The sequence below is a fragment of the Epinephelus fuscoguttatus genome, linkage group LG6 (genome assembly GCF_011397635.1).
Source record: "Epinephelus fuscoguttatus linkage group LG6, E.fuscoguttatus.final_Chr_v1".
Classification (NCBI taxonomy): Eukaryota; Metazoa; Chordata; class Actinopteri; order Perciformes; family Serranidae; genus Epinephelus; species Epinephelus fuscoguttatus.
In genome coordinates this window covers 1-105406 of record NC_064757.1, presented here as the reverse complement: position 1 = coordinate 105406, position 105406 = coordinate 1, and the positions used below count along the sequence as shown (strand labels likewise).

Genomic DNA, 105406 nt, shown 5'->3' with positions numbered 1-105406 from the left:
TACAAGAGAGACAGCAAGGGGAGGGGCTGCTGCTGACAGAGATGAAAGATGGTGAAATGCTGAAAAAAATACAATTTTTTTTTTTCTGTGCAAGACTGTGACGGGCCGCCACAGACTTGTTAATTAATGGGAAACACTGGATGAATAAACGGGCAATATGAAAGAAAAAAAAACCTCTGCTCTTACCCTTGAAGCGGCAGCTAGGTGCACTGGGCTGATTTTACATGCCTACCTTCATATCATTGATGTGGCAACTTGTCCAATCAGAGTCAGACTCGAGTCTGGTGTTCAGAGTTTAGCCAAGTGAGGAGTGACCCAGCCTTTAGTCTATGGATATAAGCTGATGCAGCCTGAGCCAGAGGAGTTGTTTATTTATATATTGTATGATTAAAATTCGTTTCCGAATTTTCTTTTCTTTTAGGGCTGTATTTTGAGTTTTTACATAGGGAAATAGTTGGGTTGCATGGTTCAGTCACTTGCAAAATAGTCAAAAACGGATAGTTAAAATCAATGTAAAAAATTGTGATAAAATCATGATCATGATATTTTTGCTGTATCGCCCACCCCTAGTTGTAATATTGTAGCTAATTTCACCAAGTTAGGCTATTGTGGTTTTCAGCTGAATAGCTGCGAGTGTTACTCTACAGGTCACTTGTGACCTAGGGTGTATTTCAAATAAACCTGCCTTTGGTTTAATGTATTCTTTTGAGCTTTATTCCTTCAGCTGTGAGTTATGTTGTAGCCTATGTCTGTGCTCTATAGTTTTAATTGCAAATTACAACTGTTAAGTAAGTTAAAGATGTGTTGCTAATGACAGCTTGAAGTGGCGATAAGGTCTTAAAGGTTTTTTGGAAGGTCTTAAAAAGTCTTAAAAAGGTATTGACATTAACCTCAGGACTGCATATACCCTGCCCTCATTTTTTTTTACACATGCTGACAGCTTCATCTTGATTTCTGGTGTAGAACAGTATCACGCATGTATTGCAAAAAAAGTATTGTAGCTGACTTACGTGTGTGCTGTGAGGCACGCCTTTTCTCCTCCCTCTCTCTCCTCCAGGGCTGCCCCTGACCAAATTGGGGCCCTAAGCGAAATTTTATTTGGAGGCCCCCATCCCAAATGTATCATAGGTACAAAATGACCGTACAACAACTTGCCATTTAACTTGACAACCTTTACTGGCAATAACAAATGTACTGTAGATACAGTAGTTTGGCTGTATGAGTCAAATAAAATAAAAAATTCAACCTGAAATAAATAAATAAATAAATAAATATTAAATAAAAATAACTTCAAACTGAAATAAATAATCAAATCTGAGTCACAAATAGCCATCAATTACTCATTAAAAGAAAGTAACTTCCACCACCTCATTTCCTCACCCTTGATTAAACACTTAAAATAAAATAAAAGAGGGAGACAGGTGTTTCCTCTTTAATCTTATTTTGTTATATTTCTCCTCCTTTCCCCTCCCTGGAGGCGTCCGATCTCCTCCGCCCTCCCTCTCCCACCTTAATTAAACACTGAAAACAGAAATAAAATACAGAGACATTCTTTTCTATTTTCATCTTATTTAGCTATATTTCTCCCTCTCCCTTTCTGGGAGCATCCGACCTCCCGGCCCCACACATACCCCCGAGGCTCGGGTCTCCCCCTCCGTCCCCGCACACACTCCTGAGGCTCTTTTGGACGACATGTCGACAACTCTTCACCTGCTGCAGCTCTGCAAGTGCCTGCCAGCGCACCCCTCTTATTGTTCAGATGTCGAGTGCTGTCAATCATTGCAGCGACGCATGGGCGGTCGGGTCTTTTCTCTCCTTCCTCGAGGTGATTCTACACGCGCCTCACGGTAGCGCATGTGCGCATCGGTTGCGCATATGCGCATATGCGCAAATGCGTCCCCTCGCGCAAAATGTGGCCCCCCATGGAAGATGAGGCCCTATGCACAGCGCGTGTTCTGCGTTTAGGGAGGGGCGGCCCTGCTCTCCTCCCACCATCCCTGTCTTCGGCGAGATGAAGCCACCTTTTTATATAGGCCTCCACCTCCTGGCCAGTTGCAGTGGCCATCAAATGGTTGTTTCTCACTGTTCCTAAAAATTGAGAAAACTTTAAAGCTTTTGATAGATTACACACAATGGTGAGAAATGCTTGGCATGCTATATAAATCATCGACTTTAATGTCGACTGGAATGTTGCGTCCCTCTTAAAACGAAAAATATCGATATATTAATAATATTCCCAATTAGGCATCACCTTTTGTGTCCATGTTTATTTCTATCATGTGTCTTACATTTCCTTTTTTGAAATAGGCCTATACAAAATCAAATATGGTGGTCAAGTCAAGTCAAGTCAAGTCAATCTTTACTTAAAGTGTAGAATCACCATGCAGCATGGTCTCAAAACACTTTACAATTTAAAATAAGGTATGCATGTGGCAGGCATACCAGTACCATGAATAAATACAAATTACCATAACACATTTATATATACACATATATGCATGGCCACATATGCAGGTATTGATAACACATGTTTAAAAATGCCATACAATAATAAAAATAAGAGGAGGGAATAAAGCAGTCTAAGAATGGTTATAGTAAGATGAGTAAAGGTGAGTTTTTAATCTTGATTTAAAAATATCCACTGAGTGAGCTTCCTTAACATGAGAAGGGAGGTTGTTCCAAAGAAGGGGGGCACGGTAGGCAAATGCTCTATGACCGGCAGTTTTCTTTTAACAGGGGGTAGGACCAGAAGGCCGGCATTGACTGAACAGAGAAGACGTGCTGGTGTATAGAGTGTTATTAGTTCGGATAGGTAGGGTGGAGCAAGTCCAAGCAGAGCTTTGAAGGTTAAGAGAAGTATTTTAAAGTCAGCTCTGGCCTGTATAGGCAACCAGTGAAGAGAGGCTAGGATGGGTGTGATGTGAATGAATTTTCTGGATTTGGTCAGCACTCGTGCTGCCGCATTTTGAACAAGTTGAAGACCCCTAGTGGTGGTTTGGGAAGACCGGAGAAGAGGCTATTGCAGTAATCTAATCTGGTAGATATGAATGAGTGGATGAGGGTTTCAGCATCACGAAATGATAGGATGGGCCGGATTTTTGCAATATTCCTGAGGTGGAAGAATGCTGACCTGGTGATAGCCTTGATGTGTGGCTGAAAGGTGAGATGAGAGTCGAGGATTATTCCAAGGTTTTTAACTGTTGGGCTTCCTGAAATAGTGCAGTTGTCGATATTTATGGCCAGATTTTCGTAAAGATGAGTCTGGTTTGGTCATTAAACATGTTTTAATTAACACTAGGGATTAGATACACATTCACATGTGCGTTGGCAGGTGAGGGAGCATCAATAATGGATGCTGACCTGTATGGGTAACCTTAATGAAATTATGGCCGACACGTGTTGAAGCAATTTATTACATCTTTGACTTGGCTGTAGCCAAGTAACTTGTGCTACTTTAAAGTCCATGCTACTTGGCTCATGTCTTTGCAAAGCCCCGTGAACGCCTTGGCTCTTTGATGTGTGCCAGCATGTGATTTGAAATAATAAATCAAAATAAATCCGAAATACACTTGAAAATGTAAAAAAAAGGCCCTGTCACTGTCTGGACACATTAACAGTTGTGCCAAGTTTCACACGGATTGGGCACTTTACTGCAGGTGGAGAGACAGAATGACACAATGACAGTATAGACCACATTTCGTCATGACAGAATGACAGACAACATTTCATCGTTATAGGATGTTGTCAACACCATTAACTACACTCACCTAGGCTATAACATACAAATGTAATTTTGACATTTGAAACAGGTCAATCTTGGACCAATTTTGCATGCTGCACAGACGTCTAGATTCGGTGGTGGACAGCACGTCCAGTTACGTGCTAATATGAACGTCACTTCAACATCTAAAAACGGTCCAATAATGACGTCTAAATCTTGGATTTATTTTGCACGTTGCACGTTGCTTTAACGTCTAGACTTGGTACTTGACAAACCACACGCACACGTCCAGATGAGGTACAAATGTGAACGTCAGGTCCACGTCTAAAAAAAGTCCAATAATGACGTCTAAATATTGATTCTATTTTGCACGTTCTGCTGACGTTTAGATTTGGTCCTTTACGGGCGTCCAGATGAGATATAAATGTAAACATCGGTTACACGTCTAAAAAAAGTCCAATAATGACATCTAAATTTTGGATCTATTTTGCACGTTCTGATGACGTCTAGATGTGGTCCTTGACAGACGTCCAGAGGAGGTACATATGTGAACGTCAGATTAACATCTAAAAGAGGTCCAATAATGAGCGTCTAAATCTTGGATTTATTTTGCACGTTGCTTTAACGTCTAGACTTGGTACTTGATGAACCACACGCACATGTCCAGATGAGGTACAAATGTGAACGTCAGGTCCATGTCTAAAAAAAGTCCAATAATGACGTCTAAATATTGGTTCTATTTTGCACGTTCTGCTGACGTCTAGATTTTGTCCTTGACGGACGTCCAGATGAGGTACAAATGTGAACGTCAGATTAACGTCTAAAAGAGGTCTAACAATGACGTCTGAATCTTGGATCTATTTTGCACGTTCTGCTGATGTCTAGATTTGGTCCTTTATGGGCGTCCAGATGAGATATAAATGTAAACGTCGGTTACACGTCTAAAACAAGTCCAAAAATGACATCTAAATTTTGGATCTATTTTGCACGTTCTGATGACGTCTAGATGTGGTCCTTGACAGATGTCCAAAGGAGGTACATATGTGAACGTCAGATTAACGTCTAAAAGAGGTCCAATAATGACATCTAAATCTTGGATCCATTTTGCACGTTGAATTAACGTCTAGATTTGGTCTTCAGATGATGTCCAAATTCTGAGCGTCATTCTGGCGTCTAAAAAGGTCCAATTTAGACGTCAAATCTCTAACCTATTTTGCAAGTCGCACTGACGTCTAGATGTGGTCTTCGACGGACCAACCCAATACTGATATGATCTGCATGTCTCTCCGACGTCCGATGTTTGGTGGGCTTCCTTACATGCGGGCCACTTCAGGCTCACATACGGAATAGTCGATGCTAACTTGCCATATTTCAGCCAAAACTGGCCCACATGTGTTTCAACAAAGGTGGGCCACTTCTGCTCCTTACATGCGGGCCACTTCAGGCTCACATACGCAGTAGTCGATGCTAACTTGCCATATTTCAGCCAAAACTGGCCCAAATGTGTTTCAACAAAGGTGGGCCACGTGTGCTTCCTTACATGTGAGCCACTTCAGGCTCACATACGGAGTAGTCGATGCTAACTTGCCATATTTCAGCCAAAACTGGCCCAAATGTGTTTCAACAAAGGTGGGCCACGTGTGCTTCATTTCATGTGGGCCTTCAGGTTCACATCTGTTTTGTCCGGGCCAGAAGAATGCCTACAGTGCCGGATCATTGCCAGAAGTGGCCCACATCCGTCTGCTATATGGGCTCAGTGAAAATATTCTGTATATAGCCTACACTTCAACTGATATTGATTTTTTTAAAGTGACTAAAATAAATTTGTTGCTGACCCCATCCACAGCAGTACATGCTGTCTTAGCTTCTGTGGTATTCCTGCCCATTTTTGCAAAGTGGGGCCCTAACCCAAATCTACTGAAGAAAAGGGAACTGTCCCTTTAAACTCAAGAACAGCAGATGAGTAAAATATTGTCTTCAGGGTTTGGAGCCAGACTGGTGCCTTGGTGTGGATTATGCATATTCTGCCTGCCTCTGTGTTCAGGTTTCATCTCACAAAATTTAATTGTCAATTCTTGGGAAAACAATTAAAAATTAAACGTGTGCTGACAAACTGGCAGTAATAATGCCACTAGTGTGCACAATATTCATTCACTGTCTTTATGTCAGGATAACATGAATACTCACTGGCTCTGAAGCTCTTGTGGCAGGAGCTTTTTCATTCATTCATTCATCTTCTAACCGCTAAGGGTCGCGGGGGGGCTGGAGCCTATCTCAGCTGACATCGGGCGAGAGGCAGGGTACACCCTGGACAGGTCGCCAGACTATCGCAGGGCTGACACATAGAGACAAACAACCATTCACGCTCACATTCACACCTACGGACAATTTAGAGTTATCAATTAACCTAGTCCCCCATCTGCATGTCTTTGGACTGTGGGAGGAAGCCGGAGTGCCCGGAGAGAACCCACGCTGACACGGGGAGAACATGCAAACTCCTCACAGAAGGGCTCCCACGCCCGGGATCGAACCGGCATCCCTCTTGCTGTGAGGCGAGAGTGCTAACCACCACACCACCATGCCGCCCAGCTTTTTCATTTCCAAAATTTCTGGATCATGGGGGGAGAACACACCCAGATACACAAACATTATCAACCATTGGCTTACTGTTGGAGTCATGGGCATGCAAAGTACTACTCAACTGCTTCACAGAAAACATTCTCATTGTGACTGATCTGAACTTGCTTTCATGAAACAAATCCAATACTGTATGTCTTGCCTCCGTTTGTCCATCTGTCCCTGGGTTTAATTATGCACCCCACCATCCAGTGATATCTTGTCACTCCTGGTTCTTCAGCCTTCTCGTGATCTCACAGGTGATGCACTGCAAGGGGTCCTTTACTGTGTGATATACAGTTTGGACACAGTGAAGAATATGGTAAATGGACTGTACTTATGTAACGCCTTTCTAGTCTTATCAACCACTCAAAGTGCTCTAAATTCATGTCTATCATTTACCCATTCACACACATTCATACACTCATAGCAGGTGCTAGGGGTGCTTACCCTGCTCATCAGGAGGATCTACGTTAATCATTTACACACATACTTTCACATGCTCCATTTCTGTCAATTATGTCTCTCTCTGTATACTGTACATATATACATGCATAGACACATACATATATATACTGTGTGTATATATATTATGTATAGTACATATGTATTCTCTCTCTCTCTCTCTCTCACACACACACACACACACACACTCACACACACACTCACACACAGAGCTCCAAAAGGAAATTTTATGAAAAAGGGGCATGTTTTGATGAAATTCTTAAGTTGTGTCTATATCAACCCCCTAACGTTACGGTTTGCGTTATACAGTAACGTTACTTTAAGCTTACATTTCAAATTCGTTCACCAACAGTGCTGAACGTTATGTTATAACGTTAGCTGAGTCGTAAATTAGGTTAACTTAACTCAGCAACAACCAACTGTAACGTAACGTAATGTTAATGTCATTACAAAGAATTGCTGCCTACAAACAGAACAAGCAAAGCCTCCCCACTACTCTCCATTCAATATTAACGTTATGTTTTGCTGGCATTAACAACAGCTAACTTCAGTGTTAAGTTACCTGTAACATTAACGTTAGCTAATTTAACTAGTATCTTGACGGTTACAGACAGTAATTGACATGAAACTACAAACAATAACGTTAGGTTATCAACTTACAGAAAATATAACAGGGAATGGTTTCTTACCTGATGTCGCCAGAATAATAGTAATAATGTGTAGTTCATGTAGTTAGAAGATGAAACAGATCCCACGGACCCTTCCGTTGTCTCCATATTCCAGTTTTTTTTGTTCTCCGTTAACAATGACAAGCCATGACTCACTAAATAAGCAAGCAGGTGTAAAATAAGCCAGTTATTAAGATAGGTAACGTTATTCGATGGGCAGTCAGTCGCGCCGATGTCCCGCAGCATCACAGTCATTCAAACTGATGTAATTTCAAATTAAGGCGCGCAGAGTTGTCATTGGGCAGTAGTGATGTGCGAGTCATGAACGAATCGTTCAAAACTCAAGATTCTTTATACTGACTCGGGAATTACGAGTCATTGTCTCTATTAACTCGTTCTCACTGCTGCTACCACCAGCTAACTAGTGATGTGCGAGTCATGAACGAATCGTTCAAAACTCGAGATTCTTTTTACTGACTTGGGAGTTACGAGTCATTGTCTCTATTAACTCGTTCACTGACTCACTGCTGCTACCACGAGCTAACTGCAAAGAGGAGAAATGCCACAAACTGTTATTCTAACTGCAACTGCGTAAATGTATCAAGCTAATTGATGTATTAGCTCCATGGCTGAAGCAACGGCTCTGGTAATTATTTCAACCCAACTCTCCTGTCTCCTGTCCTTTCTGCCCAAGCTGAGCTGTATCACAGGCTGATACAGAAAAAGAAGGATTGACTGACCCAGTAGCTCCAGCTCGTAGAGCCCCTCCCTTACCCGAGAAACTTGCTGCCCCGCACCATTCAGGACTCAACTCGCACCTCGCAGCTCACAGCTCACTCACTCTCCCTCCCAGCTCGTAGAGCCCCTCCCTTACCGGAGAAACTCGCTGCCCTGCACCGTTCAGGACTCAACTCGCAGCTAACAGCTCACTCGCTCTCCCTCCCTCCCTGCTCCCCTGCTCTCAGAGAGCCGCTCCCTCACCTGAGCAGTGTGCTGCTCCGCTCCATGCACGGGAAGTCTCTGAGTGACAGCGCAGAAATTATTCTCAATACGAAATCATGTTTGTCTTGCAAATGTATGTATGTAAATAAAAACTGAAAATGAACTACAACCGTGTTGCTGTCTCTCTCCTGCAGTTCCGCCCCATCACGTTATTAATTGACATTTAGAAAATTATAGATTTTGACATGTAAAATTATAATCGTAAGTGATGATAACAAAAATCCCAATACATTTTGTTCCTGTAGCTACTTGTTGAATCCCAGGAATTAACATAGCATATGTTTAATTGATGGGATAAAATTAGATGTTACACCACTGTGGAGATCGGACCCAAAACCTCACGTGCACAGGTCAGAAGAAAACATAGCCTACTTTTTGAACAGGAAAAAATGGATACTTGCCGGAAAAGTGATGTCTGGATGCATTTTGAAATTACAAGCCCAACACAAGCAAAGTGCCAATTGTGTAAGGTGGTTTTATCTTTTCAAGGGGGAAGCACGTCAAATATGAGGAGGCACCTGAGCAGCAAACACTCCACCGTGATTTTACAACAGGGCAACCAAAACCAAACAGCTACTTCTGCACAGCCTACATCAGCAACAGGAACAGTTGCAACAACAACAGTAGAAACTGCAACAACCTCATCTGCTTCTTGCAGCAGCACATCTGTAACAGCCCCACCACCACAATCAATGCAGAGAGTGACAGTCACAGCAAGAGGAAAACGGCAGAGGCAATCATGGGAGCATTTGTCTCAAGGCCCATGATGCCACTACAGCAGAGTAAGGTGGACAAGGCACTGGTAAATATGATTGCCACAGGTTTTCAGCCCTTTTCTGTTGTAGACGACAAGGGATTTAAGGAATACACTAAGGCACTTGACCCTTCATATGTGCTTCCCCACAGAAGTACAGTATCAAGACAACTTCTGCCTAATCTTTTTGAACAGGTGAGAACTGATCTTCTTGAGAAAATCAAGACGGCACCTGCTGTATGCCTTACAACCGACTGCTGGACCTCCAGCAACACAACAGTCTATATGTCTATTACATGTCATTATGTAAATGACTTCAAACTGCAGTCCAATTTGCTGGACTGTTTTGAGATAACAGACAACCACACAGCTGCAAATCTGGCAAGGGAATTGAGAAGAATAGCAACAGAATGGGGGATCAATGAGAAGATAGTTGCCTTTGAGAGACTCAAAGGCATTCTCTCTTCTGGCTCTCAACAAAGGCGGACGCTTTTTCTCTCGCTCTCTGCATTTCTCTCAGAAACCTAATGCCATGGATTTGATTAGCTGGTCTCTCATCTCCCAAATATTCTCGACAAAGAGACTGGGCAAAGGAGAGCCCGCCTGCCCTGACGGAACGTTTGCAGCCGGATACACGATGGACTCCTGGGAGAAGTGGAGGATCGTGTGCCTGTCGATCTTTCCGTTGAGGATGTTGTTGACGTCTACATAATTGGAATTATGATAACAGGCATTCTCCTGTTTGGAGTTAGCAGATTCCTGATCTATCGCTAAGTTTGGAAGATGTTGGCAGCACTTTTGGCAATCGAGAAGCTGCCCGTCATGACTGAGGGAATGTGCAGGGCTGTCAACACTCAGACTCAAGCGATATGTGAATTCAATCGCAAGCTGAATGCGATCCCTGAACTCCTTCGCAAGATGGATGCCAACTTGGAGAAGTTGTCGGCTCGGCTGAAACTGGCCACCAATTTGGACATATTAGAAGCAAGCCACCGGGAGAATCAGAGAGACTCAAAGGCAGACGAAAAATTGCAGTGTCGGCCTGACCTAAAACAATTGTTATCTTCATTGGCTCCCCAAGATAACCAGCCTTCCCAAGGCCGTTTACCTCTCCACTCTCCTGGATGTTATGCAGACAAGATGCTCCGGCCCTATCTCTAGCCGAGGTCGTCTCCACGGCAACAGCCGTGTCTTCGTCATCAGTTATCAGACGGCAGAGACAATGGGCTGGGACTGAGTGGAGATGAAGTACATGGGCTTACATACACACACACATGAAGACACATATAACACGCACACCCCTCCAACTCAACGCCTTCTTGGCTCCCACCGCCTCCTCCCTTCCGCAGTGTAGCATGGGAGGGTGATGCAATGCGCCCAAATGTGGCTGTGTGCGCCCCAGTGTCTGTGCTGCGACACCTCCTCCCCAACACCAAACCCCCCCACCATATGTGCAAGTCTTCGAGTTTTGTTGTAATGTCTTATTATGTTGCTTATGTGCTGAGGTGGTTTTTTTTCCTAATCCCACACTGTGCCCCCCTACAGGAACCTAGTTTGGGAGTTGCTTTTTCCCTCTTCCTCCCTCTTGTTCTCCTTTTCATCTAAGTAAATGGGGTGCTGCTCGTGTGGCGACCCACAGTTCTCCCACTCCTTTCCTCCCTGTTATGTGTCACTGTCATTTTTATGTTTCTTGGACGGGATGTAACTGAAAGGCAATCCCAGGGACCAATAAAGGTATTCTGATTCTGATTCTGGTCTAACTGACAGTGCCGCCAATATAAAGAAAGCTATAAATGATGTTCTACACTAGAACCACCTAAGCTGCTTTGCTCACATATTAAATTTAGTTGTGAGGAACGGAATACAGCAGCCTCAGATTCAAGAGATCATCCGAAAGGTAAAATCCATAACTGAATACACCAGACGAAGCACAGTGGCCACTGCTAAACTAAGAGAAATGCAGCTGCAAATGGGACAACCCCAGCTACGACTGAAGCAAGATGTTCCCACCAGGTGGAATTCTACCTATTACATGTTGAAGCGCATCACAGAAGTCAAGGATCCACTCATCTCCACCATGGCCCTGGTGAATCCTCAACAACTACCACTGTCCCTAGAAGAGTGGGAAATTGTCAAAGAGGCCTGCGATGTCCTCCAGCCCTTTGAGGAAGTGACTGTGGAACTGAGTTCAGAGAGGTAAGTAAAAACAGTGTAATAATGCATATATTTATTACATATTTTGTAATTGTTTTGACGCATTTCTTAAAATGATTGATGCTGAGAGAACATCCATACAGTGATTTCAACAATACAAAACTGTACATTGAGTGAGGAAAATCATTTTTTCACTGTGCAACACAGTAGGAATAGAGAAAACACTAAAATAACAGTTAACTAAAACAAACAGTTTAGCATTTTTATTGCTGGAGACGTGCAATTTGAAATAGAACTTTGTATCTAACAGGCTACAACTGCAATATGATAAAGAAGAAAAGGGCATAGTACTAGTTACAGTATGGGTTCAAAAGTCATACTAATGGTGAGAGGGCTCCAGAGGGCTACTGCACGGCAGAGAAATACCTCCATCCACCAGCCAATATTTGACATGGTTGACTTTCTTATGGCAGAACTAACCAAAAGGTTGGGGGGGATTGAGCAGGTGAACCTGTTCGCAGATGCTACACTCTGGGACCCCAGGTTCAAGAAGCATGCATTTGTGCAGGATAAATATGCAGAGGAGGCTGTGTCAAGGGTGGTGGGAGCAGCATCGAGGGAGGCAAGATCACTGTCTCCAGCAACACCCAGCACAGAGGGAGAGGAGGCTAACCCACCTGTCAGTCCTCCCACTGAGTCAGTGCCTTCAATTTGGGCTGCCTTTGAGGAGCGGGTTTCCTCACTGAGGCCAGGGGTCCAAAACCCCTTAACAGAGGCAATGCTGGAGATTAAAGGGTTCCTGAGTGAGCAGCTCCTACCCGGAAGAGCCAACCCTCTGGAGTGGCGGAGATCTCGAGCCCTCGTTTACAAGAACGTGTGTGAGGTAATGAAGACAAGGCCCTGCATTGTGGCAACATCAGTGCCATCAGAGCGGATCTTTTCAAAGACTGGGCAAATTGTAACTGACAGGAGAAACAGGTTCAGTCCTGGAAAGGTGCGTGAGCTTGTTTTCCTGAATGCCAATTTGTGAAGAGGCTTCATTTTGAAGGAAGCTGGAGTTCATTCATTCTGTACATAGTTATTTTATTCTAATGGTGCACTGGTACAATGTACAATGTTAGAATATTATTATTTTTGCACTATTGTTTAGGTTATCTAAACTTATTTTTTCTATTTGTGCACAGTTTCATACATTTTATTATACTGTTGCACTGTTTCACACTGAATGTTAATTTATTGGCTGTTTGGGCTATTTGCATTTATTTAGAAAGAAGGCAAGAAAAATAAATGTTTTGCCTCGGAGACTTCTTGATTTTTAGTCTTTTTTTCACAATGACTTGGGGACTGGAGTGGTTTGGAACCTGTTTGTACATTCAGTGGGGCACACTATGGGTGACTGACTCAAGTGACTCAAGTGACTCGAAAACCCGATTCACTTTAGTGAGCGACTCATACAAACTCGAGTCAGTAAAAGGAATCGAGTATCCCATCACTATTGGGCAGTTCTTCTTCTTCTTATTATTTGGTGTTTAAGGGCGGTTGGCATCTAAATTTTTGCATTACCGTATAGCCAAGGGTTTGTAACTGCCTTGGTGAAACTATAAAATGATAAACACAGAGGCTCAAGTAACTTAAGGACGACTTCTCCCTTTTTCCCAGTCAAAAGCAAACATTGCATATACCACTTCCGCTCTTTCACTCTTCACAATAAGAGCCCATAACAGGAAACTCAAAATCATCAATCATAGGTTACACTAGTATCTACTGTACTCTTATTACAAAAAAGAAAAAAGACCCCAAATAAATAAATAAATAAATAAATTAAATAAAGTACCCTGCATCCTCATCGCATAGGCTGTTATATTTAATTGATTGTAAATGTTTTTTTCCATTGCAGTGTATGAATACAATTTTTTTATTAGTTCTGTCCAGGGATCTAAGACAGATTAAAATACACTGAAAAAAGTGAACATGGGCTACCGTTCATGGAAGGAGGGATTTCTATTTGAACTGACCCAATATAACTATGTTTCTGGAATCAATGAAATCTCCTTGCACAGCCACAGATCGTCAGGTGCTGGTAGGAAGCAGGACGTAAATCATAAGATATGCAAAAAAATTCCTCCGCACACTGACATAGACTTTACTATCGAAATTTAATGACGCGTTTCGCGTTTAGCGTCATCAGGTTCACCTCATCAGGTGATGAGGTGAACCTGATGACGCTAAACGCGAAACGCGTTGTTCCCTTGCGTTGTTTTTGCATATCTTATAACTATGTTTCTGTCTTTTCTTTGGTTTAATGTATTGTATCACTTTCATTAAATGTAAATCAAGGCCTCATTGGTTCAAAGTTATTACTGACTTTGAATCAAACAGTAATTTTCCATTCAAGTGCAAACGTTGCATGTCGTGTGATGACACGTATGCACGTGATGTGCGTAGTGACGTCACCAAACTGGCGAGTTCAAGTTTGGATTTTCCGCCATCTTCCTTTCTCGCATGAAAACGCCACGGAAGAAAAGAGAAAGAAATCGGTAAGAAATATAACAGGACCGTTGAATATGTATATATTTTTCTACATCACTGTTACACAAAGCGAACTTTACGTCGTTGTTTATCACACGTCGATTAGCAGCGTGACTGTTAGGTATGACATCGACACATTATTAGCTAACGTTAGCTAGCAGAGCTATCCAGGTTAGCTAACTCCAGGAGGAATCATAATTTGATATCTTGTCGTTGTTGATGCATGCTATGGTAATGTTATTTATTAAAGGTTGGGTCTGGAGTTTTGTCTGTTTCTGTTTGTAAACACAACATTCAAACTGGGCCCCTCCTCTGGGCTCAACTGTGTAGCCTCTTGCTCCAGACAGCAGTAGCAGCGGGGAAGTGGGGTGCAGTCTGAGTGGGGCACTGGGGCCGTGGGCCGGTGCCCGGCCGTCGCCGACAACGGAGCCTCCAGTTTTATGCTCTAATGGGCAGTAGGGCCGTTGTGGTGAGCTGGGAAGCGGGCGTTAGCAGCAGATGCTAACCGCTACCGCTAGCCGAAGTTAGCATCGAGCTAGCTCACCACGGCCCTCATACTTGTTACCAGTCGGGGCTTTGGTTGTCGGTGACGGCCAGGTGTCCTTCCGCGGCTCCGGTGCTTCGCTCGGACTGTGTTTCTTTTTCTTTGCGGGTGTCGCTGCCCGATTTGCGATTAACACGACCATAACGGCGTTTGCTGTTACATTAAACGGCGGGCTAGAAGTGGGGGAAAGACACACAGAGTGTTTGCATGTGTTTCAATGGAAAACACTGTAGTCTTGTTTGTGTGTGTGTGTGTGTGTGTGTTACTTTGTTCCCATTAACAAATGTCTCCCTTTCTTCTAGGCCTGAAATGATTGCACATAATCAAAAGCAGCAACTTTTAATCGGTAAGTGGTCATATTTGAATGCCATTTGAACTATGCAGTTGAGTATCAGATGTAAGGTTATGTTCATGATTATTATAAGATTAGTATTAATCTTGTTCATCACCTGTGATAGGGAGTTTTATTTTACGCGACTGAATCCAAAGGGGAATTCGAGCTGTCAAAGCAAATTTGTGTGGTAGTGGAATTCATGGGCAGGGTGATATGGTTGAAAACAATAGAAAAAAATCAAAAGGAATTTTTGAATATCACACAATATGGTTAATGTATGCATTAAGTCACATGTTAAATAAACATACCACATGGTAATATCCTGTGTCATGTAAAAGAGAAATCAAAATTTCAAATAGTCCTTAAAATGTTTCATACCTCATTTTGTCAGTTCAAGTGGTAATCACGAAGATTTGCCTACCATCAAAGACAAAATTGTTTCCAAATATTACTATATAATCATGAGGACTCTACAGAAAGATGATGATATTTTGTAATATATATTTATAAATTGAGTTTTCAGTATCACCTAATACCAACAATGCAAATGTAATTTGGGTCTTTTTTATGTACCAACCCACTCCCCCTCCCCCTTTCCAGTAGTCTGCTGAATGTGGAAATGTAAAGACTGTGGTGTCACCAAATCACGAAGATCTGAACTTCTGAAGCATTACAAATATCAGCATAGACATTTTGGATGCCGCCGTGCTTACCCTTGCACATATTCAACCTGCCCTTGTTCTTTTACTACCTGGAATGCCCTTAAGAGCCATTTGTCAAGAAGCCACCCTCGACTGAACCCACAAAAAGATCAGCAGACAACTTTGAGATGCCTTTTGTGTGAATACAAGCAAATTTCAACTCAAAGACTACTTGCAGCACTTAGGACAGCATCTGAAAAATCACGAGACTGTAAACTGTATTTTTCAAAGTTGCTCGTACAAAGAAATGTTTATGGATCATTCAGGACTCATAGGTACAGAAAAAATTGCTTCAGTGTTATCCCATTCAAACTGCAGTTGGAGATAAAGGTCCTCTCTCTACATCTTGGAAACGAAAGGCATACTACAAAAATCATTTCAGTGTTGTAGAACCCTTGGAGTATGTGCTTGACTGAAAGAATAGAAGGTCATTCCAGTATGTTCCAATACTTAAGTCACTGCAGCAGATTCTTAGTTGCCAGCCAATACTAGATAAAGCTATTAATTTGAAATCTCATCATAGAGGGGGTGATGGACTGAAATATACAGTACATGCTTCTTTGATTCACTCAACTTTCAGCAGAATGTATTGCTCTCTAATGAGACTGCTATTTCATTGATATTGTATGTGGACGAATTTGAGATTTGTAACCGCCTTGGCATGTCCAGGAAAATACATAAGATCTTAGGTGTTTATTGGATTTTAGGTAATTTACCTCCAGGGTCCCACTCATCCCTGTCTGCCATAAATTTAGCTGCTTTGATCAATAGCAATGATGTTAAGCAGTATGGATATGAAAAAGTGCTGGAACCTCTGGTAGATGATCTTGTCACGTTGGAGCAACATGGAGTTTTTATCTCTAAGCTGGGAAAGATAAAGGGCACTGTTTGGCTGTCTTTGTAAGTAAAATATTTTACATTGGACAACTTGAATGAAGCAATACAAACTTTTCCTTTTAAGTGGAATGACAAAAAAAATCGTCCGCATCCTGTACCTCTTGCATATTCAACAAAGAAAAGGATCGGGGGGAATGCACATGAAAACTGGGGCCTATTGAGATTTTTACGTCTTTTGATTGGAGACAAGGTGCCTGCTAATGAACCTGCCTGACAAGTCCTTACTGATTTAAAAGACATTGTAGACCTTGTAGTCACCAGACCTTGTAGATTGAAAGAGGCTTTCCCTGACCAAAGAATTCTGCCCAAACACCACAGCTCATTGAGCAGTTTGGTCCCCTGGTTGCACTATGGACGATGTGTTTTGAGGCAAAACACAGCTTCTTTAAAAGGGTTGTGCATCACACAAACTGCTTCAAAAATGTGCTCCTATCATTGTCACAGAGGCATCAATTTCATGTGGCCCATCAGCTGCACCTGTACAGCTTCCCCACACCAACTCTGGAAGTTAGAAATGTTTCCTCCATTCCCATCGATGTTCTGAATGAGGAAATATCACATGCTGTGAGGCAGAAGCACCCAAACCTGGATCTTTTGTGCATGGCAGAAGATGTGACTTATGGAGCCTTTAACTATAGGAATGGCATGATCATTTCACATGGGGAGCTTGCAGGTCTGAGTTATGTGAGATCATTCAGATGATCATTCTCCAAGAGAAGTCACTTTTTGTTGTCAGACGGCTTGATGTACACTGGACTGGAGGTACAATGAACATTACAGAGCCTATATCCTGACCACATCTGCTAGGGGAATCCAACTTCTTGAACACCACAGTCTTACAGACCCATACCAACTGGCTGACTACATTATTCGGGGGAGGCGCCTGGTGGTTCCAAAAAGATATATCCACGTTTAAGGTTACATTATGACCATTGTTTTATGATTTAAAATGTGCATTAGATTATACAGTGGAAATTACTCTGAACTCTGCAATTAATTTTATTTCTGGCATTACTGCATGAATGATCTAAAATAGGTTTTTCATGCCTTGAAATATCTTATTCTCTTTCTCTCTCTCTCTCCTCCAGAATTTCACTCGTAGCTCCAAGAAGACAGCAACTTCAATCTGCGACCTTTTGTCAGCCTTCTGAAGGTAGATATAAATATATATACTGTATATACTGCTACTACAGAAAGCCAGTCTGACTTGAAGTAATCTTATTCTCTCTCCTTCCCTGTCCCCTCTCTCTCTCTCCCTCCCTCCCTCTCTTCTCCAGAATTTCACTCCAAGCTCAAGAAGTCAGCATCCTCCCTCTGCAACCTTTTATTTTGTCAGCCCTTTTCTAAAGGTAGATATACAGTATATAATAATTTTATGCCTGCTCTGCACAGCAGAGAAGGCGTATATTACTATCTCCCAGGACAGACTTTATTTTGTAATCTTCATCTTCCGCCAAATTTCGGCGCATAACTAGTCCCGCAGCTTTGAGAAAACCCCAACGAATCATATATCAAAACGTGCGCCTCGTTTGGGAATGGTGTGCTATGACTTTTCTAAGCGATTTGCGTTACCATGGCGAAATAAATCGTAAAAAACTGACACTGCTTATGATGGGAAATCCCACCCGCGAGGTCTCAAAAAGTCCCAAAAGTCACAAAACTCACCGGACTTTGAAGCCACGTAACTTCGCCATACTCTCACCTAGAAAGGTCATTCAAAGTTTAAACGGGACACACAACCCTCGACATTTTTGACAGCTGCTATGGTTTCGACAATCACAGTTTAAGTTTCATGAAGTTTTTGGCCAGTTTCAAAATTTATAATGAGTGTGTATTGCACAGGATTTTCGTGAGAGCAGGTGATGTCATTGCTAGAGTGAGAGGAGGGAAAAAATCCATCAAAATCTCTGGAAAAACTGTGCCAGCGCCACAAATTTCACTGCACACACATGAAACTTGCCACAAATGTAGGCACGCTTGTTCACATGCTCACACTATGAAATCTAAGCCAAGACACTAACACAGTGGCTTTGACAGTCACCAACTGCTGACAGTCACCTCGAAATTTCTCCATAGGGACCCATACAAAATGAAAACAGGATTTTCAGAAGCGGTCCTTGTGTTTAAATCGTGACTCTGACCACAGTGTTGGCTCCACGAAAAAACAAAACACATCATTGCGTTCCTCAGACTTTCATCTCTTTCACGACATATTGACTGCGGTGATAGGATGTACGGCTGAGGTGTGTCAGCAGCAGTTCGAGAAGCATTTTTCAGGTTAACTCCCATTCAGATACACAGAGAACCAGACAAGCGTAAAGAAGCACATAGACTCACAAATACACACAGACACACAACACACATTCACACAACACACATACAAATAGATGTACACAGACACACAAGCACACAAAAACACATCCACAAAGAGACACACACACAGACATTTACACACGCGCGGGAGCGCGTGCATCCACACACACACTCATCCATGTAAAAAAGTACATAGACTCACAAACACAGACAAACAGCCCTACCAACACAGAAATACACACTAAGAAAGACTGTACACAGACATACAACACACACACACACAAACACACGGACAAACACATATACACACAGCACACAACACACAGCACACACAAATACATCCACAAAGACACACACACACACACAACATCATCACCATCATCAACACACCACCGTGAGCATGAAGACAGCATGGTGGTGGCAGATGCACAGAGGAGCAGGCATATATTGCAATTTCTTCAGAAATTGTCTAGTATGTGTATACTGTTAATACTCAAAGTCAGTCTGACTTGAACTAATCTTATTCTCTCTCTCTCTCTCTCTCTCTCTTACTCTCTCAGACTCTTGAGCATGGCTGGAAAGAAGTCTGCAAAGCTGTTGGTTTTTCTGAGTCAAGACAACAAAAGAAAATTGTTGCTGCCAAATGGGATTCCAGAGTCTGTGGAGGAGCTTGTTGATGATGTGAGGAGAGCTTGTGGATTGAGTGGGAACTTCAGGATCCAGTACCAGGACAAAGACTTTGGTGATACATTTGTAAATTTAACATCTACTGGAGGACTTCAGGATCTTGGCATCATCAAAGTAATCCCTTTGCCTGATGAAGACACAGCTCCTGCACAGACAGCTGTTCATGTCAGCCTCAGGAGTGATGACCTTTTCCACCTCTGGTGAAACTGATGACACGGTGATCCTCTCCACAACCTCTTCTGGTCCTTCTTCAAGGACCAAGCAGTGGCCCAAAGAGTTTCCCATTCCAAGCTTTTCATATGACACTGAAGTCCAGTTAGAGAGAGAAATGCTGCTTTCAAGGCAAATGGAACAAGGTTGAAAGTCAGTCCTAGGATGAAGTCAGACATTCTGGAAAAGGTGTCTGATGAGATCTACAAGTATAAAGCTTACCGAAAAGCTCAGACTTCTGTGAGGTTTCAGAGGCACTGATCAAGAAGCACCCCTGCTTGGCAGAGCCAGGATCTCGGAATGGCTGCTATGGCTGGACACAGAGACTTAAAACCAGGATGGGAAACCTCTGTACCCAACTGAAGGGACTTGGATGCCCCGAGCTGGCTGTCAATGCTCTAAAGACCAAAGCTCCAGATGACGCCCATCCAGCAAAAAATGTCAAGCGACCTAAACGTGGTGAGGCCAACCATGTGCCGTCCTATCCAGCTGGCATGACAGCAGACAATCTTGAGATGGAGCGGGAGGTACTTTTGAAGGAGGTGAAGAAACAGAACAATGGGAGGATTATCCGAGAAAAAATGGCCAAGACATTTGCCCTTCAGACAAGAAATTGTGGAAAAACAGCCCGAGGTGGACGAACTCCAGGAGCGATGGCCAGCGATGTTTCAAGAAGAAGAGGTATGAGTTAAATCACTGTCATAATCTGTTAATACTATATTTTTGTGAGTGTGTTGTACTCTTGTTTTACTGTGAAACTATGTCCCTGAAAAAAAGAAATTTCAGCATTTACAGACAATAGACATTAGACACTGGAATAGGCTCACTGGTCACTCTTACAGAGCTTCTGTATTCCTGTGCGAGAATCTGACAGAATCTAGAATCTATCATCTCTCAGTACTCCATCCAGTCCAGAGTCCAGTCAGGCAAACAACACTATATTTTCCTGATCTTTTTGTTCTTTGTCAATCATATGCCTTAGCATGAAATGTGTTGTCTAATTTGTATATTTCAGATCAATGCTGAATTCCTACGGATCACAACGGTACCTCTACAAGCACGGTTCTTGGCCAGTTTGGATAAACGGTAAATTAACGGTAAATCTTTGTTTTTGTTTTGATTTATGTGTACTTTTACATTCAATCTCTGTAATTTAACACATAGCTCGTTATATTAAGGTTTATTTCCATACTAACAATCTAATGTTTTTCTCTGTAAATTAATAATAAATCTTATTAATTTTATAGTTATATGTACTTTTACATTCAATGTCTGTAATTAAACTTGCAGGTCATTAAATTAAGGTTTATTTCCATACTAACAATTTAATGTTTTTTCTCTGTAAATTAACAGTAAATCTTAGTTTTATATTTATATGTACTTTTACATTCAATTTCTGTAATTAAACATGTAGCTCGTTATATAAAGGTTTATGTCCACACGAACAATCTTATGTTTTGCTCTGTAATTTTAAGGAAAATTTCATTAGTTTTATGTTTATGTGCTCTGTAATTCCGGATACAAAATTTGCAAACTTTTTTCATTACATCAAACATGATGTAAATAAAGGTAGAGTATGCAGGATTTTCAAAATAAAACATATAGACTTATACAAATATAATTCCTCTCAATCATCACTTATGACCCAGTAGAAGAGTGTGGTGGTCTGCATTTTCTCATTGTTTTGGTTTGTGGTTGGGCTTCTTCTGGGCCAACCCAGTATCACGGTGAAGTGTGTAATACACCCGCCGGTCCATAGGGGATTCCGTGTCAGAGTCACGGTTTACCTCGCCTAGGCGTGTAAAAGACACGCCTCCTTGAAGTTGCAGTACCAGCAGGGGGCGATCATTTTTTCGATGCCTACGGACCCACTTTTTTCACGGACCAACGAAAAATTTACAGATCATTCCCAGCCCCCTCTGCAACAGGTAAGATGATGATACATGTCTGATTTCTTTATTTTTTATTCGTTTATGGCTTTTGTCTAAGATGTTTGAGGTTGACTGTGAGTTTTATCATGTTAATTACATTTCATTAGACGGTAGAGCCGAAGGTCGTCAGGAGAAGTAGCCTAATGTTACCGTGTCTGGAGAGGTAATCCTGTCCAGCTAGCTCTTTTAGCATTTGTGCTAGCTTTACAGCTACCGTCAGCTGAGAAAGTTGTCTCTTTTATAGCTTTATGTTAATGTTTGTTAAAGTAGAGGAAGTAAAAGCAACGCCTGGGTTACTGTTAAGTCTGAACATATTACAGGACGCTGCGTGGACGTGACGCGATCCAACCCACCAGAGTCCTGTCATCTTTTTTATCAATTTAGGTCCATTTAAAAAGTCCTAATGTGGTTTTAAACTTCCTGTAACGTTATATGTGCGTGTGTGGACTGTGGAACTCGCTTTGACGTTACTGTTAAGTTGCTGATGAATGAATTAATGGTATAGCAGGTTAATAAACAGTCGCTCCGCAGGCATCATCTGTCACTATAGCAACGTGGAGTAGAGAAATGTCACTGCCTTGTTGATGATGAAATGTGACGCGAAGATGGGCTTGTCTGTGTGTACTGTCTACTCTATTCTGTGGTGCTGGCTCTCCACTATTCTCCTATTTTACACATTTCCTGCAACAAGTTAATAAGAGCCACAAGCTTTCTGTAGAAAGAGGATTGTCCTGCTGTTTAGATGGTGAATTAAATTAATTTCAATGAATTCAGCACAGTTTAGTAGATCTATATTGTCCTCAAATAGCTCCTGTCCTTTATTTTGCTAAAATCCACGCAGTGAACATGTTGAATATGATTACATATGTTACAGTTCTGCATTTATAATATGAGAAATCCTATAAGTCTTGCTATAAAAGAAGTAACCATTTTCTTTTTTCTTGTCTAACAGCTCTTTTTGTTATCCCTATATCCTCCACCTGTACCTTCTCATTAAAACAGACCAACAGCTCTTTTAAGAGCCACTCCTATACTGTCCTTGCTGTCTCTCTCACACGCGCATACACACACACACACACACACACACACACGAACACCATCTCTCTCTTTTTTCTGTCTGTCTGTCCGTCTGAAAGTCCTTCTGCCTGCCAATATGTTTGTCTGTCTGAAATGGCTGATCAGTAAGACAAAGGCAAAGCAGAGGATGCTATTTTCCTTGCAGACATGCTTCTGGCTCAAGAAAAAGTGAGTATCTTCAGTAATCTTGCAGTATTGGTGATGATACTAAAGTGTGTGAATTGGAGAGTGAAATTTGTACGAAACTTCTCAAGAGTTGAATGTATTTAAGTTGTATCATGCAATGTTCACTCTCTGTCATGCAAGGCAAAGAAAGCCAAGGACAGAGCAGCATCCACTATACCTGCTAAGGGCACTAAATTTCAAGTCCGATGGGTGGAGAGAGATGCAGAAGGACGTCCATTACTGAAAAGAACTAGGAGTGGAGAGACAAGGAAACGTGCTTCAGCTACAGGTGGTTCATGTCTTACAAAATTACCCCCCTCAAATGGGTAATATCAAGTAACTGTCTCCCTGGTATTCAAAATTCAGCTAACATACTGTAGCCCTATGTCATTTAATTGTGTTTGAAACATAGACCACCAAACTAGGTGGGGCCTCCAGTGCACATGCATTTCCTTTATGTTTGTCCTTTATATATATTTATATATATTTCCTTTATATATTGTCTTTTAAATTGCGCCATTAGAAAGGTCACAGGTTGGATCTGTTCCATATGTTGTCAACTTCATCTGTTTTACAATGTATATTTGGTATAGGTCTGGAAACAAGATAAATGAAGTCAAAATGAAGCAGGTAGTGAGTCCCATTCCTCTCTTAAGGAGATGGAACCATAAGATCCAAATCACTGTGGTGGTCCATTAAACCTTCAGTAGAAACCTTTCATTTGTCTATGTTTTGTCTTACTATTATGTTTTTTGATCTTCAAGTGCTGAGAAAAAACACATTAAAAAACTGTTCGTGAGTCATGGACCTAATCATCAGTCAGACCTGGAAATTACCCATGCCTTCATTTTCAGTGACTAATGTGAAGCTTGGTTGACCTGATACACAACTCTAAAGGTTAGGTGTGCCCTAATCGGAAGACGCTAGCTTTGTACTTTCTACAATAGAGCAAAATGAAGGGAATTTACCAGGAAAATTTGTGATTATCATGACAGTATTTAATGATTAGTTGGAAAGAATTTCTGCGTCACAATTTTCATTTTTACTAAAAACAAAAAAAAAAAAAAAGAATTAAAACCATGATGATGCGACATTATTGAGGTCTGTATTATTCAAACATGTTTTCTTTCCTCTGGGGAACAAGATTTGCTTGTCAGGCCATCTCTGCAGTACTAAAGTTCTTCATTATAATGATTTTTTCTTCTTTTTTCCAAATATTGACACCTCTGCGATTTAGATATTGCACTTGGCTGTATGTGCTGTCGATATTTCAATTAAATGTGCAGCCCAATTACAGTGTTAAGTTAACATACAGACATTGAATTTTATGCCTGTAACAGATGTATTTTTTATCTCTTTCTTGTCTTTGTATCTTTTCAGTTTCTGTGGCTCCCAGTGATGAGTCTGAAGAGGTTCCTACAGTGAGCCAAGACAACAGCTCTCAACACATGTTTGGTAAGATTACACCTTACTGTAATTAATTTAGTTAGCACAAAGCATGACATGAATGTTCATTTTATTTTATCTGTCTTTCAGACACTGAGATGCAGATGTTGAAGGACATTCTGACCTCATCAGAACAGCCAATGGAACAGCCTTCAACATCTTCATCGTGGAGCTTGCGCCAAACTGCAGCCCAGGATGAGTGGCGGAACACAAGGGCCCATCACATTGACTGTTTGCTGTTCTGCAACGAGGTTCCTGACAAGAAGTGCAGCCATTGCACATCCCCTGCCATCATTCACTGCAGAGACTGCATGCCAGATGAGTGGCTGTGTATGGAGTGTGACATACAAATACACACAAAGCTCACACTTCATAACAGGGACTCATGCATAGAGGAATTTACAAGCCCATCAAGCCAACAGTGTGCTGTGCCAAAAAGGATGGCGTGTATTCACTTGTCAGTCAAAGTAATTTGTTAATCTTTTTTGGTAAAGTTGTTTTTTTGAGTCATCTTATTTTTCTTAAATTCTAATGTTAATTGGATGCATTTTTAAGGCTTCTCCTAATTATTAATCTTCTCATTTCAGAACGTCTATTGCCAACAGTGAGACCCTCCCAGATATGCAAATGTGACCCTGTAAACATCAAAGAGTCAGCTGGCAGAGCGGTCATTTTGGTTTGCATTAATGGTATGACCTGTAGCTTTATATTTTAATTTTAATTTTTTGCCCCAGTGTGTGTCTCAAAATAACCAGCAATTTAATGTACTACTTTTTGTTTTTAGGCCGGTATGATTTGCACATGCCAAATCTGCTGTGCAGATTGTGTCTGGCACAGTGGACACCTGACCGGGGAGACCTTATAAAGAGTGGATATTGGGTGGCAACTGTGCATGCTGACACTTTGTTTTCAATGGATGTCTTCAGCACATTCGAAGAGATGAAAACTGTTGCCCCTTGTTTGTCAAGACAAGCATTTTTGCGGATGTTGGAGAGCAGGACTGTTCTCTTTGGAAGGGTAAGTTCAGTCTGGATGAAAGTTGCCTGAAGTAGAGGTAAGATAATATTAGTGTAGTTATTTCATCTTACTTTTTACTAATCAACAGGATGGGAAAATACATGGAGATGTCTTCCAACGAAGCTTCGTTGAATATACATTCTGCCAGTACCAATGTGACAGAATGGCCAACGTGGAACAGTTCACCTGCCCAGCATGTACACCAAACATGCTTGCTCTCTGTGCAAATGGCAACAGAAAACAATACCGATTTCGGCAGTCAAAAGGGTTAGTTGATTTACTTTGTAGTACACTTTGTAAAATAAACTGAAAAAATAATGTCTGAGGTTGATGAACATCTTTTTTCTTATTCCATTAAGGTCAGAGGAGCCATATTTTGATGGGACCTTTATCTCCAGAGACGCAGATGTCCACCATTTTGTTGAGGACGTCAGATGCAAAATTAAAAGTGTTAATAATGTTTGCAACTTTGCTTTAAATATGTTATGTGGCCAAAAATGACAATTGAGACAGTTGAAAAGTATGATTTGTCCATTATTTAATATTTTAATATTAAATATATTAAATATATTAATATTTTTTGTATTATTTGGTGTCAGCTTATATAACACAAACTAGTATTATGTACTAGTATGAAAATAAACTTTTAGTGTCTCAAATCACAAAGATGCCAGCTGATGTCACTCCATGTTCCTGATGGATAAAATAACTAATTTTGAGAAAATCACAGCTTTCAGTTTTAACCAGAATATTTTTTCATGCAGACTGCTGGGAGAGGAACCTGTGGAGCAAGTCAGTGGTCTGCTGCTCGGGAGACTGCAAGAAGAGCGAGCAAACTTGATGAAGAGGGGCTTGAGGTGGTTGTTTGCAGGCATGGAGTGTTGCTCAAGGCTCTCAATATGTACAGGGGAGAAATATTTGCCTATCCCCTGTTCCTGCAAAAAGAGCTTCAGGCAACCACAAAAGGGCAGTTCTACTGCACAGATATTGCCTGCAAATACTGGCCCTACCTGGAGAAGCTGGCAGCATCCATGATGGACCTCAGACCTTTGCTGCAGATGAGGCCATTCCTGTCCGTCATGCATGCCAAGGCCCATTCAACCAAGTGTGAGGTACTACATATTCTTCATCATACCATTTTAAATTGTAATTTGATTATAATCAATTAATTGATTTGATTGGAATTACATTACTTACTATAGTGTATATGAGGATAAGTTTCTCTGTGATTTGTTAGATCATCTGGAGTGGCAGAAACCAGGAGGGTGCAGGCACAACTGCAGGGGAGGAGGTGGAAATGGTAAACAGCTACCTTTCTCGTTGTGCCCTCACCACCAAGTATATGACAAAATCTGGTAAGTGTTTCTTATTATATCATGAAACCTGTCTTTTATGCTTTCTTTTTTCATTCTAATACTTTATCCAGTATGAAATAAAAGAAAGTTAGCAAAATTTGTAATATTCTCCTAATATTATAGTACATTAATAAAACTCAGTTTTGTCTTTAATTAGAGATTAATTGTCAGTGCAATGTTGAACTGAAATACCATGACAATTAATGGCACTTTCCTGCTTCATATAATATGTGCTGTTAAAAAGCCAGGAATGACATACTGACGATCCACGCAATTGGGTGGAACAGACGGAAGCAGGATGGCCTTCATCTTGCCTTGTCCAGCAGATATATCAAGGTATTGACCAGATACCCTGAGAAAGGATCAGGTTTTTGACCACATTTATAAAGAACTAATGAACTTACTCCCCATTGTGAAGTGAGCTGTGAAGTTGGGTGTCCTGAGAACATGATGCAGCAGTGGGTACATGATCAAACAGTGGGCTACCGATGGTACAGTATTTTATGAGCATTCTACTAAGTAGTTTAGCTTTGTTGTAGCTTTTTGAGTGCCATATTCTCTCTTTTTTATTCAGTTTTGATTACCTCCCGTTTTTTTTCTGTTTGTTTGTTTGTGTTAGGAATTATTTCTTGCCAGCTGTGAGAATTAAGACAGGGAATGTCATCCTCTTTTGTTTGCTGCAAATTTGTTGAGCGTTTGGCCTTCAGATAAACTTAAACTTGGAATTCTTGATATTTACTACCGAAAAAACATCATTATGTTATTGTTTTTGTTGTTTTTTAAGATTCTGCTGGTTCCCGATGTAATGACCTTCAGCAATCAATCGAACAAATGTTTCTTGGTGTACATCAAAAAAAAAAAGCCAGGCTTTATACTCAGACTGGTATGTTGATGCATCTAGTGTTTTTCTTGTTTATACTTACAATTTGCAGATTATTGGGATAGTTTTTAGTTATAAAATGTCCCCTAGATTTTACAGATACAGGGTTATTATGCTTTTTCAATGATTAGATTTACCTTTTGATTTATTAATTGTTAATTCAGTTGTAAGTATTATTCATAACAGTATTACACGCAACTTTCTGATATCTGCATACACAAACTTGTGCATTATGTTTTCTGTGGTTTGTAACTGTATAGACAGCAACAAAATTTGACACTTGCGACGGAGGAAATTGGGAGAAGAGAAGAAAAAACTCCTGGAGACGATCAAGCTCTACAATGAGCAGGTGCCACGTGAGGAGCGGATTGATGTGGAGAAGGTGGAGAGCAGACTCTCTGTGGTAGGACCAGACAGTGGCACAGATCTAATATGGCCATGGGAAGTGCACAGGAGTGGTACGGAACAGTTTCTCTCTAAACCAATTGTTTGTGTGCCTGTGTGCATGATTAAACAAACTGATTATGTACTGTATATGCTGCTGTATATATACACAGTTTCATTTTACGCTATTTCTTCTGTAATATTTGCACATATGTGTGTTTGAGTGTCAACTCAAAAACTGGTGTAATTGTACTGGTTGCATTTTTTATGCTGTCTGGGTCTATACTTTTTTAGTATCACAGTTGATAATAGAATGATATAATGACAATGTTTATTTTAATTTTATTGGCATGATTTTCTTGTGAATAGTATTGCCAATGCATAGACTACATACTATATTTTAGCTTCCGCAGGGACGCCTGCTATTAAGAACTTGCAGCTCAAACTCGGAACTTGTGTTGACGGGATGTTTTTTATGTGACTTCAGATTCCAGCAATATCCTCACAAAGAAGAAGATTTTTGATGCATACATGTCAAAAATGCGGCTTGAAGAGGAAAAGGTCATTGTGATGAGGGAGATGAGACAGCACTGCACCTGCCTCAGAAGTCTGGCTGAGAGCATCAGGACAAAGATATCAGAAATGTCTTCTGTCAGGGCCAGTGGTAAGAAGCTAACCTTTATCTCCTTGCAGCTTGTTTTGGGGATACTAAGTATTTGTAACCAACCACCACTGCAGATCCTGGTTAAGAACACTACAAATGTTTACAAGTTTTTTCTCACGTGTAACTCCTACACAAACAATTGTATTGATTTTGGTGACCCCATGACCTTTCCTCTAACACAGTGGTCTTTAACTCAACCCTGAATACAGGATAAGTTCAGACTTTTTGAGGTCTATTCCCTTTCAATGTCCAGTGTCCAATGTCATGCAGTGGAGGTCACATTTTCACGTCAATCCATCTAGTTCCACTGTACTGGAGGCACAGCTCAACTGCAACCCAGTTCAAGTCCACGGTGCCAACATTTTTAATTTATTTCATTACAAAAACCCACCAGACTTTACAGCCAAAGATAATATGATGCTACGGAAGTTTCTCGTTACAAAATGGAGTGGAAACCTTTATTCACTGTTCCTAAATTCCCTCTTTGTTAGGATAATTTGCTCAGTGGAAATCTCCAGGTTAGCGTCGGTTGGTCTTGCTAGTTGATATCCTAACAAGGAGGAAATTAAGCCACAGTAACTCTGTAGTCTGTCATACTAAACTCCTGTATCAAACTACATGAATATGTTTCGCCAGTAAGTCTCACATTGTAATGCATTTTTTTTATCACCTGTGATTTGAAAACATAAGCTTTACACACAGTCAGACAAAGTAAAAGTGTGTGTCCTCCTTTATTTCATTTGCAACAAATTCCAGTTTGCCACGGAGCTTATCTCCCTGGGCTTTTGCAGGGGGTCACCCGCCCCGCATCCTCCACGCTCCTTCATGCCATGAAAAATAAGTATTCAAAACTAGAGTTGATGATTGGTGGATGTGTTCTGTGAGTTTTACTTTGTTTTGTCTAGTTCAAATGAAGCTGGTGATAATGAGTAAAAATACTGCTTTGCAAAGGGAGTCTGGTTAGTTACGAGCAATAAAATAGCTGTTTCTGAAAAAAAAAAAAAGTATCTTACTCTATTAGGTATATTTCTGCCACAATCCTTTCCATTACATTGTTAGACATGTATATAAACAATCTGGGTCTGTCAGTGACAAAGACAAGCACAAGCAAAAAAAAAAAAAAAAAAAAAGAGTTAAAACTGGTCAACCAACTATTCATTTCACCCACTCTCATCATTTAACCACCAGCACGTTATATGTTTATTATTCCTCATTGAAATGTTTTCCTTGTGTATTTCTTTAAAGTTCTGTCATACTCATCATTCATCATACTCCAGTGTAATGTCATTCATGGTGACAGTGTTACTAATTTTGGAATAAAGCATTTATATACATGTCACTACATGAAATACTTTCCAAAACATGACATATGATCAATATCCATAGTTGAGTGTGAGTGTTTATTGTTGTCATTACTGCTGTTTCTTGTACCAACAAAAGGAACTCATTTGCCATGCCATCAAGTAACTACAAAACTGTTACAGGGCATGTAAACTAGTTGATGCTGAGGTGTTTTGTTTTTCTCTGTTTTCTTCAAAATAAAATAAGTATGTGAAATTGCTGATTGTTGATCTTTTTTTTTTGTGATTTTTTTATCCTCATAACAGTGCAATTCATTTATGTTCAGAGTATTTAAGTTAAAGACACAGGAAGACACAAGAACAAATTTATTATTTCATAATTTTTAATTGTTGCCACAAATAAATAATGATAAAGAACAGCAACAACTATCAGCATCATTATAACAACAATAATAATAATAACAACAACAGCTATTATTATTATTATTATTACATAAGACAAGATATGTCATTCATGTCTAGAAGGGAACTCCTGATTTGTGAAACTCTCGTGAGATTTGCACGCGTTGTTCCTTTAGTATGCAACAAGAACTATATCATTATGTTTAATAATGTACCGACATTGTAATTAAAATCTGAATAGATTAAGGGACAAAAAACGAGTGTGCAGGAATAGAGAAAGATGATAGTTTGTGCTCCAATTATAACTCACAAGGTGTTTCGCGCATCTGTTGAACCATTACTTCCGTGTCTGCATACAAACTATGTGCCACCGGCAAAACGGTTACCTTAGCAACGAGCACAACCTTCCCAAAGAACCCTTTTTGGTTAATAATTACTATCATAATACAGTGTTTATTGCTCTGAATTCATACAACAAGTATTATGCTTTTGCATTAGCATGTCTGTTTGGAAGTTAGTAGGGACTTTAGTACTTTTTAAAATCCTAATTGCTTACAGCCTGAGTTTGCAAACCGGAAGAACTACATATTTAACAGACTTTCCTGTCACTTTGTAATGCGTAGCAATAGGGAATTGTAGTTTTCTTTTGAAAATGACTGTTTCTCATAAGTGGTGGCCTGCAATATAAAATTGACAGTGCACCAGGGGGGTTGGGCAGATGGGGAACACTGCTGTTTGGGCAGATTAAAAAAAATGTAATGATAATTTGGTGAAATTCCATTTTTACCATATTTTGGGATGCCCTTTATTGGTGATCACACCAAACTGTAGCTCACATGATAGAAGAATTCAAGACCTTTGTATAACAGTTGGTCCTATGATTATAGTCCACTCTGTTGCTGAATTCTAAGACTTACAAAATGCACCAAAGTCAAAGTTCAGAGGTCAATATCTCAAAGCAGGAGCTACATAGAGCCCTCAGATTGTCATGATATTACTGTCCTGATCATAGCCTTTCTGGTGATGTGTTTGGTTTAATCCTATGACAAAGTTTTAATTTTCACCCCTTGGCCCCATCCCTTCTGTCAGGCATGCATTTCAGAGAGACATGGAGGGTGAAATGCAGAAAACTTGATTTTGAGCACATAATGATCAAATTCCTAAATGATAATGTTGTTTTGACCTATCTGAAATCAAAGCAGCCATTGTGTACCATTTTGAGCATGTCTTTTTTCCAAATAATTAAACATTTTTGACAAACCCTAAACCTAACACCCAGAAAATCCTTATCGGTTGCACCATATGTCAAGAAAAAGTTTCAGACTGATCAGAAATTAAAATTATGATCCTTTATGACAATAAAGTTGCATTTTAAAAGAACTGAAGTGCTCAAAGAAGTAAATAGCCTGGCCCTCAGCTTCAATACTGCAAAACTTCTGTGTCCATCCTACCATACTATAACTTTTACAGAACACCCATTCATAATTATGACTGTTTATGCTGTGATCATATGGCTATGTGGTATAAACATTTATTAACAATCACCAATTACTCCACATCATCACATAATTTACAATAAAGAGGCCATTATATTACACTTCCAGTAGCATTATCTTCAAGAGTAATACACCTTATACAAGTCTGATATAATTCTTGTCACCTCATTGGTGATACATGTTTGGTAAGTTACTTAATAATCACAATCAAAGTTACTTATCACTTTCAATAATTTCTAATTATTAATTAATTTCAGCTCCTATAAAAAGTAGAACATGAACCAAATCATTAGGACTGATCTATGATTAGATTCACATATTAAATTATAATAAATAACATTTAAAATTGTGATTGCTGACTGACAAACAGTAGGCAGACTGGTTGGGACAAACACTCACCATGCTAGGCCAACATGTAAGTTCACAATGTCTTTCAGAAGTCCTGTGCTGAAGTAAAGACACTAATGAGAGTTTCATTATGTGAAAAAATCAAAATCTAAATGTAATCCATTAGTTTACCTTGTTACTGAGAAAATATGATTGGAGTCATCTGATTAAAAGTAATCTAATTAATCCCAACACAACTGGTAATAACACAGCCATGTGGAGATGAAGGTAAAAGTAAGTAACAGGCACATCTGGTCACCCTACTTTATATGTTGCATTTTGTTGTACTGTTAGTTCTTAAAAAATGTATGACATACAATGTATCTACAAGACTTTATGAATAAGATAGCTTTGTATAAAGTTGTGTAACGGGCCTTTCCATTATTTAACATAATGGCAAAATATGTGATTAGTGTTAATATGTAATTAGTGCGAGTCACCTATCACAGGAGAGCCAGTATGGTTTCTATATAGAGAGACAAGGTAATAATGCAACTCTTTAAAAAGCTGACATGTTTTTTTTTTTAATGCATTGAACCAAATTCTCAGATAAACTGTATGTTGTCTTGGGTGTAAATATAATGAAGTAGAGAAAGAAATACAATAAATATAGTAAGACATTAAAGAAGAAAGTAGTTCATTTGGTATTTTTTTTAATGAAGATAGTAGTGTCAATTAACATTCATATATCTTCAAGTGACAAAAATTGGTGTGCAACAAAACACAACAGCAGTAATATTGAAGATAGTAGTGTCAGTGAAAATGCATATCTTCAAGTGACAACAATTGGTGTGCAACAAAACACAACAGTAGTAATAAACAATACAAAGTTTAAAATGAAATACAGCCACAAGCAGCTGTGGAGAGTTCCAGGTCCAACAGGCAGTCTTGTTTATGTTTATAACATTAAGAAGGAATAACAAACAAATAAAAAAAATCACAAATCTGACATGTAACAGTGCTTCTACACCTTCGGCACTGGGAACCTTGTGAAACTGGAGCACTAACAGGTGTCCTTATCCGGCACCCACTCCAATGGCCACTTCTTTCCACTGTAACACAAGTAGGAAAAAAAATTCAGATGTTTTGATTATGCAACTGAATGTAGACACGTAAAGAATCACATAAAGATTCCCGTAGCTGCCGCTTCCATTAGCTGCATTGTGGTGGATTTTATTTACAAACAGTATGCTAACATGAAGTACACTAACTTAATTACTAAATTAATTACCATTTCAGATCACTGATAAACTGCATTATGTCTTTTAAAGTCATAAATCATGAAAGAGAGAGGGAATATTTCCACAATTTTCTCACAGATCATATATCTGTTGAATGAAGATCACATGCTGACACAGTACATATGTGATGTACACCATCCATCCAATTATAAACTGAGTAAAGCAGTAATACTTTTCCAGTATTTATTTAAATGATGATTTTTTATGACTACTCTACAATGGTGTCAATAAATATATAATGATATTTAAAAAAAACTGCACGTATTACTACTGAGAAACCTTATAAGATAAAGAAAATTAGCTCTGACCGAATTATATGGGGCATATGAGCCATCAGCAAGCTAACAATGGAAAGCACTATAAATATCCTTTATGTACTCAAAGTCTTTATCTTTTAAGTATATCAGCATTTGTAAATAAGAATTGTTTCTTAAGGACTCGCTTGGTAAAATAAAGGCAAAATAACTTTTAAAAAAGCCTTGATGCTCCAGATAATTCCTCATCTGTTTGTTCTTGAAGTTTAAATGCTCAGACTTTAGTCTATTATAAGATGTTGTGACCGTTATGTGATCATAGTATTGTACTCATAAAAGAAGCCTGTTTGCTACATTGATGAACTCATGGCTTTTGTAGACTAAATGAGGAACAGATGATTTGTCAGAGCTGTTGCAGGTTTTGCAATGAGGAACACATTTTATGTTTTTACCCAAATTAGATAAAAGGCTGGATCGTCATAGAGTGAACTTATGTGGCTTAATATTTTGCCTTTTTTTGTCACATTTCCCCAAGGAGACCTATGGCTTTCACATAATGCAGGCTATTACAGCAGTACGTTTTTAGTTTGGACGTAATATATTTCTCAGTATTGACCATAACTCAATCATTGGTGTGTATGTAAATACTGCCAGTGTATGGGAGTGGTTTACTCCAGGATGACCATGCTCCAGTACAAAGAGCAGGAGGGCTCTCTGAATGGTTTAATGAAGATGAAAATTATGTAAGTCATGATGCTATAGCCTTTGCACTCATGAAATCTTAACTCAGTTGAAAACCTATAGGAGTCTCCATCACCATCATCAAAGTAACAAATGGGGGAATATCTTTTGGAAGAGACTTGTTGAATCAATGACAAGGCACACTGAAGCTGTTCTAGTGGCTCTTGTTGGATCTTACTTAAACACTTTATGCTGTGTATATTAAACATAGTCATGAGCACGTACTGAGCACCTATTCAACAGCATTATAGACAAACTTAACCATAGAAATGTATCTTAAATATGGCAACAGTTTATACTTGTCACACTAATTATCTATGTGCAACACTTGATAAGTTATACATACCAGAGTTTGCATGGTTCCCACTCCACAATCTTCATTTTTTGGCCCTTAAAAATAGAGAGACTTTTCTTAGTTTCAAATCTTTGCCATACAGCAATAACCAAAAATATCAGCCCTTTTTGACTGTAACATTCTCTAACATGAGACCTTCCAGAAAACATGAAATTCAGAGACTTTTCCAATGGATGAAAAAACAACCACGCAGAGCTGGAAGTATCACATTAAGAATCTTAGACTTAAATTTGTTAAGTTTTGCTCCCACAGTTTAAAAACAACTTAAAATTAATTCCAGGAGCTTTACCTGGAATTGTGTCATCGCCAAATTTGTATTGTAACAGTTGAGTTCTTACAGTCCAAAAGGGCCTTGTATGTCCTGTTACCAAAAGGGAACACTTGAACTATTGAAACTATTTTCACTAACACAAAGTTTATAATTTTGAATTTCTTGATTACAGATGGGGCTGAATTCCTGTGACAGGGACTGTGTTTGAGTGGGATTATAATTAACCTTCATAAATTTGCATTTGGAAACCCTCTTCACAGGGTAAAAGTCTTGGCTCCCTGACACTGTATGTGGGCATTCTGAAAGGAAAACATATTAAATTCATAAAGCTTAATACTACATTAAACAAGCCTTTACAGAATGATAACAGGTTATTGAGATCACATAGTTTATACTTAGTCTCAGTTTTCTTTTTGTAGTTATTCTGGTACAAAATCTGTAAGCAATGCTGGTAAATTTAAAACAAAGTAAATCAGTCTTGCAGTGTCTTGGAGGTGTGGATCACTTTCTCACAACCCAGAGTAAAGTTCATTTGACTGTGAAAAAACAGAGCACTTGTACATTGTACAATCTGCTCCAAAATTACTTGTTAGTGGCAATGTCTATGGACTGGACACACTTACTGTATGAATTAGGGGAAATGTGTAAAACAGCCAAACACACAGAATGAGTGCCGTGGGGAAAATATTGGTTATTGTGCTCAAGACCACCTAAACTGAGAGCAAGTCATGATCAAGACTAGATCAGTCCCACTCTACATAATACACTCTATAAAATGTGAAGCATTCAAACCATAAGCACTTAAGGTTAGAGCTGCAACTATTAATTGATTGGTAATCAAATATGAAATTAATCTAGTCTTTTTTTAATAAATAAAAAAACATACAAATTCTGAATACAGCTACTTAATATGTTAATAGTTCCTGGTTTCTTTACTCCTTTCTAACAGTAAACTGAATGTCTTTGAGTTGTAAACAAAACAGGACATTTGAGGACGTCATCTTGTACTTTGGAAAACACTCATCAGCATTTTTCAACATTTTATGAGATTTCCTGGATCAACAAATGATTGGTTAATTGAGGAAATAATTGACAGATTAATCAATATATAAGTGTGTTTAGAAATTGTTTGAAATTACAAATGACTCAAGATCTTGGTTGCATTTTAAACAGGAAGTTTGACATCAAATCATAGTAAATTTCAAACCTGTTATTAAATAGATACATTTTAATATATTGCCCAAACCTAATAGGCCACAACCCCTTACAAATGCATATACAGCCATCATGAAGACTTACAAAAATGAATGTCAAATCAAATTTACAAACAGTAAAACACACCTTTCCTTTTCCGTGTTCTGTGTGCTGGGGATTCTGTCAGGGCTGCATGTGGTCCTGCTGAGGCTGCCAAGATTCCACTTTGGGCTGCTGGTGGCGTGGTCAGTGGTGGCCTGATCAGTGGTGGCGTGGTCAGTGGTGGTGTGGTCAGTGGTGGCCTGATCAGTGGTGGCGTGGTCAGTGGTGGCCTGATCAGTGGTGGCGTGGTCAGTGGTGGTGTGGTCATGGTGGCCTGGTCAGTGGTGGTGTGGTCAGTGGTGGCGTGGTCAGTGGTGGCCTGATCAGTGGTGGCGTGGTCAGTGGTGGCGTGGTCAGTGGTGGCCTGGTCAGTGGTGGTGTGGTCAGTGGTGGTGTGGTCAGTGGTGGCCTGATCAGTGGTGGCGTGGTCAGTGGTGGCCTAGTCATTGGTGGCCCAGTCAGTGGTGGCATGGCCAGTGGCGGTGTGGTCACTGGGGCCACTGAGGCTGCTGGGGGATCAAGGGCCACTGGTATTGGAGAGTCTGGTGAAGCCAGTGGTGTTCCAGCTAGAGGATCAACTCGGGTAGATGAGGGTTCACCCAGTTGTCCTGTGGCGTCTTGTGGTAACCAGCCTCCATTGGAAAAGAAGTGAATTATTGAGAGTAAAAATACTTTCACTAATTTAAGTTACATTGCATAATTTGCTAAAAAAACAAAACAATGTATAGAGTTATATAAACAGAATCCCTCAAAACCATCAGAACATTTCTGGGCTTCAGCCTCTTTAGCAGTGATTAGCCCCCAGTCAACACAGCGCACAGATTCTGAGGTCAGAACTTAGTGGCAAACAGTCAGATCACACATCAGTCTTTTTGAGTGGACACAAACAGCATATAGGATTGTGTCGTCTGTATTCACAGACAGGCAGTGGGCCTATATATTGCTGCTTTAGAATGTAACAGCTGGGAACCATTTTGAAAATAATGTCTTTGATTTACTTCACTTCTTCCACCTGAAGCTTGCTCACCTAAATTACAATTTATGTCTCTTTCAATCTCACTTGTTCGTTGAGCCGGGGAGGAGGGGCAAAGTTTGAATGGTGTGTTTATAAACAATGTTGCTGATTTTGACTTTAAAGTTTACTCAAAAAGAGCTTTTAGTCCAAAAACAAGTGCTTTATAAGCAATAACAATTATTATGAAATGATTACCTTTATGTAAAAAGCATTAATTTCCTGATGTCTGTAGATACCAGTATAAAGCTGCCTCATCATATTGAACCCCGCCCTTCTCACTGTATTCCAACTAAAGCAAATTCATGTAAATAAATAACATGTTTCAACTATGTCTATTCAAGCAAGTGTAGACTCCACAAAAATAATCCTTTATATATCCAGCTAACCCATTAAAAATAATCGGCATGGTTGTGCAGTCTGACTGTTTTTGTTGGAAATTTCTATTGAAAATTATATTACAAACATAAATATTAACAGTAGTGTGATCTATTTATTACACTAGTACATTGCAAATTTGTACAACTCATAATAGAAACAGATGTGTCTACTGGCTGTAGTTGATTGGTTGTTCTACCAAACTACTTTTACAAAGCAGAAGTTATTTAACATGACGACTGTTCCCAAGACGGTGTCACATGATGAAGATGTGAAGATGAGATAGTCTACTACACTTCACTTTATTTTTACTGAAACTATATCATTAAATTACGGCATGGCTAATTTCCTTGTCTCACTATACAATTTGAATGTGCTGTACGTTCATTAAACTATGTTGCTAATGCAGTAGTAGTATTCTGTGACATACATTCACATAATTCATTGTATGCCAATACACTCCTAGCTGTGATGTCAGGGTTAATTACATTTGTTTTCTACACAGTTAATGTCATAAACACAGTGTATAATAAAGGCTGTTCAACATGAGGACTGGAATCTTTGTTTGTTTGTCTTCAGTTTAGGGCCACACTAGCTTATCAGCCTAAATGAGTCTCATGATTTACCTGTAAGACTCAAGTTTTACTGCATTTCTTTGTCATTTGTGATGTCAAAAACTCAGATTTTACACGCAGTCAGAAACTAAAAGTGTGTATCCTGCTCATACTTTAGTTATAAAAGTGCACCAAAAAGTGTCTCTTCTGCCAGGCTGCTGTCAGCTGAACAGCCAATCACAGTGGACAGCAGTAGAAGAGGTTGTACCACCGACCACTGCCTGGTTCAAAAGTGGTTTAGCTGATTTCACTGACTGAAATACATGGGGATTTGATGTGACGCATCACACTGGAAGAGCAGAGCAGAGATTTTTACCAGCTATATAGACTGTCTTTGTTGTGTGCTGGTTGTGTTTTCTGAGGAGACTGTTATTACTGTTGCAATGACTTGATGTTGCTCTCTTGCTATTGTTATTACTGAAGCTGCTGTGTCATGAATATGTTCTATTTTTATATAATAGTGTCTTTTAGCAGAGAAATTATTCTGTGTTTCCTGCCCAGGGACTACAGATGAAAATTAGCTTACTGCTAACTCTGGTGTGGCTAAGTAGCTCTGCACTGTCCCTGTTAAACAAACAAACAAACGAACAAATAAATTTAAAGAGGGACAGATGACAGATACTCGACTTTGTTGTGTGAATGTTGGGTTTTGACAGATGCAGCTGTTTACCTGTTTGAGGGCGGCATAGCTGTGCAAGAGGGAAAAATAGACAAGCCATTAAAAAAATAGAGATGAGCTGTGCGATAGCTGCACGGGCACATACGTCTGCCATGTTCAGTGGAGCAGCTTTAACTAATTATAATGGCCGCTCTCTGCTGGAGACATGTTGTGGCTGAGGTGTTGTGCCACATTTGTGCCCCATATGTGCTCCTGTGTTGCCCTGTGTATAATGATGCAGTTAAATACAAGAGTACCAAGATTTGACTGACAAAAAGTTGACTTGGGGTCTTCCTGACAAATAACTTGAATTACTGTTTTTTTCAGGGGCAGCTCCAGTCTTACCTTTATGATATTAACAATAAATATTTAATACTTTTAAGTATTCAATTACTCTCCTTCATTTTCTTTGTACGTGATGATTTAAAGTAGCCTGGGAGTTAATTTTTCAAGCAGAATTTAATTTATTGCTGCACGAGGGAAACAAATCATACATAACTTTTAGGATTTGTTTTGATAAATGTTAAAAATGGTTCACAATAATCTGTTTTGTTTTCTCATAATCCAATACACAGATAACCCATTTTACAATTGTATTTCATATCATTCAGCCACTAAGAGCATGGGACCAAGCACAGATTTAGGGTGTTGCCTTCAGTTCAATTCAAATGCAATGAGTGAGAGAAAAAAGTAGTCTATCTATGTGTTAGAAATTTTTTAGAAAATTTAAAAAAATTTCACCTCCTAAATCCACATCAGAGTTCAAACTTTGTCCCTCTTCTAATAAATAAGACATTCTTACCTTGAATAACAATGTCATACAGGCTCTTCATCCTCTCCAGGCATGTGGTGGAGGTTTCTGAGAGCTGGCAACGGGGTGCCAAAACCTCTGAAACCCAAGAACCAGGTTTCCTCCCAGCCTTTGAGACAAACAAAACAGCCCTTACTCCAAGGGCCTGCAATTTTTCGAGCTACAAAGGGCACACACACATACACACAACAACAACAATAAAAGATATTAATATAAAAAGCAACATTTGGAAACTGCACAGAATTTAAACAATAAAAGGGATAACATACCAATATGTAACCTTCATCGCAAATATGCGAGGTGGTCCTATTTTTCATGTGGGTATTGACCCAGCTCTTACGCTTCTTGTCAAAATTTTCAATTTTATTCTTGAGCCTCAACTTTCGTGGCTGCTCAGCTTTGCATATCTTGCAGGTTTTGCAGGCCACATTAAGCTGTGCGTTGCAGACCACACACTCCCTCAACGTGGATCCCTGGCTTGGCATTTCTATCAGGGATAGAGAGTGTGTGTGTGAGAGAGAGAAAGACTCACATTTTATGATAAACCATGTTCACTGAGAGAACAAGATTAAAAACAGAAAAGCAAAACTTACTTGAAGACAGCGTATACTTATAAAGATGGTAGGCTAAGGTGGAGGTTAAGGGGTGGATCACACCTAGAGTTGTTAGACAGAAGAAAACAAACACATGGTTAATTCTCTTGCAGACAATATAGATCTACTAAACTGTGCTGAATTCACTGAAATTAATTCAATTCACCATCTAAACAGCAGGACAATCCTCTTTCTACAGAAAGCTTGTGACTGTTATTAACTTGTTGCAGAAAATGTGTAAAATAGGAGAATAGTGGAGAGCCTGCACCACAGAATAGAGTAGACAGTACACACAGACAAGCCCATCTTCGCGTCACATTTCATCATCAACAAGGCAGTGACATTTCTCTACTCCACGTTGCTATAGTGACAGATGATGCCTGCGGAGCGACTGTTTATTAACCTGCTATACCATTAATTCATTTATCAGCAACTTAACAGTAACGTCAAAGCGAGTTCCACAGTCCACACACGCACATATAACATTACAGGAAGTTTAAAACCACATTAGGACTTTTTAAATGGACCTAAATTGATAAAAAAGATGACAGGACTCTGGTGGGTTGGATCGCGTCACGTCCACGCAGCGTCCTGTAATATGTTCAGACTTAACAGTAACCCAGGCGTTGCTTTTACTTCCTCTACTTTAACAAACATTAACATAAAGCTATAAAAGAGACAACTTTCTCAGCTGACGGTAGCTGTAAAGCTAGCACAAATGCTAAAAGAGCTAGCTGGACAGGATTACCTCTCCAGACACGGTAACATTAGGCTACTTCTCCTGACGACCTTCGGCTCTACCATCTAATGAAATGTAATTAACATGATAAAACTCACAGTCAACCTCAAACATCTTAGACAAAAGCCATAAACGAATAAAAAATAAAGAAATCAGACATGTATCATCATCTTACCTCGCCCCCTGCTGGTACTGCAACTTCAAGGAGGCGTGTCTTTTACACGCCTCGGCGAGGTAAACCGTGACCCTGACACGGAATCCCCTATGGACCGGCGGGTGTATTACACGCTTCACCGTGATACTGGGTTGTCTGGGCGGTGCTTTTTGGGCAGGATGTGTGTTTATGTGTGTGAAAAAAAATCAGAAAATAGCGTTTTAATCCTCTGTTTGTTTCTGCCTAGCAAGACTGCCTTCCTAATACACACACAAGCAGCGCGGGGAGCAGGAGAGAAGGAACGAACCTCAAGTGTATACCCAAAGTTACTATGCTCCTGAGGTTGATGCTTTCAGGCATGTTGCAACCCTGGCCAGTCAATCAGTGATCTCATATTGAGTAAAAATACATACATGCTAATGAATCTAGTTAAAGATGAAAACTGTGGTTTCCAACCTTTTTGTCTTTTGACATCTTACAAAAAGCAACGTGTAGTCGGGGTCACATTTCACATGTCTATGAGTTGTTAAGCTCCACCAAATAGTGATTTTTCCCTCTAAACTTCTCACATGGTTTCATTTCAATTAATATTCAAATGATCCAATATTTCACCAAAAAACATAGATTAGAGGAAAAGTCCAGACATTTGTGTATCAAAAATATGTATTATGTCTACTTTCCTCTCCCATTAATCATCTCTAACCTCTCAGATGTGTCTGCTAACCCTTTGGAGGGGCCCAACCCATAGGTTGGGAACCACTGGACTAAACTAGCTAACTGTATGTAAAGCAGTGTAAACTAGCTCCACCTCCAGCAGCTACAACAGTAACATGCTGCTCTAACATTGATGCTTCAGTATTAATAATCCAATGATGCCATATATAATAATATATCAGTCACTTCTTTTTGCATTAATACATTAACTACATTTTGCTGCTAAAGACAACCTGCTAAAAACAGCTCTCCCTACCTGCAGTATATCAACACCCTGGCTACATGGTTTGACAGCAGCTTCCTGGATCTCAATATCACTAAGACCAAGGAGATGTGGCTGGGAAGCAGCAAGAGAGGAGGCAATAAAGACCCTGTGCCCACCTTCAAGCCAATCAGCATGAAGGGTCAGGAAGTGGAGCAGGTTACCCAATTCAAATACCTCGGGACAATAATAGACAACCAGTTAAATTTCCAAAACCATGTGGACTATGTGTACAAGAAAGGGAGACAGCGCCTGGTTCTTCAGAGGAAACTCAGGAGTTTCAACTCCAGCCAGCGCACAATGTCCATGGTCTACAAATCACTGACCGAGAGTGTGCTGACATTCAACATCGTGTCATGGTATGGGCACCTCTCTGTCAAACAGAAGAACACACTGGCACGAATCGTCAACCAGGCCGGAAAGATCATTGGACATAAACAACATCAACTCCCGCACTTGTACTCACAGATTTTAATTAAAAAGGCATTACAGGTTTATCAAGATCCCACTCATCGCCTCCACTGTGCTTTCCAGCTGCTGCCATCAGGCCGGAGACTTGCAGTCCCATTAGCAAGGAAAAATGGCTACAAGCGGTCATTCATTCCATCAGCCGTGACCATCCTTAACAAAGAACTGCCCAGATAATTTTACTATGCAGTTAGTTTTGTATAGGCACTTTATGCATTTTTATTCATGCCCATCTATCTTGCAACTCCTCTCTGGAGCAAACTGGACTGATTTCATAGTCTATTTTACTTATATTTATTCTTATTTATATGTATTTATTGTGCATAGTGTCGTCTGTGTTGTGTGTTTTTTATGCCACTGTCAAAGACAAATTTCCATTTTATGTAAAGTTTGATGGACAATAAAGAAGTCTAAGTCTAAGTTAGGGTTAGGGTTCTGATATTAGGGAGTAGAAAACATCTGCGATAAGCTTCTACTTCGGGTGTGCTTCAGCCCACATGCCCAAAAGTTGACAAAAAAACATTATTTCTCAGAATTGAAGGTGACATATACAACCTATCGTTTTGTTGATTTGTCAAGGACACGTTCATGTATTTTTGTTGAGAAATGTTAAAGATATCATTAAAAGAAAACATTAACAGAGTGAGGAAAATATTTCCGGATGGTGATACAGCTTTCACAGCCTGTCATGAAACAGAGAGGACCCACACGCAGACTCACAAGGCAGAGGCAGGAATAAGGCAAAAACTGAGATTTTACTGAGTTTTTTTCAGTAGAGAAGAGTACAGTCCATTGCAAGAGTCAAAACCAAAAATCCAAGTTATCAGGCAGAGGTACAGAGGCGTCAGGCAAAAACACAAACCAGGTAAACAGGCACAGGTCATTAATCCATAAGGTAACACAAGGAAACAGGCGGGATACGAGGCAGGCATAAGCACCAACAACGATCTGGCAAACAACAGGGGAGAACTGACTGGTATAAATACTGAGGGGATAATGAGAAGATAAGGAACAGGTGTGTAGTGGCTGAGCAGGCTGGTCACTGATTGGCAGACAGTCAATGCAGGGGGAAGGCAAATGGGTGTGGACAGAGTACTGGCGGGAAAAAACTGGCAGGGCTGACTGGAGGATGAGCAGAGGGGTGTGAGCAGGAGGAGCAGCAGGAGGGTGGGGCTAAGAAGCTCCAGCAGAGTCCATGACAGTACCCCCTCCTCTATGGACGCCCCCAGGCGTCCTACTAGGCTGATCAGGGTGCAGGCGGTGGAACTCCCTGATGAGGGTGGGGTCGTAGATGTCCCTGGCAGGAACCCAAAACCTCTCCTCAGGGCCATAGCCCTCCCAGTCCACCAAATACTGAATGCCCCTCCCTCGGCGCCGAGACTTGAGGAGTTTCTTGACAGTGTAGACTTCTTCACCATCAACGAGCCTGGGAGGAGGAGGAGGGTTGGTGGGTGGGGCGAGAGTGCTGGTGCGTACTGGCTTGATACACGAAACATGAAAGGTGGGATGGATTCTCCAAGGGTCCGGGGCAACTGTAAGCGAACAGCAGAGGAATTAATAATTTTTGACAGCGGGAAAGGACCAACGAACCTAGGAGTCAACTTTCTGGATATAGTCCGGATGGGCAGGTTCCTGGACGACAACCAAACTTGTTGTCCAATCCGGTATCGGGGGGCAGCGGAGCGGCGGCGGTCTGCCTGATCCTTTTGACGGGCTGAAAACCGTAGGAGTTGGGCACGAGCTCGTTGCCAGGTCCGGTGACATCTACGGACATAAGCCTGGGCAGAAGGCACAAGTATCTCCTCCTCTTGCGAGGGTAACAACGGGGGTTGATACCCAAAACAGACTTGAAATGGAGAGAGTCCAGTAGAGGAGACAGGCAGGGAATTGTGTGCATACTCCACCCAGGGAAGGACTTGACTCCAGGAAGATGGGTTCTGGCTGACAATGCAGCGGAGGGTGGTCTCAAGGTGCTGATTGGCTCTCTCAGTTTGGCCATTGGTCTGCGGATGGAAGCCCGACGACAGATCCACTGTAGCACCTATGAGAGTACAGAAAGCTTTCCAAAAACGAGAGGTAAATTGAGGACCCCAGTCGGAGACCACAGAAGTAGGCAGACCATGTATCCTAAAAACATGTTGTACTAGGAGTTGAGCAGTTTCCTTGGCTGTGGGCAGTTTAGGCAGTGGAATGTAATGCACAGACTTAGAAAAATGATCTACAACAGTAAGGACGACTGTGTTACCCTCAGACTCCGGAAGACCAGTGATAAAATCCAGGGCTATGTGAGACCAGGGCCGGCGAGGAATGGGCAGTGGGTGTAGATGGCCAGATGGAGGACGGTTGGACGGCTTCCCCTGGGCACAGTTGGGACAGGCAGCTATATACTCCAACACGTCCCTCTGCATTTGAGGCCACCAAAACCTCTGTCGAAGATTAGCCAAGGTGCGCTGGACCCCCGGGTGGCAGGCGAGTTTGGAAGCATGAGCCCATTGAAGAACCTGGGAGCGGACAGACACAGGGACAAACAGCCTCCCACTAGGCTCATTACCTGGAGATGGATGTTGACGGAGAGCCTCCAGTACCTCTTGCTCTATGGAGAACCGTGCGGTGGCAATGAGACACTGGCTTGGCAGGATAGTGTCAGGTTCAGAGAGTTCCCCCTCCTTGACAAACTGGTGTGACAAGGCATCTGGCTTCACATTCTTGGACCCTGGACGGTAGGAAAGGGTGAAGTTGAATCGAGAGAAGAAAAGTGCCCACCTTGCTTGTCTGGAGTTGAGACGCTTAGCTGTCTTGATGTACTCCAGGTTCTTATGGTCAGTCCAGACCAGGAATGGATTTTCCGCCCCCTCCAGCCAGTGTCTCCACTCTTCCAGTGCCATCTTGACAGCCAACAGCTCTCGATTGCCAACATCATAGTTTCTTTCTGTGGGAGACAGACGATGAGAGAAGAAAGCACAGGGGTGCAGCTTATCATCACTGGGGGAGCGCTGAGACAGAACTGCACCCACTCCCACGTCAGAGGCGTCTACCTCAACCACAAACTGGAGCTGAGGATCAGGCGTGACTAGAATGGGAGCAGACGTGAAGGCCTTCTTAAGTTTGCAAAAGGCCTCCTCTGCAGCAGCCGGCCAGGAAAAGGGAACCTTGGAAGAAGTAAGGGCAGTTAGTGGGGCAGCAACAGAACTATAACTGCGTATGAACCTCCTATAAAAGTTAGCAAACCCCAGGAACCTTTGAAGCTCCTTCCGGGTTGTGGGTTGGGGCCACTCCAGCACAGCCTTGACCTTGGCAGAGTCCATCTCCAATTTCCCAGCAGACAATACAAACCCCAGGAAGGACACTGTGTCCCGGTGAAACTCACACTTTTCAGCTTTAACATATAGCTGATTCTCCAAAAGACGCTGCAGGACCCGCCTCACGTGCTGCACATGCTCCTGGGGGGATTTGGAGAATATCAAGATGTCGTCCAGGTACACATAGACGAAGTTATTAACCATGTCCCGCAGCACATCATTCACCAAGGACTGAAAGACAGCAGGGGCGTTAGTCAAGCCAAAAGGCATTACCAGGTATTCGTAGTGCCCACTGGGTGTATTAAAGGCCGTCTTCCACTCATCTCCCTCCCGTATGCGCACCAGGTGATAAGCGTTGCGGAGGTCTAGTTTGGAGAACATCGTGGCTCCCTGCAAGTTTTCAAAAGCTGAAGAGATTAGTGGCAATGGGTAATGGTTCTTAATGGTAATGTCATTTAGTCCCCGGTAGTCAATGCAAGGCCGAAGGGATCTGTCCTGACCCTTCTTCTCCACAAAGAAGAAACCGGCACCTGCTGGAGAAGAAGATGGCCGAATAATGCCTGCAGAGAAAGCATCATTAATGTATTTGTTCATAGCCTCCATTTCAGGTGCTGTCAGTGAATAGAGCCTACCCTTAGGCGGTGAAGTTCCAGGCAGCAGATCAATAGCACAGTCATACGGCCGGTGTGGAGGAAGAGTGGTGGCACGTGACTTGCTAAATACAGGTTTGAGATCCAAATATTCGTCTGGCACTGCCGACAGGTCCGGATATTCCTCCAGAGGCTCCATGGCACCACCTGGTGACAAGGCTGACAGGAGACACTGCGACATACAGAATGTACTCCATCCCAAAATATTGTTTCTGGCCCAGTCAATTTGGGGGTTATGTTTGACCAGCCAAGGATAGCCTAATATTATGGGAACTTGAGGAGTATCAATCAGGTGCAAGGAAATCTCTTCACAGTGATTGCCAGAAATCAGGAGTGTGACAGGTTCAGTGGCATATTTTACCTTGGCAAGAGGTTGGCCATTGAGAGCGTTGGCTTGCATGGCTTGGGGTAACCTCTGGGCATTGATGCCCAGCTGTCTGACCAGGGCTGTGTCGATCATGCTCTCATCTGCACCAGAGTCCAGTAACACAGCAACCTCCAGCCGCTGATCTCTCCACTGAAGGGTGGCAGTTAGCAGAGAACGTTTGACGGAAGATTCGGAGAAGGGGAGGACGCTCACCAGTAACTCCCGCTCTACTGGCGAGCGTTGTCTTTTAGTGGGCAGGAAGCAACGTAGTGTCCAGACTGGCCACAGTAAAGGCAGGAGCCTGTGGTGATGCGCCTTTGTCGTTCCGCTGGGGACAACCTGGTCCGGTCCACCTGCATGGGCTCGGGTTCAGTGGGGCTTGGAGCTGACTCTGCTGCCGGTGACCTGTGGAGGGACAACTGAGGGCGCCTGGCTAGCCTTTTCTTCTGCCTCTGTGTTAGCCTGCTATCAATGCGAATGGCTAGGTCAATGAGTGAGTCTAGCATGGCAGGTAATTCACGTGTGGCTAGCTCATCCTTTATAGCTTCAGAGAGTCCATTCAAAAAGGCATCGTACTGGGCATCCACATTCCAAGAACACTTAGCAGCTAATGTGCGAAATTCAATGGCGTAATCAGAGACTGACCTCCTTCCTTGGCGTGCCTGCAGAAGGACTCGTGCTGCCTCTCTGCCACTGACGGACCTGTCGAACACCTTCTTCATCTCTTGAATGAAACTATCCAGGGAGGCACAGACAGGTGAATTGGCTTCCCACACTGAAGTTCCCCACTCCCTTGCTCTCCCATCCAAGAGAGTGATTATGTAGGCAACACGGGAGTGATCAGATGGAAAGGTGGATGGTTGCAGTTCAAACACAAGGGAACATTGAGATAAAAAAGAACGGCAAAGGCCGGGCTCACCACTGTAGTGACTGGGAGGAGGCAAACGTGGCTCATGGCTAGGGTGTGGTGTTGGTGGAACAGACGGCAGCGCTGGTGAAGGAGTTGCCTGGCTAGGCGGGGCTGAGACTTGAAGCTGCTGTAGCCGAGTCGAGAGCTGCTCAACGCTGTTCGAGAGGACTTGCAGATGTTGCGTCACCGTAGCCATGTCCTTCTGTTGAGTGTTGAGGGCAGAGCCTTGCTTGTCCACCAGCGCACAGAGGTGTTGGAAATCTGCTGGATCCATTCGTGGCCAGATCATACTGTCATGAAACAGAGAGGACCCACATGCAGACTCACAAGGCAGAGGCAGGAATAAGGCAAAAACTGAGATTTTACTGAGTTTTTTCAGTAGAGAAGAGTACAGTCCATTGCAAGAGTCAAAACCAAAAATCCAAGTTATCAGGCAGAGGTACAGAGGCGTCAGGCAAAAACACAAACCAGGTAAACAGGCACAGGTCATTAATCCATAAGGTAACACAAGGAAACAGGCGGGATACGAGGCAGGCATAAGCACCAACAACGATCTGGCAAACAACAGGGGAAAACTGACTGGTATAAATACTGAGGGGATAATGAGAAGATAAGGAACAGGTGTGTAGTGGCTGAGCAGGCTGGTCACTAATTGGCAGACAGTCAATGCAGGGGGAAGGCAAATGGGTGTGGACAGAGTACTGGCGGGAAAAAAACTGGCAGGGCTGACTGGAGGATGAGCAGAGGGGTGTGAGCAGGAGGAGCAGCAGGAGGGTGGGGCTAAGAAGCTCCAGCAGAGTCCATGACACAGCCAGTGACTGACTGGGACCAAAAAGAGGCCCTGGCATTTTTGACACAGAGGCCCTATGGCGGCGCATCGGCCAGCCAGGGGTGAAAAATTTTCATATTATTTTACAAAAAAATATATGCATTTTTACGTCATTTTAGATCATCAGTTCCTTATTTGTGAAAGAACAGGCATGGTGTCTCATATCCCCCCTCCCACATATTACTAGGTACTATGATTGATGATTTTACACATACTAACATAAAAAACACTACCATTGGCGGAACATTTCAGAGCACCACAGAGACACAGACTGTTCCACAACTACCATAGAAATTCACTCACTCACTGCCTTGATGCACAATCGAAGAGGAGATATGCAGACACAGTCATTATGAATGATAAAATTGATTTGTTGCTTGCATGGGAGCATGTGGAAAGCTAACCATATGATGAGAATGCAGAAATTCAGAACATACACCACGCAATCAACTCACTACAATCGCACTGGTACAGTAGACAACAATGCACAGCACACAAGATAATAAGGCAGCAGCAGAACCCCCATAAATTCAGGCATGTTCAAAGGCCAGACTAATAACCTCAGTTAATAATACTAGCTCCATGTCTACCAAAACACGAAAATCTGAAATCAAACACCTCACAACTTCATCCTAAAGGTTTAGCCTACTTCCACCATTAACCATAGGCACCCCCTCTTGGACAGAATACAGCACAACCAAATTATAACAACAGAAACATAAATCTTACACCAACCACAATGCATATTACAATAGCTTCACCAAAACATGAAAAAAGCACAGCCACAGTGCACATTTCAATAGCTCTATCAAAAGCACTAGTTACAACAGAAACAAGAAGGACCCTATGTGTTATAAGCCATAATAAATGTTACAGCAGCCACAATGCATATAGCAGTAGCTTCACCAAAACATGACAAGAGCACTGCACAGCTAGAGTATAAAAATAAATATGTGTCTCTCAGTGTCTTCTTTTAAATCTCTTCTTAAGACTCACATTTATCGTATGGTCTTTTCTTAATTGATGGTAATTAATTATTGTAACTGTTTTTAAATTATTTGATGTTTTATTGTTTTATGTACTAATTTTTTTTTATTGTGTAATTGTTTTTATTGTTAAGCATGTTGTAACTCTGTTTTGAAAGGTGTTACACAAATGAAGTTGTTATTATTTATTATTATTATTATTATGTCTTACCTTTAAGTAGTTAGCAGGCTGCGAAGGAGTTTGCTCCTCTCTGAGGCAGAGGCCGTACTGCTAGCTGCACTTCCTGCAGAGGTGCTCGGTCTGTCGCCTTCGGGTAAACACTTTTTTGTACACTGAACAAAAATATAAACGCACCACTTTTGTTTTTGCTCTCATTTTTCATGAGCTGAACTCAAAGATCTTAAACATTTTCTATACACACAAAAGACCATTTCCTCACAAATACTGTTCAAAAATCTGTCTAAATCTGTGTTAGTGAGCACTTCTCCTTTGCCGAGATAATCCATCCCACCTCACAGGTGTGGCATATCAAGATGCTGATTAGACAGCATGAATATTGCACAGGTGTGCCTTAGGCTGGCCACAATAAAAGGCCACTCTGAAATGTGCAGTTTTATCACACCGCACAATGCCACAGATGTCGCAAGTTTTGAGGGAGCGTGCAATTGGCATGCTGATTGCAGGAATGTCCACCAGAGCTGTTGCCTGTGAATTGAATGTTCATTTCTCTACCATAAGCCGTCTCCAAAGGCGTTTCAGACAGTTTGGCAGTACATCCAACCGGCCTCACAACCACAGACCACGTGTAACCACACCAGCCCAGGACCTCCACATCCAGCATGTTCACCTCCAAGATCGTCTGAGACCAGCCACCCAGACAGCTGCTGCAACAATCGGTTTGCATAACCAAAGAATTTCTGCACAAACTGTCAGAAACCGTCTCAGGGAAGCTGATCTGCATGCTCGTCCCCTCATCGGGGTCTCGACCTGACTGCAGTTCGTTGTCGTAACCAACTTGAGTGGGCAAATGCTCACATTCGATGGCGTCTGGCACGTTGAAGAGGTGTTCTCTTCATGGATGAATCCCAGTTTTCACTGTTCAGGGCAGATGGCAGACAGCATGTGTGGCGTCGTGTGGGTGAGCGGTTTGCTGATGTCACTGTTGTGGATCGAGTGGCCCATGGTGGCGGTTATGGTATGGGCAGGCGTATGTTATGGACAACGAACACAGGTGCATTTTATTGATGGCATTTTGAATGTACAGAGATATCGTGACGAGATCCTGAGGCCCATTGTTGTGCCATTCATCCACGACCATCACCTCATGTTGCAGCATGATAATGCACGGCCCCATGTTGCAAGGATCTGTACACAATTCCTGGAAGCTGAAAACATCCCAGTTCTTGCATGGCCAGCATACTCACCGGACATGTCACCCATTGAGCATGTTTGGGATGCTCTGGATCGGCGTATACAACAGCATGTTCCAGTTCCTGCCAATATCCAGCAACCGCAGCCATTGAAGAGGAGTGGACCAACATTCCACAGGCCACAATCAACAACCTGATCAACTCTATGTGAAGGAGATGCGTTGCACTGTGTGAGGCAAATGGTGGTCACACCAGATACTGACTGGTTTTCTGACCTCCCCAGACCCCCCCAATAAAGCAAAACTGCACATTTCAGAGTGGCCTTTTATTGTGGCCAGCCTAAGGCACACCTGTGCAATAGTCATGCTGTCTAATCAGCATCTTGATATGCCACACCTGTGAGGTGGGATGGATTATCTCGGCAAAGGAGAAGTGCTCACTAACACAGATTTAGACAGATTTGTGAACAATATTTGTGAGGAAATGGTCTTTAGTGTGGATAGAAAATGTTTTAGATCTTTGAGTTCAGCTCATGAAAAATGGGAGCAAAAACAAAAGTGGTGCGTTTATATTTTTGTTCAGTGATATTTTCGCATACTTTTCACTCTCCGCGAGCATACCTTTCCTTTTTTTCTCTCTGTTTTTCTCTGCTCCACCCTTCTCCACCCATCTTTTCGTGCCTTGATCCATTTTCTTTTCTTGTTGTGATGTTGTCATTGACGTTGAGTGCATTACCCATCATTCATTTGTCACTTGTCAGATGTCAAATATCATCACTCAATGATCACAAGAAAATGCTTGATGACCAAAAACACTTTATATTACCGGTAGCCCCATTTCACTCATATTTATTTAAAATTATATTTAGGCTACTACTTTTGTGGCCGATAAAAATAAAAAAATAAAAAAAAATATTGAAAAAAAAAAATAATAAAATTTTTTTCTTTTTTTTGCCTGGCGGCTGGCGGCCACAGGACCATGTGGCTGTTCTGGCATTTGCCCAAATGCCAGATGGCCAGTCCGTCACTGGACTGGACGACGACGGGGAGCGTAAGAGGTATATACGTGCGTAGATAAAAAGACTGAGGACATAATACACTAATGAGTGGACAAGAACGGGGAGCGTAAGACGTAGATAAAAGGTGCACACAGCCAACAGAAGTGGGCTTATACAAGAAAAAACAAAGCTTTGTAAAACAAAAATTTAATACTTTGGTTCTGATCTCTATTGGTTTAAAGGTCATTACAAAGAAAACTCCTTTGACATTCTGGTGCCTGAGTGTTTCCATCATAATCTGGTATCTGTGTGTTTGTTTTATGTGATTTGTTTTAAAGGGTTGTTAAATGAGGTAGTTATTAACAATGTGTCAGTGAAACAAAAACCAGACAAGGGTAACCTAACGGTGTCAACAAATTGTCTGGGGACTGGAAACCTAACAGTGCCTACGAAAGTCCATATGTTTCACTGATTGAACCAGTTGCTTGGGTGAACTCCATACAAACTGGTTGGCTGTTAAGGGGAGAATAAAAAAGAATTTTTTTTTTATCTTAATATAGCTTTATAAATGAATAAAATAAGTAATAAAATAAAGAAAAAAGAAGTTAAAATCAGGCTGCTAAGAGTTGGATGGAAGAGGGTGACAGCAGTGGGACGAAATTTGGGCTGAAGAACATTGCATGATTGATGGTTCAGTAGATACTCGAGGCATAAAGAACACATTTTGGGTTGGAAAGAACCTACATAGACAATGAGGGTGAGGAGCAGTGACAAGACGAGCAAGAGATTTGACTAAAACTTTGGATAATTAATAAATTTACCAACTGAAACAAGTGAAGGAAGAATTTCCAGGAATACAGACAATTTTAAATGATTTGTGGACTCCCCGCTCGTTAGACCCACTGCTGCAATATTTGTGTGACAAAAAACAGACCCGTAGCTTCACTTCCTCTGAACCAGGTAGTATTTCAAGATTTAGAGAACAGAGTGGAATTTAATCCAAGATTGTAGATTGTTGTCGTGCCTAGAAAAGTCCCCCTAGGAGACGGGTCACTTAAATTAGAAATATAATCACTGCAAAAAAAAATAAAAAAAATAAAAAAATAATAATAATAATACAAAACTGCCATCACAGTAGGGAAATTACTAGTACTGATAAGCACAAAAGAAACAGACGAGCAACCACAAATTCCAAGAGCGAGTAAAGTTAAACAAGGCTTCATGGGAGCCGACCGAGGAAAGATGGAAAAAGGGGTTCTGACACCCATAGAGATAGTCATGACACAACACCCAGGTTGGAGAAACCGAATCCAACGTTGTGTGACTAAATGGCACAAAAGAACATCAGGAAAAAATTGTTGGCCTAAAGATGGAACCTTCAACCTGGCATGTTATGACACGGTGGAGTCAGAACTAAGACACATTGAGGCAAAAGACACTAAGGTGAGTTATAAGAAAAAGAACAAAAGGGTTAAGGAAAGGGAGGTATTAGGGTGGTTTAGATGGGCAGGGGGTGGGAAGCAAATGGTGCAAGTAGAGTACTGTAAGGACCCACAGGCACCGATGGATGTGAGACCCATAGCCCCACCCCTACCAACATCACCACCACCATACCCACAAGACACATCACCATCAGAGATGGGACAATACCCATTGTGCTCAGTAGGGGAGGCAAGAGCAGGAACAACAATGGAAGGCCAAGTGGAGGGAAGGTTCACAGTGACCTTGGCCAGGGATACGAAGGCCAAGAGCAGATGAAAGAAGACGCTCCCCACACGCAGAACGCTGACAATGCAAACGCCACCTTGGGCTGGTACAGAGACAGAGGCGGACCAAGGGGAGGACCAGCAGGCCGAGGAGGATGGAGAGGGGGACCGAACTTTCCTCCAGGACCCCAGCCACTGCAACAGCAAACCTATCAGCAAGCTGCACCCTATCAGCAATCAGGCCCCCAGGAAATGAACGCAGGATATCCAGGAGTGAATCCTGCTGCACCTGACTATCTATGCTGGGGGTGTAACCAGCCCGGCCACCGACGTAGGGAGTGTCCAGGTCGACCCATGGGAAGGTCCAGCAGAAAATGGAGAACATGGAGACAGGGTGCCCATGGTAGGGCTGCCTGGAGAAGCCTGAGGGGGAAGTAATGTCACCAGTCATTTCATTACAGCCACACGACGAACCAACTGTACCTGTTGTCATCCATGAACAAGCATATCCTTTTATGGTGGACACAGGGGCTGCATATTCATGCCTTGGAAAAGAAGGCTCTAAACTCCCCCTCTCTAAGTCATCCATCAAGACCATAGGCTTCTCTGGGAAATCACAAGTCATACCATTGACAGAGCCCGTTCCAATGCTCATCGCAGGAAAAGTCACATTTGCACCCCTGCTCTATTCAGCTCATATGCCAGTAAACCTTCCAGGCAGAGATATATTGTGCCTTCTCAAAGCTAAGATCATGTGTACTCAAGATGGCCTATATTTAGATTTCCCTGAGGAACCTCTACAAAGCATGATGCCACAGCTGCCCGTGAACGCCACAGAGACACAACAGGCGTTGGTCTACTGGCTCCAACTGACACCAGAAGAGTCTCACCTCAAACAGACATGGACTCAGTGGAAACCATGGGTCAGGTTACATTTTGACACAGCACATACTCCCACTCTGCCGCTGCATTGCACGCTCATGTATGACACAGACCAGACTCATGTCCAGTGCTCAATAAAAAAACCATGCCTGATCACCAGTGAAGACATGTATTTAGGACCTCAAGGTGTGGCGGCAGCTGTCCGCCTCCCAGAAGAATTAGCAGGATGGTTTCAGGTGCCAAATTCTGCACCACATGTTACATTGATGGTAGCAAAAGGATATGAGTCTCATCGTCTGGGTCCATCTGGTCAGATGTGCACTGCAGGTGCGAGAGTGGTTACCCACTGAGAACAAATACATCCACATTTCAGATGACAAACAATACATCAGAGTCTCAACTAATAAGTCATAGAAGATCACGCACAGTTGCTGAATAAAGTTCCACCACAGCTATGGACAGCACATAAAACAGACGTAGGCTTGATAAAATCAGCGCAACCTGTCCGCATCACTCTAAAATCACATGCTAGCCTACCATACCAGAGGCAGTATCCTCTCCAGCAGCATGCCATTGACGGTATCCCACCCACAGTTGAGGGCTTGGTAAAAGCCGGAGTTCTATCAAAACTAGAGGTCAGACTATCGTTTCGTGCACGACCTAAGAGCAATTAATGCAGTGGTGGAAACAGAGACACCACATGTGCCAGATTCACACACGTTGCTTTCAAACATACCATCCGACACACAGTGGTACACAATCATTGATCTGTGTTCAGCCTTTTTCAGTGTACCGCTACACCCAGACTCTCAATATTTGTTTGCATTCACTTATGAAGGTCAGCAATATGCATATTTCAGAAGGATTTTCGGATTCCCTGTCGACCTTTAACCGAGTGTTGACACAGGACTTAGCTAATTTGAACGTGCCAAGCACTGTATTACAATATGCAGATGATTTGCTTGTCTGTAGCTCTTCAAAAGAACAGTGTCAAAAAGATTCTATTGCAGTGCTCACAGCATTAGCAGAGGGGGGACACAAGGTCAGTAAAGACAAAGTGCAGTTCTGCCAGCAGTCTGTAGAGTACTTGGGCAGACAGTTGAGTGGGGATAAAAGTGCATTGCCCCATCTCAAATAGAGGCAGTAAGTAAGGGTCCTCAACCGCAGATGGTGGGCCAAATGCTGTCTTTTCTCAGCATGACAGAATACAGTCGGCCATGGATTTGTGACTATGTTATAAAAACTGCTCCGCTCAGAGCTTTAGTAAGAGCAGTGGGACAGACAAACAACACAACACAGCTGTCCTGAACGGAGGAAGCAGAAGGTGCGTTCCAAGCTTTAAAAATAGACAGTCTGCTCCAGCGTTAGGCACTCCTAAATACTCCAAGCCTTTTCATCTCTGCGTAGCAGAAAAATCTGGGTTTGCGTGTGCCGTCCTGATGCAAGACACACCCACAGGTAAACAACCACTAGCATATTGCAGCACTAAGCTCAATAACATAGAGGCCGGTTTGCCTCCTTGTTATCAGGGACTAGCCGCAGCTGTCTTTGCATTTTAAAAAGCATCCTTGTTAACAATGGGACATCCTGTAACTTTGTTTACCTCTCACCAGCTTCATGCTCTGCTGACAAGTCCCAGATTTGTTTTGACACAGACCAGACGCACAGGATATGAGGTCATCCTGTTCGCTCCTGAGCTCAACATTCAATGCTGTACTATCATTAATCCGGCCATCAAAATGGTTCTACCCACAGAAGGTACACCACATGACTGTCTTCATGACACAGACAAATTTATGTGCGCTCGAGAAGATTTGCACAATCAGCCCATTTTAGCTGACCTCACATTGTTTGTTGATGGCTCCTGTTTTCGGGATGCCACAGGCAGTCATGCAGGCTATGGAATTGTACACCTCAATAACGATCAGGATTTTGTGACTATACAATCATGCCCCGCTCCGCCCAGTTAGCAGAGATAAAAGCTGTAACAGCAGCATGTAGGGAAGCAAAGGGAAAGTCACTGAATGTATATACAGATTCAGCATATTTGGAAACAAAGAGGGTTTCGCAGAGCAGATGGCACCCTAGTCTCACATGGGGAGGTTATTGTTGACCTGTTGGAGGCTATGCTCCTCCCCAAAACCCTAGCCATAATCATTTGATTATGGCTTTTGGTCCAGCCCACCAAAAGAGTGATTCGTTGATAGCCAAATAACCTAGCTGATGTAGCAGCCAAACAGGCAGCAATAGGTGCAATAATGGCACCCATATTAACCATACAAGACTGTGAACCCCTCACTACCATGCCTTCTCTTGTAGCCGCGCAAAACAGAGTAAGTGAGGCTGAAAAACGACTGTGGATCAAGTGTGGCGCCATCACAACACAAGTACAGGGGCCAACAAATGGCCTCTGGCGAGATAGTCACGGCAATTTTGTACTACCAACCCTGTTGCTGCGACATGCTATAATTTGGGCGCATGGTAATGACCATTGCGCAAGGGGGGAGATCCTACGGAAATTGCAAGCAACGTGGTGGTCACCATTCATGGCAGCCACGGTAGATAGAGTACTAGGCGAATGCGACACTTGGCGAGATACAACATCAGGAAAGTTTTTACAGCCCCACTGGTGCATATACCACCTCCAGACGGTCCTTTCAGACACCTCATGTTAGACTACATAGACATGGGAGCACAATCCAGAGTAAGAGGAATGAGATCCATCTTGGTAGTCATATGCAGATACAGCCGATGGGTGGAAGCAACAGCCACAGCCCGATCAGATCACAGAACAGTTGCAAAATCCCTCTGCTGAGAAGTCTTCCCGAGATATGGGATGCTGGACACCATATCATCAGATAACGGAAAACACTTTGTATCTAAGGTAATACAAGAAACATTGAAGCAACTAGGCATCAAACAAAAGTTTGGCTGTGTCTACCACCCTCAATCACAGGGGGCAGTAGAAAGAGCAAATGGGATTCTGAAAATAAAAACAGCTAAAATAGTAGTAGATAGTGGGGACAAGCTTAACTGGGTGGATGCTTTACCGCTTGTACTAATGTCAATGCGCTCACAAGCCAGCAGAATCATGCATCTAACACCGCATGAAATGCTTACGGGTCGACCCATGCCAATACCATATTTGAGGGGTCCCTACAAAGGGCCCCCATTGGAGCAACTGCAAAATGAAATGTTTGACTATTTACGAAGTCTAACCCGTATCCACAGGGCCATCTTCCAGCAGGTGAAAGGGGCCACAGAGGACAGATGAGTCGAGATCCCAGAGGACCTTCAAGCGATGCCTCCCCGCAGGAGCAAGGGACAAGGCGATCCTCATGCTTGGCGGCCAGGCGGAATTGGAGCAGGGCCCAGAGTGACAGCAGTGGGTCGCTGCCAGGGAGGGTATCATCAGAGAGCACCACGGAGGGGAGCACCTCCTCCCAGGCTAGTGATGAGTCTCATGAGTCGACACCTGACAGCCGCAGGATGATGATGAGGGTGCAGGGCCAGCAAGAGCAGAGGAAATTGAGGAAGCTGCAGAAGAAGAAGAAGAAGGCCGCAGCACAGAAACAGGGGCAACAGACAGCCAAGAGAGTGCAGATACAGACACAGGAGACACAGACACAAGGGGTGCAGACACAGGAGATGCAGGCTCAGAACAGGGAACAGCAGACCAGCAGGCCATATAGCCAGAGAAATTCAGATGTAGGAGGCCAGACTAGTCTAGGAGGAGGAATTCAGGCAGGGATAATAGCGGCAGTGCTACTAACATTACTGCTTATCATGTTAGGGGTGAAGCAAAGTGAGGGAGCCGAACAGAGCGATCAGGATCAGGGGCAGATTGACCATTGTTAACTCGCACTAGGATCCATTGTTGTAAAATAAGGACAGATGCCTAGCGGAGAAATAGTGCAGCTGACCTACTATAAGTCACATGCTTATGATGATGTGCTGGTGGAAGGTCCAGGAAATGTTTGGTTGCATGGCCGGTCTATAGGACCACAATGTAGTGCAGAGGGGATGGTGACAGCAAGAGTCTGGTGTGATAATGAAAGTTGTGCCAACATAGACACCGGGCACATAGTACCCATAGAACTGGCTCAGCAACGGCTCAAACTAAAACCAGAACCCCGCAGAAGAACCAGAAACGTGCCAGACCGAGACACCGAACTAATTAAAACTGCCACGTGGAGATCTAATATGTTTTACCAGTGGTTAGAGTACTCCGCCAAACAAGTAACCAACAGCTCGTGCATAGCCTGCCACAGAAAATTAGGCCTACCCAGAGTTAGGCCCCTCCCAGGTATAGAGGATTGTGAATGACGAGACACCTGTTTTGCACAGTGTACTATGTGGATGGCGACAGGGAAAACCAATTACGCCAACAATAGTGAAATTTGCCCAATAAGCCTTGAAGGGGCTCCTGAGCAAATTAAAAAAGAATTTCAAGTACCACCAGTAGTGCATTTGGCTCAAGATATTGTATTTCTCTTTTGTGTAGCCCGAGGGGACATCGAACATTGGTTAGAGAATTCTGCTAGCAGCAGCAACACGCTTGAGGCAGAACAATTGATCCGGTGCCGGCAGGAAAATGCCACCCATAAGCAAACTAATCAGACTTGGATCGCAAAAGTGTGTCGAACCGTAGAAAAAGCTAAGATTCAATGTCACCAGGTGGTAAGCGGCACAGCTAAAACCTCATATGCCATTTGTAGGGACCATAATGAACGCCCAATACATAGCAGGTAATAGTCGCTGGGTGAACTATTTGTGGTACAATCAACAGGTTTGTAAATTGGTCTATAGCAGCACTAGAAGGTGTGAGTAAACAGTTGCATGCTACATCCCTAGTGACTGTGCAGAACAGACTTGTCAGCGAAACAATGTTAGCCTCAGACCAAGGTGTCTGTGATGTAACAGGGGAAGAGTGCTGTACAGCCATCCCCATGAATACAGGTGAAGATGGCAACCTGACTCAAGCTTTAGAAAACATGCGTAGATTAAGAGACAACATTCCAACTGGAACACTAAAACCTCATCAATTCTTGACTGTTTAGAAAAGTTCTCTGTTGGAAAAATCTTAACGATTTATATGAGACCATAATTGACAATACGAACGTATGTGAGAATATGGCTGATAATATAAACTTATATGAGCCAATGAAGGGGAACCTGGAAGGGGAATACAAGGTCGTATAGAGGGAGAGCCGATTCAGGGTAAGAAAAAAACAAATAATTGGCAATAGATTTAGGTAAAACCTTGCTGTTACCAAACCCATACTAACAATCGACTGATTAACATATATAGGTTATTTATACCACGGGGCAATTAGGAGGAAAAGGAGGAAAAGAAGGAAGTGAATTGAACTAAACAGTGTCCTTTACAATACATATATAGGTGCAGAGCATGGCCAGCAGTTGGAGATCCCCATATCCAAAGCAGCAGAATCCAGGGTTGGCCTAGCAAGAGCGCCCAGCCATGCCGGAGTGGCCAGACCATTCCAACCCATCTCCAAGGCTGACCAACCAACCCCCATTCCCGTATGTACCCCAAGGAGGAGCCTCCATCGAAACCCATTGGTACCAGTACACGCCGATGACTTCGTCAGGAACCTACGTGCCACCGTTTGTGCAGCTGCCATTGATGAATATCCCAAACTGGACTCCCATCAACCCCTTCAACCCCGCTGACAACGCACACCTGTGCCACAAAGACCATTGTCCCGAGCCACCAGAGTCCTGCTGCAACTCCAATATAACGTGTGGCCTGATGCAGTGGAAGAACATCTCCATAAGCTGCAAAACGAGACGCCCACCACTGAGAGATACAAGCAGCTCGTGGATGACCTGCACACCTAACTCTATGATGTTCCTGCAAAATTCTACTGTCAACTAGTGTGCAGCCTCTCTCTAGAGCTGCGACATAGCCTGCGCAAGCTGCGCCATTACACTTACTAATGCAGGATGGTGGAAAATTGCTGGGGTCTGAAGGAGCAGCATGAACGGGATCAATAGGAGAAGATCAACCTGCGTGCTCAAGTTCACATACTGACAGGAGACAACCAAAACCTGTGACAGCAGCTGGCAACCTGTCAAGAGCTGGAGCTTGAGATCGCGTTACTGAAGGATCAAGTTGCAGCTTACCGCCGTCTGCGTATGAGTTTCCACTGACTCTACTGACCAGTGACTGTGCTATATCAACAGTTGCAGGATCACTAGGGCGTTCCACTCACTGTAATCGTTCTATAATTATGTATACACTGGAGTGATGATGTATCCCACTGTGACTTATCTTGTGTGTTGCACCTTTCGAGGTTTTAGATTAACCACTGTAACAGAGTGATACTACACATTGAGTGCCTTACCCTTGTTGTGCCTATACCAAGCTGTAATCAGTAGAATGTAGTGTGGTTGATGTCTTGGGTAGAGTGGGACTTTGCAGTCCCAGAGGAGGGAATATATATTTTTTCCCTCTGTTAAGCTTGCTGATTCATGTTGATTGTAGTATGGGATCTTCTGGTCCCAAAGGGGGGAATATATATTTTCCTCCCTCACTATTTAATGGGACTTGTTAGCCCCAAAGGGGGGGATGTAGTGTAATGTTTACTGAAGTGTTTATACTGTACCTTTAAGTTGACCTTTAAAGATACATGTTGAAGCAATGTACTCTGTGCAACTGACAGATCACACACTGGTTTATTATTTTATGTATTCTTATGACACACACACACTCACTGAGCACTTTAGCATTGTGGTGGAGAAGTACCTAGGCATCATTTCTAAAAATAGCATGAGGATGGGCTCAGAAACACTGGTGGAAAGTTAGGGTTATTACAACTTGTCCTGATATGACCCTGGTAAGAGGAGGCGGTCTTAGATTGTCCAGGAAAACATTACGAGTACAAGTAAAGAGGTGGGGTTTTGGATGAAAGGAGAAAAAGTGAAGACTCAGCAGAAATATGACACCGTTATGGTGGTAGGATGAAAGGAAAAAAGTGGAAACTCAGCAGAAATGTGACATCGTTCCGATCAGAGCCAAGTGGGAAGGATTAAGAAAGAGACGACTCAAATTTCAGTCTCACTCCGGAGTTTGACTCATTGAGTTGTGTTGTGCTGATGCCTGCGTGCACAATAAAACTCAGTTGCATCTGATTCTATGTGTCTCCAGTGATTTTTTACCTCTGAGTATTTGAGTTTTTTGATATCTAATAGAAAACAACGAAAGTCCGTTCGAGAAGAAGGGAACGAGGTCACGAGCTTTCTGGCCCAGCTCCAGACCTTCAAGTTTTGTTTCAACAGTAGCAATATTCAACTGCTCTTAACTCAAAGATCATAGTGTGGGTTAAAATGAAAAAGAAAGTGGCACACACATAAGCCGTGAGCCTGCTTCGCCTCAAGCCTTTCCCAGCTGACCCAGAGCCGGTTGCGGCGCACCATCAAGGCAGAAATACGCCCGCTGGGAGCCGTTCAGCACCACGGAAAGCTCCCCACACAACCCGGACCCCAGAGTGAATAACAGGAGGTTATGGTGTTTCACTCTCTCCTCTCTATGACACTTGCATCTTGACCAGTAGCCTACTTTTGTTGCGTTGCTGATCCTCTATGGTACACAAATACAGTAATAATCACATAGCCTATTGGAACAACAGGACGTCGGACTAATGAGAGTTTGAATCAATGCTATGGCACCAATAAAACATGAGCTTGGTAGATTCTCCGGGGAAACCCTCTCCCCGCAGTTTGGGACTGTTCTATGCGATACCACTGGCAGGGTGGAAATAAGTTAAAGTGTGGAGGAGACGGACCAGGTTAAGCGGCCGAACTGCGGGGAAGCCCTCTTGCCTCTCCCTGCAGTTAGGGACCGTTCTCCAAGGTACCGCTGCTTCTCTTCTCAGTTTCTTTTCTGAAGTACACAGTAAACTCCATAGTTTTGAAAGAAAATAGTGCGGGTGTGCGCTGGTGCAAAGGTACATTCTGGGTGGGGCATGAGCGACCGGAGCGAAATTAGAGTGAGAGATGAGGCTCCACTCCACCTTTTAAAAAAATAGCTGCTCCTCGCTCAACACAGAATCCTCCCGCTCCCCGCTCCGCTCACATGCTCTGATCCATTTATGTTCAGAGTATTTAAGTTAAAGACACAAGAAGACACAGGAACACAAATTTATTATTTCATCATTTTTAATTGTTGCCACAAATAATGATAAAAAAACAGCAACAACTATCAGCATCATTATAATGACAATAAATTATTATTGTCAACAACAACAACTATTATTATTATTATTATTATTATTATTATTACATAAGACAAGATACGCAGCTGGAGTCATTCATGTCTAGAAGGGAACTCCTGATTTGTGAAACTCTGGTGAGATTTGCACGCGTTGTTCCTTCATTATGCACCAAGAACTATATAATTATGTTTTATAATGTACCGACGCTGTAATTAAAATCTGAATAGATTAAGGGACAAAAAATGTGTGCAGGAATAGAGAAAGATCATAGTTTGTGCTCCAATGATAACTCACAAGGTGTTTCGCGGATCTGTTGAGCCATTACTTCCGTGTCTGCGTACAAACTATGCGCCAACAGCAAAACGGTTACCTTAGCAACGAGCATGACCCTCCCAAAAAACCCCTTTTGGGTAATAATTACTATCATAATACAATGTTTATTGCTCTGAATTCATACAAGTATTATACTTTCGCATTAGCATGTCTGTTTGGAAGTTAGTAGGGACTTTAGTACTTTTTAAAACCCTAATTGTTTACAACCCGAGTTTGCAACCCGGAAGAACTACATATTTAGACTTTCATGTCACTTTGTAATGCGAAAATGACTGTTTCTCATAAGTGGCAGCCTGCAATATAAAATTGACAGTGCACCAGGGGGGTTGGGCAGATGGGGAACACTGCTGTTTGGGCAGATTAAAAAAATGTAATGATAATTTGGTGAAATTCCGTTTTTACCATATTTTGGGATGCCCCCTATTGGTGATCATACCAAACATGATAGAAGAATTCAAGACCTTTGTATAACAGTTGGTCCTATGATTATAGTTCATTGCTGAATTGCAAGACTTACAAAATGCACCAAAGTCAAAGTTCAGAGGTCAGTATCTCAAAGCAGGAGCTACATAGAGCCCTCAGACTGTCATGATATTACCGTCCTGATCACAACCTTTCTGGTGATGTGTTTGGTTTAATCCTATGACAAAGTTTTAATTTTCACCCCTTGGCCCCATCCCTTCTGTCAGGCATGCATTTCAGAGAGACATGGAGGGTGAAATGCAGAAAACTTGATTAACATTTGATTTTAAGGACATAATGATCAAATTCCTAAATGATAATGTTGTTTTGACCTATCTGAAATCAAAGCAGCCATTGTGTACCGTTTTGAGCACGTTTTTTCCAAATAATAAACATTTTTGACAAACCTAACACCAAGAAAGTCCTTATTGGTTGCACCGTGTGTCAAGAAAAAAGTTTCAGACTGATCAGAAATTAAAAATTATTATTATTATTAAATTATAATAAATAACATTTAAAATTGTGATTGCTGACTGACAAACAGTAGGCAGACTGGTTGGGACAAACATTCACCACACACCACAATGCCTTTCAAAAGTCCTGTGTTGAAGTAACGGAACTAATGAGAGTTTCATTATGTGAAAAAAATCTAAATCTAAATGTAATCCATTAGTTTACCTTGTTACTGAAAAAATATATATGATTGGAGTCATCTGATTAAAAGTAATCTAATTAATCCCAACACAACTGGTAATAACACAGCCATGTGGAGATGAAGGTAAAAGTAACAGGCACATCTGGTCACCCTACTTTATAAGTTGCATTTTGTTGTTCTTAAAAATGTATGACATACAGATACAATGTATCTACAAGACTTTGTGAAAAAGATAGCTTTGTATAAAGTTGTGTAACGGGTAACAGTCATTTTGAAATTTAGATGCTGTGAGGCAAGGCCTTTCCATTATTTAACATAAATGGAATTTTTAGGCAAAATATGTGATTAGTGTTACAGTTTTTTTCAATCGCTAACAAGCGCTTACCCATACTTCAGATACTTTTTCTAAACTCTTAACACAGACTCACACCTACAAAACACAATTGGCCAAATGGAAATTTTTTTTCTCAAAAACACATTTTGTTAAATATATACTAACTCTTCATTTCAAAATAGAACACATCTTTCTCTGCACACACTAACTTTACCAAAACACTGGAAATCTGACTCAAAATGAAATTATTCTGTCAAAGAATAACACTTGTTTTCACTTCACAAGGTATATGCAGTCAATCAAAGTACACCAGGTTTCAAAATACTGGCTATTGTTGACATTACAAAAACTGCATAGACTTTTATGTTTCAGTTTTACAGGTATTTGCATGCAAAACATGCAATCCACCATTTTTACACTAAATTTCTTGGTTGGGAACTGTATGTCCACATGTAATGTTCACATTCAAAAGCATTCCGGTAAAAAGCAAATCAGTTTTTTTCCTTTACTGTTTACTACAGGAGGTACAGTAGAAATACTGTTTACAATATGATAGAACAGAAAAAGTTTTACAGTATTGCTTACAGTGAACAAAATATCCATGAAACACACAAGAGCATTCTGAACAAAAAAACAACAGCAAAAAGCCCAGATAAAAAGGGGGGGAACTAAAAAAAAGCACAAAATTACTGTATCTAATCTCTGCGATCTTCAGGGTTAGGCCACATGTTTTCATCAACATCGCATCTGATATTATCCAAGGCGATGCACCTGGGATAAAACCGCTTGGTATGTCGGATCCACCCTTGGCAATCATCAACTGTGATGTTCCTGCAGCCAGCATCCATGGCTTCAAGGAGGGACATCTGGTCATGTGGCTGATGGTCATAAACCTTTCACCTCCATGCAGAAAAGAACTCCTCTATGGGGTTGAGGAAAGGTGAATAGGGTGGAAGGAAGAGGAGTACCAGTCTTGGGTGGACTTCAAACCATGTTGTTATTGCTTGCAAATGATGGAAAGCCACATTGTCCTAGGTGATTACAAAGGTCCTCATGTTTTCACCCTCCTGATCCTGCTCTGGAACCAGGTGCTGGTGGAGATCATTGAGAAAGGCAAGGAGGCGCTCGGTATTGTAGGGTCCAACCTGACATTTGTGAAGGAGTAATCCTGCATTTGCAACTGCTGCACACATGGTAATGTTTGCCCCTCTCTGTCCCGGCACATCAGCTGTGGCCCTTTTTCCAATTACATTTCGTCCATGTCGACGCCTTTTGGCCAGATTGAATCCTGCCTCATCTATGTATATGAATTCATGAGGGGCCTGGTTGGCCTCCAATTCCATAACTCTCTGAAACAAAGTTCATGTAAATCTCATTACTGTATACCATACTGTACTGTAACCTATTACTGTGTAGGTTACCTACTTGCAAAGTGCAAAGCTTATAGAACTGGACATTGAATTGAATATACAGTACTATACCTGGATATATTGTTGTCGTAGCTCCTTGACTCTCTCACTGTTCCTCTCAAAGGGAACAGTGTAGAGCTGTTTCATCCGCACTCTGTATTTGGACAATGTCCGCGTAATGGTTGTGAGGCTGATGCTATCAATATTGTCAAATATCTCATGGTCCTCCACAATTCTAGTTTGAATTTCATGCAGTTCTATTGCATTATTTGCAACAACCATTTCTACAATGGCAAGCTCTTGATCATTATTGAGGAGCTTTCCTCTTCCCCCAGAGGGAGGAAGACTTTGCATTCTTTAGAGGGACAAAAAAATCAACATATGCATGTATGGCCTTATTGACATGTCAAGTGAGAATAGAAACAATCCATGTAAAATGCAATACTTACCTGTTGGTTTGTTGAAAGATGCGTATAATGGAGGCAACCGTTGACTGCCTCAAATTGGGCTGCACTCTTTCACCAGCCTCTCTTAGTGAAAGACCGTGGTTGATTACATGGTCAATGATAGTGGCACGAATTTCATCACTGACTACTGTTCTTGCAGCCCTTGGAATGCCACCACCACGCATTCTTACACCTCTACCTTGCCCTCTCCTTGGGCCTGCTCTTCTCCCTGGCCCTGCTCCTCTCACTGCACCTCTCACTGCACCTGCTCCTCTCACTGCTCCCGCACCTCTCACTGCATCTCTCACTGGGCCTGCTCTTCTCCCTGGGCCCCTTGCTCTTACTCTTCCTCGTCCAGACATTACAGTGTTTCTCTTTTTCTGTTTCTCACTCCTCAAAGTCCTCCTTTTAACCCCTGCCACTGAGTCTAAGCCAGACTGGAATCAGCTGTGGTTGGCCCAATTTACCCGACATAAATCAACTGTGTGTCAATTATTTAATTGTTTGTTTATTATCAGCTGAGATATATTGTTTTTGAACTGATATCATTGCAGAAGCAGAGGTTTTTAGATACAGTTATCTAAGGTTTGGAATATTGTTTTTGCTATTGTGGGATGTTGTGTGTTAACATTCGTAAATAATACAAAAACAATCCATAATTTTGTTGGGAGGTATAGCTTGTCTGTTAAGAAAATGTAAGCATTGTGGAAATGTGTTCACTGACTGCATATTGTCTGAAAACGACATGAAATGTGTGAATGGTATGGCCACAAAAGACCAATGCTGTGCTAATTGTGTTTAGAGTTTTGAAAATGTGACAGCTGGTTGGACAAACGCTTGTTAGCGACTGAAAAAAACTGTAATATGTAATTAGTGAGAGTCACCTATCACAGGAGAGCCAGTATGGTTTCTATATAGAGAGACAAGGTAGTAATGCAACTCTTTAAAAAGCTGACATGTTTTTGTATTAATGCACTGAACCAAATTTTCAGATAAATTGTATGTTGTCTTGGGTGTAGATATAATGAAGTAGAGAAATAAATACAACAAATATATTATATATACTTCATTAATCCCTGAGGGGAAATTCAATGGTAACACATAGTTCACTGTAACACAAATAGGAAAAATTCAGATAGTATGATATTAAAGAACAAAGTACTTCATTTGGTATTTTTTTTATTGAAGATAGTGTCAATTAACGTTCATATATCTTCAAGTGACAAAACTTGGTGTGCAACAAAGCACAACAGTAGTAATAAACAATACAAAGTTTAAAATGAAATACAGCCACAAGCAGCTGTGGAGAGTTCCAGGCCCAACAGGCAGTCTTGTTTATGTTTATAACATTAAGAAGGAATAACAAACAAATAAAAAATCACAAATCTGACATGTAACGGTGCTTCTAAACCTTCAGCACTGGGAACCTTGTGAAACTGGAAGCACTAACAGGTGTCCTTATCCGGCACAACCTCCAATGGCCACTTCTTTCCACTGTAACACAAACTGCATTATGTCTTTTAAAGTCATAAATCATAAAAGAAAGAGGGAATATTTCCACAATTTTCTCACAGACCATATATCTGCTGAATGAAGATCACATGCTGACACAGTATATATGCGGCATACACCATCTATCCAATTATAAACTGAGTAAAGCAGTAATACTTTTCCAGTATTTATTTAAATGATGATTTTTTCTGACTTCTCAACAATGGTGTCTATATATATATATATATATATATATATATATATATATATATATATATATACATATATTAATGATATTTTTTAAAAAAAAAAACTGCTCGTATTACTACTGAGACACCTTATAAGATAAAGAAAATTAGCTCTGACCGAATTATATGGGGCATATGAGCCATCAGCAAGCTAACAATGGAAAGCACTATAAATACCCTTTATGTACTCAAAGTCTTTATCTTTTAACTATATTAGCATTTGTAAATAAGAATTGTTTCTTAAGGACTTGCTTGGTAAAATAAAGGTAAATCAACTTTTAAAAAAGCCTTGATGCTCCAGGTAATTCCTCATCTGCTTTTCTCTCCTCACTCCGTGTAACTCCATCTATGTTGAAGCTCGTACTCGTACTTGTACTCGTCGTCCTCTGCTTATCCGGGTCCGGGTTGCGGGGGCAGCAGCCTCAGCAAGAAAGCCCAGACAGTCCTCTCCCCAGCCACTTCCATCAGCTCTTCCGCGGGAACCCCGAGGCGTTCCCAGGCCAGCCGGGTGATGTAGTCCCTCCAGCGTGTCCTGGGGCGACCCCGAGGTCTCCTCCCCGTTGGACATGCCCGAAACACCTCCCAAGAGAGGCGTCCGGAAGGCATCCTTACCAGATGCCCAAACCACCTCAACTGGCTCCTCTCGATGTGGAGGAGCAGCGGCTCTACTCCGAGTCCCTCCCGAATGTCTAAGCTCCTCACCCTATCCCTAAGGCTGAGCCCAGCCACCCTGCGGAGGAAACTCATTTCGGCCACTTGTATTCGCGATCTCATTCTTTCGGTCACTACCCAGACCATAGGTGAGGGTTGGAACGAAGATCGACCGGTAAATCGAGAGCTTCGCTTTCTGGCTAAGCTCCCTTTTCACCACAACGGACTAGTTAAGCGCCCGCATCACTGCTGACGCTGCCCCAATCCGCCTGTCAATCTCCCGCTCCATCCTACCCTCACTCGTGAACAAGATCCCGAGATACTTAAACTCCTCCACCTGAGGAAGGACCTCCCCCCTGACCTGGAGTGGGCAATCCACCCTTTTCCGGCTGAGGACCATGGCCTCGGACTTGGAGGTGCTGATTCTCATCCCAGCCGCTTCACACTCACACACTTCACACCGCCCCAGTGAGAGCTGGAAGTCACTGTTTGATGGAGCTAGGAGGACCACGTCATCCGCAAAAAGCAGGGACGAGATTCTCCCATCACCGAACCTGACACCCTCCACCACTCGGCTGCGCCTAGAAATTCTGTCCATAAAAGTTATGAACAGAACCGGTGACAAAGGGCAGCCCTGGCGGAGTCCAACCCTCACCAGGAACAGGTCCGACTTACTGCCAGCCACGCGAACCAGACTCATGCTCCTTCGGTACAGGGACTGGATGGCCCTTAGCAAGGGGCCACCCACCCCATACTCCCGGAGCACCCCCCTCAGGATTCCCCTGGGGACACGGTTGTAAGCCTTCTCCAAATCCACAAAACACATGTGGACTGGTTGGGCGAACTCCCATGCCCCCTCCAACACCCTGGCGAGGGTAAAGTGCTGGTCCACGGTTCCGCGTCCGGGACGAAAACCACTTTGCTCCTCCTCGATCCAAGGTTCAACTATCGACCGGACCCTCTTCTCCAGCAGCCTGGAGTAGACCTTACCAGGTAGGCTGAGGAGTGTGATCCCCCTGTAGTTGGAACACACCCTCTGGTCCCCTTTCTTGAAAATGGGGACCACCAACCCGGTCTGCCACTCCAGAGGCACTGCCCCCGATGTCCACGCAATGCTGCAGAGGCGTGTCAGCCAGGACAGCCCTACAACATCCAGAGCCTTGAGATATCCGGGACGAATCTCATACACCCCCGGGGCTCCACCGCCTCGGAGTTGTTTCACCACCTCGGCGACTTCTGCCCCAGAAATTGGACGACCCGCCCCTGAGACCCCCATCTCTGTTTCCTCACTGGAATATGTGTTGGTGGGATTGAGGAGCTCCTCAAAGTATTCCTTCCACCGCCCGACAATGTCCCCAGTTGACGTCAGCAGCTCCCCGCCCCCACTGTAAACAGTGTGAGCAAGTTGCCGCCTTCCCCCCCGAGGCGATCGATAGTCTTCCTCCATGGCCTCACCGAACTCCTCCCACGCCCGAGTTTTTGCCTCCACGACTGCCGCCGCCGCGCTCTGCTTGGCCCACCGGTACCCGTCAGCTGCTTCCAGAGACCCCCAGACCAACCATGCCCTGTAGGCCTCCTTCTTCAGCCTGATGGCTCCCCTCACCTCTGGTGTCCACCAGCGGGCTCGGGGATTACTGCCACGACTGGCACCAGCGGCCTTGCGGCCACAGCTCGCAACCGCTGCCTCAACAATGGCAGAGCGGAACAAGGCCCATTCGGACTCAATGTCCCCCTCCGCCCTCGGGACGCGGTCGAAGCTCTCCCAGAGGTGGGAGTTGAAGATCATCTGGACAGGTTCTTCCGCCAGGCGTTCCCAGCAGACCCTCACTGTTCGTTTGGGCCTGCCAGGTCTGCAGCGTCTTCCCCCACCATCTGATCCAACTCACCACCAGGTGGTGATCAGTTGACAGCTCTGCTCCTCTCTTCACCCGAGTGTCCAGAACATATGGCCGCAGGTCAAATGATACGACTACAAAGTCGATCACTGACCTGCGACCTAGGCTGTCCTGGTGCCACGTGCACCGATGGACATCCTTATGTTTGAACATGGTGTTAGTTATGGCCAAACTGCGACCCGCACAGAAGTCCAATAACTGAACACCACTCGGGTTCAGATCGGGCAGGCCGTTTCTCCCAATCATGCCCCTCCAGGTCCCGCTGTCATTGCCCACGTGAGCGTTGAAGTCCCCCAGCAGAACAATGGAGTCCCCGGTTGGGGCACTGTCCAGCACCCGTCCCAGGGACTCCAAAAAGGGTGGGTACTCTGAACTGTTGTTCGGTGCATAAGCACAGACAACAGTCAGGACCCGTTCCCCGACCCGAAGGCGCAGGGAAGCAACCCTTTCGTCTACTGGGGTAAACCCCAACGTACAGGCAGAGAGTCTGGGGGCTATCAGAAAGCCCACCCCGGCCCTCCGCCTCTCACCCGGAGCAACTCCAGCGAAGGAGAGAGTCCAACCCCTCTCAAGGACTAGGATTCCAGAGCCGAGGTGAGGCCGACTATATCTAGCCGGTAGCGCTCAGCCTCTTCCACAAGCTCCGGCTCCTTCCCCGCCAGAGAGGTGACATTCCATGTCCCAAGAGCCAACTTCTGTAACCGAGGATCGGACCGCCAAGGCCCCCGCCTTGGTCTGCTGCCCAATCCACATTGCACCGAACACTTCTGGATCCCTCTACGGGTGGTGGGCCTGCAGGGGATGTTGAAGCTCCAAATATGTAATTAATGTAATACGTAAGGTCAACAAAATGAAAGTAGTCACTGACTTCAGAATAGAACATAGCTGGCCATTATCATCCATTTTGCCATAAAAAAAACCTGGCACTTCTCCTGCTTGTTGGCCTGGTCTGCACTGGAGATTTCAAGGAGCAGAAGTCAGCAAAGAACAAATATTCTGTTTGTTCTTGAAGTTTAAATGCTCAAACTTTAGTCTGTTATAAGATGTTGTGACCGTTATGCGATCATAGTATTGTACTCATAAAAGAAGCCTGTTTGCTACATTGATGAACTCATGGCTTTTGTAGACTAAATGAGGAACAGATGATTTGTCAGAGCTGTTCCAGGTTTTGCAATGAGGAACATATTTTATCTTTTTACCGAAATTAGATAAACGGCTGGATCATCATCGAGTGAACTTATGTGGCTTAATATTTTGCCTTTTTTTGTCACATTTCCCCAAGGAGACCTATGGCCTGCACATAATGCAGGCTATTACAGCACTAAGTTTTTAGTTTGGACATAATATTTAAGTATTATTTTAGTATTAGTATTATTATAATTATTTTAGTATTGGCCATAACTCAATCATTGGTGTGTATGTAAATACTGCCAGTGTATGGGAGTGGTTTACTCCAGGATGACCATGCTCCAGTACAAAGAGCGGGAGGGCTCTCTGAATGGTTTAATGAAGATGAAAATTATGTAAGTCATGATGCTATAGCCTTTGCGCTCATGAAATCTTAACTCAGTTGAAAACCTATAGGAGTCTCCATCACCATCATCAAAGTAACAAATGAGGGAATATCTTTTGGAAGAGACTTGTTGAATCAATGACAAGGCACACTGAAGCTGTTCTAGTGGCTTATGCTGGATCTTACTTAAACACTTTATGCTGTGTATATTAAACATAGTCATGAGCAAGTATTGAGCACCTATTAAACAGCATTATAGACAAACTTAACCATAGAAATGTACCTTAAATATGGCAACAGTTTGTACTTGTCACACTAATTATCTATGTGCAACACTTCATAAATTATACATACCAGAGTTTGCACGGTTATCACTCCACAATCTTCATTTGTTGGCCCTTAAAAATAGAGAGACTTTTCTTAGTTTCAAATCTTTGCCATACCACTGTCTTGAATACCTTTTCAGGAGAATTACAGCAATAACAAAAAATATTGGCCCTTTTTGACTGTAACATTCTCTAACATGAGACCTTCCAGAAAACGTGAAATTAAGAGACTCTTCCAATGGATGAAAAAACAACCACGCAGAGCTGGAAGTATCACATTTGCTCCCACAGTTTAAAAACAACTTAAAATTGATTCCAGGAGCTTTACCTGGAATTGTGTCATCGTCACTATTTTCACTGACACAAAGTTTATAATTTTGAATTTCTTGATTACAGAAGGGGCTGAATTACTGTGACAGGGACTGTGTTTGAGTGGGATTATAATTAACCTTCATAACTTTGCATTTGGAAACCCTCTTCACAGGGTAAAAATCTTGGCTCCCTGACATCATATGTGGGCATTCTGAAAGGAAAACATATTAAATTCATAAAGCTTAATACTACATTAAAAAAGCCTTTACAGAATGATGAGAGGTTATTGAGATCACATAGTTTATACTTAGTCTCAGTTCTTTTTGTAGTTATTCTGGTACAAAATCTGTAAGCAACGCTGGTAAATTACTGTACTCAAAACATGTAGGATAAATATATCAGCAATAAGACAGAAGTTGAATCCATGAATTTAAAACACAGTAAATCAGTCTTGCAGTGTCTTGGAGTTGTGGATCACTTTCTCACAACCCAGAGTAAAGTTCATTTGACTGTGAAAAAAACAGAGCACTTGTACATTGTACAATTTGCTCCAAAATTACTTGTTAGTGGCAATGTCTATGGACTGGACACACTTACTGTATGAATTAGGGGAAATGTGTAAAACAGCCAAACACACAGAATGAGTGTCGTGGGGAAAATACTGGTTATTGTGCTCAAGACCACCTAAACTGAGAGCAAGTCATGAGCAAGACTAGATCAGTCCCACTCTACAGAATACACTCAATAAAATGTAAAGCATTCAAACCATAAGCACTTAGGGTTAGAGCTGCAACTATTAATTGATTGGTAATCAAATATGAAATTAATCTAGTCTTTTTTTAATAAATAAAAAAACATACAAATTCTGAATTCAGCTTCTAAATATGTCAATAGTTCCTGGTTTCTTTACTCCTTTCTAACAGTAAACTGAATGTCTTTGAGTCGTGAACAAAACAGGACATTTGAGGACATCATCTTGTATTTTGTAAAACACTGATCAGAGATTTCATGGACCAACAAATGATTGATTACTTGAGGAAATAACTGTCAGATTAATCAATAATGAAAATAATTGTTAGTTGCAACCCTACTTTATTTATCATATATAAGTGCGTTTAGAAATTGTTTGAAATTACATATGACTCAAGATATTGGTTGCATTTGAAACAGGAAGTTTGAAATCAAATCATAGTAAATTTCAAACCTGTTATTAAACAGATAAATTTTAATATATTGCCCAAACCTAATAGGCCACAACCCCTTACAAATGCATGTACAGCCCTCATGAAGACTTACAAAAATGAATGTCAAATCAAATTTACAAACAGTAAAACACACCTTTCCTTTTCCATGTTCTGTGTGCTGGGGATCCTGTCAGGGCTGCATGTGGTCCTGCTGAGGCTGCCAAGATTCTACTTTGGGCTGCTGGTGGTGTGGTCAGTGGTGGCCTGGTCAGTGGTGGCATGGTCAGTGGTGGTGTGGTCAGTGGTGGCGTGGTCAGTGGTGGCCTGATCAGTGGTGGTGTGGTCACTGGGGCCACTGAGGCTGCTGGGGGATCAAGGGCCACTGGTACTGGAGGGTCTGGTGAGGCCATTGGTGGTCCAGCTGGGGATCAGCATGGGTTGATGAGGGTTCACTCTGCATGGGGGCATTCTGAACGGAAAACATATTAAATTCATAAAGCTTAATACTACATTAAACAAGCCTTTACAGAATGATAAGAGGTAATTGAGATCACATAGTTTATACTTAGTCTCTGTTTTCTTTTTGTAGTTATTCTGGTACAAAATCTGTAAGCAATGCTGGTAAATTACTGTACTCACAACTTATAGGATAAATATATGGTGTGGTCACTGGGGCCACTGAGGCTGCTGGGGGATCAAGGACTACTGGTACCTGAGGATCTGGTGAAGCCAGTTGTGTTCAAGCTGGGGGATCAACTGGGGTAGATGAGGGTTCACCCAGTTGTCCTGTGGCGTCTTGTGGTAACCAGCCTCCATTGGAAAAGAAGTGAATTATTGAGAGTAAAAATACTTTCACTAATATAAGTTACATTGCATAATTTGCTAAAAAACAAACAAAAAAAACAATGTATAGAGTTATATAAACAGAATCCCTCAAAATCATCACTTATGACCCACTCAGAACATTTCTGGGCTTCAGCCTCTTTAGCAGCGATTAGCCCCCAGTCAATACAGCGCACAGATTCTGAGGTCAGAACTTAGTGGCAAAAAGTCAGATCACACATCAGTCTTTTTGAGTGGACACAAACAACATATAGAATTGTGTCGTCTGTATTCACAGACAGGCAATGGGCCTATATATTTCTGCTTTAGAATGTAACAGCTGTGAACCAATTTTGAAAATAATGTTTCTTTGATTTACTTCACTTCTTCCAACTGAAGCTTGCTCACCTAAATTACAATTTATGTCTCTTTCAATCTGACTTGTTCGTTGAGCCAGGGAGGAGGGGCAAAGTTTGAATGGTGTGTTTATAAACAATGTTGCTGATTTTGACTTTAAAGTTTACTCAAAGAGAGCTTTTAGTCCAAAAACAAGTGCTTTATAAGCAATCACAATTATTATGAAATAATTACCTTTATGTAAAAAGAATTAATTACTTGATGTCTGTAGATACCAGTATAAAGCTGCCTCATCATATTGAACCCTGTCCTTCTCACTGTATTCCAACTAAAGCAAATTCATGTAATTAAATAACATGTTTCAACTATGTCAATTCAAGCAAGTGCAGACTCCACAAAAATAATCCTTTATATATCCAGCTAACCCATTAAAAATAATCGGCATGGTTGTGCAGTCTGACTGTTTTTGTTGGAAATCTCTATTGAAAATTATATTACAAACATAAATATTAACAGTAGTGTGATCTATTTATTACACTAGTACATTGCAAATTTGTACAACTCGTTAATAGAAACAGATGTGTCTACTGGCTGTAGTTGATTGATTGTTCTACCAAACTTCTTTTACAAAGCAGAAGTTATTTAACATTAGACTGTTCACAAGACGGTGTCTCATGATGAAGATGTGACGATGAGATAGTCTACTACACTTCACTTTTTTTTTACTGAAACTATCATTAAATTTCAGCATGGCTAATTTCCTTGTCTCACTATACAATTTGAATGTGCTGTACTGGCATCAACATTAAACTATGTTGCTAATGCAGTAGTAGTATTCTGTGACATACATTCACATAATTCATTGTATGCCAATACACTCTTAGCTGTGATGTCAGGGTTAATTACAGTTGTTTTCTACACAGTTAATGTCATAAACACAGTGTACAATAAAGGCTGTTCAACATGAGGACTGGAATCTTTGTTTGTTTGTCTTCAGTTTAGGCCATACTAGCTTATCAGCCTAAATGAGTCTCATGATTTACCTGTAAGACTCAAGTTTTACTGCATTTCTTTGTCATTTGTGATGTCAAAAACTCAGATTTTACACGCAGTCAGAAACTAAAAGTGTGTATCCTGCTCATACTTAAGTTATAAAAGTGCACCAAAAAGTGTCTCTTCTGCCAAGGCTGCTGTCAGCTGAACAGCCAATCACAGTGGACAGCAGTAGAGAAGGTTGTACCACCGACCACTGCCTGGTTCAAAAGTAGTTTAGCCAGTTTCACTGACTGAAATACATGGGGCGCATCACATAGGACGAGCAGAGCAGAGATTTTTACCAGCTACATAGACTGTCTTTGTTGTGTGCTGGTTGTGTTTTCTGAGGAGATTGTTATTATTGTTGCAATGACTTGATGTTGCGTTCTCTTGCTATTGTTATTACTGAAGCTGCTGTGTCATGAATATGTTCTATTTTTATATAATAGTGTCTTTTAGCAGAGAAATTATTCTGTGTTTCCTGCCCAGGGACTACAGATGAAAATTAGCTTACTGCTAACTCTGGTGTGGCTAAGTAGCTCTGCACTGTCCCTGTTAAACAAACAAACAAACAAATAAATTTAAAGAGGGACAGATGACAGATACTCGACTTTGTTGTGTGAATGTTGGGTTTTGACAGATGCAGCTGGTTTTTACTTGTTTGAGGGCGGCATAGCTGTGCAAGAGGGAAAAATACACAAGCCATGTAAAAAAAATAGAGATGAGCCGTGCGATAGCTGCACGGGCACACACGTCTGCCATGTTCAGTGGAGCAGCTATAGCTAATTATAATGGCCGCTCTCTGCTGGAGACATTTGTGCTCCATTTGTGCTCCTGTATTGCCCTGTGTATAATGATGCAGTTAAATACAAGAGTACCAAGATTTGACTGACAAAAAGTTGACTTGGGGTCTTCTTGACAAATAACTTGAATTACTGTTTTTTTCAGGGGCAGCTCCAGTCTTAGCTTTATGATATTAACAATAAATATTTAATACTTTTAAGTAATCAATTACTCTCCTTCATTTTTCTTTGTACGTGATGATTTAAAGTAGCCCAGGAGTTAATTTTTCAAGCAGAATTTAATTTATTGCTGCACAAGGGAAACAAATCATTCATACCTTTTAGGATTTGTTTTGATAAATGTTAAAAATGGTTCACAATAATCTGTTTTGTTTTCTCATAATCCAATACACAGATAACCCATTTTGCAATTGTATTTGTAATTGTGTATCATTCAGCCCCAAGAGCATGGGACCAAGCACTGATTTAGGGTGCTGCTTTCAGTTCAATTCAAATGCAATGAGTGAGAGAAAAAAGGTAGTGTATCTATGTGTTTGTAAAAAAAAATTCACTTCCTAAATCCACATCAGAGTTCAAACTTGGTCCCTCTTTTAATAAATAAGACATTCTTACCTTGTCATACAGGCTCTTCATCCTCTCCAGGCATGTGGTGGAGGTTTCTGAGAGCTGGCAACGGGGTGCCAAAACCCAAGAACAGGGTTTCCTTCCAGGTTTTGAGACAAACAAAACAGGCCTTACTCCAAGGGCCTGCGATTTTTCGAGCTACAAAGGGCACACACATACGCACAACAACAACAACAATAAAAGATATATAAAAAGCAACATTTGGAAACTGCACAGAATTAAAACAATAAAAGGGATAACATACCAATATGTAACCTTCATCGCAAATATGCGAGGCGGTCCTATTTTTCATGTGGGTATTGACCCAGCTCTCCCGCTTCTTATCAAAATTTTCTATTTTATACTTGAGCCTCAACTTTCATGGCTGCTCAGCTTTGCATACCTTGCAGGTTTTGCAGGCCACATTAAGCTGTGCATTGCAGACCACACACTCCCTCAACATGGATCCCTGGCCTGGCATTTCTATCAGGGATAGAGAGTGTGTGTGAACAAGAGAGAAAGACTCACATTTTATGATAAACCATGTTCACTGAGAGAACAAGATTAAAAACAGAAAAGCAAAACTTACTTGAAGACAGCGTATACTTATAAAGATGGTAGGCTACAGGTGGAGGTTAATGGGGTGGATCACACGAAGAGTTGTTAGACAGAAGAAAATAAACACATGGTTAATTCTCTTGCAGACAATATAGATCTACTATACTGAGCTGAATTCAGTGAAATTAATTCAATTCACCATCTAAACAGCAGGACAATCCTCTTTCTACAGAAAGCTTGTGACTGTTATTAACTTGTTGCAGGAAATGTGTAAAATAGGAGAATAGTGGAGAGCCTGCACCACAGAATAGAGTAGACAGTACACACAGACAAGCTCATCTTCGCATCACATTTCATCATCAACAAGGCAGTGACATTTCTGTACTCCACGTTGCTATAGTGACATATGATGCCTGCGGAGCGACTGTTTATTAACCTGCTATACCATTAATTCATTTATCAGCAACTTAACAATAACTTCAAAAAGAGTTCCACAGCCCACACACGCACATATAACGTTACAGGAAGTTTAAAACCACATTAGGACTTTTTAAATGGACCTTGGCCGACCGGACCTAAATTGATAAAAAGATGATAGGACTCTGGTGGGTTGGACCGCGTCACGTCCACGCAGCGTCCTGTTATATGTTCAGACTTAACAGACTTAACCCAGGCGTTGCTTTTACTTCCTCTACTTTAACAAACATTAACATAAAGCTATAAAAGAGACGACTCTTTCAGCTTACAGCAACGTTAGCTGTAAAGCTAGCATAAATGCTAAAAGAGCTAGCTGGACAGGATTACCTCTCCAGACACGGTAACATTAGGCTACTTCTCCTGACGACCATCAGCTCTACCGCCTAATAAAATGTAATTAACATGATAAAACTCAGTCAACCTCAAACATCTTAGACAAAAGCCATAAACGAATAAAAAATAAAGAAATCAGGCATTTATCATCATCTTACCTCAGATCATTCCCAGCTGGGAATGAAACCATGTGTTTATTTTCTTCTGTCTAATTCATTCCCAGCTGGGAATGATCTGTATATTTTTCGTGGGTCTGTGAAAAAAGTGGGTCCGTAGGCATCGAAAAAAATGATCGCCCCCTGCTGGTACTGCAACTTCAAGGAGGCGTGTCTTTTACACGCTTAGGCGAGGTAAACCGTGACCCTGACACGGGATCCCCTACGGACCGGCGGGTGTATTACACGCTTCGCCGTGATACTGGGTTGGGGAAACTATAGGAAACTGGCTTGCTACTAAGGAAGACTCCAAACCACATGTTTCTGGCTTGGAAACTTGTTTCTAAGAGCTTCTTATCAAAAGCAACAGCTTAAGTTACAACATGGTGTTTTCTGACCAACTACTGAGGGAAACTATAGGAAACTGGCTTGCTACTAAGGGCTCATTTATGCTCCCTTTACGTACGAAAATGTATACGTCCGTTTCAAACGATGTTACTGTCAATGCCCACATACTTTCATGCGCACTTTACGTTGGCATGGATGTTAACCAATATATCCACCAGGAGGCAGCCCAGCGTCAAAAGTTTATGATAACAACAAACTCAAAAACAAACATGGCGACTGTAGGAGATACTGATAATGTACCTCTTGCATAAAAGACAAAAACAGAGGCAGCGTTGTAGGAGGCGGTGGTCGGTGAGGCCGTTAAATACATCGCGACTGGAGGACGGAGAATTCTTTTCTCTAGTACTGCCGATGAAAGAAATTGAATTGTTATTTCTTCTTCGTGTCTCACTACGTATCGGGTAGTGACAGCAACACTGCCCCCACAGTTTCCGGTGGTACTGCTCCGTTTGGCCCGTATCCGTAAGCTTTATGGAAACGTGCAGAAATACGGACGAAATGAACGCGGAGCACGGACAGAAGGCTCCGTCCGTATCCGGATCCGTATTTAATAAGTCTTAACGAAAACTCCAAACCACATGTTTCTGGCTTGGAAACTTGTTTCTAAGTGCTTCTTATCAAAAGCAACAGTGTAACTTACAACATCTTCTCAAAACGCTTTTCCGGTGCTGAAAACGCAAAATGTGACATTATGCTGTTTTCGGACCAGCTACTGAGGGAAACTATAGGAAACTGGTTTGCTACTATAGAATTCTCCAAACCACATGTTTCTGGCTTGGAAACCTGTTTCTTGTGCTTCTGGCTTTCTTACAGTGCAGACGCTCTGCTGTTTGCGCTCCGCTTTGCTTACATTCTTTTGTGGATATACTTGTTTTTTCCTGCTAAAAGCTACAGAAAGTAGATCCTGGATACTTATAAAGCATTGGGACTTTAATTTGTGAAAGATACAGAGGACTACTGCCATATTTTCACCACTTTTTCACCACTTCAGTACTGTGTGAGCAGGACTGAGGCACAGTGCAAGCCTTTTGCTGTGTCCGTGACTGGAAACCTGTGATTAGGACAAGGACAAGATGGCGAAATCTGTGAGCTGCACAGAATGTTAGCGACTAACCGAGACAATAAGGCAGCTTCAGAAGAAGAATGAAACGCTACAACAAATTTGTGAGAGTGAGTAATTCATTGACTCTGTGGCAGCTAACATACAAAGTGCTGATGGACAGACTTTTATATATGGAAATACAACAAGTGTGGAGCATACCATCGCTGACTTGGCTGACACAATCCCAAGGATATGTCCTAACACCACTGGATCAGCTGCAGAGGCCCCCAAACTGGCCTTCTCTAATGACCCTTCCTACTGGCACAGGACTGGTGCTCCACCAAAAGCATCAACTCCAGCCAGGACTTGGGCTGATGTCACTAGACACAAAGGCAAATCCAGCAGGAAATCAGTCAAGAGAGCCCCAGCGCTCACCCCTCCACTTGAACTCTCTCTACACAACAGGTATGATGCACTGGCTCCAAATGAAATATGTGACAATACCAACTACACTGAACCCAGGCAGGCCAATCACACTTGTGGTATTAAGGCTATCCAAAATGCAAGCAATAGCCCCAAAACCACTGCTAGACCCAGGGCCAGAAAAAACTATGCTAACTCCACACCTGAGAAGCCAAGGGCCAGGAGAAATATCGCTAACACCACACCTGATCAGCCAGACACCATCCTGATCGGGGACTCAATAACCAAGCATGTAAGAATGGCAAAGACTGAAAATCTAACAGTGTCTGACACGTCTGTCAGGGAGCTAACCGAGCTGTTGCCAGTGATCCTCTCTACACACCCAAGTAACATGAGGATCATCATCCATGCTGGGTCTTTTAACATTCTACGAAGAAAAACTGGCTCTGAGATCCTGAAAAAAGACTTTTCCCTGCTTCTGGAGAAACTCAGTGACTGTCAGCCACAAAATGTGTTTAGTTCTGGCCCCATTCCAACCCTGGGGAAAGGAATTAAGTCTTTTACCAGACTCCTTGCCCTGAATACATGGCTGACATCGGCATGCTTTACTCATGGGATAAAGTTTATTGACAATTTTAACATCTTTTGGAACTGTAAGGATTGCTTTCAGCGTGATGGGGTTCATCCGAACATCACTGGATGCAGACTACTCGGGGTCAACCTATGTCATGCTCTTGGAATGCCACACCAAAACAAGAATGGACAGATAAGAGCCAAGGGCCAGAGACAGACAGCCTGCATCTCTCCTCCTTCACCTGACCCTTTGCTCCACATCACCCAAGGCATTCAGAGGATGTCCCTATCCCAGTCAGGGATTCAACAACCCCCCTCCTGCCCTTCAGCACAACCACCAAGGAGCCAATGTTGCCCCCCCAGCACCGGCGCAACTACTAAGGAGCCAACGTCGACCCTCCCCACCACCACCACAATCACCACGGAGCCAGCGTCAACCCTGCCCCCTTCACCATGCTCACCAATCAAGGAGTTAGTTAAAGCTGCCACACCAAAGCTCAGTCAAATTGATGAACTCTTAAATAGTAGCCTTAGACATCATCACTCAGGTGCCTGTCAGAGATGTGACAGATCCCATGCCGCTTCTTTAAACATACCGGCGATCTTAAATAGCCGGTGGCATGGTCAAACACATCTTAAAATTGAAAAGTATCAGCCAGAGTCATCTCCAAGGTCTGTCATTCCTGTTTTGACTAGCATCAGGAAAAACAATGTGTACTCTATCTAATCTGACTCCAGTTATGCGTCAGCCACAGACTGTGTCAGACAATGTTAGTACACTAAACTTAGCTTTATTAAATATCAGATCTCTGGCTGGCAAGTCACTATTAATTAATGATTTTATTATCAAGAGAAACCTTGATTTTATGTTTTTAACTGAAACTTGGTTAAATGAAAACAACAGTGCAGCAGTACTTATTGAATCAGCCCCCCCAAACTTCCATTTTATCAGCTCAGTTAGAGAGTTTAGGAAAGGAGGTGGAGTAGCCACTTTATTTGAGGATATTTACCAGTACAAACAGTTGTCATATGGGAAGTTTGAGTCTTTTGAATATGTTGCACTGCAGTTGAGATCCTCCTGTCAAGCAGTGTTAGTAACCATTTACAGACCCCCAAAATATAGTGCACACTTTGTTGATGACTTTTCTAAACTATTATCTGTTGTTTGTATTTATTTTGACTGTGTTGTTATAGTGGGTGATTTTAATATTCATATTGATAATCCCAAAGATGGCAGTGCGAAAGAACTTTTCTACATCCTGGACAACTTTGAACTTTCCCAGCATGTATCAGAGCCAACACACAATAAGGGACATATTTTAGATCTAATTATCCCCAAAGGGCTCAACATTTCTGAGATTGTGGTGACTGATGTTGCCTTTTCTGATCATTACTGTGTTTTCTTTAAAATGGCCATCTCCGCTGACACCAGTAAAATTACAACAGAGGTAATCAGAAAACGCTATATCAACGAAAACACCTGTACACTATTCACCCAGGATTTTATACCCACACCAGCTCTGCCCTCAGTCTCTGTCAATGATCTGGTTCATAGTTTTAGCTCTAAAGCTATGAATATTATGGACAATATTGCCCCCATGAAGGTCAAAGTTGTCTCTGGTAAGAAAAAACCACCATGAAGGAACACCACATAGATAAAAGCTCAAAAAAGAGAATGTAGAAAAGCAGAACGCAGGTGGCCAAACTCCAGGTTCATTATGACATTTATAAGGAAAGTCTGCACATCTATAGCTTGGAGCTAAAAAGGGCGTGGCAGTCCTTTTTCTCTTAGATTATCAACAAAAATAACAACAATGCACGGACTTTATTTACTGCTGTTGACAGATTGACAAACCCATCAGTGTCAGTCCCTCTGCATAGCATCAGATATACTACAGATAGCCAACTGTTCTCTTCAGTCAGGCCTTTTTCCGATGGCCCTGAAGACTGCAGTCATTAAACCTCTCTTAAAAAAGCCTAATCTGGATGCCTCAGTAATAAATAACTACAGGCCCATATCAAACCTACCATTTTTAGGAAAGATCATTGAAAAGGTTGTTTTTCAGCAACTTAACACCTTCTTGGAGCAAAACAATTCCTTTGATGCCTTTCAGTCTGGATTTCGAGCACATCACAGCACTGAGACTGCACTTGTAAAAGTTTTAAATGACATTCATATGAGCAGTGATGCATCAAAGATTTCGGTTCTGGTATTACTGGACCTCAGTGCTGCATTCGACACAGTTGACCATAAGATACTGCTTGACAGACTAGAAAAGTTTGTGGGACTTTCTGGCACCGTGCTAAATTGGTTTAAATCTTATTTACAAGACAGGGATTTCTTTGTGTCACTTGGCAATTATGAATCTGTGTGTGGCAGCACACACAGACGAGTGGAGTTGGTACAATGGTTAGATTTATAAATAACCCGATGGAAACCAGACAACGCCACCCTCGGAATTTCGCCCAGGAAATAGTTATAGTACCAATACAAGGCACACAGGTTAGTTTTACTTGAGGCGGGAGACGTGGTTCTGGTTAAAATACAATATGCTTTATTACAAAAGTTATTAAAAATACCTAATAAAAATACCGTGCATACAGGGATGTGAAGGGAAGGGAGGACATTAACAGGGCAGGAGCTTACCAGTTGAGGGGAATGGGGAGGCGAGAGGGATTCCAGGAAAAGGAGCACCCCAGTCACTCGTGTCACTTACGCACGCAAACACACAACGGGGAAACCAAATGAAAACCGGGGGTTGCACAGCACACAAAAGGGGACACCACCACCAGGGCACCAAGACCACCACCGTAAGCTTCCAGCACCTGAAAGGAGAGGGGAAACGATTATTGGGGTGAACTCAAATAATCAAATCACCAATAAACAAAAATAAATACAAAGCTTTTAACAAAGGGGCAGCGACCAAGTTTGCAGCTTAACCAAATTAACAAAATAATTTAGCTGCCATAAATATTTCAAAACAATTTAACAAGAACAATGTACACAAAATAATCAGAATTATTCAAAAGAATATAAACGGCACTTGATCAAAATAAAGTTAACATGACATCAGATAACCAAAACAAAAATAATTGAAACTAATCAACTGAGTGCACCTCCAGTGGTGACAAAAGGAGCAAATGGGAAGCCAATGAACAAAAATGAGAAAATAAGGGAGTTAACCCCACAGCTCACACACATAAAATATGGGCCCATTGTTTTAGCTGCACGAGCCTCCTATCAACGCCAGCATAGTTGACACCGGCAGAAGCAAGGCAGGAAAGCCACAGCCCAGAGGCAAGGCACGGCAAATGGCGGTGTACACAAATCAGTGCAAAGCAGCAGCAAAGCACAGCAAAACAGGAGCAAAGCAAAGCAGACCCAAGCAAAGCAGCAGTGGTTCCCAATCAGCAGCATCACATGACCCACCTGTCAGTGGCTGCCATAAATAAAAAGAAATAAACTAAAGACAAACTAAATGTTAAGGGTGAGAGCAGAGAGACAGGTTGACATGCGCTATACATACCGATCAGGCTGCATCAGACCGCATGCAGGAGAGGAGAGGAGAGCTTCACGCTCAGATGGCTGCGGTTGCAAACCGCGGCCGCCAATAAGCCACGTGCACCGGATCGGAGATTCCCCGTGAGCGGTTACGTCTGCATGGTGTCCGACAATCCGACGTCTGAAACCAAACACACAATAACATGCCGAATCAGGCGAAATCAGGTACCAAAGCAAGATAGCTACTGCCACATTACCTGCACCAGGAACGGTGGGAAGGAGGAAGTGAGGCGACCAGAAACTGGGTGGGCCTCAGAGCCAAAGAGCAAGAGGGTGACAATATGGGCACTGCCCTCCTATATAGAGTGGCCTCAGGTGCTGATTGGTTAATGTGCTGAGGGGAGAGCAAGGTGGCACACTCGTCATGAGAGCAGGGATGATGCATCTCATCCTGCTACATGTGCGAACAAAAATTACATGTGGAGTTCCTCAAGGGTCCATTCTTGGGCCGCTTCTGTTCATCTATATCATCTATATGCTCCCTCTTGCTCAGATTATGGAATATCATAACATCTCCTACCACACTTATGCAGATGACACACAACTTTACATAACAGTGTCACCAGATGACGACAGTTCCCTACATCTGCTAAATAAGTGCATTGACGAAATCAATACGTGGATGTGCCAGAATTTTCTACAACTAAATGTTGTAAGTGCGTAGTTCTTTTAAAATACCATCTTAAATTTCCACTGCTAAAAAAATATGTCAAACGCACCAGTAACAGTTCAGGCAATTTATTTACACAGTTTTAAAACAAGATGATAAAAAACATTATTTTAAAAGGAAGTTAATGTGCAAAAGGTATTTCAAATTTGCCTAAAAGTTCTTAAAAATGTCTATTTTGACGACAGGGGTCCAATAAATACTTAAGAGAAGGGGGGTACTCAAGGCTCAATGAGACGGGGAAGAAGGGGGGCGGGGGGTATTCCTGCAGCTGAAGACTCCTCGTGGCTCAATAGTGCGCGTTGAACCAAGTCTCCGTCCTCAATGCCTGGCTCGTCCCGCTGCGGCCCGTCTGCTTCCTCGCCTCAGCTGCTCCTCCCGGCTGGTACCTCCTCGCTAACCCACGAATGATCTCCGTCGTACGGTCTCCACGTCCAGCTGCAGCCTGTGTCCTGTGGAGTCCACCTCTCACGTCCGTTGCCCTTCGTGTCCCCTCTGGTTTCCTTCTTCCTGCTCTTCACCTGCTACTGCTCAGCTTAAAACAAAGCACTCAGTCCAGTTTGCCAATCCCGAGTCGAGGGGGGTGTGTCCCGCTGTCACTACAGCTGTTTTGAATTAGTTCATTACTTGATCAGAGTTCAGTTCGCTCAGTCCCAAAGTCAAACACCATATAATAAAATCGTATAAAACCATATATAAAAACATGCACCACAAAACCAAATAAAAATGCATATAATAAAAACACAATAAAACAGGACATGCAAAAATCAAAATACAAGATCAAGATCAAGTAGTGAATGCTGTAATTATGTCTCACTTTGACATAAACACAGACAAAACTGAGTTGTTGTTTAGTTGTTTTTGGCCCCAAAGAACAAAGATCAATAGTCAGTGCTCACCTTGATGCCATGACACTAAAACCTACAAATCAAGCCCGAAATCTTGGTGTAGTTCTGGACTCAGACCTAAATTTCAATAGTCACATTAAGACAATTACTAAATCAGCCTACTACCACCTTAAAAACATAGCAAGAATAAAAGAAAAACTTGTTCATGCTTTCATTTTCAGCAGGCTGGACTATTATAATGGTGTTTTCACAGGCCTGAGTAAAAAATCAATCAGACAACTGCAGCTCGTCCAGAACGCTGCTGCCAGAGTCCTCACCAACACCAAGAGAGTGGAGCACATTACACCAGTGCTTAAGTCACTGCACTGGCTTCCTGTGTGTCAAAGGATAGACTTTAAAATCTTGTTACTTGTCTATAAAGCACTAAATGGTCTCGGGCCTAAATACATCTCTGATTTACTTGTACGTTATGAAGCATCCAGACCCCTCAGATCATCTGGAACAGGTTTACTCAGTGTTCCCAGGATCAAAACCAAACAAGGTGAAGCAGCCTTTAGTTTCTATGCTCCCCGCCTGTGGAACAAACTTCCAGAATATCTGAGGTCGGCTAAAACTGTCAGTTCATTTAAAACAGGGCTTAAAACATTACTATTTACTGCAGCTTACCAGTGAACTAGACATGTTATTGTTCGGATAATCTATAGCTACTGTTTTTGTATTTGTCTGTTGTTGCTTTTGCTTTATGTTTGCTTTTTAAATGCATTTTCTGCACTGTTTTTAACTATTTATTGTCTTGCTTTTAGCTTTTGTTTTTAATGATCTATTGTTCCTTTAATGTTCTATTTTAATGTATGTTTTTTGTAAAGCACATTGAATTGCCTTGTGTATGAATGGTGCTATATAAATAAAATTGCCTTGCCTTGCCTTGCTTCTGATCGAAAGCAACAGTGTAACTATAGGAAACTGGCTTGCTACCAGAGAATATTCCAAACCACATGTTTCTGGCTTGGAAACTTGTTTCTAGGTGCTTCTTATCAAAAGCAATAGCGTAACTTACAACATCCTCTCAAAACGCTTTTCTGGTGCTGAAAACGCAAAATGTGACATGATGCTGTTTTCGGACCAACTACTGAGGGAAACTATAGGAAACTGCATTGCTACTAAGGAAGACTCCAAACCACATGTTTCTGGCTTGGAAACTTGTTTCTAAGTGCATCTGATCGAAAGCAACAGCTTAAGTTACAACATCCTCTCAAAACGCTTTTCTGGTGCTGAAAATGCAAAATGTGACATTATGCTGTTTTCGGACCAACTAGTGAGAGAAACTATAGGAAACTGGCTTGCTACTGGAGAATACTCCAAACCACATGTTTCGGGCTTGGAAACTTGTTTCCAGGTGCTTCTTATCAAATGCAATACCGTAACTTACAACTTCCTCTCAAAACGCTTTTCTGGTGCTGAAAACGCAAAATGTGACATTATGCTGTTTTCTGACCAACTACTGAGGGAAACTATAGGTAACTGCATTGCTACTAAGGAAGACTCCAAACCACGTTTCTGACTTGGAAACTTGTTTCTAAGTGCTTGTGTTCGAAAGCAACAGCTTAAGTTACAACATCCTCTCAAAATGCTTTTCTGGTGCTGAAAATGCAAAATGTGACATTGTGCTGTTTTCTAACCAACTACTGAGGGAAACTACAGGAAACTGGCTTGCTAATAGAGAATTCTCCAAACCACATGTTTCTGGCTTGGAAACTTGTTTCTAAGTGCTTCTGATCGAAAGCAACAACTTCAGTTACAACACTTTTCTGGTGCTGAAAACGCAAAATGTGACATTATACTGTTTTCGGACCAACTAGTGAGGGAAAATTGGTGGATTTTGTACATTTTGGCTCTCTTTTCCCATTCCTTCCCAAAATGCATGGGTTACGTTCGGCCCTGATCCCACCGCTACCATTTGGGATACTTTGCATTATGAACAACCCGATTTGGGGCCAGTAGCCCTTTACGGGCAACTGTTGTCCAATTGCTACACAGGGGTGCAACTGACCCATTTTAGTACACGAAAGTAGTTGATCCAGTTGCCCAGAAGCACACAGAAACAAGTTTCCAAGCCAGAAACATGTGGTTTGGTGAATTCTGTAGTAGCAAGGCAGTTTTCTCTGGTTTCCATCACTAGTTGGTCAGAAAACAGCAGGATGTCACTTTTAGTGTTTTCAGGGCCCGAAAAGCATTTTGAGAGCATGTTGTCACTTAGGCTGTTACTTTTGACCAGAAGCACACAGAAACAAGTTTCCAAGCCAGAAACATGTGGTTTGGTGAATTCTGTAGTAGCAAGGCAGTTTTCTCTGGTTTCCATCAGTAGTTGGTCAGAAAACAGCAGGATGTCACTTTTAGTGTTTTCAGGGCCCGAAAAGCATTTTGAGAGCATGTTGTCACTTAGGCTGTTACTTTTGACCAGAAGCACACACAGAAACAAGTTTCCAAGCCAGAAACATGTGGTTTGGTGAATTCTGCAGTAGCAAGGCAGTTATTTCTGGTTTCCATCACTAGTTGGTCAGAAAACAGCAGGATGTCACTTTTAGTGTTTTCAGGGCCCGAAAAGCATTTTGAGAGCATGTTGTCACTTAGGCTGTTACTTTTGACCAGAAGCACACAGAAACAAGTTTCCAAGCCAGAAACATGTGGTTTGGTGAATTCTGCAGTAGCAAGGCAGTTTTCTCTGGTTTCCATCAGTAGTTGGTCAGAAAACAGCAGGATGTCACTTTTAGTGTTTTCAGGGCCCGAAAAGCATTTTGAGAGCATGTTGTCACTTAGACTGTTACTTTTGACTAGAAACACACAGAAACAAGTTTCCAAGCCAGAAACATGTGGTTTGGTGAATTCAGTAGTAGCAAGGCAGTTTTCTCTGGTTTCCATCAGTAGTTGGCCCGAAAACAGCAGGATGTCACTTTTAGTGTTTTCAGGGCCCGAAAAGCATTTTGAGAGCATGTTGTCACTTAGACTGTTACTTTTGACTAGAAACACACAGAAACAAGTTTCCAAGCCAGAAACATGTGGTTTGGTGAATTCTGCAGTAGCAAGGCAGTTTTCTGGTTTCCATCACTAGTCAAAACAGCAGGATGTCACTTTTAGTGTTTTCAGGGCCCGAAAAGCATTTTGAGAGCATGTTGTCACTTAGGCTGTTACTTTTGACCAGAAGCACACAGAAACAAGTTTCCAAGCCAGAAACATGTGGTTTGGTGAATTCTGTAGTAGCAAGGCAGTTTTCTCTGGTTTCCATCAGTAGTTGGTCAGAAAACAGCAGGATGTCACTTTTAGTGTTTTCATGGCCCGAAAAGCATTTTGAGAGCATGTTGTCACTTAGGCTGTTACTTTTGACCAGAAGCACACAGAAACAAGTTTCCAAGCCAGAAACATGTGGTTTGGTGAATTCTGCAGTAGCAAGGCAGTTTTCTCTGGTTTCCATCAGTAGTTGGTCAGAAAACAGCAGGATGTCACTTTTAGTGTTTTCAGGGCCATAAAAGCATTTTGAGAGCATGTTGTCACTTAGGCTGTTACTTTTGACCAGAAGCACACAGAAACAAGTTTCCAAGCCAGAAACATGTGGTTTGGTGAATTCAGTAGCAAGGCAGTTTTCTCTGGTTTCCATCAGTAGTTGGTCAGAAAACAGCAGGATGTCACTTTTAGTGTTTTCAGGGCCCGAAAAGCATTTTGAGAGCATGTTGTCACTTAGGCTGTTACTTTTGACCAGAAGCACACAGAAACAAGTTTCCAAGCCAGAAACATGTGGTTTGGTGAATTCTGTAGTAGCAAGGCAGTTTTCTCTGGTTTCCATCAGTAGTTGGTCAGAAAACAGCAGGATGTCACTTTTAGTGTTTTCATGGCCCGAAAAGCATTTTGAGAGCATGTTGTCACTTAGGCTGTTACTTTTGACCAGAAGCACACAGAAACAAGTTTCCAAGCCAGAAACATGTGGTTTGGTGAATTCTGTAGTAGCAAGGCACTTTCCTCTGGTTTCCATCAGTAGTTGGCCAGAAAACAGCAGGATGTCACTTTTAGTGTTTTCATGGCCCCAAAAGCATTTTGAGAGCATGTTGTCACTTAGGCTGTTACTTTTGACCAGAAGCACACAGAAACAAGTTTCCAAGCCAGAAACATGTGGTTTGGTGAATTCTGTTCTAGCAAGGCAGTTTTCTCTTGTTTTTCATCAGTAGTTGGTCAGAAAACAACATGATGTCACTTTTAGTGTTTTCAGGGCCCGAAAAGCATTTTGAGAGCATGTTGTCACTTAGGCTGTTACTTTTGACCAGAAGCACACAGAAACAAGTTTCCAAGCCAGAAACATGTGGTTTGGCGAAGTGTATAGTAGCAAGCCAGTTTTCTCTGGTCTCCATCAGTAGTTAGTCAGAAAACAGCATCATGTCTTAGGCTGTTACTTTTGACCAGAAGCACACAGAAACAAGTTTCCAAGCCAGAAACATGTGGTTTGGTGAATTCTGTTGTAGCAAGGCAGTTTTCTCAGCTTTCCATCAGTAGTTGGTCAGAAAACATCATCATGTCACTTTTAGTGTTTTCAGGGCCCGAAAAGCATTTTGAGAGCATGTTGTCACTTAGACTGTTACTTTTGACTAGAAACACACAGAAACAAGTTTCCAAGCCAGAAACATGTGGTTTGGTGAATTCTGCAGTAGCAAGGCAGTTTTCTCTGGTTTCCATCAGTAGTTGGTCAGAAAACAGCAGGATGTCACTTTTAGTGTTTTCAGGGCCCGAAAAGCATTTTGAGAGCATGTTGTCACTTAGACTGTTACTTTTGACTAGAAACACACAGAAACAAGTTTCCAAGCCAGAAACATGTGGTTTGGTGAATTCTGTAGTAGCAAGGCAGTTTTCTCTGGTTTCCATCAGTAGTTGGTCAGAAAACAGCAGGATGTCACTTTAGTGTTTTCAGGGCCCGAAAAGCATTTTGAGAGCATGTTGTCACTTAGGCTGTTACTTTTGACCAGAAGCACACAGAAACAAGTTTCCAAGCCAGAAACATGTGGTTTGGTGAATTCTGTAGTAGCAAGGCAGTTTTCTCTGGTTTCCATCAGTAGTTGGTCAGAAAACAGCAGGATGTCACTTTTAGTGTTTTCATGGCCCCAAAAGCATTTTGAGAGCATGTTGTCACTTAGGCTGTTACTTTTGACCAGAAGCACACAGAAACAAGTTTCAAAGCCAGAAACATGTGGTTTGGTGAATTCTGTAGTAGCAAGGCAGTTTTCTCTGGTTTCCATCAGTAGTTGGCCAGAAAACAGCAGGATGTCACTTTTAGTGTTTTCATGGCCCGAAAAGCATTTTGAGAGCATGTTGTCACTTAGGCTGTTACTTTTGACCAGAAGCACACAGAAACAAGTTTCCAAGCCAGAAACATGTGGTTTGGTGAATTCTGTTGTAGCAAGGCAGTTTTCTCTGGTTTCCATCAGTAGTTGGTCAGAAAACAGCAGGATGTCACTTTTAGTGTTTTCAGGGCCCGAAAAGCATTTTGAGAGCATGTTGTCACTTAGGCTGTTACTTTTGACCAGAAGCACACAGAAACAAGTTTGCAAGCCAGAAACATGTAGCTTGTCAAAGTGTATAGGAGCAAGGCAGTTTTCTCTGGTCTCCATCAGTAGTTGGTCAGAAAACAGCATCATGTCTTAGGCTGTTACTTTTGAACAGAAGCACACAGAAACAAGTTTCCAAGTCAGATACATGTGGTTCTGTGAAGTCTATAGAAGCAAGGCAGTTTTCCGTGGTCTCCATTAGTATTTGGTCAGAAAACAGCATCATGTCACTTTTAGTGTTTTCATGGCCCGAAAAGCATTTTGAGAGCATGTTGTCACTTAGGCTGTTACTTTTGAACAAAAGCACACAGAATCAAGTTTGCAAGCCAGAAAAATGTAGTTTGTCGAAGAGTATAGTAGCAAGGCAGTTTTCTCTGGTTTCCATCAGTAGTTGGTCAGAAAACAGCAGGATGTCACTTTTAGTGTTTTCAGGGCCCGAAAAGCATTTTGAGAGCATGTTGTCACTTAGGCTGTTACTTTTGACCAGAAGCACACAGAAACAAGTTTCCAAGCCAGAAACATGTGGTTTGGTGAATTCAGTAGTAGCAAGGCAGTTTTCTCTGGTTTCCATCACTAGTTGGTCAGAAAACAGCAGGATGTCACTTTTAGTGTTTTCAGGGCCCGAAAAGCATTTTGAGAGCATGTTGTCACTTAGGCTGTTACTTTTGACCAGAAGCACACAGAAACAAGTTTCCAAGCCAGAAACATGTGGTTTGGTGAATTCTGTAGTAGCAAGGCAGTTTTCTGTGGTTTCCATCAGTAGTTGGTCAGAAAACAGCAGGATGTCACTTTTAGTGTTTTCATGGCCCGAAAAGCATTTTGAGAGCATGTTGTCACTTAGGCTGTTACTTTTGACCAGAAAGCACACAGAAAAAAGTTTCCAAGCCAGAAACATGTGGCTTGGTGATTACTATGGTAGCAAGGCAGTTTTCTCTGGTTTCCATCAGTAGTTGGTCAGAAAACAGCAGGATGTCACTTTTAGTGTTTTCAGGGCCCGGAAAGCATTTTGAGAGCATGTTGTCACTTAGGCTGTTACTTTTGACCAGAAGCACACAGAAACAAGTTTCCAAGCCAGAAACATGTGGTTTAGTGAATTCTGTAGTAGCAAGGCAGTTTTCTCTGGTTTCCATCAGTAGTTGGTCAGAAAACAGCAGGATGTCACTTTTAGTGTTTTCAGGGCCCGAAAAGCATTTTGAGAGCATGTTGTCACTTAGGCTGTTACTTTTGACCAGAAGCACACAGAAACAAGTTTCCAAGCCAGAAACATGTGGTTTGGTGAATTCTGCAGTAGCAAGGCAGTTTTCTCTGGTTTCCATCACTAGTTGGTCAGAAAACAGCAGGATGTCACTTTTAGTGTTTTCAGGGCCCAAAAAGCATTTTGAGAGCATGTTGTCACTTAGGCTGTTACTTTTGACCAGAAGCACACAGAAAAAAGTTTCCAAGCCAGAAACATGTGGTTTGGTGAATCCTATAGTATCAAGAGAGTTCTTTCTGGTTTCCATCAGTAGTTGGTCAGAAAACAGCAGGATGTCACTTTTAGTGTTTTCAGGGCCCGAAAAGCATTTTGAGAGCATGTTGTCACTTAGGCTGTTACTTTTGACTAGAAGCACACAGAAACAAGTTTCCAAGCCAGAAACATGTGGTTTGGTGAATTCTATAGTAGCAAGGCAGTTTTCTCTGGTTTCCATCACTAGTTGGTCAGAAAACAGCAGGATGTCACTACTAGTGTTTTCTGGCCCCGAAAAGCATTTTGAGAGCATGTTGTCACTTAGGCTGTTACTTTTGACCAGAAGCACACAGAAACAAGTTTCCAAGCCAGAAACATGTGGTTTGGTGAATCTTATAGTATCAAGAGAGTTCTTTCTGGTTTCCATCAGTAGTTGGTCAGAAAACAGCAGGATGTCACTTTTAGTGTTTTCATGGCCCGAAAAGCATTTTGAGAGCATGTTGTCACTTAGGCTGTTACTTTTGACCAGAAGCACACAGAAACAAGTTTCCAAGCCAGAAACATGTGGTTTGGTGAATTCTGTAGTAGCAAGGCAGTTTTCTCTGGTTTCCATCAGTAGTTGGTCAGAAAACAGCAGGATGTCACTTTTAGTGTTTTCGTTTACCGAAAAGCATTTTGAGAGCATGTTGTCACTTAGGCTGTTACTTTTGACCAGAAGCACACAGAAACAAGTTTCCAAGCCAGAAACATGTGGTTTGGTGAATTCTGTAGTAGCAAGGCAGTTTTCTGGTTTCCATCAGTAGTTGGTCAGAAAACAGCAGGATGTCACTTTTAGTGTTTTCAGGGCCCGAAAAGCATTTTGAGAGCATGTTGTCACTTAGGCTGTTACTTTTGACCAGAAGCACACAGAAACAAGTTTCCAAGTCAGATACATGTGGTTCTGTGAAGTCTATAGAAGCAAGGCAGTTTTCCGTGGTCTCCATTAGTATTTGGTCAGAAAACAGCATCATGTCTTAGGCTGTTACTTTTGAACAAAAGCACACAGAATCAAGTTTGCAAGCCAGAAACATGTGGTTCTGTGAAGTCTATAGAAGCAAGGCAGTTTTCCGTGGTCTCCATCAGTATTTGGTCAGAAAACAGGATGTCACTTTTAGTGTTTTCAGGGCCCGAAAAGCATTTTGAGAGCATGTTGTCACTTAGACTGTTACTTTTGACTAGAAACACACAGAAACAAGTTTCCAAGCCAGAAACATGTGGTTTGGTGAATTCTGCAGTAGCAAGGCAGTTTTCTCTGGTTTCCATCAGTAGTTGGTCAGAAAACAGCAGGATGTCACTTTTAGTGTTTTCATGGCCCGAAAAGCATTTTGAGAGCATGTTGTCACTTAGACTGTTACTTTTGACTAGAAACACACAGAAACAAGTTTCCAAGCCAGAAACATGTGGTTTGGTGAATTCAGTAGTAGCAAGGCAGTTTTCTCTGGTTTCCATCAGTAGTTGGTCAGAAAACAGCAGGATGTCACTTTTAGTGTTTTCAGGGCCCGAAAAGCATTTTGAGAGCATGTTGTCACTTAGGCTGTTACTTTTGACCAGAAGCACACAGAAACAAGTTTCCAAGCCAGAAACATGTGGTTTGGTGAATTCTGTAGTAGCAAGGCAGTTTTCTCTGGTTTCCATCAGTAGTTGGTCAGAAAACAGCAGGATGTCACTTTTAGTGTTTTCATGGCCTGAAAAGCATTTTGAGAGCATGTTGTCACTTAGGCTGTTACTTTTGACCAGAAGCACACAGAAACAAGTTTCCAAGCCAGAAACATGTGGTTTGGTGAATTCTGCAGTAGCAAGGAAGGTAACTCTGGTTTCCATCAGTTGTTTGTCAGAAAACAGCATCATGTCAGTTATACTGTTTTCAGGGCCCGAAAAGCATTTTGAGAGCATGTTGTCACTTAGGCTGTTACTTTTGACCAGAAGCACACAGAAACAAGTTTGCAAGCCAGAAACATGTAGCTTGTCAAAGTGTATAGGAGCAAGGCAGTTTTCTCTGGTCTCCATCAGTAGTTGGTCAGAAAACAGCATCATGTCTTAGGCTGTTACTTTTGACCAGAAGCACACAGAAACAAGTTTCCAAGCCAGAAACATGTGGTTTGGTGAATTCTGTTGTAGCAAGGCAGTTTTCTCTGGTTTCCATCAGTAGTTGGTCAGAAAACATCAGGATGTCACTTTTAGTGTTTTCAGGGCCCGAAAAGCATTTTGAGAGCATGTTGTCACTTAGACTGTTACTTTTGACTAGAAACACACAGAAACAAGTTTCCAAGCCAGAAACATGTGGTTTGGTGAATTCTGCAGTAGCAAGGCAGTTTTCTCTGGTTTCCATCAGTAGTTGGTCAGAAAACAGCAGGATGTCACTTTTAGTGTTTTCATGGCCCGAAAAGCATTTTGAGAGCATGTTGTCACTTAGACTGTTACTTTTGACTAGAAACACACAGAAACAAGTTTCCAAGCCAGAAACATGTGGTTTGGTGAATTCTGCAGTAGCAAGGCAGTTTTCTCTGGTTTCCATCAGTAGTTGGTCAGAAAACAGCAGGATGTCACTTTTAGAGTTTTTTAATGGCCCGAAAAGCATTTTGAGAGCATGTTGTCACTTAGTCTGTTACTTTTGACCAGAAGCACACAGAAACAAGTTTCCAAGCCAGAAACATGTGGTTTGGTGAATTCTGTAGTAGCAAGGCAGTTTTCTGGTTTCCATCAGTAGTTGGTCAGAAAACAGCAGGATGTCACTTTTAGTGTTTTCATGGCCCGAAAAGCATTTTGAGAGCATGTTGTCACTTAGGCTGTTACTTTTGACCAGAAGCACACAGAAACAAGTTTCCAAGCCAGAAACATGTGGTTTGGTGAATTCTGTAGATGCAAGGCACTTTTCTCTGGTTTCCATCAGTAGTTGTCAGAAAACAGCAGGATGTCACTTTTAGTGTTTTCAGGGCCGAAAAGCAATTTGAGAGTTTGTTGTAAGTTAGGCTGTTACTTTTGAACAGAAGCACACAGAATCAAGTTTCCAAGCCAGAAACATGTGGTTCTGTGAAGTGTGTAGTAGCAAGCCAGTTTTCTCTGGTCTCCATCAGTATTTGGTCAGAAAACAGCATCATGTCTTAGGCTGTTACTTTTGAACAGAAGCACACACAAACAAGTTTCCAAGTCAGATACATGTAGTTCTGTGAAGACTATAGTAGCAAGGCAGTTTTCTGTGCTTTCCATCACTTGTTTGTCAGAAAACAACAGGATGTCAGTTTTAGTGTTTTCAGGGCCCGAAAAGCATTTTGAGAGCATGTTGTCACTTAGACTGTTACTTTTGACTAGAAACACACAGAAACAAGTTTCAAGCCAGAAACATGTGGTTTGGTGAATTCTCTATAGTAGCAAGGCAGTTTTCTGGTTTCCATCAGTAGTTGGTCAGAAAACAGCAGGATGTCACTTTTAGTGTTTTCAGGGCCCGAAAAGCATTTTGAGAGCATGTTGTCACTTAGACTGTTACTTTTGACTAGAAGCACACAGAAACAAGTTTCCAAGCCAGAAACATGTGGTTTGGTGAATTCTGTAGTAGCAAGGCAGTTTTCTCTGGTTTCCATCAGTAGTTGGTCAGAAAACAGCAGGATGTCACTTTTAGTGTTTTCAGGGCCCAAAAGCATTTTGAGAGCATGTTGTCACTTAGGCTGTTACTTTTGACCAGAAGCACACAGAAACAAGTTTCCAAGCCAGAAACATGTGGTTTGGTGAATTCTGTAGTAGCAAGGCAGTTTTCTGTGGTTTCCATCAGTAGTTGGTCAGAAAACAGCAGGATGTCACTTTTAGTGTTTTCAGGGCCAGAAAAAAGCATTTTGAGAGCATGTTGTCACTTAGGCTGTTACTTTTGACCAGAAGCACACAGAAACAAGTTTCAAAGCCAGAAACATGTGGTTTGGTGAATTCTGTAGTAGCAAGGCAGTTTTCTCTGGTTTCCATCAGTAGTTGGCCAGAAAACAGCAGGATGTCACTTTTAGTGTTTTCATGGCCCCAAAAGCATTTTGAGAGCATGTTGTCACTTAGGCTGTTACTTTTGACCAGAAACACACAGAAACAAGTTTCCAAGCCAGAAACATGTGGTTTGGTGAATTCTGCAGCAAGGCAGTTTTCTCTGGTCTGCATCAGTTGTTTGTCAGAAAACAACAGGATGTCAGTTTTACTGTTTTCAGGGCCCGAAAAGCATTTTGAGAGCATGTTGTCACTTAGGCTGTTACTTTTGACCAGAAGCACACAGAATCAAGTTTGCAAGCCAGAAACATGTGGTTCTGTGAAGTCTATAGAAGCAAGGCAGTTTTCCGTGGTCTCCATCAGTATTTGGTCAGAAAACAGCATCATGTCTTAGGCTGTTACTTTTGAACAGAAGTCACACACAAACAAGTGTCCAAGTCAGATACATGTAGTTCTGTGAATTCTATAGTAGCAAGGCAGTTTTCTGGTTTCCATCAGTAGTTGGTCAGAAAACATCAGGATGTCACTTTTAGTGTTTTCAGGGCCCGAAAAGCATTTTGAGAGCATGTTGTCACTTAGGCTGTTACTTTTGACTAGAAGCACACAGAAACAAGTTTCCAAGCCAGAAACATGTGGTTTGGTGAATTCTGCAGTAGCAAGGCAGTTTTCTGGTTTCCATCAGTAGTTGGTCAGAAAACAGCAGGATGTCACTTTTAGTGTTTTCATGGCCCGAAAAGCATTTTGAGAGCATGTTGTCACTTAGGCTGTTACTTTTGACCAGAAGCACACAGAAACAAGTTTCCAAGCCAGAAACATGTGGTTTGGTGAATTCTGTAGTAGCAAGGCACTTTCCTCTGGTTTCCATCAGTAGTTGGTCAGAAAACAGCAGGATGTCACTTTTAGTGTTTTCAGGGCCAGAAAAGCATTTTGAGAGCATGTTGTCACTTAGGCTGTTACTTTTGACCAGAAGCACACAGAAACAAGTTTCAAAGCCAGAAACATGTGGTTTGGTGAATTCTGTAGTAGCAAGGCAGTTTCCTCTGGTTTCCATCAGTAGTTGGTCAGAAAACAGCAGGATGTCACTTTTAGTGTTTTCATGGCCCAAAAAGCATTTTGAGAGCATGTTGTCACTTAGGCTGTTACTTTTGACCAGAAGCACACAGAAACAAGTTTCCAAGCCAGAAACATGTGGTTTGGTGAATTCTGTAGTAGCAAGGCAGTTTTCTGGTTTCCATCAGTAGTTGGTCAGAAAACAGCAGGATGTCACTTTAGTGTTTTCAGGGCCCCAAAAGCATTTTGAGAGCATGTTGTCACTTAGGCTGTTACTTTTGACCAGAAGCACACAGAAACAAGTTTCCAAGCCAGAAACATGTGGTTTGGTGAATTTTGTAGTAGCAAGGCAGTTTTCTCTGGTTTCCATCAGTAGTTGGTCAGAAAACAGCAGGATGTCACTTTAGTGTTTTCAGGGCCCGAAAAGCATTTTGAGAGCATGTTGTCACTTAGGCTGTTACTTTTGACCAGAAGCACACAGAAACAAGTTTCCAAGCCAGAAACATGTGGTTTGGTGAATTCTGTAGTAGCAAGGCAGTTTTCAATGGTTTCCATCAGTAGTTGGTCAGAAAACAGCAGGATGTCACTTTTAGTGTTTTCAGGGCCCGAAAAGCATTTTGAGAGCATGTTGTCACTTAGGCTGTTACTTTTGACCAGAAGCACACAGAAACAAGTTTCAAAGCCAGAAACATGTGGTTTGGTGAATTCAGTAGCAAGGCAGTTTTCTCTGGTTTCCATCAGTAGTTGGTCAGAAAACAGCAGGATGTCACTTTTAGTGTTTTCAGGGCCCGAAAAGCATTTTGAGAGCATGTTGTCACTTAGGCTGTTACTTTTGACCAGAAGCACACAGAAACAAGTTTCAAAGCCAGAAACATGTGGTTTGGTGAATTCTGTAGTAGCAAGGCAGTTTTCTCTGGTTTCCATCAGTAGTTGGTCAGAAAACAGCAGGATGTCACTTTTAGTGTTTTCAGGGCCAAAAAGCATTTTGAGAGCATGTTGTCACTTAGGCTGTTACTTTTGACCAGAAGCACACAGAAACAAGTTTCCAAGCCAGAAACATGTGGTTTGGTGAATTCTGTTGTAGCAAGGCAGTTTTCTCTGGTTTCCATCAGTAGTTGGTCAGAAAACAGCAGGATGTCACTTTTAGTGTTTTCATGGCCCGAAAAGCATTTTGAGAGCATGTTGTCACTTAGGCTGTTACTTTTGACCAGAAGCACACAGAAACAAGTTTCCAAGCCAGAAACATGTGGTTTGGTGAATTCTGTAGTAGCAAGGCAGTTTTCTGGTTTCCATCAGGAAAACAGCAGGATGTCACTTTTCGTGTTTTCAGGGCCAGAAAAGCATTTTGAGAGCATGTTGTCACTTAGGCTGTTACTTTTGACCAGAAGCACACAGAAACAAGTTTCCAAGCCAGAAACATGTGGTTTGGTGAATTCTGTAGTAGCAAGGCACTTTCCTCTGGTTTCCATCAGTAGTTGGTCAGAAAACAGCAGGATGTCACTTTTAGTGTTTTCAGGGCCCGAAAAGCATTTTGAGAGCATGTTGTCACTTAGGCTGTTACTTTTGACCAGAAGCACACAGAAACAAGTTTCCAAGCCAGAAACATGTGGTTTGGTGAATTATGAAGTAGCAAGGCAGTTTTCTCTGGTTTCCATCAGTAGTTGGTCAGAAAACAGCAGGATGTCACTTTTAGTGTTTTCATGGCCCGAAAAGCATTTTGAGAGCATGTTGTCACTTAGGCTGTTACTTTTGACCAGAAGCACACAGAAACAAGTTTCCAAGCCAGAAACATGTGGTTTGGTGAATTCTGTAGTAGCAAGGCAGTTTTCTCTGGTTTCCATCAGTAGTTGGCCAGAAAACAGCAGGATGTCACTTTTAGTGTTTTCATGGCCCCAAAAGCATTTTGAGAGCATGTTGTCACTTAGGCTGTTACTTTTGACCAGAAACACACAGAAACAAGTTTCCAAGCCAGAAACATGTGGTTTGGTGAAGACCATAGTAGCAAGGCAGTTTTCTGTGCTTTCCATCAGTTGTTTGTCAGAAAACAACAGGATGTCAGTTTAACTGTTTTCAGGGCCCGAAAAGCAATTTGAGAGTTTGTTGTAAGTTAGGCTGTTACCAGAAGCACACAGAAACAAGTTTCCAAGCCAGAAACATGTGGTTTGGCGAAGTGTATAGTAGCAAGGCAGTTTTCTCTGGTCTCCATTAGTATTTGGTCAGAAAACAGCATCATGTCTTAGGCTGTTACTTTTGAACTAAAGCACACTGAATCAAGTTTGCAAGCCAGAAAAATGTAGTTTGTCGAAGTGTATAGTAGCAAGGCAGTTTTCTCTGGTCTCCATCAGTAGTTGGTCAGAAAACAACAGGATGTCAGTTTTACTGTTTTCAGGGCCCGAAAAGCATTTTGAGAGCATGTTGTCACTTAGGCTGTTACTTTTGACCAGAAGCACACAGAAACAAGTTTCCAAGCCAGAAACATGTGTTTTGGCGAATTCTGCAGTAGCAAGGCAGTTTTCTCTGGTTTCCATCAGTAGTTGGTCAGAAAACAGCAGGATGTCACTTTTAGTGTTTATTAATAGCATTTTGAGAGCATGTTGTCACTTAGGCTGTTACTTTTGACCAGAAGCACACAGAAACAAGTTTCCAAGCCAGAAACATGTGGTTTGGTGAATTCAGTAGTAGCAAGGCAGTTTTCTCTGGTTTCCATCAGTAGTTGGTCAGAAAACAGCAGGATGTCACTTTTAGTGTTTTCAGGTCACGAAAAGCATTTTGAGAGCATGTTGTCACTTAGGCTGTTACTTTTGACCAGAAGCACACAGAAACAAGTTTACAAGCCAGAAACATGTGGTTTGGTGAATTCTGTAGTAGCAAGGCAGTTTTCTCTGGTTTCCATCAGTAGTTGGTCAGAAAACAGCAGGATGTCACTTTTAGTGTTTTCATGGCCCAAAAAGCATTTTGAGAGCATGTTGTCACTTAGGCTGTTACTTTTGACCAGAAGCACACAGAAACAAGTTTCAAAGCCAGAAACATGTGGTTTGGCGAATTCTGCAGTAGCAAGGCAGTTTTCTCTGGTTTCCATCAGTAGTTGGTCAGAAAACAGCAGGATGTCACTTTTAGTGTTTTCAGGGCCAGAAAAGCATTTTGAGAGCATGTTGTCACTTAGGCTGTTACTTTTGACCAGAAGCACACAGAAACAAGTTTCCAAGCCAGAAACATGTGGTTTGGTGAATTCTGCAGTAGCAACGCAGTTTTCTCTAGTTTCCATGAGTAGTTGGTCAGAAAACAGCAGGATGTCACTGTTAGTGTTTTCAGGGCCCGAAAAGCATTTTGAGAGCATGTTGTCACTTAGGCTGTTACTTTTGACCAGAAGCACACAGAAACAAGTTTCCAAGCCAGAAACATGTGGTTTGGTGATTCAGGAGGGGCTAGGCAGTTAACTCTGGTTTCCATCAGTAGTTGGTCAGAAAACAGCAGGATGTCACTTTTAGTGTTTTCATGGACCGAAAAGCATTTTGAGAGCATGTTGTCACTTAGGCTGTTACTTTTGACCAGAAGCACACAGAAACAAGTTTCCAAGCCAGAAACATGTGGTTTGGTGAATTGTGTAGTAGCAAGCCAGTTCCTCTGGTTTCCATCAGTAGTTGGTCAGAAAACAGCAGGATGTCACTTTTAGTGTTTTCATGGCCCCAAAAGCATTTTGAGAGCATGTTGTCACTTAGGCTGTTACTTTTGACCAGAAGCACACAGAAACAAGTTTCCAAGCCAGAAACATGTGGTTTGGTGAATTCTGCAGTAGCAAGGCAGTTTTCTGGTTTCCATCAGTAGTTGGTCAGAAAACAGCAGGATGTCACTTTTAGTGTTTTCCGTCACCGAAAAGCATTTTGAGAGCATGTTGTCACTTAGGCTGTTACTTTTGACCAGAAGCACACAGAAACAAGTTTCCAAGCCAGAAACATGTGGTTTGGTGAATTCTGTAGTAGCAAGGCAGTTTTCTGGTTTCCATCAGTAGTTGGTCAGAAAACAGCAGGATGTCACTTTTAGTGTTTTCAGTGCCAGAAAAGCATTTTGAGAGCATGTTGTCACTTAGGCTGTTACTTTTGACCAGAAGCACACAGAAACAAGTTTCCAAGCCAGAAACATGTGGTTTGGTGAATTCTGCAGTAGCAAGGCAGTTTTCTGGTTTCCATCAGTAGTTGGTCAGAAAACAGCAGGATGTCACTTTTAGTGTTTTCAGGGCCCTTAAAGCATTTTGAGAGCATGTTGTCACTTAGACTGTTACTTTTGACTAGAAGCACACAGAAACAAGTTTCCAAGCCAGAAACATGTGGTTTGGTGAATTCTGTAGTAGTAGCAAGGCAGTTTTCTGGTTTCCATCAGTAGTTGGTCAGAAAACAGCAGGATGTCACTTTAGTGTTTTCAGGGCCCAAAAGCATTTTGAGAGCATGTTGTCACTTAGGCTGTTACTTTTGACCAGAAGCACACACAGAAACAAGTTTCAAGCCAGAAACATGTGGTTTGGTGAATTATGAAGTAGCAAGGCAGTTTTCTGGTTTCCATCAGTAGTTGGTCAGAACACAGCAGGATGTCACTTTTACTGCTTTCAGGCCCGAAAAGCATTTTGAGAGCATGTTGTCACTTAGGCTGTTACTTTTGACCAGAAGCACACAGAAACAAGTTTCAAAGCCAGAAACATGTGGTTTGGTGAATTCTGTAGTAGCAAGGCAGTTTTCTCTGGATTCCATCAGTATTTGATCAGAAAACAGCAGGATGTCACTTTTAGTGTTTTCATGGCCCGAAAAGCATTTTGAGAGCATGTTGTCACTTAGGCTGTTACTTTTGACCAGAAGCACACAGAAACAAGTTTCCAAGCCAGAAACATGTGGTTTGGTGAATTCTGTAGTAGAAAGGCATTTTTTTTGTGGTTTCCATCAGTGGTTGGTCAGAAAACAGCAGGATGTCACTTTTAGTGTTTTCAGGGCCCGAAAAGCATTTTGAGAGCATGTTGTCACTTAGGCTGTTACTTTTGACCAGAAGCACACAGAAACAAGTTTCCAAGTCAGATACATGTGGTTCTGTGAAGTCTATAGTAGCAAGGCAGTTTTCTCTGGTCTCCATCAGTATTTGGTCAGAAAACAGCATCATGTCTTAGGCTGTTACTTTTGAACAAAAGCACACAGAATCAAGTTTGCAAGCCAGAAACATGTGGTTCTGTGAAGTGTGTAGTAGCAAGCCAGTTTTCTCTGGTCTCCATTAGTATTTGGTCAGAAAACATCAGGATGTCACTTTAGTGTTTTCAGGGCCCGAATAGCATTTTGAGAGCATGTTGTCACTTAGACTGTTACTTTTGACTAGAAACACACAGAAACAAGTTTCCAAGCCAGAAACATGTGGTTTGGTGAATTCTGTAGCAAGGCAGTTTTCTGGTTTCCATCAGTAGTTGGTCAGAAAACAGCAGGATGTCACTTTAGTGTTTTCAGGCCAAAAAGCATTTTGAGAGCATGTTGTCACTTAGACTGTTACTTTTGACTAGAAACACACAGAAACAAGTTTCCAAGCCAGAAACATGTGGTTTGGTGAATTCAGTAGTAAGGCAGTTTTCTCTGGTTTCCATCAGTAGTTGGTCAGAAAACAGCAGGATGTCACTTTTAGTGATATCAGGTCCCGAAAACCATTTTGAGAGCATGTTGTCACTTAGGCTGTTACTTTTGACCAGAAGCACACAGAAACAAGTTTCCAAGCCAGAAACATGTGGTTTGGTGAATTCTGTAACAAGGCACTTTTCTGTGGTTTCCATCAGTAGTTGTTCCGAAAACAGCAGGATGTCACTTTTAGTGTTTTCATGGCCCCAAAAGCATTTTGAGAGCATGTTGTCACTTAGGCTGTTACTTTTGACCAGAAGCACACAGAAACAAGTTTCCAAGCCAGAAACATGTGGTTTGGTGAATTCTGTAGTAGCAAGGCAGTTTTCTCTGGTTTCCATCAGTAGTTGGTCAGAAAACAGCAGGATGTCACTTTTAGTGTTTTCAGGGCCATAAAAGCATTTTGAGAGCATGTTGTCACTTAGGCTGTTACTTTTGACCAGAAGCACACAGAAACAAGTTTCCAAGCCAGAAACATGTGGTTTGGTGAATTCTGTTGTAGCAAGGCAGTTTTCTCTGGTTTCCATCAGTAGTTGGCCAGAAAACAGCAGGATGTCACTTTTAGTGTTTTCAGGGCCCGAAGAGCATTTTGAGAGCATGTTGTCACTTAGGCTGTTACTTTTGACCAGAAGCACACAGAAACAAGTTTCCAAGCCAGAAACATGTGGTTTGGCGAAGTGTATAGTAGCAAGCCAGTTTTCTCTGGTCTCCATCAGTAGTTAGTCAGAAAACAGCATCATGTCTTAGGCTGTTACTTTTGACCAGAAGCACACAGAAACAAGTTTCCAAGCCAGAAACATGTGGTTTGGTGAATTCTGTTGTAGCAAGGCAGTTTTCTCTGGTTTCCATCAGTAGTTGGTCAGGAA

General features: G+C 42.0%; 3 protein-coding genes and 2 long non-coding RNA genes across 5 annotated transcripts; 3 read left to right on the top strand and 2 right to left on the bottom strand.

Annotated features, from left to right (window-relative positions):
- The first annotated feature begins 13838 nt into the window (after nt 1-13838).
- Nucleotides 13839-19483, top strand: LOC125890294 (uncharacterized). The gene is made up of 5 exons (XR_007449534.1): nt 13839-13917; nt 14756-14799; nt 17474-17538; nt 17663-17734; nt 19259-19483. It is a non-coding gene; the product is annotated as an uncharacterized LOC125890294 (long non-coding RNA).
- Nucleotides 19484-23027: 3544 nt separating this feature from the next.
- On the top strand, nt 23028-24588 carry LOC125890300 (uncharacterized). Its single transcript, XR_007449540.1, has 3 exons — nt 23028-23057; nt 24149-24223; nt 24305-24588. It is a non-coding gene; the product is annotated as an uncharacterized LOC125890300 (long non-coding RNA).
- Nucleotides 24589-24654: 66 nt separating this feature from the next.
- Nucleotides 24655-28475, top strand: LOC125890258 (uncharacterized). Its single transcript, XM_049578816.1, has 10 exons — nt 24655-24681; nt 24802-24903; nt 24999-25231; nt 25320-25498; nt 25591-25681; nt 25996-26343; nt 26469-26586; nt 26831-26922; nt 27727-27924; nt 28338-28475. Exons 3-9 carry the CDS (start codon nt 25016-25018, stop codon nt 27871-27873), a joined length of 1191 nt encoding a protein of 396 aa, XP_049434773.1. The 5' UTR covers nt 24655-24681; nt 24802-24903; nt 24999-25015; the 3' UTR covers nt 27874-27924; nt 28338-28475.
- A 4328-nt stretch (nt 28476-32803) lies between these two features.
- LOC125890474 (uncharacterized) lies at nt 32804-36526 on the bottom strand. The gene is made up of 3 exons (XM_049579143.1): nt 36304-36526; nt 34683-34726; nt 32804-33152 (listed from the first exon to the last, which is right to left on the bottom strand). The coding sequence occupies exons 1-3, from the start codon at nt 36524-36526 to the stop codon at nt 33117-33119; spliced, it is 303 nt and encodes a 100-aa protein (XP_049435100.1). The 3' UTR covers nt 32804-33116.
- A 3517-nt stretch (nt 36527-40043) lies between these two features.
- On the bottom strand, nt 40044-85308 carry LOC125890275 (uncharacterized). Its single transcript, XM_049578841.1, has 10 exons — nt 85271-85308; nt 84391-84569; nt 78364-78396; nt 78178-78257; nt 77784-77933; nt 74867-74964; nt 74309-74623; nt 72687-72730; nt 40325-40387; nt 40044-40218 (listed from the first exon to the last, which is right to left on the bottom strand). Exons 1-7 carry the CDS (start codon nt 85282-85284, stop codon nt 74527-74529), a joined length of 651 nt encoding a protein of 216 aa, XP_049434798.1. The 5' UTR covers nt 85285-85308; the 3' UTR covers nt 40044-40218; nt 40325-40387; nt 72687-72730; nt 74309-74526.
- Between the last annotated feature and the right edge of the window lie 20098 nt (nt 85309-105406).

Bases quoted from the DNA above. Each gene is read 5' to 3' on its own strand.
- LOC125890258 (XM_049578816.1), top strand. From the start codon at position 25,016: ATGCCAAATCTGCTGTGCAGATTGTGTCTGGCACAGTGGACACCTGAC. The intron at 26,344-26,468 runs GTACTACATATT...GTGATTTGTTAG, and splicing joins CCCATTCAACCAAGTGTGAG to ATCATCTGGAGTGGCAGAAA. The intron at 26,587-26,830 runs GTAAGTGTTTCT...GCTGTTAAAAAG, and splicing joins CAAGTATATGACAAAATCTG to CCAGGAATGACATACTGACG.
- LOC125890474 (XM_049579143.1), bottom strand. From the start codon at position 36,526: ATGACCACACCACCACTGACCACGCCACCACTGATCAGGCCACCACTG. The intron at 34,727-36,303 runs GTGTGTTTTACT...TCTATTTTTAAG, and splicing joins CAGAACACGGAAAAGGAAAG to GGCCAAAAAATGAAGATTGT. The intron at 33,153-34,682 runs GTATGTATAACT...CTTGTGTTACAG, and splicing joins TGGGAACCATGCAAACTCTG to TGGAAAGAAGTGGCCATTGG.
- LOC125890275 (XM_049578841.1), bottom strand. The intron at 77,934-78,177 runs GTATGCAAAGCT...TGCCCTTTGTAG, and splicing joins TGGCCTGCAAAACCTGCAAG to CTCGAAAAATCGCAGGCCCT. The intron at 74,624-74,866 runs GTACCAGTAGTC...TTTTCCGTTCAG, and splicing joins TGGCTTCACCAGATCCTCAG to AATGCCCCCATGCAGAGTGA.